The 121896-nt window shown below is 36.4% G+C and overlaps 7 protein-coding genes and 1 long non-coding RNA gene across 20 annotated transcripts; 6 read left to right on the top strand and 2 right to left on the bottom strand.

The window, feature by feature from the left end:
- The first annotated feature begins 32839 nt into the window (after positions 1-32839).
- On the top strand, positions 32840-33720 carry LOC130735517 (kunitz trypsin inhibitor 5-like). Its single transcript, XM_057587471.1, has one exon. It carries the CDS (start codon positions 32894-32896, stop codon positions 33524-33526), a length of 633 nt encoding a protein of 210 aa, XP_057443454.1. The 5' UTR covers positions 32840-32893; the 3' UTR covers positions 33527-33720.
- Positions 33721-65420: 31700 nt separating this feature from the next.
- LOC130738604 (kunitz trypsin inhibitor 5-like) lies at positions 65421-66434 on the top strand. The gene has a single exon (XM_057590670.1). The coding sequence runs from the start codon at positions 65601-65603 to the stop codon at positions 66225-66227; it is 627 nt and encodes a 208-aa protein (XP_057446653.1). The 5' UTR covers positions 65421-65600; the 3' UTR covers positions 66228-66434.
- A 319-nt stretch (positions 66435-66753) lies between these two features.
- On the bottom strand, positions 66754-68351 carry LOC130738603 (putative GEM-like protein 8). The gene is made up of 4 exons (XM_057590669.1): positions 67739-68351; positions 67446-67514; positions 67097-67371; positions 66754-67004 (listed from the first exon to the last, which is right to left on the bottom strand). Exons 1-4 carry the CDS (start codon positions 67833-67835, stop codon positions 66819-66821), a joined length of 627 nt encoding a protein of 208 aa, XP_057446652.1. The 5' UTR covers positions 67836-68351; the 3' UTR covers positions 66754-66818.
- Positions 68352-69149: 798 nt separating this feature from the next.
- On the top strand, positions 69150-71799 carry LOC130738605 (DNA-directed RNA polymerases II, IV and V subunit 12). The gene is made up of 3 exons (XM_057590671.1): positions 69150-69307; positions 69432-69524; positions 71549-71799. Exons 1-3 carry the CDS (start codon positions 69268-69270, stop codon positions 71569-71571), a joined length of 156 nt encoding a protein of 51 aa, XP_057446654.1. The 5' UTR covers positions 69150-69267; the 3' UTR covers positions 71572-71799.
- Positions 71800-71888: 89 nt separating this feature from the next.
- Positions 71889-77844, top strand: LOC130738602 (uncharacterized). The gene is made up of 3 exons (XM_057590668.1): positions 71889-72018; positions 72120-72187; positions 75376-77844. Exon 3 carries the CDS (start codon positions 75410-75412, stop codon positions 76301-76303), a length of 894 nt encoding a protein of 297 aa, XP_057446651.1. The 5' UTR covers positions 71889-72018; positions 72120-72187; positions 75376-75409; the 3' UTR covers positions 76304-77844.
- Positions 77845-80874: 3030 nt separating this feature from the next.
- LOC130738601 (ABC transporter C family member 10-like) lies at positions 80875-88069 on the top strand. Of its 2 annotated transcripts, XM_057590667.1 has the most exons (13): positions 81822-82020; positions 82103-83115; positions 83390-83710; positions 83790-83876; positions 84239-84826; positions 85204-85368; positions 85487-85781; positions 85897-86111; positions 86212-86517; positions 86609-86669; positions 86971-87210; positions 87430-87547; positions 87697-88069. In XM_057590667.1, exons 1-12 carry the CDS (start codon positions 81957-81959, stop codon positions 87540-87542), a joined length of 3468 nt encoding a protein of 1155 aa, XP_057446650.1. In that variant the 5' UTR covers positions 81822-81956; the 3' UTR covers positions 87543-87547; positions 87697-88069. The 2 variants fall into 2 exon arrangements, with proteins under 2 accessions (XP_057446649.1, XP_057446650.1); XM_057590666.1 differs by having other exon boundaries at positions 80875-83115.
- Positions 88070-101044: 12975 nt separating this feature from the next.
- Positions 101045-106374, bottom strand: LOC130738606 (uncharacterized). 10 transcript variants are annotated; one of them, XR_009019474.1, is made up of 11 exons: positions 106018-106374; positions 105703-105872; positions 105288-105392; positions 104880-105009; positions 104433-104502; positions 104051-104138; positions 103563-103800; positions 103145-103314; positions 102930-103009; positions 102541-102659; positions 101045-102312 (listed from the first exon to the last, which is right to left on the bottom strand). It is a non-coding gene; the product is annotated as an uncharacterized LOC130738606 (long non-coding RNA). The 10 variants fall into 10 exon arrangements; XR_009019470.1 differs by having other exon boundaries at positions 102541-102693; XR_009019471.1 differs by lacking the exon at positions 102930-103009 and having other exon boundaries at positions 101048-101340; positions 101721-102312; positions 102541-102693.
- A 5527-nt stretch (positions 106375-111901) lies between these two features.
- LOC130738608 (uncharacterized) lies at positions 111902-121262 on the top strand. 3 transcript variants are annotated; one of them, XM_057590672.1, is made up of 7 exons: positions 111902-112182; positions 114586-114732; positions 114831-114874; positions 115557-118322; positions 119097-119201; positions 119348-119522; positions 120680-121262. In XM_057590672.1, exons 1-7 carry the CDS (start codon positions 112177-112179, stop codon positions 120881-120883), a joined length of 3447 nt encoding a protein of 1148 aa, XP_057446655.1. In that variant the 5' UTR covers positions 111902-112176; the 3' UTR covers positions 120884-121262. The 3 variants fall into 3 exon arrangements, with proteins under 3 accessions (XP_057446655.1, XP_057446657.1, XP_057446656.1); XM_057590674.1 differs by lacking the exon at positions 111902-112182 and adding an exon at positions 112769-112915; XM_057590673.1 differs by lacking the exon at positions 111902-112182 and adding an exon at positions 112926-113221.
- The last annotated feature ends 634 nt before the right edge of the window (positions 121263-121896 follow it).

Genomic DNA, 121896 nt, shown 5'->3' on the forward strand with positions numbered 1-121896 from the left:
GCTTACCCAATCTGAAGTTCGCTTCAGACGCTCTTTGTGAAGCATGTCAGAAAGGCAAATTCACAAAAGTCCCTTTCAAGGCAAAGAATGTTGTCTCAACCTCAAGGCCGTTGGAACTTCTGCATATAGACCTTTTTGGACCAGTGAAAACTGAGTCTATAGGTGGCAAGAGATATGGGATGGTTATCGTTGATGACTATAGCCGCTGGACATGGGTAAAGTTTCTAACCCGCAAGGATGAGTCTCATGCTGTGTTCTCTACCTTCATTGCTCAAGTGCAAAACGAGAAGGCTTGTAGGATTGTGCGTGTCAGAAGTGACCATGGTGGAGAGTTTGAGAATGACAAGTTTGAGAGTCTGTTTGATTCCTATGGAATTGCACATGATTTCTCTTGTCCCAGAACTCCTCAACAAAATGGTGTTGTTGAGAGGAAGAACAGAACTCTTCAGGAGATGGCTAGAACCATGCTCCAAGAAACTGGCATGGCTAAGCACTTTTGGGCAGAGGCAGTAAATACAGCAAGTTACATTCAGAACAGAATCTCTGTGAGACCAATTCTGAATAAGACTCCTTATGAATTGTGGAAGAACATAAAACCCAACATTTCTTATTTTCATCCTTTTGGCTGTGTTTGTTATGTTCTCAATACTAAGGATAGATTGCATAAATTTGATGCTAAGTCTTCTAAGTGTCTATTACTTGGTTATTCTGATAGATCTAAAGGTTTTAGATTTTATAATACTGATGCTAAGACTATTGAAGAATCTATTCATGTTAGATTTGATGATAAGCTTGACTCTGACCAGTCAAAGCTAGTTGAAAAGTTTGCAGATTTAAGCATTAATGTTTCTGACAAAGGCAAAGCTCCAGAGGAAGTTGAGCCAGAGGAAGATGAACCAGAGGAAGAAGCTGGTCCCTCTAACTCACAAACTCTGAAGAAGAACATAATCACTGCAGCTCACCCTAAGGAATTGATTCTGGGCAACAAAGATGAACCAGTCAGAACCAGATCTGCCTTCAGACCCTCTGAAGAGACCTTGCTGAGTCTGAAAGGATTGGTGTCCTTAATTGAACCCAAGTCCATAGATGAAGCTCTTCAGGACAAGGATTGGATTCTGGCCATGGAAGAAGAATTAAATCAATTCTCCAAGAACGATGTTTGGAGCTTAGTTAAGAAGCCTGAGAATGTCCATGTTATTGGAACGAAATGGGTATTCAGAAACAAGCTAAATGAGAAAGGAGATGTAGTCAGAAACAAGCCAAGGCTAGTTGCTCAAGGCTACAGCTAGCAGGAAGGAATAGACTACACTGAAACATTTGCTCCGGTAGCAAGACTGGAGGCAATCAGACTGTTGATCTCCTTCTCAGTAAATCACAACATAGTTCTACATCAGATGGACGTAAAGAGTGCCTTCCTAAATGGTTATATCTCAGAGGAAGTCTATGTTCATCAACCCCCAGGTTTTGAAGATGAAAAGAAACCAGACCATGTGTTCAAATTGAAGAAATCACTCTACGGTCTGAAGCAAGCTCCCAGAGCATGGTATGAGAGACTTAGCTCATTCCTTCTGGAGAATGAGTTTGTAAGGGGTAAAGTAGATACAACTCTCTTTTGCAAGACTTATAAAGATGATATCTTAATTGTGCAAATTTATGTTGATGATATTATATTTGGTTCTGCTAATCAATCTCTATGCAAAGAATTTTCTGAGATGATGCAGGCTGAATTTGAGATGAGTATGATGGGAGAATTAAAGTACTTTCTGGGAATACAAGTTGATCAAACACCAGAAGGAACATATATCCATCAGAGCAAGTACACTAAAGAACTTCTGAAAAAGTTCAATATGCTGGAATCTACAGTGGCCAAGACTCCAATGCATCCTACATGCATTTTGGAGAAAGAAGATAAAAGTGGTAAAGTATGTCAGAAGCTCTATCGTGGAATGATAGGTTCACTTCTATACTTAACTGCATCTAGGCCAGACATATTATTTAGTGTTCACTTATGTGCTCGTTTCCAATCAGATCCAAGGGAAACCCACTTAACTGCTGTTAAGAGGATCCTAAGGTATCTGAAAGGCACCACTAACCTTGGCTTGATGTATAAGAAAACATCAGAGTATAAGCTTTCAGGTTATTGTGATGCTGATTATGCTGGAGATAGAACAGAGAGAAAAAGTACTTCTGGAAATTGTCAATTTCTGGGAAGCAATCTAGTCTCATGGGCAAGCAAGAGGCAATCAACCATTGCACTATCAACTGCAGAGGCAGAATATATCTCAGCAGCAATATGCAGCACTCAGATGCTCTGGATGAAACATCAGCTGGAGGATTATCAGATCCTTGAGAGCAATATCCCAATCTATTGTGATAACACTGCTGCAATCTCATTGAGTAAGAATCCTATCTTGCATTCAAGGGCAAAGCACATTGAGGTAAAGTATCACTTTATTAGAGATTATGTACAGAAGGGCGTACTTCTTCTGAAGTTTGTTGATACTGACCATCAATGGGCAGATATCTTTACAAAGCCCTTAGCAGAGGATAGATTTAATTTTATTCTGAAAAATCTAAACATGGACTTTTGTCCAGAGTGAAGATGGATCAGAACCTCTGACTATGATACTTCTTGATCAGAAGATGTCTAGTCCAGAAGGTAACTCAATCAGAGTGTGTGTGCCCACTGGTATTGACTCTGAAGCTGAGACAACAACACGTGTGTCAGAATTTCTGATGCATAATTCCTTGTGCCCGTGTGACAGTCTGTTATGATTGCGTGTAGATATGCTTATCTCCTGTGTGTGATTGTGTATTTTACTGTTACTATCTATCTTTAATTTTCAACCGTTGATCTTAAAGTGCTTTTTGAATCAACAACGGTTATTTGATAAAACCCACTATACACACACGTTCTCGTTCACTTCCGGTTTTCACTCTCGCACTCTCTGCTTTTCAAAACCGCATCTTTCTTGATTTCTCTCTCGATCTCTCTTCATCTTTCAACCTTCATCTTCTACCTCAAACCTTCAACCACTTCAAAATGGTGAGACAAACCAGAAGATCTACTGCAGATGCACCTCAGTTCCCTCACATGGTAGTTGGTCTAGCAACGGGTCAAAGGGGCTCTGAGAATCCGACACAAGAACAAGTTCAAGCTCAAGAGCAGATCGTTCCAATTGCAGAACGGGGCTGTGCCGTTCACTGTGTATTTGCTCCTGAGGAACTTCAAGTCCTGGCAGAATGGAGATTCGACCTCGACAACCTGGCTGCAAATGGGTATGATCTTCGTCCTGAAGTCCAAGCTCAAGGTTGGGGAAACTACTTCAACCGACTTCGAGGACCGGTGTATGAGAAGTTGGTCAAGGAATTCTGGAAGCACGCCGACTGCGATGATACTCAAGTGGTATCTCATATTCTTGGCAGGAAGATCATCATCACGGAGAAGTCATTCGTGAATCTGCTAGGTGCAGACACTGCTTATGGGTTTCGATTCCAATTCACTGAGTCGAAGCTGAAACCCAGCACCAAAGACAAAACCAACCAGGCCCTGTACACCACTTTCAAACCGGGCAAGACAAGTTACAAGGTGATGGACCTTCACCCCAAACTCAGGATCTGGCACAAGATCCTGCTCAACTGCATCAATCAGAGACCGAAGGGCAGTTCCCCAGATTACATCAACTTCAACCAGAAGGCGATGCTGTTTTTCATTCAAGACAAGAGGAAGATCTGCCTTCCCTACTTCCTGTTCGCCTACTTGAAGGAGTGTATCCGGAAGTCTAGGACTACTGCCTCAATCAAGTCAGCAATCAAGTATATCCCCTTTGGGAGACTGCTGTCTGATCTCTTCATTGAGAGTGGCCTCATTCAAGACCTGATCAATGCTGGTTGCACAGAGGACTTGAGCACAATGGTCAGCGATGTCTTCACTGCCAACTCTCTGAAGAAGATGGGTTTGATCCAGAAGAAGATTGCTCCTGCTCGTGAAGACACATCCTCTGAGATCAGAAGCAGACGGATGCCTCTGAATGACTACCCACTGCGGACTCAGGCAGACAATCCTGAAGCCATCCGGTGCTATGTCGAAGACCTAAGGGCTCAAGGCTTCGAAATTGATCTTGATGATTTCTTCAGCAGACTGCCGCCAGTGTAAGATCAAGATTTGGTCATGTGGTACAACTCTATGTTTTGATGATAACAAGTATTTATTTCTGGATGAACAACTATGATACTCTAATGTTTGTCTTGAGTGTTTTGACAAACAGGTTCTGATTCTGACACCAGAAGATATATTCGTCAGAAGTTCTGAAGATCAGAGGATCTGAGGATCAGAGGATCTGAAGATCAGAGGATCTGAGGATCAGAGGATCTGAAGATCAGAGGATCTGAGGATCAGAGGATCTGAAGATCAGAGGATCTGAAGATCAGAGGATCTGAGGATCAGAGGATCAGAGGATCAGAAGATCAGAGGATCAGAAGATCTGAGGATCAGAAGATATGAAGACCAGAAGCTCTGAGGGACCAGAGGCTCTGAAGGTCCAGAAGCTCTGAAGGTCCTGAAGCAGAAGTTACGAAGGTCAGAGGATCCAAGCATCCCTCTGACTCTGATCACCAAGCTTCACAAGTTCCAACACGAAGCATAACTCTGATCAGAAGTCATTGGTTAAAGGCAAATGTCTCTATCAAGAAGTACAAGAGCAGTGTACTATTCTGAAAAGCCTACCTACCAAGGTTCAGCCACAGCAGGTTCTGGAAGTTCCAGAAATGCCCTCCAACGGTCATATTCTCTCAACAGAAATATCCTTTGCACCTTGGACTATAAAAGGCTGAAGAAAAGAAGAAAGCTAAGAGAGAGAGATCAAGAGCTGCAATACAAGAAAAGATTCAAGCATCTACTTTCTTCATCTATTCTTATTTAGTTTACACTCAGCTTATTTAGAAGCAAACCTTTGTAAACACCAACCTCAAACAGTTGTTTGATTTTCCTTAAGGGACCAGGTAGGTCAGTATCCTTAAGAAGACTAAGAGACTGAATCTTAGTGGTGATTCCTTTAGGAGATCAAGGTTGATCGGATCCTAGAGAAGACTAAGAGAGTGAATCTTAGTGTGAGCTAAGTCAGTGTATTGTTAGTCACTTGTAGGTTTCAAGTGCAGTTGTAACAATTATCTGATTAGTGGATTGCCTTCATTCTAAGAAGGAAGAAATCACCTTAACGGGTGGACTGGATTAGCTTGAGGGATTTATCAAGTGAACCAGGATAAAATACTTGTGTGCTTCTCTCTTCTCTCTATCTTTATCCGCTGCACCATCTATCTTAGAGAAACCGAAAAGATTTACTTTAAATCTTAAAGGGAAAGTTTTTATATTGAAAACGCTATTCAACCCCCCCCCCTTCTAGTCGTTTTTCACACCTTCAATTGGTATCAGAGCGCAAGTTCTGATTACCACACTTAACAGTGTTCAGTAGATCCGAGCCAGTGTGAAAAACTCATGGATGCCACCACTACTACAAGCAAATATCAATACAGTGCAAGACCACCTATCTTTGATGGTCAGAGATTTGATTTCTGGAAAGACAGAATCAAAAGCTTCTTTCTTGGCTTTGATCCTGATCTTTGGGATTTTGTTGTTGATGGCTACACCCCTCCTGTCGATGAACATGGTGTAAAGATCCCAAGGAAGAAGATGAGTGAAGATCAAAAGAAGGAATTCAGAGATCATCACAGATCAAGATCTATTCTGCAAAGTGCCATTTCATATGAAGAATATGAGAAAATTACTGATCGTGATTCCGCCAAGGGCATCTTTGAATCCTTGCAGATGTCTCATGAAGGAAACAAGAAAGTGAAAGAGACAAAAGCGTTGTCTCTAATCAAGCAGTATGAATCCTTCCAAATGGAACCTGACGAATCCATTGAGGATATGTTTTCCAGATTTCAGTTGCTCGTAGCTGGAATAAGACCCCTCAGCAACAGCTACACCACTGCGGATCATGTCATGAGGATCCTTAGAGGTCTTCCTGAAAGCTGGATGCCTTTGATAACTTCCTTGGAGCTAACTAGAGATGTTGAGCAGATGAGTTTGGAAGAACTCATAAGCATACTGAAGTGTCATGAATTAAAGCGTGCTGAACATCAAGATCACAAGAAGAAGTCTATTGCCTTGAAATCCAAATCTGAAAAGGCTAAGACTCTCCAAGCTGGAACAGAAGAATCCGAAGAAGCATCAGAAGATTCTGATGAAGATGAGCTGACTCTGATATCCAGAAAGTTCAACTGCATCTGGAAGCACAGGCAGAGCAAATACAAAGGTTCATCAAAGGACAAAAGGCCAAAGAAGCACTTCAAGACGAAGAAGAGTCTGATGGTGACATTTGATGAATCAGAGTCAGAGGATGTTGACTCTGATGGTGAAGTCCAAGGACTCATAGCTATTGTCAAAGACAAAGGAGCAGAGACAAAGGAAGCTGTTGACTCTGACTCAGCATCAGAAGGAGATCCAGACTCTGACGATGAAAATGAGGTATTTGATTCTTTCTTAACCTCTGAACTTAAAGATGCTTTGTCTGAAATTATGGATAAATATAACTCTCTCTTGACTAAGCATAAAAGGTTGAAAAAGAATTTCTCTGCTGCCTCTGAAACTTCTGTTGAACATGAGAAAATTATTTCTGATTTGAAAAATGATAATCATGCTTTGATTAATTCTAACTCTGTGCTTAAGAATCAAATTGCTAAGTTAGAAGAAGTTATTGCCTGCGATGCCTCTGATAGTAAGCATGAATCTAAGTATGAAAAATCTTTTCAAAGATTCCTGGCTAAAAGCGTAGATAGAAGCTTGATGGCTTCATTGATCTATGGCGTGAGCAGAAATGGAATGCGTGGCATTGGGTATTCTAAACCAATTAGAAATGAGCCCTCTGTGCCTAAAGCTAAATCTTTGTATGAATGCTTTGTTCCCTCTGGTACCATATTGCCTGACCCTGTACCTGCTGAAGTTGCTAAAAACCCTCGTAAAAAGGGATCTTTCTCCATGTCTAAATATCATGCAAAAATTCCTGTATATTATCCTGCTGAAAGACCCAAAGTTGTCAGAACTTCTGGGCTAACTAACAAGAAAGGACCCAGAAAGTGGGTACCTAGGGATAAGATTATATATGTTGCAGATATCTTCAATAGGTCCATCGAAACTCCAACCATGGAACCTGGACAGTGGATGCAAGCAACACATGACGGGAGAAAGGCATATGTCCCAAGATCCAAAACTTGAACCTGAAGGTGAAGTTGATCTTGGAGGCATCAGTAGAGTAAGATTTGGTCAAGTCAAAGCTAGCTGAAAAAGCTTGTAGAGATGAGCATGACCGGTTCAGAAAGTAACAAAGACTCAGAACTTGACGAACCAGAAGCAACAACATCAGAAGATGCTACTACAACTTCTGACTTGCGTCATCAGAAGAAGAGTAGGCTCCTAGCTTCTCATTCTGAAGTATCTAAAGATGAAATTTTGTCCAGAACGGAGATGTCACCAGAACCACACTTCTGCTCTCATCAGAAGATATGCTAATCAGAAGCCAAGTATCCCTTGGTATTCCTTCTGAGGGGGAGTATTTCGTCTTATGCTCTTACTATTTTTTTCCCTCCACCTTCATTCTTTTTGCTTATGACAAAAAGGGGGAGAACTTATAGTATCTTGACAACTCCTATTTTATTAAGCTCAGAATCTAGATATTACTAACGTTGATATTAAGTATTAGATTCAGGGGGAGCTTAGCTCAGAATCAAGCACGAGTCTTGGATTCAGAAGGAGCAAGAAAAACTATACACATCAGGATAAGTTTTAACTCTGATACCTTATACTCTAAGTGTATTCAGTTTATTTGTTTAGAGTTGTTCATCAAAATACATGGTTTTGTCATCATCAAAAAGGGGGAGATTGTAAGATCAAGATTTGGTCATGTGGTACAACTCTATGTTTTGATGATAACAAGTATTTATTTGTGGATGAACAACTATGATACTCTAATGTTTGTCTTGAGTGTTTTGACAAACAGGTTCTGATTCTGACACCAGAAGATATATTCGTCAGAAGTTCTGAAGATCAGAGGATCTGAGGATCAGAGGATCTGAAGATCAGAGGATCTGAGGATCAGAGGATCTGAAGATCAGAGGATCTGAGGATCAGAGGATCTGAAGATCAGAGGATCTGAAGATCAGAGGATCTGAAGATCAGAGGATCTGAGGATCAGAGGATCAGAGGATCAGAAGATCAGAGGATCAGAAGATCTGAAGACCAGAAGCTCTGAGGGACCAGAGGCTCTGAAGGTCCAGAAGCTCTGAGGGACCAGAGGCTCTGAAGGTCCAGAAGCTCTGAAGGTCCAGAAGCAGAAGTTACGAAGGTCAGAGGATCCAAGCATCCCTCTGACTCTGATCACCAAGCTTCACAAGTTCCAACACGAAGCATAACTCTGATCAGAAGTCATTGGTTAAAGGCAAATGTCTCTATCAAGAAGTACAAGAGCAGTGTACTATTCTGAAAAGCCTACCTACCAAGGTTCAGCCACAGCAGGTTCTGGAAGTTCCAGAAATGCCCTCCAACGGTCATATTCTCTCAACAGAAATATCCTTTGCACCTTGGACTATAAAAGGCTGAAGAAAAGAAGAAAGCTAAGAGAGAGAGATCAAGAGCTGCAATACAAGAAAAGATTCAAGCATCTACTTTCTTCATCTATTCTTATTTAGTTTACACTCAGCTTATTTAGAAGCAAACCTTTGTAAACACCAACCTCAAACAGTTGTTTGATTTTCCTTAAGGGACCAGGTAGGTCAGTATCCTTAAGAAGACTAAGAGAGTGAATCTTAGTGGTGATTCCTTTAGGAGATCAAGGTTGATCGGATCCTAGAGAAGACTAAGAGAGTGAATCTTAGTGTGAGCTAAGTCAGTGTATTGTTAGTCACTTGTAGGTTTCAAGTGCAGTTGTAACAATTATCTGATTAGTGGATTGCCTTCATTCTAAGAAGGAAGAAATCACCTTAACGGGTGGACTGGATTAGCTTGAGGGATTTATCAAGTGAACCAGGATAAAATACTTGTGTGCTTCTCTCTTCTCTCTATCTTTATCCGCTGCACCATCTATCTTAGAGAAACCGAAAAGATTTACTTTAAATCTTAAAGGGAAAGTTTTTATATTGAAAACGCTATTCAACCCCCCCCTTCTAGTCGTTTTTCACACCTTCAGCCAGCTCCAGAGTTTCCTTCTCCTCCCAAGAAGAAAGCTCAGAGGAAGATGGTTCTGGAAGAATCCTCTGAAGAATCTGATGTCCCTCTGGTCAAGAAGACGAAGAGAAAGCCTGATGATGGTGATGATAGTGATAGTGAGGATGGTCCTCCTAAGAAGAAGCAGAAGAAGGTCAGAATCGTGGTGAAGCCTACTCGGGTGGAACCAGCTGCTGAAGTAGTCAGAAGGACTGAACCTCCTGCCAGAGTGACTAGATCATCAGCACATTCAAGTAAGCCTGCACTTGCTTCTGATGATGATTTGAATTTATTTGATGCACTTCCTATTTCTGCCTTGCTTCAACACTCCTCAAATCCCCTCACTCCTATTCCTGAATCCCAGCCAGCCGCACAAACCACCACTCCACCACATTCCCCAAGATCTTCCTTCTTTCAACCTTCCCCTACTGAAGCACCTCTCTGGAATTTGCTTCAGAACCAACCCTCTAGGTCAGAAGATCCAACCTCTCTCATTACCATTCCATACGACCCATTATCTTCTGAACCCATCATCCATGACCAACCCGAGCCAAACCAAACAGAACCACAACCCAGAACGTCTGATCACTCTGTTCCCAGAGCATCAGAACGTCCTGCTGTCAGAACCACGGATACAGACTCTTCAACAGCCTTTACACCTGTATCCTTTCCAACCAATGTTGCTGATTCTTCTCCCTCCAATAACTCTGAATCTATTAGAAAATTCATGGAGGTTAGAAAAGAAAAGGTGTCTACCTTAGAGGAATATTACCTTACTTGTCCAAGCCCTAGGAGATATCCTGGCCCTAGACCTGAACGTCTAGTTGACCCAGATGAACCTATCTTGGCCAATCCTATCCAAGAGGCAGACCCCTTAGTTCAACTAGCTCACCCTGTCCCTGACCAACAAGAGCCCATTCAACCAGACCCTGAACCCGAACAATCAGTGTCTAACCAATCCTCGGTTAGATCACCTCACCCTCTGGTTGAAACTTCAGACCCTCACCTTGGAACCTCTGAACCCAATGCTCCCATGATTCACATTGGTTCTCCACAAGGTGCCTCTGAAGCTCATAGTAGCAATTGAAGGTGTGAAAAACGACTAGAAGGGGGGGGTTGAATAGCGTTTTCAATATAAAAACTTTCCCCTTAAGATTTAAAGTAAATCTTTTCGGTTTCTCTAAGATAGATGGTGCAGCGGATAAAGATAGAGAGAAGAGAAAAGCACACAAGTATTTTATCCTGGTTCACTTGATAAATCCCTCAAGCTAATCCAGTCCACCCGTTAAGGTGATTTCTTCCTTCTTAGAATGAAGGCAATCCACTAATCAGATAATTGTTACAACTGCACTTGAAACCTACAAGTGACTAACAATACACTGACTTAGCTATCACTAAGATTCACTCTCTTAGTCTTCTCTAGGATCCGATCAACCTTGATCTCCTAAAGGAATCACCACTAAGATTCACTCTCTTAGTCTTCTTAAGGATACTGACCTACCCGGTCCCTTAAGGAAAATCAAACAACTGTTTGAGGTTGGTGTTTACAAAGGTTTGCTTCTAAATAAGCTGAGTGTAAACTAAATAAGAACAGATGAAGAAAGTAGAGGCTTGAATCTTTTCTTGTATTGCAGCTCTTGATTTCTCTCACTCTTAGTCTTTCTTCTTTTCTTCAGCCTTTTATAGTCCAAGGTGCAAAGGATATTTCTGTTGAGAGAATATGACCGTTGGAGGGCATTTCTGGAACTTCCAGAACCTGCTGTGGCTGAACCTTGGTAGGTAGGCTTTTCAGAATAGTACACTGCTCTTGTACTTCTCGATAGAGACATTTGCCTTTAACCATTGACTTCTGATCAGAGTTATGCTTCGTGTTGGAACTTGTGAAGCTTGGTGATCAGAGTCAGAGGGATGCTTGGATCCTCTGACCTTCGTAACTTCTGCTTCTGGACCTTCAGAGCTTCTGAACCTTCAGAGCCTCTGGTCCCTCAGAGCTTCTGGTCTTCAGATCTTCTGATCCTCAGATCTTCTGATCCTCTGATCTTCTGATCCTCTGATCCTCAGATCCTCTGATCTTCAGATCCTCTGATCCTCAGATCCTCTGATCTTCAGATCCTCTGATCTTCTGATCTTCTGATCTTCTGATCTTCAGAACTTCTGACGAATATATCTTCTGGTGTCAGAATCAGAACCTGTTTGTCAAAACACTCAAGACAAACATTAGAGTATCATAGTTGTTCATCCACAAATAAATACTTGTTATCATCAAAACATAGAGTTGTACCACATGACCAAATCTTGATCTTACAATCTCCCCCTTTTTGATGATGACAAAACCATGTATTTTGATGAACAACTCTAAACAAATAAACTGAATACACTCAGAGTATAAGGTATCAGAGTTAAAACTTATCCTGATGTGTATAGTTTATCTTGCTCCTTCTGAATCCAAGACTCGTGCTTGATTCTGAGCTAAGCTCCCCCTGAATCTAGTACTTAATATCAACGTTAGTAATATCTAGATTCTGAGCTAAATAATATAGGAGTTGTCAAGATACTATAAGTTCTCCCCCTTTTTGTCATAAGCAAAAAGAATGAAGGTGGAAAAAAAAGTAAGAGCAAAAGACGAAATACTCCCCCTCAGAAGTAATACCAAGGGATACTTGGCTGCTGATTAGTATATCTTCTTATGAGAGCAGAAGTGTCAAAGTCCAGAGGTTCTAGTGACATCTCCATTCTGGAAAAAAAATTCCATCTTCAGATGCTTCAGAATGAGAAGCTATGAACCTACTCTTCTTCTGATGACGCAAGTCAGAAGTTGTAGTAGCATCTTCTGATGTCGTTGCTTCTGGTTTGACAAGTTCTGAGTCTTTGTTTCTATCTGAAACGGTCATGCTCATCTCTACAAGCTTTTTCAGCTAGCTTTGACTTGACCAAATCTTACTCTACCGATGCCTCCAAGATTAACTTCACCTTCAGGTTCAAGTTTTGGATCTTGGGACATATGTCTTTCTCCCGTCATGTGTTGCTTGCATCCACTGTCCAAGTTCCATGGTTGGAGTTTCGATGGACCTATTGAAGATATCTGCAACATATATAATCTTATCCCTAGGTACCCACTTTCTGGGTCCTTTCTTGTTAGTTAGCCCAGAAGTTCTGACAACTTTGGGTCTTTCAACAGGATAATATACAGGAATTTTTGCATGATATTTAGACATGGAGAAAGATCCCTTTATAAGAAGAGGTTTAGCAGCTTCAGCAGGTACAGGGTCAGGCAATATGGTACCAGAGGGAACAAAGCATTCATACAAAGATTTAGCTTTAGGCACAGAGGGCTCATTTCTAATTGGTTTAGAATACCCAATGCCACGCATTCCATTTCTGCTCACGCCATAGATCAATGAAGCCATCAAGCTTCTATCTACGCTTTTAGCCAGGAATCTTTGAAAAGATTTTTCATACTTAGATTCATGCTTACTATCAGAGGCATCGCAGGCAATAACTTCTTCTAACTTAGCAATTTGATTCTTAAGCACAGAGTTAGAATTAACTAAAGCATGGTTATCATTTTTCAAATCAGATATGATTTTCTCATGTTCAGAAGAAGTTTCAGAGGCAGCAGAGAAATTCTTTTTCAACCTTTTATGCTTAGTCAAGAGAGAGTTATATTTATCCATAATTTCAGACAAAGCATCTTTAAGTTCAGAAGTTGAGAAAGAATCAAATACCTCATTTTCATCGTCAGAGTCTGGATCTCCTTCTGATTCTGAGTCAGAGTCAACAGCATCCTTTGACTCTGCTCCTTTGTCTTTGACAATAGCCGTGAGTCCTTGAACTTCACCATCAGAGTCAACATCCTCTGACTCTGATTCATCAAAAGTCACCTTCAGACTTTTCTTTGGTTTGAAATGCTTCTTTAACTTTTTGTCCTTTGATGAGCCTTTGTATTTGCTCTGCCTGTGCTTCCAGATGCAGTTGAATTTTCTGGATATCAGAGTCAGCTCATCTTCATCAGAATCTTCTGATGCTTCTTCAGATTCTTCTGCTTCAGCTTGGAGAGCTTTTGACTTCTCAGATTTAGCCTTCTCAGAGCGCTTCAGCTCATGGCATTTCAGTATGCTGATGAGTTCTTCTAAACTCATATGCTCAACATCTCTTGTAAGCTCTATTGAAGTCACTAAAGGCATCCAGCTTTCAGGAAGACTTCTGATGACCCTTATGACATGATCTTTTGTAGTGTAGCTTTTGTTGAGAGGTCTTATTCCAACTACGAGCAACTGAAATCTGGAAAACATATCCTCAATGGATTCGTCAGGTTCCATTTGGAAGGATTCATACTGCTTGATCAGAGACAACGCCTTTGTCTCTTTCACCTTTTTGTTTCCTTCATGTGTCATCTTTAAGGAATCAAATATGCCCTTGGCGGAATCACGATCAGTAATTTTCTCATATTCTTCATATGAAATGGCACTTTGTAGAATAGCTCTTGATCGGTGATGATCTCTGAACTCCTTCTTTTGATCTTCACTCATCTTCTCCCTTGGGATTTTTACACCATGTTCATCAACAGGAGGGGTGTAGCCATAAACAACAAAATCCCAAAGATCAGGATCAAAGCCAAGAAAGAAGCTTTTGATTCTATCTTTCCAAAAATCAAATCTCTGACCATCAAAGATAGGTGGTCTTGCACTGTATTGATATTTGCTTGTAGTAGTGGTGGAATCCATGAGTTTTTCACACTGGCCCGGATCTACTGAACACTGTTAAGTGTGGTAATCAGAACTTGCGCTCTGATACCAATTGAAGGTGTGAAAAACGACTAGAAGGGGGGGGTTGAATAGCGTTTTCAATATAAAAACTTTCCCCTTAAGATTTAAAGTAAATCTTTTCGGTTTCTCTAAGATAGATGGTGCAGCGGATAAAGATAGAGAGAAGAGAAAAGCACACAAGTATTTTATCCTGGTTCACTTGATAAATCCCTCAAGCTAATCCAGTCCACCCGTTAAGGTGATTTCTTCCTTCTTAGAATGAAGGCAATCCACTAATCAGATAATTGTTACAACTGCACTTGAAACCTACAAGTGACTAACAATACACTGACTTAGCTATCACTAAGATTCACTCTCTTAGTCTTCTCTAGGATCCGATCAACCTTGATCTCCTAAAGGAATCACCACTAAGATTCACTCTCTTAGTCTTCTTAAGGATACTGACCTACCCGGTCCCTTAAGGAAAATCAAACAACTGTTTGAGGTTGGTGTTTACAAAGGTTTGCTTCTAAATAAGCTGAGTGTAAACTAAATAAGAACAGAGGAAGAAAGTAGAGGCTTGAATCTTTTCTTGTATTGCAGCTCTTGATTTCTCTCACTCTTAGTCTTTCTTCTTTTCTTCAGCCTTTTATAGTCCAAGGTGCAAAGGATATTTCTGTTGAGAGAATATGACCGTTGGAGGGCATTTCTGGAACTTCCAGAACCTGCTGTGGCTGAACCTTGGTAGGTAGGCTTTTCAGAATAGTACACTGCTCTTGTACTTCTCGATAGAGACATTTGCCTTTAACCATTGACTTCTGATCAGAGTTATGCTTCGTGTTGGAACTTGTGAAGCTTGGTGATCAGAGTCAGAGGGATGCTTGGATCCTCTGACCTTCGTAACTTCTGCTTCTGGACCTTCAGAGCTTCTGAACCTTCAGAGCCTCTGGTCCCTCAGAGCTTCTGGTCTTCAGATCTTCTGATCCTCAGATCTTCTGATCCTCTGATCTTCTGATCCTCTGATCCTCAGATCCTCTGATCTTCAGATCCTCTGATCCTCAGATCCTCTGATCTTCTGATCTTCTGATCTTCTGATCTTCAGAACTTCTGACGAATATATCTTCTGGTGTCAGAATCAGAACCTGTTTGTCAAAACACTCAAGACAAACATTAGAGTATCATAGTTGTTCATCCACAAATAAATACTTGTTATCATCAAAACATAGAGTTGTACCACATGACCAAATCTTGATCTTACAGCAATCACCCAGCCTCTCCTGAAACCAACCTCTCCATCATTCCCTATACTCACCTCCAACCCACATCTCTCTCTGAGTGCATCAATATTTTCTATCATGAAGCCTCCTTGAGGCTCCGCAATGTGCACGGTCAGACTGATCTCAGTGAGAATGCTGAAAATGTGGCTGATGAGTGGAACAATCTGAGCACTTGGCTAGTGGCTCAAGTTCCGATTATGATGCAGCTCCTGCATGCAGAGGGCAGTCAGAGCATTGAGGCTGCAAAGCAAAGGTTTGCTAGAAGGGTGGCTCTTCATGAACTAGAACAGAGAAATAAGCTTCTTGAAGCTATTGAAGAAGCCAAGAGAAAGAAAGAACAAGCAGAAGAAGCTGCACGTCAAGCAGCAGCTCAAGCTGAACAAGCCAGACTTGAGGCAGAGCGACTTGAAGCTGAGGCTGAAGCTCTTAGATGCCAAGCACTTGCACCAGTTGTGTTTACTCCTGCTGCTTCTGCTTCCATTCCAGATCCTCAAGCTGCTCAGAATGTTCCTTCCAGTTCTACTCAGACAAGCTCATCCAGACTCGACATCATGGAACAACGTCTTGACACTCATGAATCCATGCTGATTGAGATGAAGCACATGATGATGGAACTTCTGCGACGCACTGACAAACCTTAGTTTCAGGATCTCTTCTTTTTCCTTCTTTTTCGTTACCTTTGTTTTATCTTCTTATTAAACTCTGTTTCTTTTTATTTATTTATTCTCTTTTGTCCGTTTGTGATTATATATGCATAACTATATACTTATGTCACATATGTTTGCTAAACTCGTTTTATTCATAATTGTTTTGTGTTTACATCATATTTCTTTCCATCATATAATCTAGAATGGAGGATCTCTCCTCATTCTTCTGCACTCCTGGCGCTGCTCTGACCTATCCTTCTCCAGACGCTCCAGTACATGCTGGATGTTGCTGAGCCTGATCTTTAGCTCATCCCTCTCCAGAATCTCTTCTGAAGTCTTGAGCTTCTCTTCCAAACTCTCTTTCTCTTCCAGCAGCTTGAGTTCAAGCCGGCTGAGTTCTTGCACCTCCTCCACGAAGGCAAGAAATTCCTTCAGGTCTCTCTCCAACTCTGGACGCAGGTCCTCTTCCAGCAGTGTCCGTGTCAGCTCCGCGATGGTAGTTGCATCCTCTGGATGCCTGATGTTCAGGAACAAGTCCTCTTCAAAGGCCTTCTTCCTCAGCTCTTCTAGTGCTACGTTGTATGATGCCATTTTTCACTACAAATTGTTCACGGTGTGAAGCTTACCTTTCTCTCCAACGCTTTATATAGGCTTCACTTTATCTCTGAAAGTTAATGCTCTTACAGTTTCTCGAGGTTAAGTTCTTGGTAACTGACCCTTCTATTTACTCCCTTGACCGGTGGTAAACGTACTTCTCTTGCATTAACTCCTTTATCTATTTCGCCTACCTCTGATTCTTACATCGTTTTCATTTTCTTTAAACTTAGACCTTCTCTAAGGGGGAGTACCTTGTACTTCAAGCTAAGTTTTTCACACCCCAAGCTTTTTGCTTATGACAAAAGGGGGGAGTAAACCCAGTTTTTGATGTGTAAGATGTGTTAGTGTGATTTATTTTTCTTTTGGAGATTTTAAGAGTTCCACCTTCATGACCATAGATGTGTCACTGGGCAAATACAAGGAATACATTTCACTTCTTCTGAAGTGATTCTAAGTTGACTCTGATACCCAAGACTCTGATACCTTGTCCATGACTCTGATTACTTATGCGCTCTGATTATTCGTTTTTCATCTATGTCATAAGTTTTTCACTCTGAACTCTTATATCATTTAGCTCAGAATCTAGACTTTACAAACGTTTTCATCAAGTATTAGATTCAGGGGGAGCTAAGCTCAGAATCAAGCAGTGACTTGAATTCAGTATGAGCAAGATAAACTATTCACATCAGGATAAGTATTATTCTATATTTCTAAACTCTGAGTGAATTCAGTTTAATGTTTAAGAATTGTTCATCAAAAATCTTAGTTTTGTCATCATCAAAAAGGGGGAGATTGTAAGATCAAGTTTTGATCTAGTAGTACAACTCTATGTTTTGATGATTACAAGTTAACCTTTTGATATGAACAATTGTGGTACTCTAACGTGTTTTTCTGAGTGTGCTATTTACAGGCTCTGACCTCAACTCAATCTCACACAAATCAGAAGCACTGTGTATAAAGGGTAACCCAAGCAACGCTTTCGCATTCACCATGTTCAGTATGAACAGTGGAAAAGCTTCAGAAGTTCTGAAGCAATACAAACTCTGATGTGGACTCAGTCGCTAGAAGCTCTGAAGATCCAGAAGTTCTGATAACCAAGAAACACTGAAGGTTCAGATGTTCTGATGGTGTAGAAGACTCTGAAGATCCAGAAGCTGAATAGTGGAAACTCTGAAGTCCAGAAGCAAGAAACTCTGAAGGCCATGTTCTTCCCTCTGAGTTCAGAATCAGAAGATACAATGGTTAGAGGATCTGTGCTTTCCCTCTGACTCTGATCAACCGGCTTCACAAGTTCCAATATGAAGTATTCCCCTGATCAGAAGTCTCCTAGGTTAAAAGGTCAAGTCGCTATCCAAGTACAAAAGCAAGTGTACCTTCCTGACGACCTACCTAACGTTCTCAGCCACAGCAGAAGCTGGATTTTCCAGAACTGCCCTCCAACGGTAGCATTTCCCATGCAACGCTCAACCCTAATCCTTGGAGTATATATAGAGGCTGAAGATTGAAAGAAGCAAGAAGAAAGAAACACATATACGCGCAAGACATATTCAAAATATTCTAAGCTTTCTTTCATCTGAAATTCATTGTGTTTACTATTAGCTTTTTAGAAGCAAATCTCTTGTAAACAATTCTTTGATAAACAGTTTGTTTAGTTCCTTTAGGAGATCAAGGTTGATCGGATCCTAGAGAAGACTAAGAGAGTGAATCTTAGTGTGAGCTAAGTCAGTGTAATTGTTAGTCACTTGTAGGTTTCAAGTGCAGTTGTAACTCTTACCTGATTAGTGGATTGCCTTCATTCTAAGAAGGAAGAAATCACCTTAACGGGTGGACTGGAGTAGCTTGAGTGATTTATCAAGTGAACCAGGATAAAATCCTTGTGTGCTTTTCTATCTCTTATCTTTAGCACTTAAGTTCTCGAAAGATTTGTCAAAATCTTTAAGGTGGAAGTTTTGTTCTGAAAACGTTATTCAAACCCCCCCCCCCCCCCCCTTTCTACCGTTTTTCATACCTTCAAGGCAGCTTTAATGCAATCAGTGATCAACTATTTTTTTTTGGTTGTTGTAATTTTATTGTTTGATCATTTTATTTTGAACCTCACTTGTAACAGGCTCCTGGTTTTTGGGCTTGACCCTTTTGTGAGATGAACAACACTCTGACCCAAAAAAAAAATGCATGAAATAAGTGGTTCACATATTGTAAAGTCTGCACTTATATTATTTTTTCAGAAGATGTTTTTAAAATATAATTTAATAATTTTTTTCCTTCACACAAATACATAATTTGTTCCAATATCAAAATCAAACTGACTTAAAATGAAATGCTTTCAATTATTTCCTAAACTTGAATTTCTATTGTGTCTCCTATCGACTGCCGCCAACGTCGATGAGAATGTCGGGACTAAGCCAGAAGGTCCAGCTTGAAATAGAGTTTGCATCTGAACTCCTTGGTAAGGAACCTGGACGTTTTGGTGTTGTATAAACTGTGGAAACACCTGAACTCCATTAGTCATATTCACGGCATAAGTAGGTTGCAAAAATGGAAGTCCAGTTGAAGCACGAACAACAGGATAGTGGACTTGTTGTACAATAGGCTCCATGTTATAAACCTGTACCTATCCAGATTATGTCCACGAGAAAAGAATTTAATGAGAAACTTGAGTAAACACCACTGAAGGGAAAATAAATAAATTATACAACCATTCTAATTACCTAATTCACAGATTCTTGGGTCAAAGGTATTTCCTGTGGATGTTGGGGCAACAAAGTAACTCTGTTGTTATCCACATCACCGCGACCTGCATTATTCGGTGAACTCTGAGTCTGCACAGGTTATGACCAGGAATCAGAGACTCACACATTGATGCATTTAAGTAAACTTAAAAATAAGAAGATAATGAAAAACACTCACCACTTCATTCACAGATACTTGGCTTGAATGAATCATGACTGGGACTTCTCGCTGCTTAGATTTACGCTTATTTTGTTTTGTCGACACCGTGTTCTGATTTGAACGCTTGTTCTGCAAAATTTGTAAGCACAGATCACTCTAAAAAGAAAACTTGAGCACAATGCAAAAAAATTTAAGATGAATGACAAGTATTTCATTTACAGATACTTGGGTGGATGAGGAGTCATTTCCCTTCTTCCGTTGCTGCGATTTAAGTTTACTTGCCACCGAAGCCCCCTTATTCTGCCGATCTACGCTGCCAACGTTTGTCTGTAAATCATTTCAATTTTAACAATTATATATCCAAATGCACAAGCAACATGATTATGATCAGACCAGGCAATAAATATGGTGAATATCAGAATCACCTCGTCGTCTGTGCTGTCCTCAATTCCTTCACTTGCAGATTCACCTGTTTCACTGTTATTGACTTGATCAGGATAAAGCAAAACCGGGCACGTACGAATCGTGTGTCCAATACCCCTGCAATTTGAGCAATGCCTTCTCTTGGTGACAGTTCTGGTCTTCTTGGGGGCACCTCTACCCTGTACAACAGTTGGATCACCCACATTAAAGACTGCACTCTTTGTTGCACTACCCGGTTTGCGACTCTTCTGAACATCCCTCAACAGCTTATAAATGTCTTCCATTACACTTGAAAAATCATCATCCTTTTCGCATGCTATTTCTGCGAGATAGTTGCATGCGGCAGACATAGCTCCTTTTCGCAACAATTTCATATTCTGTGAATGAATACTAGGCTCTGAAATTGAATACACATGAGCAGACTTGGCTGTTTTCAACCACCTCTTAGAAACTAGATTGCTTGGAAATTCATCAATATACTCACTTCTCATCCCAGCTATTATATGAGAACAAGGGATGCCATAAAACTCAAAATAACCACATTCACATACAAACTTTTTCTGGTTCTTATCATAAACAACAATATATTCTTTTCTGCGATTGCTAATTTTTCTCATTTTCATCATCACAATATTGGCCACCTCAGAACGCTCCACATTTAGCCCCAGGGCATCTTCAATTTGACCCTTGACTTCCCAAAACATGCTCCTTGTTAATATTTTGGCAGCTCCATACTCAATGCCACTAAGTGCAGTTGTCATAACAGGCTCACCATAAGAAGACTTAAAATCAGATTCCAACTCATTGTGCCTGTATTTCTTCATAGCCCGCTCAAAATTGAAAAGAAAATCCAACAAGGAACACTTACAATGCAGATAATTATTTATGAATGAGTTAATACCTTCACATAAGGATGTCGTCCTAATACCGGCAAAAAATTTGTCTTGCATGAAGGTGCTTGCCCAAGAAGCTCTTGTCTCATACATCGTATCAATCCATGGATTGTTGGCTATACCATATTTCTCAACCAGTTTATCCCACTTCTCTCCAAACTTGTCAGGGTTTAAGTTAGCGTACACAAATAACTTGAATTCATCTGCAAAATCAAGATTTCTAATATTTTTCAAAGCATTCTGGTGAATGTGCCATGCACATTGACGATGCGTGGTATTCGGCCACACAACTCTAATAGCTTCCTTCATTGCTAGATCTCCATCTGTAACCGCCACCTTAGGATGCCTGTTAAACATTGCTTCAGTCAAGGTTTCCAAAACCCATATGAAAGTCTCAGTTTTCTCATCATGAACAAGTGCAGCAGCAAAGATAGTTGTTTGCTTATGGTGGTTGTATCCACAAAAAATCACAAGAGGTTTGTTATACTTGTTCTTCTTGTATGTGCTATCAAAGGCAACCACATCTCCAAACACGTTATAATCCATTCTACTGGTTCCATCACACCATAGAAAGTTAAGGAGATTACCTTGTTCCGATTTGTTGTACTTGAAGAAAAATAGTGGGTCACTGTCAAGTTTTCCTTGTAAATAGGACAGCGCCGCAACTGCATCACCATCTTTGACTCTTTTCCTTTTTTGCTTGTCTAGGTGGTTGGCCAAGTCCTTGCCGGTAAAGCCTACGGACTCAGCCCCACCTTTTTGGCCCATCATCACCTCCATAATATTGCGGGTCCTCACACCAAATAGGTTCATACCTTCTGCTTGAGCTTTGTCCCCTTCACTCAATTGCCGGAATTTTGGAATCAAATGAACATGCTTATATGGTGTTAATGGGTGATTGTGTTCATCGCAAAAAAAACCACTTTCCACCTTTTACTGCTAGAAAAACAACGAAATCGAATTCTAGCAAGGCAACCCACTCTAGTTAGGTTGTTTTCTTCTGCCACTATTATGCATATGCTTCTGATGCCTTTGTCCAGCCCTATTGCACACCACCTGTCGTGAGATAATCTTTCCATCATCATCCTTGTATACATCATCTTTTCTTGGAGAGAATCCACGGATACGAGCATATTTAGAATAGAATTCACATGCTTCCTCCTCAGAAGAGAAATCCATCCCTCTAATGTCGTCTGCAGACAATTCAGTAATCCTTTTCATGACTTTAACTTCTACATCAGAGTTTTTTTGACTGTCATTTCCAGTTTCAAACATCTCATCGACATCCACAAAATTTTCCCCATCATTATCCCCTTCATTCACACCCTGCTTCAAACCGTTGGCAGGGCTAGAATTCAGACTATCATCCTCATCGATGATATAAAGCTCGTCATCAAACGGATTAAGCCAATTATCTCCTGAAGAATCATTCATTTTCCCAACTCTGAAATAAAATCAAAACCGACGATTCAAGACATTGCTACCTAATAAAACCATACTTAGGGTAAAAATAATTAAAAATCATACCAGTTCAGGTAGCCGCAACTTCGATCCCTGCTCAATAGAGTAGTGTACAAGTCGAAACTCTTGTATCAAAATCTTACAGCGACACAGACGAGCACAACCAAATTCATCAGTGAAAGCACAGTTGAAGAAGAATCACCTGTGAAACCCTCGAAATCACACAAACCAAAGGCTACCGAAGACGACAGTTCAAATAGATGAAATGAAATCAGGAAATCAATCTAGGTGACTTCAGGAACAAAACCTATCTCATAAACCCTAATCTAATCTTTCACGAACCCAGAATGTAAATTACCTCCAAGATCTTTTTAACTTAGCTTTTGTTTTCTTTTACCTTAGCTAAGGGACCAACTTATAAATAAATGAAGTTAGGGGGTAAATTCATGATTTACGAAAGGATATTGCTATTATTCCGGATTTAAAAAAATCGAAACAAATGAAATAATGTCATTGGTCCACGCAATTCCTGTACGCTACCCATAAAAAAGTTGCGGGCACCACAGAAATTGCCTTTTTTTTTTTAACTAACAAATGGGGCAGGTTAGTAACACAGTAACATACAAACAAGAATTAAACTACTAAACTAGTGGGTAGCCTACTAGTAATAATATAATATTACGAAATGAGTAATGATATATACACACCTCATTTTTAAAACACTTCATTTTCACCTCTTTTTGTTTCTATCTCTCTCCTCTTACCATCTATCACATCTCATACTTTCTCTCCCTTATTTTTTCTTTTCTTCCTATCTCTCTCATCATTCCACCTCACACACCTCTCTTGTGTGAGTAACATTATTCATTACGAAATCCAAACTTGCGTATTGAACTACAAGTAATAATTTCTTAGTGTGTCAGCCTAGCTTGCTATGAATTGTCCCATATCATCTTTAATAGGGCCTCACTTTATCACTTTATCATATTGTTTAATATTAAATTTGAAATTGAAAGGCAAAACAAAAGTTCAAGAAGTAAGGCCTATTTGATAACTGTTTCCAAAACAGTTTTTAATTTTTAAAAACTGAAAACTTGTTTGATAAGACCTGTTTTTAAAAACAGTTTTTGAAAACAGTTCTCATTTTCAGTTTTTAAAACAAAAAAACTAAAATAGGTAAAAGATGTTTTCAGTTTCAGTTTTTAGTTTTTAGATATCAGTTTTCTAAATGTTCGAAAACATGTCATTCAAACTGTTTTTTTTTTTTCTAAAAACTGTTTTTAAGAATTGTTTCTGAAAATTATTTTAAAAACTGAAAACTAAAACTGCTATCAAACAGGCCCTAAATGTTGCAGACTACTTGCGGCGAGTGAAGCTGAAGGGTGTGTTTGGTTGGAAGAGAAAGGGAGAGGAAAGAAAAGAGGAAGGAAAAAAGGAGAAAGGAAAGTGAGATGATTTTCTAAGTTGTTTGATTGGATAGAAAAGAAAGAGAAAAAAAAATTCATATTTATACATAAATATTCATAAATAAAAATAGCATGCAAATACTAGTTTTAAGAAAAAATATTGTAAATATATTATCAGCTTTATTATTATTCCTTCCCCTTTATATTATGCATTTTATAAAATATTGTTACGATATGTATTTTTGTTGAAGACTAAGAGAATTTGAGAGAGAAAGATGAGAGAAGGAGAACCACAGTTCTTAGTTTATTGATTGAATTAAAATTGTACAAAGTTGTTAACTACAAGGTGCCTTTTATAGTAGGCTTTACAACTAACAAACTCTAGTAAGTGTCAGCTCATCCATCTAACCACACACTAACCACTCAGGTTAAGGACTTGGATTATACTCCCCAGAGACAGATCCAAAAATTTAATCTTGTAAGGGCAAATATATATATATAAATTTAAAGAAAAAAATTAGCATATATTATTAGAAGTGAGAGAATTTTTACCAAAAGGAACACAAATGAGGCATTTTTTACCAAAGGGATCATCAATAACCACATACTTTTACTAATTAAGTGATGACGTTTAACAATGTGGAACACAAGTGAGGACATCTTTTACCAAATGTATCATAAAAAACCACATACTTTTACTACTCAATTTTTTTTTTCTAATGATATTTTCAAAATCAAGTGAGGGCACTTGCCCTCACAATCTAACACCTAGATCCGTCTCTGATACTCCCTCCGTTCCTGATCTTTTGTTGTTTAAGGTTATGCACATTGTTTAAGAGTGCAATCATTGATATATTTGTTGCATAAACATCCCTATTTAATGTTGAGTTAGAGTGAAGAGAGAGAATAAAAGTTAGTATTGATTAAGAAACTTGTTACAAATTTTAAAACAACTTATGATTTTGATTGGTGAAAATAAGAGGTGGTAGCTGAGAGATATAAAATTAAATGAGGGTATGCATGGAAAAATTGAGAAAAAATGCATTGAGTTTATAAAACAACAAAAATTTTGGAATTTATGCCAAAAGTTAAAACAATAAAAGATCAGGAACAGAGGGAGTACCATCTCAACACTCTCCTTTAAGCCAAGTACTTAAGAGATATAACACCAATCTTCTTTCTCAAACTCTCAAACCTTTCAGTCTTTAATGCTTTAGTGAAAGCATCTGCTAAGTGCTAACTGCACTTCAGTGTTGCAATACACCACCTTGAGCTTCTCTCTACTCACCAAGTCTCTGAAAAAATGAAATTGCACCTCAATGTGCTTCGACCTTCCATGATTAACTGGATTCTTAGACAAAATTATGGCATAATTAATATTATCTACCAACAGCTGCAGAGGAGATTGAACTTGAATCCTCATCTCCTTCTGCAATTCTTCAAGCCACATAGCTTGACGTGCTGCATAGCTCCCTGAGATATACTCAGCCTCACAGCTAGACAATGCTATCATTGACTGTTTCTCTGAACACCAGAATATTGGAACATTGTTTATAAGGAACAAGTAACCATAAGTACTTTTCCCCTCTACTAAATCTCCACAGTAGTCTGAATCTGCATAGCCAACTAGCTTCAACTCTGTATGACTTGTACCTATAGGAAATAGTATTCCATGAACAGAAGTTCCCTAAAGATACCTCAGTATCCTCTTAACTGCTAGCATGTGTGATTTCTTCAGTTCACACATAAACCTGGAGACCTCAATATCCTCTTAGCCGCTTGCATGTATGATTTATCATGGCTAAACTTGGAAAGTAACTTACCTAATGACCATTTTCTACAACTTCATGTGAGTTAATCAGCCTCACTTAATTGCATAAGTAAAACACAGCAAATAATGACAAAAATACAAATGAGAAAAGCAATCTTCAAAGCTCTTTCAATCTTCTTTATTTTTTCCTATTTTTCTTGCCTTAATTGCAATAAGATTGTTCTCCCTAACTCTCTTGTCCCTTCCATAGCCTTCTTCATCATACCATCTAAAATATGAGCAACATCTCTTCCTATATATGTGCAGCCAAATGACGATGAACAAATGAAGATGAACAAACCTAGAAAACAAAGGGAAACAAACCCAGAAAATAGAGGGAAACACAGGTATGAAGCACTGAAGAAGAGATGAACCACCATACATTGTACAGTCCACACCCATAAAACGCCCAGCCATGGTTGTCTCCCAAGTGGAGATTCAACTCCACAATCACAAATTCTTTTTGGTCTCCTCCTCTCAAACGCAGAAGACGATGAAGAATTCTCGCAGCTACCACCCATGACTTCAAACCTCTGCTTCCCTTTGATTCAAACCTTCCAATCCTTCACTTTTGCCTCAAAAATTCCTTGCTTCGTAACTCAATTGGAGAGAATGAGAAATCCCCCTTTGCTAGGTTTTATCGTGAGAGAAGGGAGGAAGAAGAAGATGATCGTTGGGGTCACGTGATATGCACATGAGGAACATTCTCTTTCTTTGTAACGCCCCAATTTCACAACTGAGGAATCACATTAGTACTCTGACAAGTCTAAGGACTATTTTGCAATCCTAAAATACAAGGGTAATTATTTTCGAAAGACTAAACACATTGTCGCTAAAGCGAATACACCTGTCACTTGTTTGATAAAGTATTTCCACTGTAGGTTTCTAAGCATACCATAACCCTCAATATTAAACTTGTACCCAATATAATAATATACATAGTCATAGGGAAATTCACAATATCATAAACAAGGTTCAAAATAAGTACGCACACTTAGACAAGTGGCAAATGCAGAATTTTAGTAATGGAGTTTTCCGATAACAAAGGAGACTCAAATACAGCCCTCAAAAGAAAATCAAATTTCTCCTTCTATCTTCACTCCGCCGCTTACTATCCCTTCTACATCTCGTGCATGACTAAGCATCATCGGAAGGATCTCCATTGCCTAATAGCGTTACGCGCCCAAACAACAAGTAGCAAACAGAAAGAGTTAACTCCATGCAATTACTTCACATAAAAGAGAAAAATATGTTATTCAATTCCAACAACATAATATGGTAAGTAAGTGAGCAATTTAACTTAGGACAGAAGCGAACACATCCAACAATATAGTGTTAAACCAGATATCAACAAAATCAAACGTTAGTGCCTAAAATGCGACTGTATGCTACTACCAAGATGGATCGATCAATAACGTCTCGCAAGACGGGACAATCACGCGGGACCACACCCCACCTCATCGCCACTTTATAACGTCTCGAAAGACGGGACAATCACGCGGGACCACACCCCATCTCATCGTCACTTTATAACGTCTCGAAAGACAAGACAATCACGTGGGACCACACCCCACCTCATCACCACTTTATAACGTCTCGAAAGACGGGACAATCACGTGAGACCACACCCCATCTCATCGCCACTTTATAACGTCTCGAAAGACGGGACAATCACGTGGGACCACACCCACCTCATTGCCACTTCCCCTATATGCCAAGTCAGTCAATGGCAATTTTCAAACCAATAAACAACTCAGAATAACCACATGCTATTCATAATTTCAACAATAACCAATGGCCAAAGCCCAGAAAACGGAGACGCATGTCTCTATTGTTTAACAATGGCCTTAGCCTCAAAAAAACATTTGGCACAAGTCTCAGAAAACATTTAACATAAACAAGTATACAACATAGCAAGCATACCAATATTTCAATCAATTGTCAATCAAATTAAACACCTTCATCTCAAACACATGCAGTGCGATAAAAGCATGCAAGACTCAAAGACACTCTATACTGAGTTACCCTTACCTTCGTGAGTAGAAATAGTGCATAGAAGTTGCGAACCTCGTGATCTTTCAGATCTCAGAAAAATTAATCGCTTTAGAAAATGCTAAGCTTCAAGAGCCTGGCTTCTGCTCCCAAAACAAAAGAATCTTCTCACACTCAATCCAAAAATTTGAGAACTTTCACCAAAAACTACTCACACAAATAGCTAATGCAATTGGTGAAATTTTGTGTGTGTATCAATTTCCTCTTTTTGTGCTCCCATGTCACTCACGTTGCTGCCATATATAGGCCTCCATCCAAAGCTTAAGAGTGAAGGAAGACTATCAGCAAGTGGCACGCCAACTTGAAGAAAGGAGGAGGTGGAATGCTATGGCACTAGGCTTGCTTTGTCATGGTTTAAAAAGCTGGTGGTGGAAGAAGCAAACAAGGCAGCAATTGCCACGTATAAATATAGCAAGCAGGAGCTGGAAATCAAGTTGTGTAATAGCTATTTTGTAATATAATATGGCAGATGTGCCATGGAAGAAAACCGACTTAGAAGTAGTATAGATCAAAGGTTTATTTAGCTTATTATATATATGTCTATGTTCTTGTAAGCAAGGAAAAACATAGGGATCATTACTTAGCTTCAAGAGTAGGGCTGCAACGTGAATAAGAAAAACAAGCAGAGATTGAGGTGAAGTAAAGAAGGTACCTATCAATTTAGGTAGTCTAGGGATTTAACTCATGGAGTTAAGAGAAAATATTAGGAAGATAAATCATTATCCTAAAAATTATTAGGGACTCTATGATATAAATTAAGATCACTTTGAGCAAGTTTAAGTGATCAAGTGTAGAAGTGTTAATAAGTTATATAAAAATATATATATTAAACTTTATTGCAAAGTCACTTACGTGACTCTTCTCCCTTTTTCTTTTTTTCTATTAGCTTTGTCACTTACGTGACTATATATAATTTTTTTCTTTTTATTTATTTACTTAAATTTAAAAAGAGAATTATAATAATAATAATACTAAGAATACACACATTCATACAAACACACAATGCACAATTAACATATCAACTTAAGCTTAGTAGCGCTTATCGCTATTAAACCGATAAATAACTAGTTAATTAATCGTATAAATTATCCGGGTCTTACACTCTTATTCGAGTGTCATGTTATTAGTTAGTGGCCCCTAAGAAGAGAAACGTTAGGAATTGGACGGAATGTAGACGAAAGTTGCTAACGGAGTACAAAGTAGAGTGCTAAAATGCAATTAAATTTTATTGAGGACCAAAATCGTGGAAAATGTAAAGTGGGGACTAAATGTGCAATTAAGTCATAGATAAAAGACAATAGATAATTAGAGGGTAGTTGTTATTCCCACCCCTTCTCATCTAGTTCTACCTTCCCTTTTTATACGCACTTGAAAGTGCGATGTTCACGCACTTAAAAGTACGATGTTAACGCACTTAAAAATGGGGGGGGGAGAGGTGGAACTAGATGAGAGGGAGAACCGTATTGTACTTTGGTTAAGAGGGAATGATGACAGTGGGAATGATAATCAATGTGCGCCCTTTGAGACTATCATATGGTCGTGGGAACAAGCATATTTTGGCTTCATCATAGCACCTTCATCATAGCACCTGACTCAATTATTTCTCCCAAGCCAGTTAGGGGTGTTCATCGGATTGGATCGATCCGATGAAACCGACGAACCGAACAAACCAAACCAATTGGATTGATTTTTTTTTGTTATTCAGTTCAAAACCGATAAAAATCAATGAAGATTGGTTCGGTTAACGGTTTGAAAAATTAAAAACCAATAAACAAATGAACCTAACCGAATATATATATGTATTTATTTAAGAAATGTTTTGAAGAAATATTTTTTATGTTGTTAGACTCTTGTGTTTTTATGTTTGTTAGATTTATTATGTTTTTGTTTTCTATTATTAATTTGTAATGGTACTAATACTAAACACTACATTAAGCATTTCTACATTGTCAAGTACTTAAGTTGTTGATTATGTATTATGAATTATGGATTATGGATTAAGTTATGGTTGAGTTATTGATTTCCTATTTTTATGCATTGTTAAGTTGTGAATTATATGCGATTGCTATATATTTAAAGTTGTGTAATTAATATTGACAAAAAAAAGTTGTAATACTGAAGAACCGAACCGATACAAACCGTTCATCATCGGTTCGATTTTGGAAACTTTTTTGCTAACAATCGATCAAAACCGAACCAATGAATTTTGATTGGATAGATTTATAGTTTCACCTAAAAACGGTCCAAACCGAACTGCAATTAAATTTTATTGAGGACCAAAATCGTGGAAAATGCAAAGTGGGGACCAAATGTGTAATTAAGCCGTAGATAAAAGACTATAGATAATTAGAGGGTATTGTTATTTCTACCCCCTCTCATCTAATTTCACCTCCTCTTTTTATACGCATTTGAAAGTGTGATTTTCACACACTTGAAAGTGTGATGTTAACACACTTAAAAGGGGGAGATGGAACCCGATGAGAGAGGGGTGAGAAAAACAATTACCTAACTAGAGCACCATATTGTACATTGGTTAAGAGGAAATGATGACAGTGAGAGCATAATCAATACGCGTCCTTTAAGACTATCATATGGCAGTGTGAACAAGCATATTTTGGCTTCATCATAGCACCTGACTCAATTATTTCTCCCAAGCCAATCCTCATGCAAATTGATCCATGACAAACAAATCTCGTGTTCCAAAAATAGTATCTTCAATTCTTTATGCAGATTGATCTATGAGATGATGAGACCATCCCCAGTCACATGCATATATGTTCTTATTTTGACAACTTGCTCAACCAGTAATTACTACTACTAATGAAAAGGCTGCACTCTTGGGAATGGCCAACACATGCCTTACCCGCATCCAAACAAAAAAAAATGAAGATTAAAATGAATTCAAATACTACACATTTTTCATTTATTTTAGCAACCAGCCGTTAGTTCACATGATATAATTCTAATAGCATTTTTAATTTAAATCAGCTTCTATTTCTTCCGATTTGATTTTGCCATTTAAAAACTAAAAATTTGTTAAATATCTTGAATAACATTTTCATTTTTCTTCGACACATTTCTCTACTTATGTATGAGATAGAAGACTCTTGATAATTGGGGCACCGTATTGTACATTGGTTAAGAGAGAATGATCGCGGTGGGAACGATAATCAATGCGCGACACCTTTGATACTATCATATATTCATAGGTCGTGGCTTGATCATCATATCACCTGAGTCAATTATTTCTCCCAAGCATGAAAAATAACATTATCCTCATGCAAATTGATCCCTTACAAACAAATCTTGTGTTCCAAAAATATTATCTTTATAGAAATTGATCTATAAGAGCATGGCCATTCACATGCATGATTTTATTTTGGGCATATTCTGTTCAACTGTGAGTCTAATGCTTTATTTGTTAGAAAAGAAAAGGTAGAGAGAAGAAAGAAGATGAGTAGAGAAAAAGATGTGAGAAATATATAGTAGATTTACAAGTTGTTTAGTATGATTAAAATTAAGAGAAGAGAAATAGAGATGAGACAATGTTACTTTTTCGGTTTAAAAACAAGAGTAAAGTACACTCACCCCCTTAAGTTTTGTTAGAATTACACTTCACCCCATTCTTATCTAAAATCTACATCCCACCCCATTTTATATAGAGGCAAATTTAGTGACGAAAAATATTTTTCATTAATAATTAGTTATTATTTAAATTGTTAATCAATAATTTCAAAAAATAAATCAATATAATCCAATAAATTTAAAAATGAAAACATCACAATCCTCCTCATTCTCTCAATCGCATTTTTCCTCCGTAAATTCACAATGCAAATTATGTAATAGCACACCTGCCCGATTTACAAACCATATCTCGAACATAGTGAAACATGCTTTTGTTTTCATATTTGGTAATAATTCAATTTTAATCAAAATAATATCTTTATACCTCTAATTTTTAAAATTGGGTTGTAGGCCAAAAAAGCAACACAAAGGGTGAAGAAAATAGAGAAATAAAATTATGAAAATATGAAGCATCGTTTTTAACAAAATCCAACAATATCTTATACCAACAGAGCGTTCGCTCACAACTTAAAGGGGTGAAATTCACAAGAAGTAGTTGAACAAGTGGTTTTAGGGATGTGAGATTCACGTTCTGGGGTTCAGGTCGCAACAAAACTTTGAGGCATGGTGGTGTCATGGGGTTTCACATTGTGGGACAGTGAAGTCGTGTTAAAGGGAGTAAAGGCTTGGTGGTGGCCGTTTGTGGTGAGAAATATGATTTGGAGATAGATGGGACGTGGACTTAACAGACAGAGTGGATGTTTTTTTTAAATTTATTAATTCAGTAAAATTATTTTCATAAATTAATGTATGATAGTGTATATGCATTAAATTTATTTAAATTTTTACTAATTAGTAATTAGTTTTTAGTAGTGACGAATTTATTTTCGTCACTAAATTTTGCCTTTATAAAAAATGGGGTGGAGTGTAGATTTTTAAAAAGAATGGGGTGGAGTGTCATTCTTGCAAATCTTGAGGGGGTGAATCTATTTTACTCTAAAAATAATTATTTCTAATATGGAACACTTTTTGAAAGCTGGAATGTGATTTTTGTCGGTCTCAGACTGCCCGTACAATGCGGTTTGGGTTTAAAAATAATTATTTTTAATATTAAACACTTTCTGGCAGTCGGAACGTGATACTGGTCTTCCACAACTGCCACTAAAATGCAAAAAATTGGAAAAAAAAAGTAAAAAAAACAAGGACAAGCATCTCTCTTCAATTTGGAGAGACTATAACAAGCTATTGGACCCACCAATGCTTCACCAAACAAGAGTGATTTCTCCATTTCCCCTATCTCTTTCTTTTCTAACTCTCTCTTGATAAACATAGTAAAGTGTCACATAATGCAAATTTACTTCAACCATGTATTCTTATTTTTCTTTTAGTCAGGTTCTACAATACCCCTTATATTTTTATTTTCGGCACCTAATTTTAATTTCAATTTAATATTAAATCAATACTTAAAATTAAATATTAATTATGACATAATTAAAATTGAACATGGTAAAATATTAATTTTTGATGTATTGAATGTGTTGATCTTCTCTTGGTTCTGTTGATGTTTATCATCACTTTATTTCATTATTTTTTTAACTGATTTCACTTAATAAATGAGATAAAATATGATTTTTTATTCTAAAAACTCCAAAAATAATATTGCTTGTAGAAGTGATTGAAATTTATTTTTAAGAACTAATAACTTCAACTGAACTTTGAGAAATTAAAATGACGGGTTCTTAACTTCAAATCAAAATCCTGATTGGAGATGTTCTCACAAACAGGACTCATGTTTCCCTTTAAGCACTATAAATAGAGGCTACTATTTCCTTCTCCACAGTGCCATATCTATTCTTACCAAATTAAGAGAAAAATGAAGACCTCACTCATAGCATTTTCCTTCATTTGTTTTACCTTCACCACTGAACTCTTGATTGGCCTAACTATTGCTGCAGCACCTGAACCAGTGCTTGACACCTCAGGCCAGAAACTGAGAACAGGTGTCAATTACTACATTTTGCCTGTCTTAAGAGGCAAAAGTGGAGGGCTAACAGTTGAAAGCACAGGCAACAAGTCATGTCCCCCTAATGTGGTGCAAGCGAAGCTTGAAGTTTGGAATGGAACCCCAGTAACCTTCACACCCTACAATGCTAAAGATGGTGTCATCCTCACCTCAACAGATCTCAACATCAAGTCCTTTCCCATTAAATCTCCCTGTGGCCCATCCTTTGTGTGGAAGCTTCAAAAAGAGTTAACTGGAGTGTGGTTTTTGGTTACTGGTGGTGTTGAAGGAAATCCAGGTGCTGATACCATTGTCAATTGGTTCAAGATTGAGAAAGCTGGAAAAGACTATGTGCTTTCTTTCTGTCCCTCAGTCTGCAAATGCAATACTCTATGCAGGGAACTTGGGATCTATATTGATGGTAAGGACAAGCATTTGGCTCTCAGTGATAAAGTTCCATCCTTTAAAGTCATGTTCAAAAGGGCTGAGGGATGGAATATGTAGGTGCAGGTCCAATGTTCCAATATTCTAAGCAATCTTAAGCTAGTCATGACTAAAAGTAGTCGAATCTAGACTATCTAGAAAAGAATTTCATTTATGTTCTGCTGCACAACACGTATTTCTCTTTTTATCAACTTATTTCTCGATCTTTTTCAGGTAAGTTTTCAGTGATCGATCAGTACCACCCCCTTTATCAACTTATTTCTCTTTTTCTTGTGCTTTATTTTCTTGTGTTGCTAAATTATGTGGTACGTAATATAAAAGAAAAGACAGTTTCCGAGAAAAACCAATGGCCCTCTAAAACACACCGGATCATATTAAATTAGTAAGGATTCATGAACCACTAATTAACTGTAACAACATCTTCTCTAAACCTCATCTTTATTCTCATATATCTATCTTTCTATCACATCACATTATATATCACATATATCATTTATCTCTTTTCTCCTTCCTATCTCATCTAAAACGTCAACACTTCAAGTGTCCACACCAAACATTATTGGGATCAAATTTTGTGGCAAACCAACATTCCAGATAAGAAGTGAAGAAGGGATTAAATTCTTTACAATTTACATAACAGTGACCCATTCACCCAAAACGAAAAAGAAGAGTGTCTCCTACTATAACGACCCTTCATTCATTCAAAAGAGCATTCAAAATGCATACCACTATGTGAGCTAATAAAGCGGATCAAAATATCCCTGTGACATTTTCACATACACATTGAAGTGGAACATCCTCATGGACATTTTCTCAAACACCTTCATAGCACCTTTAACTCACTTGTTTCTGTTATCATCGCTGCTCAGTTCTTGCAAGCAGAGCCACTACCAGAGGCTTCATGGGATCCACCACTCAGGTCTTGCGTGACGGATTTGTTTCCGTCATCCTAGCCGCTTTGGTTTGCATTCAATTTGGCTTCAAATTCGATCGAAGTTTTGTGAAGAAAGGTTTCTTTTTATAGACAAATGATACTCTGTCGGTTTCTTTTTAAATGTCGTTTTAAAATAATTTTCTTATTCTTATTTAACTGTCATTTTGATATTTTAAGGTTAACTTGTCAATTATACATTTACTTTTCCAATATTTCCACTTCACATTTTCCATAAAATTATCCTTTCTCAATAACTATGAAGAGTTTTATGACTTTATGATTGAGTGAGAGTGGTAAATGGTTTAATGATATGAGAGAGTGAAAAAAAAAACTAACAATCCACTATCTTGGTTGGAAAGCTTTATGACTTTATGATTGGAATGTGAGATGGTAGAATGAGAAAAAAATACATTAACAATCCACTATCTTGGTTATAAAGTTTTATGATAAAACAACACTTAAAAAGGAACGAACTAAGTAGTTGTTAGTAATATTAGTAAATTAGTCATCCTCAAGGTTCGAACCCTAGACCCTTCACTCTTCATCCCACCTAACTTTTATGTCTCTAGCTCTTACCACGTGAGCTATCATTCAGGACTTGTGAAGAAAGGTGCTATGGGATGGAGGGTAAAAGGTGGGGACATTGTCCAAGGACCATTACCAAAGAAATCATTTTATCAAGGACCATTACCAGATAAACCTTCTCAGCAGGTAGCTATCATTTGAACTTGTGCTTGTTGATCCATTGTCCATTGAATGATAAAATAATAAAAAAACCAATGAAATTGGATCAATGATTTCTCTTTAAAATAGATCTAATCCAATATGGAGACACCCTAATTTCAAACATGAATTTTAGGGGCTTTCTTGACACTAAAATATACATGCATGAAGGTTATTGTTGTATATCTATTTCAATAGCCATAGCTTATCTAGTGAGGGGCTGGCAGGGGTCATCGCCCCCAAGAATTCTGAAATTTTCACCGTCTATATGTATTAATCTGAGTTAAAAAAAGGAATTTGTCGTTCCAACTGAGACATTATCATTCAGATGTTTCCCGAGATCCTAATTTATGAAAAATTTCCAGTTTATCCTAGTTTTACCAGAAGTTAGTTGAAATTGGAAAAACAACAATATTTCAACTTGTTGATAGATTGATATGTCTTGTTTTGACATTCTCTGTTTCAACAACATCTACAGAGTGATCTTTTTCTGCAATAAAAGTTGTTAAGACTCGGTTTGACAACAAAATTGAAGATGATCTTCTCAAAAATTTATTAGTTGTATACAAGGGCGTAGCCAGAATTTTCACACCGGGGGGACTATTGATCAAACAAAATAATTATATGTGCATGTTTGATAATACTATAAAAAATTATTGTGGACAAAAATAATGTGGAGTTACTTTTATCGACTATAATTTTGGTTTAGCGTGATTTTTATTGTGTATCAAAACATTCACCATTATTAGAAAGAAAAAATAATATTTTTCGTCATGAACACAAGTGTATGCTTATATATAATTATACTAGTATTTTTTACCCGTGCGATGCACGGGGGTATTCATTTTATTTTTTGTGTTATTTTTTAAAAGATATTTTACCGATTAAAAGAATAAAATTTATTTTAGATATAAGAAATCATAAATTTGTATGTTTTTTTACTGAATGTTTGTTTTTATTTTTTCGGGTAGCTCTTTTTTTAATCTTTTTGTCGTTGTTTTCCTAAATGCTCAATTTATGACTTTTCAATTTTCATATCTATTGAATAGATTTTTTATATAGATTTGAAGTAATATATAGTTTTCCGATGTATTGAAAAAAAAAGTAATGGATATATGATATTTTTTTTCCAATTGAAATAATTACATTGAGAATAAAATTGAGAACGTATCGTTCCACATTTCCTATAAATACGGACATTTTGTAATAGTCAGTTCAAATCATAATTTAAATCAAAATATTCTATATATTCATTATTAAATAAGAAATAATCTATATATAGGAAATAATTAATCCTAATTAGTTTAGATTTTAAATCATAAATCATCTATGTATTTACTTTTAAAAATGTATTTAAAATTAAATTAAATGATATTTTATTTTTAAAATCACGATTAATAAATAAAAATAATTTTTTTATCTAATCTCTTGCAAAATAATAATGTATGCATGTTATTTTTTAATACCTTAAAGTGAAACAATCAAGCATTTCTTAACGTACCCATTATTATAGAGATACCTCATCCTAGTTAATTTTTTATAAATCATTTGCTGAAACAATCAAACATTTCTTAACGTACCCATTATTATAGAGATATCTCCTCCAAGTTATTTTTTTATAAATCACTAGTATTTTTTACCCGTGCGATGCACGGGAATCTCCATTTTTGTTCTTTTATGATTTTTTTAAATATGTGTTTTTTTTAAAAGATATTTTATGAATTTAAAGAATAGAAATTATTTTAGATATAAGGAACATAAATTTGTCAGTTTTTTTTGTGTTGAGTGTTTGTTTTTATTTTTTGAGTAACTATTTTTTTTATCTTATTTATCTTGGTCTTGTGACTCGTGCAGCGCACAAGGTTTTTTTATAGGAAAATGTTAGTTATTAGCAATTAGTTCCTTCATCAGGGTTTGAACCTGACCTCTTCACACTTCATATCCCTCAAGCCTTATGTCTCATAACGATTATCACTTGACCTAACCATTGGGGACATTCTTTTTTCTTTTAAGCGTGATTTTTTTCAAAATAAGGTCGAATTGCGAGCGCAATTTAATACACCAAACATAAAATTTTAAAAATTTAAAGGATAACTTAATTTTAGATATAATAAATGTTTGGAAGTTTTATTTTGGAATTAATTTATCATGTATAGCTGCCATCACCACTGCAGTTGCCTTCATCGCTGCCATCAGTAAAGGACGCGCCAGTGACTGTGGCACTGGTGGTGGCAGCAGTTAAGGTTGAAGTGTTAGCGGTGATGATGGCAGCAGAAGAGACGATGATGACGGTGAAAATGTAAACAAAAAGTTAAAACATACATGTTTTCCTAAATTTGAAGAATTAAAAATGAAAACATAAAATGTTTTAACAAACCATATATTCATTAAACTGTTTTCCAATGTTTTTCCTCAAATTTTATTGCGATTAGGTAATAGAAAACGGTATGAAATATATTAATTTGAATACAATTAAAATTACCAATTTCTATTAATTATATCCCGTGATAATATTTTTATTACCAAACAGTAAAAAAACTAAGTGCAGGTGAAAAGGTTTTTTTTGAAATAAATAGGTGAAAATGTTAGTAGAAAGTTTTTGGTTACATAGTAGAAAGTTTATTATTAAATTCATATATTAAATTTAATGTAATCTTTCAAAAATAATCAATGTAAGAATCCCAAACTTTAATTGCTAAGGATTAAAATTCAATATTAATAATAATTGACATATTTTATTAATCCAAAATAATTTAGCATGTCCTATAGAATTTCATAACTAATATTAAATAAAAACTAAATAAATTTAGTTGTAGGTCAAAGGGTTAGTAGAATGTTTATTTTTACATTTATATCAAATTTAATGTAAAATCCCAACCTTTGGTTGCTAAAGATTAATTTAAATATTAATTAATATATTGTATAAACAAAAAATAATTAATCATCTTTTTATGGAATTCTGTAACTGATATAATTTTCTTTAATATTACTATTAATTAATTTATTATATAAAAATGATATGATATCTTATGGTATTTCATACCTAATTTTAAACTTTTTTATGTATATTTCGGGATGAATGTGTTTGTACTATGGATAAAAGTGCAATCATTTTATTTATTTGTGGTTTTTACCCCTATTTTTCCAAAAGGTCACATTAATTAATTTTTTTTTCTATATAACCATTTAGAGTTTAATGGATATACACTGTTGGTGTAAAACAGTTTTACAATGACAACCAATCACAACGTACCACGTAGGAGGAATAATAACTTTCATTTTAAATTATTATTAAAACAAAGATCTATTTGATGATGTGGCGGAATTCAATTGGATGACTGTGTAAAATCTATTTACACTGACGGTGTATATTCATTTAATTCAACAATTTAATTGATTTTGAAGTCATTCTTAACTAAAAAATTTCAAGTTGTATTATTAAATATTATATTATAATTTTTCAATTAATTTGTACTTTTTTGAATTTTGAATTTTTTCTTTCAAATCACATGTTTTTTATCAATTTCATTTTTTTTAATTTAAATTATTTGCACTTTATTTTCAAATTATATTTTATATTTTATATTTTTTGTCTTTTTATTTTATTTTTAGTGGGAACTTTTTTTACATTCATATCAAATTTAATGTTTAAACTGTTAACTTTCATTTAGGATTGCATTATTTAATTTTGATTTAAATGTAAAAATTAGTTTATTGCATAAAGTTCAAGTAACTTATATGAGCTAACAAAAGGCATTCATCATTTAAATGTAAAAAATTAGTTTATTGCACAAGTGGGATTGTCAAATTGGGTATAAAACTGAAAGTTATAATTAATCCAACAATTTCATAATATACAAATTTTCTGTTTTTTTTATAATTGTTTTTCCAATGCTCTAGGGTCCCAACTATTATCAGGGGAAAGAAGGGAGGGGTATAATGGTAAAAAATCATGGGAAAGGGATAAGAGAGAGATATATAATAGTTATGAGATAGGACTATAATAGTAATATTTTTTTGGTCTAAATTGCTTCTGGTAAATGTCTCCACCATGCTCCATGAGTTACTCACCCTAGCCTTTACTGATCCAACATGGTCTTTCGGTGTCAACTTTAAAAAAAGGCTAAAAAGCATTTTTGGTCCCTGATGTTTCAAGTTTGTGCAAATTCTGCCCCTATCTATTTTTGTCGATGTTTCTACCCCTCATGTTTTCAAACAGTGCACCGTCTACCCCTGACGGAGGGGTAGACGATGCACTGTTTGAAAACATGAGGGGTAGACGATGCACTGTTTGAAAACATGAGGGGTAGAAACATCGACAAAAATAGAGTAGGGGCAGAATTTGCACAAACTTGAAACATCAGGGGCCAAAAGTGCATTTTAGCCTTAAAAAAACTAACTTAAGTAAGTAAATTTATATATAATAGATTAAATGATACAAAAATATGAAAAACAAAAACATAACCAAGTAAGAAATGAATCCTTCTCCTTATCAATAAGTTTGATGAGTTTAGCATTACAGCTTCCGGAACCATCTTTAATCAAAGTAGTTTGCAAGACCCTGCACAACTATCATCAAGATCAAGATTCTGCAAACCCTATGAAAAAACTAACTTAAATAAGTAAATTTAGATACAATAGATTAAATGGTACAGAAATACGAAACAAAAACATAACTAAGTAAAAAATGAATCCTTCTCTTTCTCAATAAGTTTGATGAGTTTAGCATTACAGCTTCTGGAACCATCTTTAATCAAAGTAGTTTGCAAGACCCTCCACAACTATTATCAAGATCAAGATCCTGCAAACCCTTGCAAGACCCTCCACAACTATTATCAAGATCAAGATCCTGCAAACCCTACCACTTCAGAACCCACTATGGACACCAATTCAGAACCAACAATTGACGAAGAAAAAGAAGGGATAGGATGCGAAACAATGCAGAGATGTGCAGATTGCAATGTAGGGATGTGTAGATTGCATGTTCAGATTGAGAAAAGCTAGGTAAATGTCACAACTAACATGTGAGGAGAAACTCCCCTAAGCATATGAATGATATGATCCGCCCAACAACTCTTCGAAATAGTTAAAGGGCTATACAACATCCAAATCTCTCAGTGATAGCTAAAGGGCTAATTCACAGGAAAGAAAGCAACTCAGCAACAACTACCCCAGTTCGAACCTTAAACCTTTAGAGCTAAGAGCAACTATCATTTGGCAGTGATGCTTAAACCTTGAATAGAAGATATCATTTATTAATGGGATGCATTACATTTGCTTTGCTAAATATATGTTATACTGAAGCCCTTTTAATTTAGGGCCTAAACTTTTTCATTTATAAAATATATATATTAGACTACTGATCAGTATGGTCATAATCCAAATTTTAACTTCTTCCTAAATATAGATTAGACTACTAATTGTATAAGCTGAACATATTGCCTTGCTAAAGTTACAGATTTATCATATATGTATATAGCCAAATATGGGACTACATATAGCTTTGCTGTTATGGAAAATATTGAAGTAAATCTTTACAAACTTTTAAAAATTAATTAAATAGAGGATATGGATTCAATTATCAAAAGACAAAGGTGGCGAAAACTGTATATGCAAAGTTCAAAGGTGACATTTTCAAAATGTACAGGTTTGGGAAGAAAATGATTCCAAAATTTATATAAGAAAAAACACATAATGGAACAACTTGTAAAACCTCAAAACAAAAGTAAGAATTTACTTACCGGGTCCGGAAGTGGGAAACGGATTGCATGCGGGTAAAGGCTGAGGCTGAGGCCTTGCAATAGCACATCCATGACTCAGCCTTCAAATTCTCCATCTCTTATAACATGTTTGAATTCCCTTTATACCCACGCTCTTCTCTAACTAATGCCTTGAGCATGTTATAGCATGTTTGAATCCCCTTTATTCCCAGGTTCTTCTCTAACCAATGCCTTTAGCATGTCTAGCTGTGAACAGTTTTCGATAAGCACCACCTGAATTTGGAAATGTGTTAGTAAAGATCTCAACCATTTGAAAAGTAAATTGTGAACATTTTTCAACTTCAATAGCTCTCAATCTTATTTTCTGAAATGGAGAAACATAACAAAGAGAAACACTTAAAGGACTAAAAAATATAAATCAATTATTTAGCAACCAACCATCCTCCCATCAACAAACAAAATCAATTTAAGGGAGTAGCTACATGGGGGAATAAAACAATCTTATCAATGCTTACACCATAAATAAAAAGAAAAAATCATTTAGATCATTGTAGAATGCACCTGGTGAAGTCATGATTTCTTTTAACTTGAAGAAGGAGAGTATAAACTAATATCAGTCCCCATCTCATCATCTAAAAGCTTTGAGTTGTGGAAAACTCCTAAACCTCAAATGAAAAAATAAACATGGCGATTACTTTTCGTTCCTCTGGTCATTGTTATCATGAAACCTTTGGATTGACAACTGTTTATTCACTTATAAGGTCTCCTTGAAATTTCAATCTAATTATCATCTTTGATCCTTCTAATCATCTAATTTAAATATATTGTGAAACAGTTAGAATCAAGTAGAGTTGGGATTTTACATCCCTCAAGTGGCTAAAAATAGATCCCTCCTTAAACAAAGGCACTTCCAGAATCTCAAATTGTAGAACATCAAAGCTTTGCAGAAAGTACAACCGGCACAATTTCCAAGCAATTGGATAACAAAATTGACAATGCATACATAAGCTTATGATTAAATAGAAAGAAAGGAAGATTACCCAAGGTTGCTCAAAGCCAGGGTAATAAAGATGGTGTAGAGGACCCTTCTGATGAAAGTAATCAGAAACATTAAATTAATTAGTACAGTTGGTGAAATCAAAAACCTCAAAGTCTTCATCGTAATCACCAAAAGATGGAATTTGCGAGCAAAACCTTATGCAAGGAAAACATAATGTAAGGGTCTGAAATGGCATGTTAATGAAGCTCCTAATAGTAACAACAAAGCACTACACACCTGTAGAGATTCGAAATCCATAAACGGAGTTAGAAAGCGAATGAAGATGCGAAATGGTGAATAATGGAAACCATAAAAGGCTTTTGAACGGAAAATCAAAAATCAATCGACATAGAGCGGATATGAAAAAACTCCAATTCTCAATAGGTAAAACAAAAAGAGGGAGGTAAATGAAAAGAAAGAAACAGAGAAGAGAAAATCAGGTAGAAAAAGTGTTACCCTCTGTAGACATTCGAAATCCGCCACCATTTTCTTCTTTTACGCCCTAGACTTTTACCGCTCTTCTCTCCTCTTCTTCTTTGTTGTCTTCATCTTCTGATTCCAAACCCTACATGGTTTCCATTTCTGATTCCAAGCCTGCAATTCGCTATTTATTCTCATTTCGGATCCAAAAACGGGTTGTTTATAGAGAAACTGACGAAATTAAATTAAAGAGAGGAGGAGAAGAACGTTCTCACCGGATGCAATGTGCGTTTTGAATGGGATAGGAAGAATAAAAGACGCCAATACCTTATGCAATTGAAAGCGCAAAGAGCATTTAGATCTATGATTTTAGATGCTCAAAGAAAGGGAATGAACGACTGAGATTGATTCTGGGGTGAAATAATTAGTATATTTACTAAAATAGCCATATACAAATTTCAAGTATAGTACAATAAAGTATTGAAGTACTAAATTGCCCTTCAAGGTGCAGAGACTCTCCCTTTATAGAGTTTATAGATTTTTCGTTAAGTATGTGAAGGGAGAAAATGCACATAATAAGTATGTTACGAGTGTGAAAATGTAATTAATAACAATGTAGAAATATGATACTTTTTCTATTTCACTTTTGCGTTGAAACACATGAATTACAAACTACCAAAATTTATATCTCATATTTATCTCTTATTTAGTAATAAACCTTTTAGTAATTTTATATCTAATAGTTTTACTTTATTTTATTCAAACAACATTCAGTTTTTAAATTTACTTTTTGGTATAATTTCTACGTACAAATTCAATTTTTTATAGTTTATTTTATCAAATTTCATTTTATCAAACATAATTTTATTCAATAGTGATTCAAACGGACTCTACATAGAAAATCAATTCATATTTTTTATAAATATATTAATAGTTTGAGTGTAAGAGATACGAACTAAAAACTATATTTGTTATCTAAAAAACTAATAGAAAAATAACACATAATAATTGGTATGAAATATTTATCATAAAGATCAATGATGTTAATATTTATATCTAGTATAGTGGTAATTCATTCTCATAATATTCTTGTTGATAAGGGTTCGACTCTCATTCATACAGTTTTGTTCATTTTTCGTACTGTGTTAACTCTTACTTTATATATTCTTTATTACAGGGGCTAGATAAAAAATTACATAGTATCGGTGTGAAAATTTAAAATATCGGGGGTGTGGAACACCGGTAAGCTACCCTGGTGGCTCCGCCCCGGGTTGTATATATCTAGAGAGAAATTGCTGAAAAAATCTTCGTTGATACAATAATAGATAAATTTAGTACTATGAAAGAATGAAGAGTTGTATTTAATTTTTTTTATTATTTAAATTTTATATAATATTCAATGAAGATTTTTTTAGTCTTATGGTTCGCCCCCCAAGAAGAAAATCCTGGATACACCTCTGTCAATAGCGCATCAAATTTATTTGTTATCTAATATTTTTGTATCATTTTTTTACTATTCATATAATAATACCGTCTTGTACAAAAAAAAATTAATAATACCATGGCATCTTATGCATATTACATGATGGGCGCATCAAAATTATTTTTCAAACACAATAATGAGTTGGGGGTGCGATGACTACTCTCTCGTCCCATAATTACAAGGTAAGATTCGATCGTTGTTCATGACAATGAAACATATTTTACGGTCAATCATTTATCAATTAGGTGCGAGTACACGCGGCAAGATGATTAATCTTACATTGGTTAAGAATCAGTGAGATAATAAAGATAATATAATAGACGTAAATCAAACTCAATGCTTTAAGATTTTGGGCTAAGACGTGATTTCAATTTTTTTAAGAAGTCTTCTTTGTTGACCAATTAGTAGTGTATGTTCTCTTGTTTTAAGCTCTCATATTTCTCCAACAAGTGGTATTAGAGTGGATGGTTGAAGCGACCATGCTATGACGATCCCTTATATCCAAAGTTTCCATGACAATGTGATGGCTAGGCGGTGTCTCTCATTGATGAATAACGGTGCCGGTGTGAGTTACAAGTAAGAGATGTCATCACCACATACTCAATGGTCATTCCTAAAGATTTTAGGTAAATATGTAAAGTTTAATTCTCTTAGTGGTTTTCGGTGTTAGCCTATTGAATCAGTTCTTCTACTTTGAGCTCCCCTTATGTCCCCGATATGTGGTATTAAAGTTAATGGTTAGTGCAACTTTGCTTTGCAGACTCCTTGCCCCAGCATGATTGCTTTCAGGCGACATGTCCTCTCAAGAGTCCTGTCAAGAGAAAGTGAGTATTGTGAAGATTAAAAAAGGACTATAATATAAGGTAAAAATATCTTTAATATCAAAAAATTGAAGAAAATGAGAAGTAAATCTTTAAGGTTCTTAAAATAAATTATAATTAATTTTTAATGTTTATGTGTACGAATTAATAACAGTTTATAGATTCCTATCATACTATGTGTTTGATGTGAGCAATATATGTTCTTAACATATCACATGTTTGTGTCCGAAGTAACCCCTTATAATTTAATAAATCCATTTGGCCTATAAAAAAAATGTAAACACATAAGGATGTTTTGGTTTACAGAAATTAATGACTGAAGTGAAAATTAGCTTTCTATGTAGTGACTGGTGCTTATAAAAAAAATGTAGTGACTGGTTTTTTTATATTATTCATTAGTTGGTTTTACAATTTTATTGAAAAGTAAGACAAAACAAACATGTTTTTTTTGAGAGTTCAAAAAATAAAACATGTGTTTTTTTTAAAGTCAAAACAAACATTTTTTTTTGAAAGACAAAACAAACATTTTTTTGAAAGACAAAACAAACATTAAAAACTCAGAAGGTTTTTTTTTTAACGAAAACTCAGAAGGTTAATCTAGATATATAGTAGATAGAATAATTGAAAATAAATTGAATTGAGCTTTTGCATCTTGACTTTATTGTATATGAGTTATATATTCCTTGGGTTCTTATATGCATTTTTTAAGCTTTAAAAGAAAGTCAAAAGAGAATTTCTGAAAATTATAAAATCCCTAGCTTTACAGTTAGTAAAAATGACAGGACAATGAAAATAGGAGAAATGTTGAAATAATGCATAAAGAAGCTATATGGATTTTGTGACAACGATTCATCTATAAATTATGCCAAATTTATCAATTTTATGTAAACGTTTATGGTTTATAGTTTTTAGTTAATTTTATTTTAAACTCAAATTTTCATTGTTTTGTTTGGACAAATTATTAAGAAATAAAGTCATGTATTATGCTTTTCAGTCTCCGAATGATAGCTCAAATGGTAAAAGCTAGGGATATATGGGTTAGATGAAGGTTCAAAGATCAATCACTTGAGGTTGTAATTTATATTTTCGATGTAAAAAAATGAATTATGATTTTCAAATTTCAAAGGATATATTTCCATAAAATAAAATAAAAAAATCAAAGGATATCCCATGGATATATATATATATATATATATATATATATATATATATAGGATGTATCTTATGAGAAAGATGATCTTACATGAGAAAATGAGAATAAATCACGACCGTTAGATCTAATCATGAATTGTCTGGATTAAAACATGAAGTCATGTGACATTGTTACTTATTGACTTATTGTTATCAGCTTAATTATCGCTAACAAAACCGTTTAAAAAGATCAAAAATGAAATTTTCTTGTCTTGCAGGGTATATAAGTTCAAAGGATAATGATGATAGGTATCACTGAAAAACACTCTGCCCTCACAACCTATCGGCTATCGCTATGAGGAAAAAACTACCAGATTCACGGTTGTCGGTCTTGCCGGATGAACTCGTGTATGAGATCCTACTGAAGCTTTCGGTGAAATCCCTTCTTCGATTCAGGTGCGTGTGTAAATCATGGAAAACTCTAATCTCCCTTCCTAAATTCGTGAAGGACCACCTTCACACCTCAATCTCTGATTTACTCATGACCCACCAGCGGTTGGCCTTAGTTTACGATTCTCAGAACGTCATTGAAACATATTACATGCATTCATTCTTTGGAAACCCACCACCCCAACTGAAAACAAAACCTTTAGTATGGAGGGCAATCAAGTTTTAATAGGTTCACTCAATGGACTGTTGTGTTTGAGTGATCATAATAAATGCTTTAGATTGTGGAACCCTGCTACCAGATTGGAATCTAATAGATCGGCGCCTCTTGAAGAGATGTCAGAACCTGATGATGTTGTTTTTGGCTATGATGAAGTGAATGACAAGTACAAGGTATTAGCATTTGTGAATGTTGGTCGTAAAATTGTGGCTAGAACTTATACCTTTGGTGAAAGTTATTGGACAACAATAATTCAGGAGCTCCCGTATTGTGTTAAATTGGGTACATGATACTCCAACTCCTAGGCAAGTGTACCTATTCGTTAAGTAGTAATAAAATATTAAACTCAAGAATTGTGGTTGTCCAAATCAATTTCACCTATTAAATAATTAAAAAGACTAGTAAAAAGGTTTTGGGGGTAAATAATTGTTGTTGAAAACGAACTTAATTGAAAGTTAAAGAATTCAGTGAAAAGCAAGTATGCAGTATTGAAAGCATTCAAAAGGGGAAGTACCTGGGGTAGGATTTCATCAATTTCACTTATGTTCTTAATAGACTAATTAACTCATGAATTATCTAACTTATTTATGGTGCTTGCCTAAGTTTCTACGTGATAATCTTTTAACTACGCAGAACTTCCAATTAAACTGCTAACACTAATCTCTTAGTTCCTAGACGAATTCAATTGGAGAATTAAAACACTTAGTTACTAGCCAACACAATTAGAAGTTACCCTTATCTCTAAGGCGTAGGCGTTCCTAATCAATTCCTCACCGGATCCCTATTTTCTACCAATTTCTCAATCGCATACAAAATAGCATAAAGATTCATAGATAAAAGATGAGAAATTCATAAATAAAAATAGGATTCATGAGTCAACAAGTAAATCAAAACATAAAGTCAAGAGAATCAAACCGAACACTCCAAGTACCTACGGAGGTTTAGCCAAGCATGACTTCCATGATCAACTAAATTATTGAAATAAAAAGAGTTCTTCAAAAAGCTAAAACTCGTGCTAGGATTAACTCTAAAAAAAACTCAAGAACGACTGCGGCTCTCAATACCCAAAAAGTTCCGTCCAATAATCATTGCAATATATCCCTTATATATATTAGCTGTCAATCACGCTGGTTTTTGCATCACGTCTTGATTTTTCCCTTTTTTTAATGTATCACGTGATCTTCTCTCTCTCTGGCTGATAATGCTTTTGTCAACACCTGCGACGTGTCGCGTTGCCATTGGACGGAGGTTAAAGGGGCGGATTCCAGTACTTCTCGCACCACCGTCTTACGGTGGCCCTCAGAAGGATGGAGCCACGTGTTGGAAAGAGAATCCGCAGTCGTCCTCTTCAGCACGTGCACTGCATCTCCGTGGACTATCACCACCGGATCAGAGCCTTTTTTCCTGATTTTCTCTTTTCCTTTTATTCCGAAAATCTAAATAAAAATAACAAAATAAATCAAAATAAAATACTAAAAAGATAATAATTCAAAATAAAACATATCCTAAAAATAAAATAACTTAAATCCTAAAAAATCTAAATAAAAACCATAAAAATATATAAAAATACTAAAAACAACATAAAAATAGTAAAATGCATGAAATAATCATGGAGTGACCTAAAATGACTAAAATATCTTAGATAATATATTAAAATACATGTAAATAAATTAGGAAAATAACCTTAAATCCCGGATCATCAGTACACGTCCTCAGACATTTGTGAGTGGTAATTTGCATTGGCTCGCTAGGAGATGTGATGGTTCTGCTAAATCTGTGATTGTTTCATTTGATGTAGAAAATGAGACTTATGTGAAGTGTTGCTACCTGCACAACTAGAGAGTGCCCACCATTTTTGGAATCTTAATGTGCATGACTCCAATAACTGTCTTTATCTGCACCAATTTTCTTACGAAACTCATTCGGTTCTATGGTTGATGAAAGAGTATGAAGTTCAAGAGTCTTGGATAAAATTAATGACGATACCTCATAAGAATTTCCATATTTATAGATCTCATACTTCTAGATGTGGCGCTCTTCATTTTAGTCTCTTGTACATTTTAGAAAATGGTGTTATTCTTCTGATAACTGCCCGTTGTAATTACCATTTAGATTTGTATGACTCAAATAAGGACACATTTGATCATTGTAGGATTACGCGAAGTCCACATCCGTGGTGTGGAGCTATTTATCATGAGAGTCTAGTTTTACCACCATGATATGTTTCATTTGGGGAGTTTTCCAAGCTTTGCTTATATGACTTCTTGTGCGTCAGAAATTTTGAGCTTATAACTTGATTATCATGGAATACAGGGTGTGGGTTGTTTTGGTGAAGCCTCATTTTTGGGATTCTTTGCTGATATCTCTTTGTTTTGTATTATTGATGGTTGGATTCACCTTATATCTGTAGTGATCTTTTTCCTATTCTAATTAGAAAGAGTGTTTGTTATTGAAGCCATCATGTGCAAAGTTGTAATTTATGTTTAATATCCTGCTTGGACAAGAGTGTTACATGAGAAAGTATGGTCTTTTACAATTTTCATTACATGGAGCCAAAGTGTTTGAATATTTTCTGCAATGTTTAGCTTGTATGTATAATAAAGAGGAAAAATTGGTTACATGTCTAGCCGACCATCTCTTGTTTTGGTGGGTGATTGGCTATTTGAATTGTTGGAGCAGAAAAGCTTCTTGTATTTCTAATATGTTTTTGTACAGAGGGGATTCTTGATCTGGTTGTGGAAAAACCATCCACAAAGCCAAGTTTATTCTTCCCTTCCTAAGTCTTGGGCATAACAGACAAAGAGAAAGGATAACAGAAATTAAAAGGTGAAAAAGAGGAGAGGGAAGGGCACTTGAGGAAGCACAACATTTTAAAATTAGATAAATTTTCCATCCACTATGTCTTTTATAGCTTTATATTAATACTCATAGCTTCTATAGCATGTCAAATTGACTCCTACAAATTAAGGACCTATGTATGTCAAAAAAACCATGCATGTACTTATTCAGAATGTTAAAGATACAAATGAATTGCCTTTTTTGTATTTAAGAGACTTAATTATCACAAAGTGTCTTCCTTGTCATACAGGTTATTTATTATCCTTGTCCTTTGAGGGTTGCTTTTCATTCAAGAGAGTGTAACTTGTTCCATTTAACAACATTCCAGAGCATACCGGAAATATAATTTCAACTGCAGCAAAAGGTTTAGTTAGAGCCACCCCTAATATAACTAGCTCCCCTGTACCTGGAACTTTTATGTGACTGTTATTTTTTTGAAAGGAACTTTTATGTGATGTTACTTCAAAAGAATTTGAGAGTTAGCAAACAATTGACAGGATTTTATCTCAAATATGACATTTAGTCTAATAAAATGAGTTTTTGTTTTTGGAAGAAAAAAAAAATACAAGAAGCAATTAATGTAGATCCAAGGTCCAAGCTAACTTAAGAAGCAATTAAACTAATATGAAATCCAAGAAAAAGCTTAACTAATCATTGCGGGTTGTCTAAATGACTCATGTGAAAGTTTGGGTTAAATAACCCATCATCCAATCACATTGGAGATAGGTGAGTTGGAATTTCTATATTTTATTTATTAATTTATTTTCAACTAATTTATCTCCAATGTGATTGGATGATGGGTTATTTAACCTAAACTTTCACATGAGTCATTTAGACAACCCCAAAGCTATCTTTCCGATGTACCAAAAAATATTAAAACATAAGTTTTAAATTTGCAATAGTTAGGTTTTCCAAGTTGTTCACCTATCCTTCGAGGGCATCTCCTTGCAGTTTGCAGCAACTTGCTTTCATAAGGGTTTAATTCGCATGTTGTTTCCAGACTAGTAAACATGTACTCATTGAGAGTCGCCGAGGGGGGACGCTATCAAGGTGAATTTTGAAGCTTTTGTGAACGGTGATCGAATTGGGGTTTGGGCTTGATAGCACGAGACGACCATGGAGACGTGGTATTTGTTGTCTCATATCATCCTTTTTATGTTTTGCCATTGTTTATTGTCGAGGTTGTTCGTTTTCGTTGGGCTCTCACTCTTGAGGCTAAATTGGGCTTTCGGGTAGTGTGCTTTGATGAAAGAGATTTTGCCTACACCATAACTATTCTTGAATCCCTTTGAAGACGCAATCGTAGTATAGTATCGTTCTTATCGTCCCCAAGGATTGTGTGTACGTACCAATCTCACTATTTAGACATTGTTTGAACCAATGTTATTAAAACTGGACCATAGTTGAAATGTGGTTGAACCACTTATTTGAACCATGGTTTTACCGGACTGATCAGGAATTATTGGTTCAAACGTAGTTGAGCCATGATTTGACTAGTATAATTAATATTATTTTCAAATAAATATATAATAGTGTAATAATATTGAATAAAAATGATCGAATTATCTGTGTATATGAGTATTCTAATTGAATAATTTTTTTTTATTAAATATCAATAAAAAAATTCTGAATTTTTTAGAATTTAGACCGGTTCAATTCGGTTCTAACCGGTTCAATAGCATCGGTTTTGATCGATTTCTCGGTTCATGGCCGGTTCGTACCAGTTCTGAATTCCTTCGGTTTTCGTCTTCAACCGAATCGGTCACTATACCGGTTCTCAGTTTAACGCGTCAAATTGGTTGGTCCAGTTCAGTTTTTATTAAGTTGGTTTGAAGTTTGATCGATTTAAATGTGATTGATGACCCGAGGTTTACTCTATCTTTGTCGGGTCTTTCTTATTTCTTTCTTTTCCTTTTTGAGTCCTTTATTGAGTTTTTAAGTCAAGTTGAGTCCCTTTTTAATTCATATTTGCATCTGCATTAGTTTAAGTGTTTTTAATTTATTTAGTTGATCTTTTTATTAGCTTTTATTAGTTGTAGCTTAAGGTTCATCCATATGGTCAGGTTGGAGCTGGAATTTTGTGAGAATTTGAGTCTTGATGGCTCTTGGGGGTTTTATTTGCTAAATTGAATGATGGATTGATGAGTTAACATGATTAATGAGATGTTTCCATGAGTTACATTGTTGTTTTGATGGTTTCTTGAGATTCTTTTCAGGTTTGATAGGTTTTTGATGGAAAATGATGATGATTGAAAGCCAAGTAATGAGCCATGATGATAGATGAAGAAGGAGTTACAAAATTGAAGAAAAATCAGATGAGCCACGCATGTGCGCCATGTATCCCACGCACATGCGTGGAGCTTCTGTTGGAAAAACCTGATGCCCACGCATGTGCGCCGCCTGATCCACGCACATGCGTGGTGGCAAAACTTGATGCTGCGATTTTTGCGTTTTGAGCGTTTTTGCCCATGTGCGTGGAGAAGGCCACGCACATGCGTGGATGACCGCTGGAAACTCTATAAATAGGGCTTTTGTTATTTCTTTTAGGTATCTTGTAACTTTTTGAACAAAACTTAGAGTTTTAGTTTCTTGGAGCTTGTGGGAGGCTTCTTGGCACTCTTAATTCAGGTTTTTGTTCTTTTGATTTGCATTATGAGTTCTCTGGCCATGTTTGGCTAGTTTACCTTTGTACCTTGGGGATTGTGGATCCTAGTTTAAGTTATGTTATGAACTTCTAAGTTTCTTATATGAATAAAGTTTCCTTTCTATGTATCTTTTCTCTGTTTCAATACTCTCTTGAATGCATGCAAGTGTTTGGCTTTCTTCTTGCACAACGACAGTTGGTAAGGATTAAGGGACTTGGGATTAGATTGATTTGTTTGTTATCACTTAGGTATAAGGGTGAGAACTTATTGTGTTGGCCTGAACATACAAGCTTCATTCTTCAATTGAATTGACTAGGTACTAAGGCATTAGGCTTAGCAACTGAAATTGAATGATTTACTTGATTAAGGTATTAACAAGTGAAGGTAAAGGCAACATCACCATAGAAATGTTCCTAAGAGTTCATATATGAATTAGATTGTGAGTAACATAACTGAATTAGGTGAGACTTGACCCGGGGTACTGTTTTCTCATAAGTTTTACAAGATTCTTGTTTATGCTTTTGTTACAATTGCTTCCATCACAACAAACTTTAATCTATATTTCTTTTTTTTTTCCATTCCAAACATTAATCTCCAATATCAAATCAACAAACAACTATCCCTGTGGTTCGATAATCTGTTGTATTACTTCGATCAATCCGTACACTTGCGGAATTGCTATCAGTGATATTTATATGAAGAAAAATAATTAAGAAAACGATAAAAAGAAGTTGACAGAGATAAACAAAGAAGAAAACATACATAGGAAATTATTTCACTTAATCACTACTTGTTCTCAACAAATATAGTCATATAAAATAGAATTAACATTTAAAATGCTAATAAGAGATATACACATATTAATTCCTTAGTTAAACAAAACTACCAATTGAGACACTAGCTTTAATCCCTTAAGTCATAGTAATCTCAAAAGGAGAATACAAAGCTTTATTCCCAATGCAAGAAGTTCATGTCCTAGTGAATTAAATCTGTGACGATCCCTCAAGATCAGTTCCTATCTAGATAATTTTATCCTAGTGGTGTGAGTATCTTGACTAGTCATTTGGTTTAGATATCCTTTCCTACCCTAAGATATTAATACCTAGGCTTGAGCTTCTCCTATTATCATTTAGAAAAGCTCAACCTAACTCAAGATAATCATTTCATAAGGTGAAAGATATAAATTGAGTTTCTCTCATCAACTAAACTCACACCAACTTTCCAATTGTCATGCCAACCATCAAAATCATCACATAGCCTAGAGATACATGAAGCACAAAGAGAAATTAACAACCCAATACATGAGTGAGTTTTCCATTTCTAAACTAAGCATAGATCACCATATAAATTTTCCAATCTATATATGAATCAATGAAAGCTCTAGAAATCTCCAATTGACCAAATGAAGCATTAAGCATAGAGAGAAACACCAAACAATGAAAACTCATCATTATAATTGCATAAGATGTATTAAACAAAAGTAAAATCAATTTACATCATCCAAAATATTAAAATAGAGTCAAACTACATTCAAGGAGAAGAGAGGAAAGATAGAACTCAAGGTAGATCGGAGTCAGGGCCTTCCGGAGGAACTCACACATTCCTCGATGGAGCCCTAGCACCAGCCTCAAAGAGCCCAGCTGCTTCCCCCAACCTTCCAAGAGCCTCTAAAAAATCAAGAGAGTTAAACCTAGAAACTAAACAACTATTTATAACACATCTGTCTTCTACAGGTACCAACACCATCGTGTCCAGCACCTACCATTATGGCACCTTTGAAAATGAGAGAGTTCAATACCTTTCAGTTCTTTATTTAGATTATAAAAAACTTAGTCACAAATTTAAAAAAAAAATTGTTTTAAAAGTAATCATGAGAAATCAAAGGCAATTGTTTCAAAGGGGGTTACCGAGGTGGTGAAGGATAGTATTTCTGCTGTTGCACCTATTCCTTTTGTCCATGATCTTGGAAAGTATCTGGGATTTCCTTTGAAAGGGGGTCGAATACATAGAAACATGTTCAATTTTCTGTTGGAGAGCATTCAGAAGAAATTGGGATCTTGGAGAGCTAACATGCTTAGCCTTGCAGGGAGGGTTTGTTTGGCAAAATCAGTGATTGCAGATATGCCAACTTACACTATGCAGGTTTTCAATATGCCCCGTGGTGTCAGTTGTAAAATTAACTAGATTATTCGTTCCTTTATTTAGTTTGGAAAAGGTGGTGGGCAGGGTTGGCATCTGGTGAGTTGGGAAAAGCTCACACAACCAAAGGAACGAGGGGGCCTTGGCATTCGTGACACGGGTTTAGCTAATACAGCGTTACTGGGCAAGGCTATTTGGTGTTTAATGCACAAACCCAACAAGCTTTGGGTGTGTGTGTTATCACATAAATACTTGTCAAATTCTTCTGTTTTGCAAGTCCAAGCAAAACCCCAAGACTCTCCAGTTTGGAAGGGGTTGTTAAATGCTCGTGATCGTCTACATACCGGTTTTTTTTTTAGACTAGGTAATGGTGAGACATCTCTATGGCACGAGGATTGGAGTGGCTTGGGGAATATTGCTCCCACTGTCCCTTACGTGGATATCCATGATGTTGAAAGAAGGCTGTGTGATCTCGTGGTCAACAATGCTTGGAATTTGCAGGTACTGTACACCAGACTTCCCGTGGAAATGCTAGACCGGCTGTAGAAAATTAAGCCATCAATTGTTCCAAACCGTCAGGATGTGTGGACTTGGGAGACAAATAGTATGGGGATTTATACTGTGCGGGATGCTTATAGGTGGCTTCAGGACCAGTAAAATTGTTTACCAGCGGTTGATGATTGGAGCTGGATCTGGAAACTAAAAGTTCCAGAGAAAATTCGAACTTTTGTGTGGTTGACACTGCAGAACTCAATTCAAGTCAATTCCCATCGTTTTAGGTGCAAGATGGCGGCGTCCCCTTCTTGCCCGCGTTGTTTAGCGCCTGAAGAAGATGTTTTACACTGCCTCAGAAAACTGTCCTCACTCGCAAGAACTTTGGCTCAAGTTTGGAGCATTCGCGTGGCCAAACTTCATTGTTGGAGACCACTCTTCCTGGATTCGCAACCAAGCTAGAAGCAGCAATGGAATAAAATTTATTGTGGTACTTTGGGGTGTGTGGAAGTGGAGAAACAACATGATTTTTGAGGATTCTCCTTGGTCGTTGGAAGAGGCGTGGCGACGGGTGTGTCATGAGCATGATGAAATTGTTGCTGTGTTGGGTGAGGACATGGGTTCCATGGACTGCTGGTTAGGTAGCCGGTGGCAGCCTCCGTTGGCGGGGTCGATAAAATTGAATGTTGATGGGAGCTATCGGGCTGTTGATGAGTGCAGCGGAGCGGGTGGTTTAGCGCGAGATTCTCAGGGCAACTGGTTGTTTGGTTTTTTGGCTCATCGCTGTGGAGGAAATGCCTTGATGGCGGAGGCGCAAGCGCTGTTGCTGGGCCTGGAGCTGGTTTGGGCTCGAGGATACAGGGACGTTGTGGTCGAGGTGGATTGTGCTGAACTGATACAAATCTTAGATGATGAAAACAACAGGAGTTTCCTCCCTATCCTGAGTGATATCGGGCACATGAAAGACAGAGGTTTGCGTATTTCATTGGAGCGGGTTAGAAGGGAGTGTAATGCCCCGGTGGACTACCTGGCTAAATTGGGTGCGCGCTCACCGGGTGTTGATTATAGCTTCTTGGATAAGCCTCCGTGGGAAGTTGAGACTCTTGTCATGAGAGATTCTTTGCTTGCTCGTTAATTGTTATTTTCTTGTTTGTTTTGAGATGTAACAAAAAATCATGAGAAATCAAAGTAAAAGATATGGAACCCCTCCATTATGAGGGGATATCAAAGAAACTCCCTAAAAACGTACTATTGGTTTTTGAAAATCTTGGTATCTCCAAAGGCAAAAACACATTATCGAGTTTTTAAAAATTCAGTATTTAAAAAAAATACATACACCACAAAATTTGAAATTCCAGTAAATGAAAACTCGGTAAATAATAAACTTGAGGGCATGATGAAAATTTACTACATTAAAAATGGTGACATTACTTGGGTGCCAAAAATGATAATTAACTCAATGTAAAATTGATTTTTTTAGCCCAAAGAGATGATTCAGTCTTTGTTGAGTGTGACAAATATATCAAGGTATTTAAAAATTAAAAGTTCAATTAGGATGGATATTCTTGATGTTCTAGAGGCAATTTGAGACGATTATTTCTGCGGTTGATAAAGTCTCACAATGGTGGTAATAGCATTAAACCGCCACAAAACAATTATATATATAAAATTATGAGTTTAATAAATATGCACTGACAGTGTAAAATAGTTTTACACAGTCATCCAATCAAAACACGCCACATAGGAGAGATAATTACATTTGACTTTAATTTTAATTAAAAGAATAAGATATTTTCTGATTTGGCGGAATTCAATTGGATGTCTGTGTAAAACTATTTTACACTGTCAGTGCATATCCATTAAACTCTAAAATTATCTGCATAAAAATGAGAAAATTATATCTTTTGAAAATAAAAACACAATTTCCATACATAAAAAACACAATTTTCACTTATGATCCCTGAATCCCAAAAAAAAAAACATTTATCTACCCAATTCTCTTTCGGTTGAAAGGTTCCTCCGGAATATGAATCTCTTATTCAGACTGATATATTGACCTCCTTGGCACCTTGAGCTTTTTTAATAGGCTTAAATAAGCTTTTGGTCCTTAAAATTGTAAAGGGAATCAAATTGAATCCCTGAAAAATTTCCGCATCAAATTGGATCTCTAGAATATATTTTTTAATCAAATTAAGTCATTTTTCTCAATTTTGACCGGTCAACGGTCTAGTGGCAAGCCTAGTCAGCTGAGGATGACCATGTGGATTTTTTCACATCAATTTTAGTCCCTTGAAAAATATTTTAATCAATTTTAGTCCTTGTTCTTCCACTTTGAAAAATATTTTTTGTTGCCTCTGATTTTCTAGGTTTTGGAAGAACAAGATGAATATGATGAACATATAATTTTTTTAGGATTTTGAATTTTTGAATTTAAGGATTTGAGTTATGGAGGATGGAGAAGAAGGTGGAAGAGGAAAAGACGAAAGTGGAAAACAGGGACTAAAATTGATTAAAATATTTTTCAAATGACTAAAATTGATGTGAAAAAATATACGTGACCATCCTCAGCTGACTAGGCTTGTCACTAGACCGTTGACCGGTCAAAATTGAGCAAAAAGACTTTATTAGATTAAAAAAACAAATTTAGGAACCCAATTTAATATGAAAATTTTACAGGGTCAGGTTTAATTTCCTTTACGATTTCAAGGATAAATATTAAGTTCATCCCACTATACAAATTCCTTTATGGAGGTCTTTTTTAATAAAAGCATGTTTTAGAAAAAAGACCTCCATAAATATTGAGTTCATACCACCCTATGTACGATCGATATTTTCCGCGGGAAATTCCTTCATACCACATAGGGGTGAACATGGGCCGGGTAAATCCAATGAACCCGCCCAACCCAATCTGATCCAATAGAAAAAATGCGGGTTGGATCGGGCAATCGGATTAGTCGGATGAATTTTACTACAATCCAACCAAGTTCGGATCGGATTTCGGATTCAGTTCAAATCCATCAAACCCAACCCAGAATCCATACATATAATAATAATTTTTATAATTTTACTCATACATGGAGGGCTAGTGTCGAAGTGATGACTTTTTGAAACTTTGAGACTTAAGTATTTGCAGTTATCACTACTAGAAAAACTAGTTTTCACATCGGGTATTTTTGAGTTTTAACATCGGTTTTTATCCGATGTAAACAATGTTGATGTGGTATCTCCTAACCTTTTCACATCGGGTTTATAACCGATGTGAAAGGTATACCGATGTGAAAGGTATACCTTTCACATCGGTTCATTCAGCCAACTGATGTGAAATGTACACTTTTCACATCGGTTCTGTCAGCCAACCGATGCGGTTCTGTCAGCCAACCGATGTGAAATGTATACTTTTCACATCGGTTAGACAAAAAACCGATGTGAAATGTGTATACTTTTCACATCGGTTAGACAAAAAACCGATGTTCGGTTAGACTGAAAACCGATGTGAAAAGTGAAAAGTATACTTTTCACATCGGTTAGACTGAAAACCGATGTGAATGCTCAACAATTTTTTTTTTCCCACACGAATTTGACCTGAATATACATATTTTTTTAATGAAAATTTATTAACATAAAAAGAGATCTTGAGAACACACTATCTCAAGTGAGTTAAACATCCAAGGTCCCAGCAAAAAAGAAAACATAATAACCTAAAAGAACTAGAACAATTCAGCAATTCTAGTTCTTTAAATGTACTTAAACAGCAACTGCTCATGAAATTAGGACAAAATAGTTAAACAGCAACAATTCAGCAAAACAGCAACAGTTCAGCAAATTAATGCCCCAAGCAGGAAAGCCACCAGCACCATAAGCATAAATTAGGAGAGCAGCGGAGGTGAGCAACTTTGAACCCTATAAACAGATGCAATAAATACAGAGATCAACAATCTAGTGACACAAGAGCCAACTAATATCTGGAAAATGAGAAGAAAAGGTTAGCACAAGAGCCAACTAATATCTGGAAAACTAACACAGTGACACAATATCAGGAATGTTACAGGCTAAGACAATCTAGTGACACAATAATGAAAAATTAATCACTGAATCTAACCACTATCATTTTCTTCACTGTAATTAAAGGTTCTGTCATATAGGACAGTAAGGAACTACCTATCTATAAGTTGTTTGAATGAGGGTATATAAATCCCTGTACAAGTTGAGCTCTTTAACAGAAATAGAATTAGTTAAAGCCTGAGTACAGAAACTAACCCACTAAGAGTCTATTCACATCATAAATTATCAGCTTGTAATGACTAAGTATATTGCATACTATAACAGAATACAATATATCATGGAAAAGAATTCCCAGAAACCAACTACCCTTGAGCTCTGATCACACACCTCTCTTACATTGAAAATATTTACTCCATCCAACCAGAAAAATATCACACTTCAATGTTCAAGACATGCTCAAAGACAACCTAAAATAGTTTTAAAGTGAATATTAGATAGGTAAGCTTCTGCAAAGTACCTTTCAACTCAGCTGCTACTGTTTTTTCAACTCAAGCTAAGTACCTTTCCACAACAGGTGCCAAGCTTCTGCAAAGTATCAAAAGAAAGGTAAGATAAAAACAAAAGCAAAGGGAGTCGCTATAAGAAGGCATCACAAAGCCAAAAGAAAAAGACTATCTAAACTAGAAAACAAATGACACAACACTGCCAGCAAAAGAAAGGTAAGATAAAAACAAAAGCAAAGAAACAAGACTATCAATACTATGATGGCTTTAACTTATTCTCAATTTAAAGCCAAAAGAAAAAGACTATCAATACTCTTGAGCTCTCACAAACAGCAACAATAATTGGAGACAACAGAATTTTCAGCAGAAAAAGACTATCAATACCCTTTGTTCTTTATGTTCCTTTAGTCTTTACTAGGATTGTGACCCGTGCTATGCATCACCTAAGAGTTACAGACAGTACAGGTTTGCAGCAACCAGAACAGTAAAATGTTCCATCCTCAATTGTTACTGCCTTGTGGCAACTGCATGCAGAGTACCACCACTTCTCCCCTTTAGCAAGGCTAGTAACTCGTGCTACAACCGTAAACACACCATCCTACATGAAAGAATGCACTCGTAATAAACTGTGAATAGTGATATGAATTGATAATAAACTTTCAATTTAATTGGAAAGAATCAACTACAAACTAAGAGTGATTAAGTTAAAACAACCTCCTCAGTCTCATTGAGCTCTTTCAGATCCTTCCTAGGATAAAGAGTTAAAAACTCCTCCTTCTGATATGTGAAAATCATCATCATCTTCTGATTCAGCCAATGGCATGTCCGCCTCGATGCCATGAAGAGCCAACCTTGCTGTATCATAATCATTCAAATCATACAAGTTCAATTCACACCTATTTTACAGGGACTAAAAACATATTTGACCCAAAAGAAACAAATTGTTCAGTAGCAGTTTTAGTCTTAAGCTGAGACCCTTGCTATTCCATGATGTGTGAAATAATTAAATGGTTTGAAAAAACCACTTACAGGATCAGCAATGGCATGCTTGTCCAATACCGTAGTAATTAATAAACATCAGAATCCCATCATAGAAAACATGCTTCCCATTCAAGTTCTTCACTCGTAATTAACTTAGAGTTTCCTTCAGGGTCCCTAACCACCACTTTTCCATTGACGAACTTCTTTTTCCACCAATCACAAAATTGCTCATTCACTGGCCAATATAGCTGCATCAAAAACAGAATGACAGAACAAATAAGAGGAAGGTTAAAACAGCTATAAACAACTAAAATCATTGTCTATATAACTTTCTTACGACCTTTGGCTCAACCTTCAATCGGAAAGTGACGAACTTGTCAGACTTGGGAACCACAAAGACAACCATGATCAACTACAAAAAAGGAAAACTTTGTGAGTCAGACATAACTTCATTGGTATCTATTGGGCATGGATTCTGCCTCAGATGCTTAATTAATTTTTCCAAAATAATTCCTAACTTTTTCATTGAAGAGGGACAGTTCCTGTTAGAAATATCGGTCTAGCTTGTAATTTAACACATTACTTCTCATAATCCTTAGAATGAGTGCCCCAATATCTAGCATAGAGCACATTGACCATCCACATCCAGTGAAAAGCATGGAGTGAAATAAGAGTATGTGTTACAATCCCACTAAGAAAGTCAGACAAAAACTTCAAGAAAGATGCTCCCCACCACAGTTCAAAATGAATTGCACAGATATGTGATCAGAAGAAATATGACTCCCACAAAGATTTTTCATACACGCAGAAGGAAATAGTTTGTTGGAGAAATGTGCTCCAACTCAATTATCAAAATAGTTTTTCATACGCTTATTTTTTTTTCTTTATTCACAAAGGACTAACATGCTAAGGCTCATCACTGATTTATAGTGTTCTCCATAATCTTCCCTTCTTTCTAAGTTATCCCTGTCCATATCTGGTGACGTCAAAGCATTATACATATTCATGTTTTCTAGACAAGAAAATAAATAATAGGGAAATGTAAAATTGTATGTACTGGGGACCAAGCTTGGTTAAGCTGAATCAGTTTTAACTCCATCTAGATGCATTACATCAAAGGAGAACATGTGCTTGATCCAACCATCCAAGTGAAATGTACAAAATAATGACATGAACCAATTGCAGAACTGTCATTGGAAATTGGGGAATCTTTTCTTTCTACCTAAAGAAGAATTACTGCCAAGTGTTGGGGAGAGTAATAATGGCTAATAAAATAGACTTTATTAATAGTAGACAACAGGAGGCCTAAGCTGAATTGAGATTTTAAGACTTTGAGGCATAACAATAGAGCTGAAGAGATACTGAAATTTTCTTACAAAGCTGTATGAACAGAATGAATGAGATACAACCACATCAATAACACATACACCACCTCTTGCAATGATGTAGCCATTTGAGATAAAAAAAAAAAGTCACATTCTCCCACTGTCAATTCAAGCTTAGCTGAGTTTTTAAGATACAGTCCATTCATTGGAATTAACTTAGATTCATCAGGAACCACCCTCGCCCTCACATTGAAAAGAATCTTAAATTCATGGAAAGATGCATGGTACACACCAGTATTTGGGACAAGAGAGAAGAATATAAAATTATACACCTTACCCTCAGGGTAAACCTGGAATAAAATTGAAGCCCTGCTTAAGAACAATAGTAAATAAGGGAAACCACTGCTCAGAAGAAAATAAAATTGAAGCCCGGGATTAGCTATGATACTTAACCTCTAAGTAAAAAACATACATGCAAAAGATCTAAACTTACCCATAATTCCATTCAGAACAAGTGTATAGACCAATCCGGAGATGCACATATGGCCCTGCTACTGCTATTACCTCCCCAAATTTAACCAAGCCTCACTTGCCTTCAAAATTATACTGCCAAGCCAAAGTATATTATATAATAGAAACCCAATGCATTGTAATTTAAAACAACCAAAAGAGAGTCAAAAATCTAATGGACAACGAATCTGTAGAAATAAAGTGGGACTTCTATAACTGAATCGAACTCAACTCCACTTAAGCAATAATTATTCCTACAATATATGCATATAAAAAAAACATGCATATCAGAACTTACTTTCAATTTATTCATTTATACCAGTGAGGGGTAGCTTAACAGCTGAAAGAGAGTTAACTGAAATTAGGGGCAACAGGACGAGCACAGAACTTCTGTATGAGCTACTTAATTGATTCAAACGCCCATAGGGGCAGGCATACGAAAATAAACTCGGTAGATGGGTGAATTTATAGGAGAAAGTTGTTGCTTACAGGTCAGGGGGAGCCTTCAAAATAATTGGAATCCATCTGTAATCCATATGAAATTTTTCCTTTTCAGCTAAGGTCCAACATTAAACTCTCTCAATCAACCAAAACCTAAACGACGCTAATAATCCCAATCCACATCAAATCAAGTTTCAACAACAAGCACTCAACCAATCAAGCTTTCAAAGGATTTGTAACCAGTTAGATTCATTCATATATTCATAGATTGAAGAAAAAACCAACAGTATGTTATGAACACTGCAAACTTCAAAACCCATATCAAACAATATGCTCCAATCCATGAAACAAAGAACAAGAAAGCAACGCACCTTAACGCAAGGAATCAAAGTGGACCACAGAGCTGCACGAGCGACGACGAGCGACTGCGGAACAACGGCGAGACTGAGAGAGAATGAGAGTGAGGTGAACGGTGAGCTAGCGACGGCGAACAACGGCGAAACAGGACCTGCACAACGCACGAGCGACGGCAAGCGACGGCGAGCGACGGCGAAAGAGGAGCAAGAGCGTAGGCGACTTAGGTTTTCAAAGGTGAAAGAGGAAGAAAGCACTTTGAACGAATACTGATCTTTGTATCCTGTGTAAAAATTAAAAAAAAAAAAGTGATCTTTCACAACGGTTATAACAAAACCGATGTCAAAACTCAAAAAACTGAGACTTTTCACATCGGTTATAATATAACCGATGTGAAAACTTAAGAAAAGATGGGCTTTTTACATCGCTTATATTATAACCGATGTAAAAAGTACTTCATTAAAATTTCAAAAATGCCACCGCATTTAGCTTTCACATCGCTTATTCTAACAACCGTTGTAAAAAGTGTTTCCTAATTACTTTTCACATCAGACATATTCCTAACTGATGTGAAAACTATCATAAAACTTCACAATAATTTCAATATTGCCACCGCGTCATCTTTTACATCAGGTAATTGATTAACCGATGTGAAAACCCTGATGTGAAAAGTCTTTTTGATGTGAAAATCCATCAAACCCAACCCAGAATCCATACATATAATAATAATTTTTATAATTTTACTCATACATGGAGGGCTAGTGTCGAAGTGATGACTTTTTGAAACTTTGAGACTTAAGTATTTGCAGTTATTTGTCATATTTGAACTTAGAGTATTTGTTCGTAGTTATTTGTTACATGTTTATATATAGTTATTTGGCATGTTGGAGACATCTAAGTTCTAAGTGTCATGGCATGACATTTAGTGTTGTTTTTGACTTTTTAGATACTATTTATATTAGATTGTTTCATGTCATTTAGTAATTAAGTTTTATGTTTTCATGATATTTGGCTATATGTCATTTATGTGGTATTATTTCTATAACTTTTTGTGTCTTTTTCATGCTATTTAGTATAATAACATATTTAGTATTTTTTATAACTTTTTCTGAATTTATAATAATTTTTCAAAGATTTTTTAATATTTCAGATATATTATTATTTTAATATATGGACCCAATAAATTCATCCAACCCAATCCAAACTTCGTCGGGTTGATTCGGATCGGGTCCGAAGAAGAAATTTGTGAAATCCAACCCAACCCAACCCATACAATTTTGATCGGTTCGAATTTTATTTTGACCAAAATCCATCCAACCCAACTCACGTGCACCCCTAATACCACTATACAAATCATTCCGACCAAGTTGAGTTCAATGATTTACACGTGCGCCATTAAATATAATATCAAGGCCAACTAGTGCAAGCAACAAATTAAAGTGGCTCCTTAGGTAACCAGTATCAAATTTCCCCACATATGGACATGTGGCATGAATTTTTATATATAAGACACAAAACAAAACATTCTCACATGTGTAAAGTATTTGAAAAATAATACCTTCATATTTCAATTCCATCATAAACTGACATACTTTGAGAAAAATAAGAATAAAATTAGCGAAAGAAATCAGAATATGCTAAGTGATACTATAATAGAAAAATATGAGACAAACAGGAAGAAATATTTGATAAAATTGAGATGAAAAAGTAAGTGTGTTTGAATTTCAATTCACCCATGTTACAAAACAGTTTCAACTGACAACCACAAACTCCAAGAGAGAAAACCCGATCTATTGTGATTAGAGATGAATCCGAAAATTTGATAGTGTGCGGAAAAAATATATATATATAAAATTAAATCGTAATAAAAAAATTAACGTATACTATTAGAAGTCAGAGATTTTTATTCACCAAATGGGACACAAGTAAGATCACTTTTTACCAAAGAAACCATCATAAACCACATACTTTTATTTCTCAAGTGAGGACATTTAGGAATGTGGAACACAAGTGGAGACATTTAAAAATGTGAAACACAAGTGAGGACATTTTTTATTAAAGGGACCGTAAAAAACCACATAGTTTTACTACTAAATTTTTTTGGCTAAAAAGCACTTTTGGCCCCTGATGTTTCAACTTTGTGCAAATTCTGCCCCTTCTCTATTTTTGTCGATGTTTCTACCCCTCATGTTTTCAAACAGTGCATTGTCTACCCCTCATGTTTTCAAACAGTGCACCGTCTAGGGGTAGACGGTGCACTGTTTGAAAACATGAGGGGTAGAAACATCAACAAAAATAGATAGGGGCAGAACTTGCACAAACTTGAAACATCAGGGGCCAAAAATGCTTTTTAGCCAATTTTTTTTTAATAATTTTTTTTTTAAAATCAAGTAAGGATACTTGCCTTCATAGTGTTATACTTACACCCCTCACTTGTGGATTACTAACACAGCGTTCACTTAGGTGCAAATCCTCTGAACCGATCAGGAAAATTTTAGATCAATATTGAGTCTTGTACCTATTTGAACCAACAAGAACAACTTTAATTTGTAATTTCTACAATACGTAAGAATTTGATTAGCACTCTTACAGTTGGCATTATTTGAAAATGTCTAGAACACCTATTCTTTCATAATGTGTTTAAATTGCTAAGGGATAAGATTGTCCTGTCGGTGGGAAAAGAAAAGATATACATGTGCGCCTTGATATCTTCCTTGAACCTTTTCTGTCTACAATCATATAAAGAAGGATTTTAGTAATATACTTATTTGTAAGTATGACCTACAATCCACTAACCAAAGTCAATGCTTTCTCCCAATCCTATATGAAAATATCATCCTTGTCCAAATTGATCTTGGACACACATAACTGATGTTCCCTGTTAAGCCCTATAAATAGATGCTCCTCTTTCCTCATCTATATACAGAAACAGTCACATCTATTCTTACAACCCGGCCAAGAGAAAAATGAAGACCTCACAGTTAGCATTTTCCATAATTTGTTTTGCCTTCACTACAGAATTCTTGATTGGCATAGCTTCTGCAGCAGCACCTGAACCAGTGCTTGACATCTCAGGCCAGAAACTGAGAACAGGTGTCAAGTACTACATCTTACCTGTCTTAAGAGGCAAAGGGGGAGGGTTAACACTTACAAGCAGTGGTAACATCAACAACAACACATGCCCCCTTCATGTGGTACAAGAGAAGCTTGAAGTCTTGAAAGGCCAATCAGTTACCTTCACACCCTACAATGCTAAAGGTGGTGTCATCCTCACCTCAACTGATCTCAACATCAAGTCCTCTCTGACAAATACCACCTGTGCCAAAGCCCCAGTGTGGAAGCTTCTCAAAGAGTTAAGTGGGGTGTGGTTTTTAGCTACTGGTGGTGTTGAAGGCAATCCAGGTATGGCCACCATTTCCAATTGGTTCAAGATTGAGAAAGCTGACAAGGACTATGTGTTTTCTTTCTGTCCCTCAGTATGCAAATGCCAAACACTGTGCAGGGAACTTGGGATATATGACTATGGTGGGGACAAGCATTTGTCTCTTAGTGATCAAGTTCCTCCCTTCAGAATTATGTTCAAACAAGCATAAGTTCTCACCAATCCTAAGCTAAGAAAAATTTGAATAAAATTAGTCAAATGATACTAGGCTTTTCTATTGGTAATGAGAATGACATGAATTTCAATATTCATGTTATGCAAAATAAATGCCTTTGTAAGATTTTGTGCACATTTTGTGATGAAATTAACTAATTGATCAATGATCAGTGATCAAACCCATTTGATCATCTTTTTTGTTTCTTTTATTTAATTTCCTAATCATGAGGGCGAGCTTCGGTGCAATGGTATGGTTGCTATCATGTGACTTTGCAGTCACAGGTTCGAGCCATGGAATCGGCCTCTTGCAAAAATGCAAGGTAAGACTGCCTACGCTAGATCTCCGAAGTGGGCAGCTCTTCATAAATCTCGCACATAATTGAGGTTTATAGAGCCCAATGTGCTCTTTTAATTTCCTATTCATATATTAACTTAAGACACATATATTATCACCAACTAATAAGGGATAAAGCAAGAACTTAAGATGCTTAATATCCCATTCAAACTTGCAAAAAAATTACTAAAACCAAGCTACTATATGTATATCTCAAGCATCCAGAGACTTAACTACAATGTTCAATTTCCCCTATTTACAACTATTTCCCATTGAAACAGCTTTCTTGAGATTCCTGAGAGCCTTCTCATACCGTAAAAACCCCATAAACCAAAACTCAGAGCCATCCTTAGTCACTACCTCTATGTATTTCTGTTCTAACTTGTTCACATTCATGCTTTCATTCACCTCTTTTACCTTCTCAATTGGTATCAAAACCTGCATACATAACAGCAACCTTGCTATCAGAAAAATAGCAATTATATGAACTGATTCGTTTAAGCTTAAAGTTAATTTGGTTCAAGATTTACCTTGTAAGGTGCTTTAACTATCTCTCCAGCTTCAGAACAGAACGATGTGGGGCTTTCACTGCAAAATGCAACTTTTTTTGTGGAGATAAAGAGAATTCCAGCAATAGGACCAGCTGTCGTGTACAAATAGCATTGAGAAGCCTTCAAGAATTGCTCTTCTTCTTGCATCCCAAAAACATGCTTGAAAATGTTCTCTCTCCCTCCTTCTTGTATAATCCTAGCACCCAAACTCAACTTACCTTTCAGAGTCTCAGACAGTTTAGGACCCAATTTTACTGCAAACACACGGTGTACATTAATCAAAAGGATTCACTTTTCTTAGTGTGATCTCTAAACTTTGAGTACTTACCATGTTCATGAATCCTATACGCAAGACTACTGTTTTCCTTTCTTGTGCCCTTCTTGGAATTTTCTTTGTCTGCAGTGAATAAGAGATTAAAAGAATACCTTACATATTTTGTTATTGGTAGAGTATATATTGATGTGATGAGAGAAACCAAATGAAGAAAAGCTGCATCTATGGCATATTTGGATCAGCTTCTATTTCCTCATAATCAATTCTGGAACACAGAAGCTAGTTAAAAAAGCTTCTTCCGAGAATTGATTTTGCATTTAGAATCAATTATAGACGGATGCACTTACTTGATTTGGTGGAGGTTGAAGTAGAGGTACCAGAATTGTCATCAGGCTGATGAAAAGTAAAACATCTCCCAGGAGAGGTACCGAAAGACTTCATCATTGAGTGAAATTTCAGAAATCTGCTATGCAAATTGGAGTTCTTGAAAATATACTGGGATTATATTTGCAATTCTTGTAATAGCTGGCCGAGGAAAGCTTTGTGGAAATGGATGAAAACCTTGCGTATAAAATTCTAAAGTCTTATTTATAACTATAGAAACACATTCAAAATTCTTTAATATTTCGTTACACGCCATAATAACTAGGCCTGAGAATTTAATAATTATGATACTACAGTTAGCAATTAGCATGCTTCTAGTAACTAATTAAGGCAAATCATTCTCTTAATGCCTATACCATTCTGCATTGTTTCTGAGTCTGGAAAATCACAGGGTTGAAATATTTGAAATGTAAGCCGAATAAGGCGAGTAGAAAGTCAACTTTTTCCTAGTTAAAAAGAAGGTTGCAAAATTTTTGGTGTTGACTTTGATAAATCAATTCAATAGTTGGTTGACCTAAGCATGGCTATCCTTGACTCTTGTAAAATGAACAGTTCTTCAATGCATTGAATGTCTAGAAGGTAAGAATGTTCAAATTCTTATCATACTAATTTCCTTTAAACAAATCAGTACGAATGTATATTTTATAAGCAAATTATGAAAGATTCAAATTTTAATATCTTATGTCTACCATCTCATTTGTTAGAGAATATTGGAGAATTTGGGGTATAAGAAGAACGAAATCTCTACCAAATTAAAAAATATATATTCTAAGGAGAATATTGAAGAATATGGTATAACTAAAACTAAATCTTTATGACACTCAAATTAGGGAAATATATCTTAGGTATTAAGGAGACTATGCAATTAGGGATATATTAATAAAATCAACATCAATAAAAGAAGAAAATTAGATGTTCAAACCAACATGAGACAAGAACTTATCTAAGCAATGAGCCACATAGTTGAAACACAAGTTCTATGTCGCAACCGCTACAAAAAATGGTTGCATGTTCTTCTCAATAAATATCTTTTCTGAGGTTTGCCTGACTCTCATCCTTACGAGATCTAACTTGCTTACCACTAGACCCAACAAGGTTAACATGATTTATTTGTCAAAAATATTATTTTGAACTTTTTCAAAGAATACTAAAATATCTTTGAACATTTTAAAAAATATTATCATTAATTTAATTAAAACATTTTATTTTACGTTTCAAAAAAAATAATAACATATTTTAATAAAATACAGAGGAAAGATGTTTAGATTTTATAAAAAGAAAAAGAAACCCTCTTTTGTCCAATATTTGTTTTTGGTATTTGAAAACTAATCAAATTGTGAATTTGGCCTGGGCCAATAGATCAATTTGAAGCCCAATTGTTGACTATAAAACGTAAAACCTCTTGACTTTACGCCATTCTCTCATCGCGGTGGTGCAGCTCTACAACCTCCAAGTCTCGAACCTTCTTCCGTCGCCGTTCGCCGTAACCGCCATGGACCCTCAACCGGAGCCAGTTAGCTACATCTGCGGAGGTTCGTTGTTCTCTGCTCTCATCATCTCTCTCTTCTCTTTTTTCTCTCCCATGAAAAACAAAGCGTTCTCTCTCTGAGTTGATTAGGGTTTGTTGAATTTGATTTTTGATGTGTGTTTCTGCAGATTGTGGAATGGAGAATACGCTGAAGCCTGGTGATGTTATACAGTGCCGTGAGTGCGGTTACCGTATCCTTTACAAGAAGCGCACTCGTCGCAGTAAGTTTCACTTTGCTATTGAATTTTCTGTGTTTTATAGTTATGTTGAGAGCATCACTGTATTAAGAATGTGCTGTTGTTTAGTAATTTGTTAGTGGTTGGTAGAATTGTTGAGTTTATAAAGTGAAACCTTTTTTAGCAATTTGGTTAACAAATAGTGTAAATTAAAAGTGAAGCCTCTGGTTTTGTTCTAGTTGCTAGTTTAAGTGTAATTTGTAGGACTGAGAAAGGAAAATTGTTTATGTGGTTGGGTATGGCATGGTTAATGGATTACTTGTAATTTGTAAAAGGCCCAGATAGAGAATTGATTTTTTGTAAGAATGTAAAGGAGGACTTTTGTCTGAATTTTAGATTCAGAGTTCAAAAAATTAGGATAAGTGCTAAGGCATGAGCATGTGGAGAAACAAATGGGCAGGGGTACCGTGTTCGTGCTCTGTTATGTAGCCAGAAGTACAGTTACAGAACTGAACTCTAACATAGCACTTAGGAATTGGGATTCATAAGCAAGATAGGACTTTTGTCGCTTTTTTGAAATAATTTTTTGTTGTGTGGGTGACATTAAGGCTTCGTTTGGTAGAGTAGAGAGAGATAAAGAAGAGAGAGTAGAGAAGAGAGAAGTTGAGTAGAGAGAAATATGTGAGAAATAGAGTACATTTTAGAGGTTGTTTGGTGTGATAGAAAGAGAAAAGAGATAGAAGAGAAAGAATGATGTGGATTATAGAAAAAGAGAAAAGATAAAATTTTTTTTTATAAAATAACATTTTTGCCCATGGATGAAACCGTAGTTAGTGGCTGTTTATGAATCATAGAATAAGGACATAAATGATATTAAACAATGAATGCATGTCATCTTGCCACTTTCTCTTCAATTTGAAGAGACTTGAAAAAGCAAGCTGGGCCCACATTTCAAAACTCTCTCTTCGCTAGAGTGAGCAAACCAAACACGGGTAGGTGACCTCTCTCTCTTCAAACTCTCTCTTGGCACACTCTCTCTACCCAAAGCATCTCCCACCAAACAGAGTGTAAGATTCAAGAGCTTTACAATATACTCTTAATATGTGCATAGTTTCTATATATGTAATCCAGAGGTGAACTCCTCATCTTTGTCATCAACGCGATATACTCTTGCATTACCCAGTTAGCTCTGATTCCTTGAGGAGCTCTGCCTTTGTAGTACACCTATGTCTTCTTCATACCAATTGGTCTGCTTTGGCATGAAATTTTTCTGTCTATCCTAGTAGACTTCGGGTATCCAACTCTTGTTGCTCTATTTGTTCTTAACCCATTGCGCTATTGCCTATCCAGGGGTCCAAAGAAGTAGCACTCCAGGTCTCTACTTGGCAAAAATGATTTTTCTAAGCAAATTAAAAAAGAAAATGTTCCTCCAAAATGAGCCAATTAGAGAACTTTGCCTAATTGAAAGTTGTAAATTGTATACATAGAAGATATCAAACACTCGGTTGTCACAGTAGTCACAGTTCAAATTATGTAAAGAAGTTTTCTAAAGTTCATGCATGATCCCTACTTTGGAGAGGGTTTTCTCATAATGATTATCTATCCTACTGTGAATCTTATTTCTTAATTCATCACTAGAATAATGGCATACCCGACTTCTTGCATGCTATTAAAAAATGAATACTGTTTTGCTTGAATGTGTTTCTGTTAGAGGAAAAATATATAAATTGTTGGGTGTTGCTTGGCTAATTGTAGGCCATATTCATACACTACCAGGAGAAAGAAATACCATATACTTCATGAAGAAGTCTTCTACAAGATCTTGACCTTCATTCTTATTTGTGCATCAATTGTACAAAAAATTAGCCAAAGAAACATTAAATTTCATGAATGACTGACTAGCTCAGATGATATGTGGATAATTTGGCTTCTCTTTGTTATGCCTGGATGAGGATCACAGAAAATTAATTACTAGATTCTTTAGATGGCTTCCTGCTGTGCAATGATTTTCAATAATTTCTTAAAGCGTTGTACGTAGTGCTAAATAATAAATTCTGGTTTTTATGCAGTTGTCCAGTACGAAGCTCGCTGAAGAAAGCTGCTGCAGTTTAAGCACGTGATGTCCTGAATCATCGTAAACATGTACTGGAATTGTTGGAGCACCTTCTACCTTGTGCTTGATTATCTGATATCTACTAAATTGAGGAACTGTGAAAAGAACTTTGAAATATGTGAATGTATTACAAATATGCAAGTTCATTAGTTTGAAACTTTGCATTGCTTTTATGGTTAAAGAAATTATTAGGTTCAGTTATTATAAGTATTGATGCTCAAAATGGGTCAACTAATTAGGAATATAGTTTGCGCAACCAAACCTCATTGTGGTTTCTTCCACAAATTCATACATTTGATAAAATTGTCTTGGATTGCATAACAGTGTGAACGGCGATGATATGTTATGGTGGAATAGTAGATACTTGGATGACCATTAAACCAAAACTAGACTAAGACCCACAAACTTGCGGCAGATACAATTGAGGTAATTGCATAGAAGATATTTACGGTTGTAAATTGAATTATCTTCCAAGAGAGATCAACCCGAACAACTAAAAGCATTTTTTCAATTGTGATATTTATCAGGTAATAATGATTGCAAAAAGACGCTTAGTTTTCTCCTCAAAATGTCTACACTTTGAAGTGTCACTGTGGTATGTGCTTTACTATTCACCTCTATCCTTGTTTTGGAATGAAGGAGTTTTAGGTGTATATCCCTTTAATTCATATAAAGTAGTTGCAGAGAAGTCATTTATGGAAAAACATCAACCAAAGCTATCACAAACATGTTTTGCTTGAAGTTCCGACAAACATAAATTAAAGAGGTGAAGATTACACCATTTTATATGCTGTTTAGCATTGTTATGATTATAAACGCTTGAGTGAAAGAGGAGGTGCGAATTAATAAACTAAAAGGTTTACATAAATATTTACTAGCCCCACTCTAAAAAGAGAAAAACAGATGATGTACCGCTGTCAACCAGTACATAGAAATTAAACTCCTAAAACAATCTATGAGCATCCCTTCTTTACGCTTTTTTTATTGTTCTAAAATGAACCTGTAATGCCTTAGCAAATGGTATATCCTGATCATATGATGACCTCCGTCCTTGAATTTTTTTTAAACTATCACAGTTAAAAATTAAAATTGAAAAAAGGATAAAGAACCTCAAGAATTGTGCCGTGATGAGGAAAATATTTGTATTGTATGAATGTTTATTCATAAACTAGTTTGAAAAACTTATTGAAGTAAAATGAAAACATATTATACATAAACACAAACTTTTTCTTATTGATACATTAATTTGAATAACTTATGAAAGTAATGTCTAAACAATTTATACATAGGCCATAAACTATTTATATAAAGTTTCACAAACACTAGCATAATCGTTTATGCTATAAGATAAGCTTAAATAGGCTCCTGCAGCTCCAAATGAGGCTAAATATATGTGTATGGTTCTAATTATGTAATAGATATGCAGCAATGTTATATCAAACTTCTTATTACTTTTTTAGAAACTACTACCTCATGTTTCTATTATGGGATTGTCTAAGATGAGTGAGTTTGGAATTTTATAAATATTTTACATTTTTTTTTTGTAAATAATCATATTTGTTCACTAAGATGCGGTTAAAATGAAAGACCACCATCCCTCTCTCCAGCGAACACTGTGTGGTGGCTTTTAGCCTATCTCTGGTGACCACCGCCCCTGTTTCCCTTGGGCCTTTGTTCTGCTCTGAGTTTTCTTGTCTCTCAGTGTTTCACCATCGTTTTCATCGATCTGCATCATGGGTAGTGATTTGAAGCTCCAACCTCGATTAAGCTCTTTGAGCTTGAGATTTGAAGTTCCAACATCGTTTGAAGTTTCGCTATAGATATGGAAACTGAAATCGCTTCATTTTTGGATCATGTTTCCGGATACCCTCTGCTAGGGTTCCCATTGCATCTTCTTCTTAAGCGGCAAGGACCTTCTTTCCTAGCGGTGTGATGACAACTGTCAAATAACCACTTTATCCCAAAAGCTTAAGCTGTTGGGTAAGGATCACTTTAATGGTTTTATATTATATTCTAACACGCCCCCTCACGCAAGAGCCCTTTGGGCTTGAAGCGTGGATTACTGCACAGGCCCACCTACCATGTGCTTAATTAAATTCCACTTTTTAATTAGAAAGTGAGGGGAGCAAGGATCGAACTCTAGACCTCTCGGTCATAGAGGCTCTGATACCATGTCAAATAACCACTTTATCCCAAAAGCTTAAGCTGTTGGGTAAGGATCACTTTAATGGTTTTATATTATATTCTAACAACAACGAGCCTCTGCCATGTTCTTCTCGTCCTGCCTTTGCTCACTTTTTCGTGTGTCGTTTCCCTCTTTCGGGTTTTCATGTGATTTTTGGCCCTTTTTGTCAGGTTGCCTCATCTTCTTGTCATTTGATTGAGTTTCTCAGTATTTCCTCATAATATTTAACCATTTTACGTTAAAAAAATCAACTTTTTTTCCTCTAAAATAAGAAGGGGCTTAAATTAACCATGTAGGTAATTTAGACAACCCTCTTATTAGAAAAACTTTTTTTATTGGTCTTTAACAGGTGTCTCCATCTGTTCAGGAAACTGCAACTGTCTCACCCAACAAATGATTTTTCATGTGATTGAACTTGTATTCTAACCCTTAAAAATGTCTAACTTGTTTACCACTATATTAATTTGGTATTTTATTATAGAAACTAAATTAGTAGCTCACTTCCTGAAAAGTATAGTTAATTAATTAATGTAGTTGCTAAAATTAAGTTTCTACTAACCCAACTTATATAACTTTATGAAATTACCTTTAACCCACCTAATTAGAGAATGGAAAGGGGAGAATTAATCCAATCAATTAATTGTAGGATACCTGAATGAGGACATTTTTATCAATAATAATAACTAATGTAGTATAAAAAAGGTCAAACTATACCTCAAATTTGTCTCCTAGTAAGGACTGAAGGGTATCATTTTAATAAAAATAAATAATTTAATATTTTACAAACATAAAAATATTGACAATTTTTATTTAATATTAGGAAGGTTAGCATCAAGTGGTATTTAAATCTATTCATGAGAGCATAACTTAATTAGAGTTTATGACTAACAAACGGGATGTTATTTTTTTACCATTGATGGTGCTCCAAAGAGTTTAAAAATAAGTTTTTTTTTTACATCGGAAAGATAAATTGCACCAACCAGGAATTCATCCCTAGACCTCCATTCTACCCAACTCATATGTCCTCCAGCCCCTACAACTTAAGCTATCCTACGAGGACTAAAAATAAGGTTTGGTGTTTCTACATACAACCATACTTTATGATTAAAATAATATTTTTTCTCTCTCTTAATCTACAATATCAATTTGAATCAAATTAAATACAAATGAAAAACATAAATATGTGGGACAATGTGGGATCCACAAAATTAAGAAATTAATAACTGTCACTTTAAGGTTATGACATACTCCCTCCATTCTTATTTAACTGTCTGGGAAGAGAAGAAACACACATATTAAGGAGTGCAATTAATTTTGTTGGTTTTCATAAAAGTAGTATTAATTTTTCATTTTTACCCTTTAGATTGCATTTTATCTTTCTTCATTTATTATTCTGATAAGGGTATTAATTGTAAAAACATCATTTAATGCTCTCTTGAAATGCTAAATGGGCAGTTAAATAGGAACAAATTATTTTTCTCAAAGTGGACAGATAAATAGGAACGGAGAGAGTATGTATTAAGGAATGTCATTTAATAATTGTCACTCTAGTTTTGTTAAAATTACTATATTACTTCATAATCTACCCCTTATCGCAGAGTTGCGCCTTCTTTTTCTGAGGATGAGGTTAGGATGCTTGATGGAGTTGGATATTCGTTTGAAGAGGGGACGAGAGTTCCGGTTCAGTTCCTATTTCCAGAGATTGCAAGGGCGGTTTTTGGTGGGGATAGCATCGTGAGAGGAGCAGAAGAGGGAGGTGGTGAAGTCAGCGGCTGTTTAGCTCTATGTTCGGCTAGGATGGAGTGGCGTAGCAGAGGCGGCTTAGTCGATGTTGTGGCGGCGGTAGCAGAGGTTGTGCAGGGAGGTGAGGACGCGTTTGATTCTCGGTTTGGATTGAGGGGGTTTTGGGTGAACGGCTTGTCTTTTCTTCTCAAAGGGTCCTCGGTTGGGTGTTGGCACCGGGACCTTATCTTGTCTGTTGCTCCATCTCTTCTGTCGGTGTCTGTGGGTGTTAGGAATGCTTTGAGGACTTTTACTCCTTTGAATTTGTGTCTTGCAGGTTTGAGTCGTGGTTCTGGGTTGTTGGAGAGCTCTAAGTCCTTGGATTTGGTCTCCTCTGGTTCTTGTGCAGTTGCTGCTGATGTTTCTCCGATGCAGGCGGGCTCAGTGGTTATGTTAGTGTCCTCTCCTTGCCCAGCTTTGGGTTCTTTTGATGGGGGGTCGGGTGTCGTTGGTTCTGCGCTTGAGGAGGGATGTGTCGTACAGCAGCAAGTTCAGTTACCTCGTAGACGTGGGCGTCCCAAAAAGGTTCCTCCTCCCTACCAGAGTAATCCGATTTTGGGATGCGAGGAGCAGCGGGGGGATTTAGAGGAAGCTGGCGCTTCTCCTGGTAGTGGTGGACCTTACTTCACGCGCTCGAAAAAGACGTGGTTGCTTGGCAAAGTATTGGGGTTAGAGTTCGAGAGAAGCGACATAGAGGCTATCCGTGGTTTGGAGAAGGTCTATGAGGATCATTTTAAGACTTGAGTCACGCTTGTATATCCTGGTTATGTCTGTGAAAGAGTTAGGATGTTCTTTGTGGCCTATGCTCTTGTTTTTTTGCCTGTTTAGTTCCTGTTCGGTTTAGCGGGCTTCTTTTTGTTCGTCGAAGTGCCTTGTTATTAGTGGGTGATCTTCGCCCCCTGAGGGTCCTGTCCTTAGGGGTTTTTTGTGATAATCTTTTTATATACTTTTACCTTTCAAAAAAAAATCTCTCTTATTAATTAGACTTAAATGCATTTGGTGCCCCTGATGTTTCAGGTTCGTGTAAATGACACCCCCCATCTATTTTTGTCAATGTTTGTACCCTCAATGAAACAGAACAGTGTAACGAGTACCCCTCCGTTAGTTTGACGTTAGAAAACTAACGGAGGGGGCTGACGTGGTTTTTTTTTTTTTCCTATTTGACACGTCATTAAATAAAACTCAAAACTTAGAAAAATGGTTAAGGGATTCGAACCCAAGACCTCAAACTTGCAAAACACACACTTTACCATTTGAGCTGCACAATCAATTAGTTATATTATGAACAAAAATTTATTTATATCATTATTCCCCTTGTTCTTCTCAATTCTTCATCATCTGCTTTATCTCATCATTGTGTTTACCATCTCCATCCCCAACCACATTGAAACCCAGATTTCAACATCTTGCTCTTCTTCTTCATCATAGCCAACTAAACCCAAAATCAGAACCAACCTCCATAGTCCAAACCATCTCCTTCTCCAATCTTCTACCTCTCCTTAGCAACACGAAAAAGCAAAATAAACAACAACCCCATGAAATGAGATTCCAACAACCCAGCCAAAAACACCGTTCAAAAACCCACAGACTCAAACCCAATTTCTAAAAACGATTCTAACTCTTTTCCCTCTAGAATTTAAGCTCGTGAGGCTTCATGCTAGACTTCAAGGAGAACCTGGAACCTAGGTAAGCCTTCAGGTCTGGAACACTCTCGATGGCGTAATTTAACAATGGTACCAGCCAGTAATTTAACATGAGAGTGAAGCCAAAATTACAAAACTCAAAAGGGATTGATTTTGAACAGCTAGCGGATACAGTGAAGAACCAGGGAACAACCTCAGGCACTCATTGAGCTCTTGAAGTGATCCTCCAACGCTCCATCAATTTGTGCTTCTCTTCTCAGATCTGGAAACAAAACCAGAAATCGAACTCAAAAACAAACCCATAGATCTCATTTTTCTGCAAAATCAAACCTTCTCAAACAGCCACCGCAGCCCAACCTCACTTCATCCCTACGGCAAACCTTCTCAAACAGCCACCCACACCCAACCTCACTTCATCCCTACCGCAACCCACAACTGCAAACCTTCTCAAACCCCACCCCCATATCGGAAACCTAATCCACAGCCTCACCGTCGCGCCGCTCTGCTCCACCGCCATCACCCAACCCCCACCACCGACTGCTGGCCACCACCGCATCCCACCCCACCTCCACCCCAAAAACCAGAAACCCACTCACCTCCAACCACCACCGCAACCCACCCCACCCCTTTCCCAGAAACCCAATCGGTAACCACTCAAAGGGAGTTTTACCATAAATTGGGGGTGAAAGATGAAGAGAAGGAGAGAGAGAGAGAGAGAGAGAGGGGGAAGGATGATCTGAGATATTTGCACATCGCAACTTGGATCTTCACACGGGCTTGATTATGGGTTGCTTCAGGTATTTGTGAAAAGGAAAGGGGGAGAAGAAATTTGCACATCCCACTTAGGCTCTTCTTGTTTACTTTGGTTATGTCTGTTGCCAGAATATGAGGTTTGGAGCTTTGGTTAGCAGTGGGAAGAAGATCTGGGTATAGGTTTAGAGGAGGCTAAATGATATAAATAAAATTGTGTTGCAAAATATAACAATTATTTATGTAGCTCAACTGGTTTAGTGTTGGTTTTGCCACTTCCAGAGCTTGGGTTCGAATCTCTCTCACAATTTTTTCCCAATTTTAAACGTTATTTCCACGTGGCAGGTCTAAAAAATAAAAATAAAAGCCACGTCAGCCCCTTCCGTTAACTTTTTAACGTCACTCTAACGGAGGGGTACTCGCTACACTTCTTTATAACATTGAGGGTACAAACATGGACAAAAATAGATGGGGGTTGTCAGTTGCACAAACATGAAACATCAGGGGCAATAAATGCTTTTAAGCCTATTAATTATGCATTTTTAATTATCCTACCAACAATAAGTTAAGGGTACAATTGAAAAAGTATAATTAACCTTTCTTGTAATTGTAAAAGTGATAAGTAAATAGGAACAAAAGAAATATCAAAATAGTGACAGTTATATAGGAACTGAGAGAGTATTATCATCGTATGAACTAGAAGAGTTATTTATGAGTAGCTTAAATTTTATGGGGCATTTTGGATCACAAATATTGGTAAGCAACCCAATCAAAGAACCCGCACTTGATGGTCTAATTATTTGGATGAACATTCAATAGCTTAATCAAGAGTTGGTGGAGTTCTCTACGGGTAAATGGTCACATTGGTCCCTAAATGTTCCCACCGACTTCAAAATCGTCCCTGGAAGAATTTTATTAGGCTCGCGGTCCCCAAATGTGGCAAACATTTGTCATATTAGTCCTTGACGTTAAAAACCTCACGGACGTTAATCCAATTAATAAAAGTCAACATTATCTTTCTAAGTTTATTTCACTTTAGTCCCTTTCTTCTTTCTTTCATCATCTCCATCCCCCTTCTTCCATCATCTTCACCAAAAACTCCTCCCCTTCTTCATCAACCCATTATGAAACAAAAATAATAAAAAATCAAATAGAATTAAAAACCCAGAACCTTCTATCATCCTCTCTTCTTCTTCATCATCCATCTTCTTCTTCATCATAACAACTCTCAAACTCTCACACAAAATTATTTAAATCCATAAATCAATAAAAATCCTCAAACTCTCTCCTTAAAATCTCCCAGATCTGACCTTCAACACCATAACATATATATATATAAGGGGTGTATCTCATGAGAAAGGTAATTTTATTCTTCAGTGTGTAATTGAAACACGGATACATCATATGTTATATTGATTTCTCTGTTTCTCTCAACAGACAAAAATATGCTTTTTCCTCAAAAAGACCCATAATCAAAGAAAGTTTCTCTTTAATCTTTATACTTGCCTTAAAGCCTAAGCACAAATGGTGATGGGACCCAGGACACAAGAATGAAAGAAATTGAGAAAAAGTAGCTGCACAACTAGTTAGTCGATTAAGAGTAGTAAGAGAATTGATTATGTCTGTGATTAGTTTAAAAAGTAGAAAGAGGTAGAAGAGGATTTATTCTGAAGTGCTGTAGTTGGAGAACTGAGCACTAGCTTGGTTTTACAACGGGAATTCTTTGTTTAAGTGAAAACCCTTGGAAGGAGAATTTTCTTTCTTTCTTCTCTCTTTTTTTTTTTCCTGTTTGCCATTCAATTATCATCATTGAAGCACTTGTAATTTCTCTCTTCTCTTTTTTCTCAGCCATCTCTGCAATCTCAGATTCTGATTTTGGGTCCATAACAGACACACACGCGTGCCGGAAAATTTGCAAAAGTAAATAGAAAATTTGCAGACCTGGAGGTAGTAGATATGGCAGATCCAGGTTTCAATCTTATGGTGGTGAGGGTCAGATCTGGGAGATTTTAAGGAGAGAGTTTGAAGAATTTTATTGATTTATGGATTTAAATAATTTTGTGTGAGAGTTTGAGAGTTGTTATGATGAAGAAGAAGATGGATGATGAAGAAGAAGAGAGGATGATAGAAGGTTCTGGGTTTTTAATTCTATTTGATTTTTTATTATTTTTGTTTCATAATGGGTTGATGAAGAAGGGGAGGAGTTTTTGGTAAAGATGATGGAAGAAGGGGGATGAAGATGATGAAAGAAAGAAGAAAGGGACTAAAGTGAAATAAACTTAGAAAGATAATGTTGACTTTTATTAATTGGATTAACGTCCGTAAGAGGTTTTTAACGTCAGGGACTAAAATGACTGATTTTTGCCACATTTGGGGACCGCGAGCCTAATAAAATTCTTTCAGGGACGATTTTGAAGTCGGTGGGAACATTTAGGGACCAATATGACTATTTACCCAGTTCTCTACTGTGGGAGACGATCAATATTGGACCAATTTGACCACAACACGAAGGATCACACTGAAATGCGCCACCTAGTTGGTTATGAGATGGTGCATAATACCCCCTTTCTTGTAGTGTACTATACTATAAAGAGTTTTGATCTTTGAAACACAATTGGAATTCTAAAGCAAGTTTGAGAAAATAAATTTACAGCTTTTACCATAAATATTATGAGTATGTCATTTAAATATAATATGAAGTCTTGAAAGTCAGAATATTATAATCACATGCATTCCTCGTAAAATAATTAATAACTCATAAGTAAACTGAAGGAAAGAAATGGAGGCAACTTGAACCATGATATCTCTATATTATGTATATTCTATTTAACAAGTGAGATCTTCTTATAAGTTATCGTTCAGATCTTAAATACTTTATATGTTTCTTACTTATTTATTTATTTGCGCAGAACTCAAAACACTGATCAACTTTAATGTAATTCAAATTATATTATTAAAGAGTTCACGTTCAGTTCAACTTAGTTATTTTCTATGGTTCAGATAATTGTTTTACTTGTAAAATCGCATAATGTTAGCAAGTTGACTTCTGTTGAGTTCAGTATTGTTTTTTGAGGAAAAGTTTTCAGTGACATGGTTTCTGTTGCAATTTAAGTTAGAGTTTGAGAAGCAAAAGAAGTTGCAAAGAGCATGGAAGCTTTTTGGAACATGACTTGTGGTTGTTCTTGTTCTGAGACAGGAGGAGAGGCTTTCTGTTATGATTTCAAGCTTTTGAAAGATCCTTCCACCTGCATCAACCATCTGTTGACTCTTATATTTGATTTGTTACTTCTGATCATGATATCACTGGTTATGATCCACAAGTCTTTGTCAGGACCAGTTCGGCGGGTGCAAAGGTTATCAAAGTTGCAGCTAGTTTCTGTCATAACCAATGGCTCTCTTGGGATGTTGCATTTGAGCATAGGCATTTGGGTTTTTGAAGAGCAGTTAAGGAAAACACATAGTGTTCTCCCTCTAAATTGGTGGTTGCTAGAGTTCTTTCAGGGATTCACATGGATGTTAGTCGGCTTAACTCTAAGTCTTGAGCTAAAACAATTTCCAAGAACATGGTTGTGGGTGTTTTCTACTCTTTTATTCTTTTTTTCTGGCATTTTCTGTGCTTTATCCATATCTTATGCATTTAGCAGCAGAGAATTGAACCTCAAGGAAGCTTTAGATGTTGTGTCATTTCCAGGAGCAGCTTTACTCCTCTTGTGCACATACAAATCATGCAAATGTGACGGAGAAGTTGGTGAAAGACTTTATGCCCCTTTAAATAGGAACCAATTCAATGAAGTTGATCCTGTTAGCTATGAAAATGTGACCCCATTTGCCAAAGCTGGATTCTTTAGTAGAATATCATTTTGGTGGTTGAATCTGTTAATGAAAAGGGGTCAGGAGAGAACACTTGAGGATGAGGATATGCCAAAGTTACGGGAGTCCGAACGAGCGGAAAGTTGCTATTTCTTGTTTGTAGATCAATTGGACAGACAGAAGCTATCTGTTTTATGGACAATAATTTTATGCCACCAGAGAGATATTTTGATATCAGGTTTCTGTGCTCTGCTCAAGGTACTCTCTTTGTCTTCTTGTCCTATAATTTTGAATGCCTTTGTATTAGTTTCTGAGGATAATGGAAGTTTCAAATATGAAGGTTATGTATTGGCCATAGCACTTTTCTTTATAAAGATCATAGAATCCCTATCACAAAGGCAATGGTACTTTCGTACTAGACTTGTTGGTATGAAGGTTAAATCACTACTTACTGCAGCAATTTATAAAAAACAACTGAGGTTATCCAATGCTGCTAGATTGGTTCACTCTGGTGGTGAGATAATGAGTTATGTGACTGTAGATGCATACAGAATTGGAGAATTTCCATTTTGGTTTCACCAGACTTGGACAACGATCCTCCAACTGTGTATAGCAGTGGTAATTCTAATTCGCGCTGTTGGATTGGCAACAATTGCCTCATTAGTGGTGATACTTGTCGCTGTTCTTTTCAATGCTCCAATAGCGACGTTACAGCATAAGTATCTGAGCAAACTGTTAGTGGCACAAGATGAGAGATTAAAGGCTAGTTCGGAGGCTCTAGTAAATGTCAAAGTGTTGAAGTTTTATGCATGGGAAATCCATTTTAAAAATGCTATCGAAAGCTTAAGAAAGGTGGAACTCAAATGGTTATCTTCAGTCCTGTTACAAAAAGCATACAATGTCATTATCTTTTGGTCTTCCCCCATGTTTGTCTCTGCTGCTACCTTTGGGGCATGTTATTTGTTGAAAGTTCCTTTACATGCAAATAATCTTTTCACTTTTGTGGCAACTTTACGTCTTGTGCAAAATCCAATTTCAATCATCCCGGACCTTATTGGAGTTGTTATTCAAGCAAATATTGCATTTACCCGGATCGTAAAATTCCTTGAAGCACCTGAGCTGCCGGGGGAAAATGTCAGAAATTTGTGCTTTGATGAGAAGCTCAAGGGCACAATTTTAATTAACTCTGCGGACTTTTCATGGGAAGGTAATAATGCATCAAAGCCAGCATTAAGAAACATAAATCTAAAGGTTATTCCTGGGCAAAAGATAGCTATTTGTGGAGAAGTTGGCTCAGGAAAATCAACTCTCTTAGCAGCAATTCTTGGAGAAGTCCCTGTTACTAAAGGAAATGTAAGCTTTAATTTGTTCCCTTTATACTTATTATAACTTTATATGATTATATCATTTAGTGCCAAAGTTCAACTTACTGGTGTGTATTTTTCCTATCTTCCATTTTAGAAGTAGTATTTAATTGATGTCAGAGGAGGGTTGTGTTAGGCCTGCGTAATCCGATGTAAAACTGGCTGTATCTGTAATATGGATCAAGTGATCGATATATAGCCAACCTCAGACTTTTGTTATGTGCATTGATTGATGTCGTCAGATTCTGTTTTGTGATTTGCAGATTGAAGTTTATGGGAAGTTTGCTTATGTTTCTCAAACATCATGGATACAAAGAGGAACAATACAGGAAAATATTTTGTTTGGATCAGATTTAGATGCTCAGAGGTATCAAGAAACACTTGATAGGTGTTCACTTGTGAAGGACCTTGAGTTGTTTCCCCATGGTGACCTTACTGAAATAGGTGAGAGAGGAGTTAACCTAAGTGGAGGTCAGAAGCAGCGTATTCAACTGGCCCGTGCTCTTTATCAGAATGCTGATGTATATCTCCTGGATGATCCATTCAGTGCTGTTGATGCACACACTGCCACAAACTTGTTCAGTGTAATTATAATTCCTTCCTTTTTTTCATTTATTTCGTCAACATCATTCTTTTTTGAACGAATTGAAATGTGAGTGACAGGAATACATATTGGAGGGACTTAAGGGAAAGACAGTCCTACTTGTGACTCATCAAGTTGACTTCCTCCCAGCATTTGATTATGTTTTGGTAATTTCTTCCATCTCACTAAATCTGTGTCTCTAAACTACACAGCGGAGTGTATTATATATAATTTGTGCAATAAATATACAATATCATTGCTACCATATTTACAATGATTACACTACCTAGTTACCATTAATACAAGATATCTAACACTTCTTTTCAAGGTTATTGAAATGAAAGGGTTTTATTTGACCATAAAAAATACAATTGCAATGTAACTTCTTTTTTCTGATTCATTCTTGTCAGTTTGGCTCAATGAGAACTACTCATGAATTCTTGTTCAATTATTTTTTTTCTTTCTTCAGTGCCAATGTTGTTCTTGCAATCTCATAACTATATATGGTCTGTCTCATTTTTCTCTACAGTTGATGTCATATGGAAAATCCCTACAAGCTGCCCCTTATCACCATCTATTGAGCTCAAACCAAGAATTTCAGGACCTAGTCAATGCTCACAAAGAGACTGCTGGTTCTGACCAGCCTGTAGATGTTACTTCTTCCCATGAACATTCAAATTCGGATAGAGAGGTTACACAATCCTTCAAACAGAAGCAGTTTAAAGCAATGAATGGTGATCAGCTAATTAAGAAAGAAGAGAGAGAAAGAGGAGACACAGGGTTCAAGCCTTATTTACAGTATCTGAATCAGAGCAGAGGATACATGTACTTCTCTGCGAGTGCTCTTTCTTTCCTTATGTTTTTGACTTGCCAGATAATTCAAAACTCATGGATGGCTGCTAATGTTGACAATCCCCATGTCAGCACGTTGCAATTGATTCTAGTTTACTTGATGATTGGAATTGGTTCCACAATTTTCTTGATGACTAGAATTTTTCTTGCTGTTGCTTTGGGTTTTCAATCATCAAAATCATTATTTTCACAGTTAATGAACTCCCTTTTACGTGCACCAATGTCTTTTTATGACTCCACACCTTTGGGAAGGATACTTAGTCGGGTAAGCTTCGTATATACTCTATCTAGATACTCTATCTCTTCCTATTTATAAGTCATTTTATTAGGATAATTAGTTAAGTTTAGTTAGTCTCAAATCTATCAAAAATTATGTTATTTTCCAAAATCACCCCATATTTGAAAACTGAAAGAATTTAACTTGTAAGTATGTGTTCGACAATTGAATACGGAACATTAAATGTTAAGGGTAAACTTGAAAAAAAAAATTAATGTTTCATAGATATGACTTATATTAAGGAACATGGAAAACTAAAATATGTGACTTATAAAAAAGAACAGACAGAGTAGTTTTTACCCATCAATAAAATTTAATGGAAGTATTACTGTATTTGTACATTGACTCTTTGTTTTCTGCTTTAGGTCTCAGTAGATTTGAGCATTTTGGATCTTGATATCCCACTTAGCCTCACTAATGCTGTGGGAGGTTTTATAGGCTATTATGCTGATCTTATAGTTTTAACAGCAATCACTTGGCAAGTCTTGTTTATCTCTATACCAATGGTATATATTGTTATACGCTTACAGGTAATGGAACATATTATAATTTGAACTCAATCACAGCTTTAAAGACAATGGATGATTTTAATATTTGCAGTAGTTGGATAGTGAACATTTGAAAGATTTATGTTCTTTTTGTCAATAGAGACACTACTATGCATGTGCAAAAGAATTTATGCGGATGGATGGCACAACAAAATCCTCTGTAGCTAATCATGTAGCTGAAACTGTTGCTGGATCTATGACAATAAGGGCATTTGAGGCAGAAGATCGTTTTTTCAAGAAGAATCTTGATCTAATCGATGCCAATGCAAGTCCTTTCTTCCATAGTTTTTCCTCAAGTGAGTGGTTGATCCAAAGATTAGAAACAGTCTATGCAATTGTTCTTGCCTCCGCGGCACTTTGCATGGTCATGCTTCCACCTGGGACTTTAACCTCTGGTGAGACTTCAGTTACTTATTGTTACCATTGAAACAGTTGTTTGAGTCTTGTAATCCTCTAACAATAACATTATATATCTCTCTTATGCAAGTGTTTTGTACTCATTATCATCAGGATTTATTGGCATGGCTCTATCTTATGGCCTTTCACTAAATTCTTCCTTAGTATATTCAACTCGATGCCAATGCATTTTAGCAAATCACATAGTATCTGTTGAGAGACTAAATCAATATATGCATATACCAACTGAGGCCCAAGAAGTCATAGAAGGAAATCGTCCTCCAGTTAATTGGCCAGTTGCAGGCAAAGTAGAAATACAGGATTTGCAGGTATATAGTTATTACTTCAAATTTTGCAGTATAAAGTTCAACAATAATAATGGGAACTGAAAAAATTGCATAACTTTCTTGTTTATTTGTACCACAACAGATACGATACAGGCCTGGCGGGCCACTTGTATTACATGGTATCACATGCAACTTTGAAGGAGGGTGCAAGATTGGTATTGTTGGTAGAACAGGCAGTGGAAAGTCTACTCTTATAAGTGCTTTATTTCGTCTTGTGGAGCCAGCTGGAGGAAAAATTATAGTTGATGGCATAGACATCTCTTGTATTGGCCTTCATGATTTGAGATCAAGCTTTGGAATTATACCTCAGGACCCTACCCTTTTCATTGGAACAGTTAGATATAATTTAGACCCTTTATCTCAACACTCTGATCAAGAAATATGGGAGGTAATACTTATACTTGCTACGTTATGCACGCTTGTCCTTGTTATTCATAGAAAATGTGGACTAATTGTATGATTATCTTCCATGCCTGAAGGTTCTTCGCAAGTGTCAGTTGCAAGATGCTGTCAAGGATAAAGGTGGCTTAGAGTCTTCAGGTACACTTTCTACATTCAAAATTCATTAAAACGCCAGCCTGGGGCAAGAAAGATATCGCTCAGCGCTGGTCAAGGCAAGAATCCGACCACTTGGTCTTTTGTAGACAGTCTTACCTTGTTTTTACACAAGAGGCTGTTTCCAAGACTTGAACCCGTGACCTCAGTCACATGGCGACAAATTTTACTCTTAAGCCAAGGCTCCCCTTCTACATTCAAATTTCATTGTTATAACTTAATTTCATGCAAGGCATCACTCACTTGTTTCCTGGTGACTAATGAGTAGAAACAAAATGTTATGTAGTTGTTGAAGATGGATCAAACTGGAGCACCGGACAAAGGCAGTTATTCTGCTTAGGACGCGCTCTTTTGAGGAAGAGTAGGATATTGGTGCTGGATGAAGCAACTGCATCAATTGATAATGCAACTGATTTGATTCTGCAAAAGACAATCAAGACTGAATTTGCAGATTGTACAGTCATCACTGTAGCCCACAGGATACCAACCGTGATGAATTGCACTATGGTTCTTGCCATCAATGAGGGTAAGTTGCATATTTAATGTATAATAAATAATACCATATTTTCTTATTAGTTCCTTAATGTTTAAAGTTATGCTAAAGGTCCCCAAATGTGTTTTGTGTGAGCAAGAATTCTCATGTTGGATGAGAAATAAATATGTTGAGTATATAAGCAAGGGGGACCGGCCTATACATCCAGTCCAGTACCTTCAATTTTGGGTGACCGATTTAGTGTATTTACAGGAAAGCTAGCGGAGTATGATAAACCAATGAAGTTGATGAAGAGAAAAAGTTCGTTGTTTGCGCAACTTGTTAAGGAATACTGGTCCCATTTGCAGTCTGCAGAATCACATTGATGAAGGTTTGTGAATATTTTTTGTACTAGCAATTTTCTCTGCTTGTGGTATTTGCTAAGAGCGGTGAAGCCAATAATGTATATAATTGAACTTTGAATGCAAAATATTGAACCTTTCTCAATGGCAATTTAATATTACATTTTGTTTATTGAAGAAATTAGCAGTGCCACAAACAATGGACTGTGCCAAAACAAAGAGTAATAAATCATGCTTCTCTGTACTAGAAGATCTCAAACATGCACTTCACATGCGTTTGCAGATTAAGGCCGTGAAGAGTCACTCAAAGTCTCAAAGTACCTTGGTCTTCCAACATTTTCAGTTGTAGTTAATTAGTTAGTTGGTTAGTTACAATACTTTGTGATGGTTGCCTCTCAAACTTGCTCTGTTGTCTTTGTAATTCTATAATTATATTTTCAATTAGACAGGAAATTTTTAATCCCTATTAGCCAAGTATATTTGGAGGATCCTAGAGAGAGTGGATTCACTTTATCGAAATGCTATGAGGCAAGGTATTTTCCAAAAACTGACATAGCCCTGTCTGGGTGAGTTATTGAGTTATAGCATAAATGCTTAGCAAGTTGAGAGAGATTAGGTAAGTAGGTTATGGTTTATATATAAATTCGTGATACATAAACTACAGTAGGTGTTTGGATACCTATTTTTATGGCCGATTCAGACCGCCACAAAGTGAAAAACGTGAAGAAAAAAAGTATTTTGTGGTGGTTTAAAACCGCTAAACTGCCACAAACATAGGTGTCCGAGGTATTTATCACTGTAAAGTGGTTTTGTTATACATAAGTTGCTTTGAGCTTATTATCGTTGTTCATATTAGCTATAAATAAGAGTGTGTATTTGTCTATAACTTATTTTCTTGTTATTTCAATAAGTTTCACAAATTAACTTATGAATTAGCATTTGTATAATATGTGTTTATTATGCAATACGTATAACAGGGTACAGTGCCAGCTTTTCCCCGGATTCCTTTTTATCTGTTAGAATTTTATGAGTTTTCGTTTAATTTATTTATCATTTTTAAAACTTCAATAGTTCATTATTAATTAAATAATCAATTATGTCATAGCGATTATACGTCTAACTTTTTTTTTGACAGTCAAACAAGATATTCATTAATTAGAAAGGGACATAATGTCCTTGAGTACACTTTGTTGAATACAGAAAGGAGTAACACCAACCCAAATACCATCATTATGAGACAAGGAGTACTGGGATAAATCATGTGCCACACTATTGGCATTTCTACTAACATGAGAAATGGAAAAATTTTGTAACAAACTCCTTAGACCAGCAATATTCTGCAGTATATATCCCAAGTAAGAACCATGAGACACATTGCTATGGATTGCATCAACCAACGTTTTACAATCAGATTCCATAATGAAAGAAGTATAACCATGCTCCAAAGCAAATTGCATTCCAAACTTGATAGCACAGGCCTCAGCATATTCTGGTCCAAAATCAGCCACTAATTTCCTTGTTGCAGCAGCAATAACATTCCCATAATAGTTCCTCACAACCATAGCCAAGCCCCAAGAAGGTCCAGATCCCGCTGCGTCCACATTCATTTTAAGAACTCTGAATGGTGGTGCTTTCCATACCTGGCATGCACGAAGGGAAGGATCTCTTACAGGAACAACCACTTGTTTTTGCGTTGTCTGGTACGAGTTCAGGGCCTCCAATGCCTGTTGTACAACTTCAAATTCTGCACTGCTCTTTCCCTCAAAACATAGAGCATTTCGAGCATTCCATATGTAATAGCAAAAGGTAGCCAAAATTTCTCCCACTTCCTTTGGTGCAGACAGTAAAATGGTATGACACCATGCCTGAAAAGTTTGGTCCTCATTGCTTGGCCAAGAGAAACCTAAGGGAGACAAAAACCAAACCCTTCTCACCCAAGGACAGTCCCTCAAAGCATGTTCTACAGATTCAGCCACTTGATCACAACGAGGGCAGAAAATTGGAACTTGAACACCCTTATTCCACAATCTCTTGCGAGTTGGAACAATTCCTTTCAAAACCTTCCACAAAAAATGACCACATCTAGGAATAACCTTCAAATTCCATAAGATCTTCCATACCTCATCCAATGTAGCCTCTGATGTTGAAGCAGCACTATGAGAATTCCAGGTTCTAATGCAATGATATGCTGATCTCACAGAGAAAAAACCTCTTGGCGTTGCTGCCCATACCAACGAGTCATCATTCACATCCGGATTCAAAGGCAAGTTCTCAATCTGAATGGCTTCAAAAGGGAGAAAAATATCACTTAGCGACTCCCTCTTCCACATACCCGATGAGTGATCAATCAATTCATATACATGCGTTAAATCACATCCTTCTGGTCTAGGGGACCATAGCTGAAAGCCTTGTTGGTTGGGCAGCCAATTGTCACCCCATATTCGTACATCCATGCCTTTGCCTATGCGCCAGAATGATCCCTTCTTAACCACCCAAGCAGCCTGGTGGATGCTACGCCATGTGTAGCTGGACAAGGATCCCACATTAGAATCAATAAAAGATGTCCGAGGAAAGTATCTTGCCTTCAAAACCTTGTACACCAGAGATTCTTTGCATGTAGAGAGGCGCCATCCTTGTTTTGCCAATAAAGCATCATTGAAAGCTTTGAAACTTCTGAAACCCATTCCCCCTTCATTTTTTGGTTGGCATAAGGAATCCCATTTAACCCAGTGAATTTTCCTCTCACCTTGTTTGCTTTTTTTTTTTTGGTAAGCCAAATAAATATATTGAAATGAAGTACAAGGGGTACTTCAAACCCAATACAACAAGATACAAATAAACAGAAAAAAGATAGCAAGAAAGAAGAGCAAACAGAAACAACAACGCCTCAAACACTAGGCACCCCCCACTCCTACTTGAGGAAAGACATTATATACCAAGCCTCATTAAAACCTTGCCAGGAAAAACCACCTTGGGAAAACCTGACGAAGGAAAAAGAGTACCTGCTATATAACATCAAACTGAAACCCCAAGAAGGAATTCACAATTAAACCCAAAACCCAATTCCGCAGCTTGTAACACATAATGAAGTTCATCCTCTGTTTTGGCAATATCTGATTTACCCAAAGCCAATTGATATCACAGTGCGCCTGCAAATTGAGACCAAGCCTTTTAAATCCCATTCTGCCAATTCAAAGGAATACTATCAGAATTATATCCCCCCCATCATCATTCCAAACTCGAAGCCTTGGCAACCAGAAGATACAAACCAGTACAAATACCAAAATAAAACCATGGCAGCCCCTCCATTATAAAGATAGCAGACATTCGCGTGGATTTAATTTCCACTCATACCATGAGTATGAAAAATCATCTAGCCGTGTCCTCAACCACTGCCAAACTGAGACCTGAATCTGTTCTACAGCTTGATTTTTATCCACTATTCCACCATTAAAAATAACCTTGTTACGCAGACGCCAAATTATCCATATGACTGCCATCCAAATTGAAACTTCACCTAGCTTTTGGGCTTTGGTTTTCCCAATTGAGGAAAATTGCATCAAGTGAATCTTTGGATCTGGAACTTGAGCACTATAGACACCCAACCAGCCAAGGCATTCATACCATATCGCCATTGATACAGAGCACGCAAAAAGCAAATGTGAACCAGACTCCTCCTCCAAACCACACAGAGGGCAAGTTGCTTCTGCAGCAGAAACTAAAACATGTCTCTTGAGCAAATTATCACGGGTCTGAATTCTCCCTAGCAACGCTCTCCATGCAAAAGCTTTAATATTGGAAGGAGCTGGAGCTGTCCAAACCCAACTAAACACAGGATCTGGATCCTCTAAATGTTGTTCCTGCAAGAAAACATAAGCTGAGTTAACAGAATAAATTCCCTCCCCATCTAATTTCCACGTCCATTTATCCTGCTTGTTTTCGATCAACCGAACACCTTGCAAAGCACCCTGTAGCTCCTCCAACCAAGACAATTCACGGCCCAATAATTTCCTCCTCCACCGAAATTCCCATCGCCACTCCCCATTCACCCAATGACCCATATTCATCATTGGCTCTCTTTTTTGACATGACAAATTATACAATCGCCGAAATCGGAGGTCCAAACAACCTGTTCCCATCCAGTTTTCCCCCCAAAACTGTGTTGCATTACCTTCAAGAACAGTTTTATGCAAGCTGTCCCTGAACCACGGCCAACCGTTGTCTACACCAATCGATTAAACATCCTTCCACCAAGATGACTCACCACAAGAGCTGCTGTTTGCCTTTACCACCCTACACCACAAACTGCTAGGCTCGGATAAAAACCTCCAATTCCATTTCCCTAAGAGCGCCATGTTGAATAATCTCCAGTCCCTAATGCCAAGACCACCATTAGCCTTAGGTTTGCAAACCTCCGACCATTTAACCCAACTAATTTTGTTACCAGCATCAACACCTCCCCATAGAAATCTCCTCATGATTCCAGTGCAGATTGACAGCACTCCCACTGGAATTTTATAAAAGGATAGGAAAAATAATGGAAGAGCAGATAAAACACTCTGAATAAGACATACCCTTCCTCCAAAAGATATATGTTTCCGTTTCCACAAAGATAGCCTTCCTCTCATTTTTTTGATGATCGGATCCCATAGCGCCAAGCTTTTCAATCTACCTCCCACTGGTATGCCCAGATACACAAACGGGATGGTCATTAATTTACAATGTAGAATAGCTGCAAATCTCCCCAAGCAGTCTCGGTTTACTGCCACCCCTGCTAGCTTACTTTTATGAAAATTTACTTTCAGACCAGATATAAGCTCAAAGCATCTAAGTACACATTTAAGTGTCTGCACATTCTGAATTGTTGCATTACCCACAAACACCGTGTCATCAGCGAATTGTAGCATAGAAATATCAATGTCTGAGTTCCCTCCAAATGAAAATCCCTTAAATCTCCCCAACCTTACAGCTTGTGAGAAGAGACCGCTAAGACCTTCAGCCACAATTAAAAATAAAAATGGAGCAAGTGGGTCGCCTTGTCGGAGACCTTTAGTCATCATAAATTCCTCACAAGGACTCCCATTTACTAACACAGACACAGAAGCTGATTTCAGACAACTCATAATCCACTGAATCCACTTGTTACTGAAATGCATTCTCCCCATCATATATGCTAGGAATTCCCAACTCACTGAATCATAGGCTTTCTCGTAGTCAACTTTAAAGATCACTGTGTCCTTCTTCAGTTTCTTTGCTGCATGAAGTACCTCGTTAACCACTACCACACTGTCTAGCATATTCCTCCCACCCAAGAAAGCAAACTGATTCTCACTAATCACCTTAGACAACACCCTTTTTAATCTCAATGCCAACACCTTTGAGACCACCTTGTACATACACCCAATCAACGAGATAGGTCTGAAGTCATTTAAACCAAGAGGAGAATTCACCTTAGGAATCAGAGCAATAAAAGAGGCGTTACTGCCTTTGGGCCACACCCCCCTACTCCAAAAGTCAGCAAGAACCTTCAAAAAATCAGCTTTCAAAATCCCCCAAAATTTCTGAATGAACTTGAAGTTAAATCCATCCGGGCCAGGACTTTTATCCCCACCACAATCCCAAACAGCCTCCTTAATTTCTTCCTTGCTAAATTTACCAGTTAACATCAAATTATCCGCATGATTCAAAGTTCTGAACGACACCCCATTCAAATTCGGGCTATCCCACTTTACTGCTGCAAACCGCTGTTCAAAATACATTTTTAGCTCACCCTTCACCTTACTTGTATCCTCCTCCCACGACCCGTCAATCATCAACCCCACAATTGAATTTGAGCGCCTACGCCAATTAATTAAAGAATGAAAATATTTCGAGTTTTGATCTCCCTCTTTTAACCACTGAGATCTAGACTTCTGATACAACATAGACTCTTGATGCTTGATAACTGACCAAAACTCACTAGTCAGCAGCCTTCTGGATTCCACCTCTTCGCTGGACAGTCCCGAATCCTCCTCTTTTCGGTCTAAATCATTAATTTGCAGCACCAAGTCATTCCTCTTACTCCTCAAGTCCCCAAACACCTCTTTATTCCACTATTTCAGTTTCAATTTCAGCCCTTTCAACCGTTCCTTAAGCACGAAAGCTCCCCGACCTGTCACAGTATTTTCTGCCCAAGCTCTCTCCACAAATTCAGAAAAGCCAGGGTGCTTATCATTCTTTCAATATGTTGACACAATCCCATAGGCAAAGCAAAGCAACTCATAACATAAGTTGGTATAGCTTGAGCAACAGATTTAATTAAGACTTCCCTACCTGCCATAGAGAGAGCCTTCTCCTTCCACCCTTTAAGCTTTTTCCATACCCTTTCTTGAACAAAATTGAAAACTTGATTCTTTGATCTACCAACATAGGCCGGTAACCCAAGATACTTAGATGGAATCTCAACTGCCTTAACTTGTAGTCTCTCCTGAATGGCATGTTTACTTTCTTCTGGCACATTTCGGCTATAAGAGATTTCTGATTTGTCTAAGTTCACAAGTTGACCTGAAATTTGTTGGTAAGTAGTCAGAACGTCATTCACAACTTCAACCTCCTCTTCTGATGCCCGAAAAAATAAGATACTGTCATCCGCAAAGAAAAGGTGTGAGACCATTGGAGCTTGAGGCGCTATGCGGATTCCATGGATAGCACTGTCCTCTTGGGCCCTTATCAGAAGACCAGATAAAACTTCAGCACATAAAATGAAGAGATAAGGGGAAAGAGGATCACCTTGACGCAAACCTCTAGTGGATTTAAAAGAGCAACCTGGCCTCCCATTTAATAGAACAGAAAAACTTGCAGTTGAGACACAACTCATAATAAGATCCACCATCCGCTGAGGGAAACCCATAGAATAAAGAACAGTACGTAGAAATCCCCATTCAATCCTATCATAAGCTTTTGCCATATCTAGTTTCAGACCCACATAACCCTCTCTACCTATAGCACGTTTCCTCATATAGTGAAGAGAGTCAAAAGCAATCAAAGTATTGTCAGTAATCAATCTCCCTGGAACAAAAGCACTTTGGAAAGGACCCACTATGGACGGAAGTACACATTTCATTCTATTAGCTACCGTCTTTGTTATCAACTTGAAAATCACATTACAAAGAGAGATGGGGCGAAAGTCTTTGGTGTGCTTTGGTTTTTTAACCTTTGGAATTAAGCACAAGAATGTATGATTAAATCTCTCTGGACTAAGCCCACCATTCAGCACACCCAAAACAATACCAGCTATTTCCTCCCCTATGGTAGGCCAAAACTTTTGATAAAAGAGAGCCGGGAGGCCATCAGGACCTGGTGCAGCGGTAGGCTTCATTTGCTGCAAAGCCACATAAACCTCATCATAAGAATAATCACCATCCAACATTTCACGCATAGCTATGGATACCCGGTTTCTAACCACATCACATGCTTCATCTGCCCCCAAAGGATTTCCAGAAGAGAATAAACACTGATAAAAATCAGCCATAATAGTTGCTATTTCTTCCTCCTTGTCATGACAAACGCCCTCATCATCCTGAATAGAGTCCACCCAATTCCTCTTTTTCCGTTGAGATGCTTTCTGATGAAAAAATTTAGAATTTTTATCTCCATGTTTGAGCCACATAGCACGTGACCTTTGTGACCACCAAATTTCTTCACTTTGTAAAAGATCATCCAATCTGTCCTCTAACCTCTTTATATTTGCCAGCACCCCATCCTCATGCACTCTTTCCTGTAACTCTTGAAGTCTTTCCTTGGTATCCTGTATTTCTTTGGGCACATTCCCAAACCTATTTTTAGCCCACCGTTTTAAACCCACCAGGCATGAATTAGCTCTATCATAAGCATCAGCTGCACCCGTGTGCCATAAATCATTCAACACGTCTGGACATTCCTCATCTCGCAGCCAGCATTCTTCAAATCGAAGCACTCGACGCCCACCACCACCCGTACGACGTCTAGGGCAGGTATCAACCGTAAGAGGTAGGTGATCAGATGCATAGTGAGATAAGTGGCGTGCTTGTGCTTGTGGAAAAACATCAGCCCACGTGGGAGTCACCACACATCTGTCTAGGCGAGCCATAATCAAATCTTCCCCTTCCTGATTGTTCCTCCAAGTATATCTATGTCCTTCAAAGCCCATGTCACTCAAATTACAAGTCTGGAGAGCATCTCTAAACATAGCTTGATTTGCAATATTGGGTGCAGCTCCACCAAATTTTTCCTCCTCTGATAAGGTTAGATTAAAATCACCATAGACCATCCATGATGGATGTGGATGAAGTCCAGCTAAAGTCCTCAGTAATTGGCATGTAAGGTGCTTTCGCTGCTGCTCTGGATATCCATAGATACCTGTGGCACGCCAAGTCAGAGAGCCATCCTCCAGTGAAACAAGATAATCAATATGATTTTGGGAAGTGGACAGCAAAGAAATATTGATATCATCCTTCCATAATAGAGCTAAACCACCAGCTTTCCTGTTTCCTTCTCCCTCACAACCGACAGTGATCATGTTTGTTAAACCCATCATTCCACGTAGACGATACATTTCATGGTCTTTCCTCTTTGTTTCCATTAAGAAAAGACAAGTGGGAACTTGTTGTTTGCAAAGCTCTTTCAGAGCTCGAACTGTACGCCGGTTCCCAAGCCCGCGACAGTTCCAAAATAATGTTTTCATGGCTGTCGGCGGGGCTGAGAATCAGCCTCCACCGATGAAGAGAAGCATTGTTTTTTCCCCAAAGATACCTCTGGAGAAGTTGCAGAACTCATATCTGGACTTTCCAACTGACGCTTGTTACCATCCCTCTCACCAATTTCCTCTACTGTGGAACTAGACGAAGCTCCCACCCTGCCCATCTTTTTGTAACGTCGTAAAGAGTATTGGGACTTATTTGTTTTTTCATAACAACCTGCATCCTCATTCCGTGCACATTTAATTGCATCACGTAACAAACAATGGTCACCATGAGTTGCATTTGAATTTTTAGGAATAGTGGGCCCACATCCAGACTTCAAGATAGATAATTCTAAATGTTGTTCCACGTCATTTGCATTAGCAGTTATGATCTCCAAATGTTTTGAATTTTTGCCATCCGTTCCCACACATTCACTAACTGCCACGGTCTCACCATCCACGTCCTCACAACTTGTCTCAACTGCCTTCGGTTTTGGATTGTTCAACTGCAACGCCATCCCAACTTCCGTAGCACCACGTTCACGAGCAGAACTCGAAGAGTTATCACCAGCCGCCGCCGTGTTAATCACCTCTGTCCTACCACCTTTCAGGCAATCTGCTCCACCGCCTCTCCCTGCCACAGTCAAACGTGCGAACCGCTCCAGAATTTCAGGCGATACCACCCTATTAACAGTTCGAGCACCATCAACACCATAACCAGGGTTCGTTGCTGGCGTCCTCTTTGACGTGACCCTTCTACCAGACATAGATGCTCTCAAGCCCGGTCCATACTTACGGGGTGATTGCGGGTCTTGTGGTTCTCCAGCAACATTAGTTGGACAGAATTGGTCTCCATGTCCAATCACTCCACAGATGAAACAGAATTGTGGCAATCTTTCATATTTGAAATCAATCCAGAAGACCCCATCTTTGTGACTTCCTCCATTAATACCAGGCAGTAAGGGCTTCGACACATCCATCTCCACAAGAACCTTGATGATGGTCTTCCTATCTGGTAACTCAAATAAATCGACATCAAGAACATCACCAATAGCAGAGCCAACTTTCATGCCCATTTTCAGAGTGCGACAATGAAGAGGCAAGCCCCAAAGTTGAACCCAAATGGCCACCGAGGAAAAAACCATATCCACCGGTTCCACATGGCGGTTCCATGGCTGAATGAGAAGCCAAGAGTTTCTGAAAACCCATGGAGAGCCCTGCAGAATCCGCTTCACATCCTTCTCCTCACCCAAATGGAATAAAAACACCTTACTACTTATTTCCTCCACTCGAAAATCTCTTGGATTACACCAGATATTTCCCAAAGCACTCTGGAGAGAACCCTTGTGGATTGGCTTATCAGTGAGGAAACGTCCCACTAGACAGTTCTCATACTCCCCAAGAGCTTCAGCAACATCGTCATCATCAAACACAATCAGAGAAGCATCCTCCTCTCGAGCAACTTCCTCTTCTTCTAGTAGAGGAGGTTCGTGACTCATGACAGAAACCAGTTATAAGTCTCAAGCTTGGTAACAGAACCAGACACCAAACACGGAATGAACGGAAGAAAAGTCACGGCAATGGCCGATAAAATCACACGGAATTGAAACGGAGATTACTTTGTTCATGAGTGTATGTGCTTTTTTCAAAAAGCACGACTGTTGGGGTTTGATTGGTTTTTATACGTCTAACTTGAAATAACTCTCATTGATGAGTCAATATAATATGAGAGATAAATGACCTATTAGAAATGGATAGTAACTTAAATCCGAGAACGTCAATAATTGTCCTTAACAGTTTTGTTAAACCCTTAAAGTGATAGATATAAAGGAACAACCCAAAATTTTACTCTCTCCATTCTTAATTATACGACTCTTTAGAGACATACTTAGTGTTCATCTATTTAATACTAGATTTTATAAATATATATTATCATTTTTCATGTATATTTGTTATCTTATCATATACTATATATTATATCCGAAACAAAAAGTGACAACTCTGATAAGTGTTTTTTTTTTTTTACAGTACAACTCCGATAAGTGTTGCCCCCTCATTCTATATCTTTCTTCATAAGTTTTCTTCTCATACTATAATTAGTAGGTAGATGATGTTATATTTTTTTTTCTTATTTTTTAGTAATTTTAATATTAAATAATTTCATTTTTTGAAAATTATTAATTTATTAATATTTCATTTAATAATTATTAATGAAATCAGAATAATTAACAAAAGTTAATTGTGACTTTTTTCAAAAATAATTATTGAATTAATTTAACATTTAATGGTTTTAATGATATTAGAATAATTAATAAAAGTCAATTGTGTTTTTCTACCATTAAGATATATGATGACAAAGATTTTTTAAATGATTTGATTATTTTTTATATTACAAAATAAAAAATAATGAATGTAATATACTAGTTTATGACCCGTGCCTTGCACGAGGGAATTTAATTTTGAATGTAAGTTTAAAATTTATTATTTAAATATTGATTAATTTTTATTGGGTAATCAGAGTGTCGTGGTTTGGTTTTGTTGTATTTCTGCACATTTGTTGTTGTTTATTTTTTATCGAAGCATAAAGTTTTTTTGAGAAAATAAATAGACCATTGCTGGCGTAGGTGTTGCTGCAAAGCACGATATTTTAGGGCAAATTTATGAGAGTGATATGTGAAAATAGAACAAACTATAAACTAAACTAACAACTTTCGAATAATTGTAAATGCTCGACTGTGGTGTAATTGTAATGTAGCTGGAAAAAAACGTGAGGTTAAACTTTAGAACTGTCAAAACGCCTTATTGGTAAAGGGTTAAACCTAAAAACCGTCCCTGAACTTTGAGCCAGATTTGATTTTCGTCCCTTGCCGGAAAATCTTCCTATGCACGCCTTCAAACTTACGTTTTCTTTTGAAACTATCCTTATCGCCAATTTAGCTCCGGTCGCCATGGCCAAGTGTCACTTTTGGCCTACGTGAACATGCCACATCATTTAATGAAATGACGTGTATTTTTTTTTTAAAAAAAAAAATTTAATTTTAAGTCCCCAAATCTCAGAATGATAATTTCTAACCTCATAATCTTCTTCACCTTCTTCAATCTTCATCATCATTTTCCAGAATCATCCCCGAAGGTTAGCTCAAGTGGTAAGTGCTAGGGGACATAAGGGTTGGGGAGGGGAAGGTCTAGGGTTCGAATCCTGGAAGAAAAATTTGAAGGGATTTTCTAACTTACTAACAACTAACCACTAACATTTGCCTATAAAAAAAAAACAAATCTTCACCTTAAATCTTCATCCTCATTTTTCCAGCAGCTTCATTCTTCACCATCTTCTTCTTCCCCCACCCACCACCACGCCTCCAACCTCAACACCACAGCCACCCCCAAACCTATTAACCCACCACCACCCCTACCCCTTCATCGAGCCCAGCCACAAGATTACCAATCTCCTTGAGTGCCCTTCTGTTCCTTACTTCTCTTGCTACTATCTTTTGTTTATTCTCAACTAAAATCAACGAACAAAGCAAGATCAGAAGAAAAAAAATCACACCCAAAATGACGCGGAAGAAAATTTGATCGAAGAAATCAGTACTTAAACAATGAATCATTTGAAAATTGGGTACCCCTTTGATGAATAATGGTAGAAAGTTTCATTCTTGAAGTAAATAGTCAACTGGGCAACAAAAAAACCACCCCATATTTCATAATTCTCATTTCCACCGATTTCATTATGTTTCCGACTCTCACTCGCTCACTCACTCTCCTTCTGATTCTCTCACGCCACCCTCCGTTAGAGTCTCTCTCTCTCTCTCTCTCTCCCAATCGCTGCCGCCTCCTCCTCGCACCACCCGATCAGAAAACCCGCTTGCTTCTCCTGTCTTGGCTTGAGATCCGGGCCAAGAACAGAAGATTCCCTGTAATTTGTAAAAAAAAAAAACTGAACGTAGATTGAATTTTTATGTAAACTCCTTAACATGACATAAAATTGTAAAGTAGAGAAATTTTATCATAACATAGTTTTCTATTAATTTTAACATGAAAGTATTTTTCATATTGTGGGAGCTTGAAATACTATAATTTAAACATAAATTAATATTTTCTATTCTCCGCGCAACATTTTTACCGCGTAATTTGAACAAAAAGTAAAAGTAGATCACAACGTTTATATTAATTTATGAATTTATTTTTGGTTTAAAAAAATTTTAATTAAGAAAACTTATTACCCCTAACCATTCAATTTGCTTGAATGTGCTACACAGGGTAGAATCTCACATGATGAAAGTAAATAACTTGACATAGCATTCTAAGTTGATGATAATTTTTGGTTATTTGAAGTTGAATATGCATGAAAAGGAGATATCCACAGGAATGCAGTAGCTTTCAAAGGGGAGCAGGTGGATTTGGAAGAAGTAGTGGAATTGGTGAAATTGAGATATTGGTTATGGCTCAAATCTCATATGCAAAGCTTCAAATCATCTTTTTATGAGTGGTATAGGGAACCACATCTTGTTATGAGTGTTATAGGGAACCTCAGATCTGTATGATGGGGAGTTAAGGGACCTTTTCCATTATATCTTTCTTGGTATTGTTGGGTCTTTAATGATTGGGTTGACGTAGCTTTGTCTCGAACCAAATTTCATAGTATCTTACCTTCCATCTATGTGGGAAGCCTCATGTAATTTCATATAATGTTATGTTCCTTCTGGCTGCCTGTGGTTCGATTAATGTATTGAGCCTAGGAGTCATGAACTTTGTATACTGTTCTTGCACATCTGCGTTTTTAATGCAATTTTGGCTTCTAAAAAAAATGCATGCAACAATAGAGATGAAAACATGTAACAAAGACCCTGCAGGGATAATTTCATTGAAAGAGATTCATGAATGGACCACACTAATTACATTGGTTCTTACAGAAATGACTGAATTTAAATGATCCTAGCTTTTCATAGTAAAAAAAAAACAAAATACAACAATGGGTGATCTATCTCCTGCAATTTAATAACTACTCCGAATCTAATATTTCAAATACTTCAAGTTTTTCCAACATTAGCCATGAAAGTCTCAAGTCTTGAAGTCATCTAACATAAGTGCTTCTATGTTAATGCATTCATCATGGTAGAGAACCTGAAAGAAACATAAGCGAGTTTATCATAGTTTCTTGAAACCATCATCTTGAGACATAAACTATCGGCATGTCTACCTTACCATGTTTACATTGCATTCCATCTTTATCTTATCATAACAACCCTACAATTTTTATTAACTCAACCACCTTTTATTCTATTAATTTATAAATATTTCATCACAATATTTATAACACTAAGGACAACTAAGTTCACTATCAGTTTTTGGAATAAACGAATAGATTGGCATCACACTATATAAATACATACTCAACATAGCAAGGGAACATGTCTATCTTATCATAAGAATTGCTGAGAATAGCTCAGATGTGCCACATAATAATTACTAAGGTATCATAGCTGAGATCCTGAATACATTACCCACTTCCCTCCATTTCTTTTATGCAATCACATGCACACTTGAGCCGGTGCATCCAAAAGTTCTTGAGACATAATACATATGACCAATCTCAACCTGAACTCATAAAACATACAAACAGATAGAGAGAGATTAAATAGTCTGAGTTCGCACTTCATCCTCTAAAACAACTTCAGATCCTTCCTTATCCTGTTGCTCAGTCACTCTCTGTTCAAGAATGAACGTACAATCATAATAACAATGTAACTACAATGCCTTTAAAAATTTATGAAAAAACTAATGACATTATACTCAAGTTTATTCTCTATTAGTGCCATTTTCAGCCTCCAGGCCCAGACTTCATCAAATAACACACCTTGGAGAAAGTTGCCTCAGTAGTATCCTGATCCACCTCGTTTCTTATAACATCCATAAAGCCAATAAGCTAAAAGGCTTCTTCTCTAATCAATTAGAACTCTATTTAATGCCTTGAATTCTTCTGTATTAATATGTAACATAGTAGAGATTCATCTTCTCACATGAAACTTCTTTCCAATTGGTTCAGGCTCATCTATTTGAGTTTTTCTCCATTTCCTTAATGGAGTTGAGCTCATTCTGCAAGAAATTACTCCATTTAGTTTAGCACTTCGCTATGTCACCATTAATATCATTATCCAAAAAGTAACAATCCATCAATGAAAATCTAGACCAGTATATCAAAGTTCAAAAGGTTTCTCCTAAATGCAAACTAAATCAGCAACAATCATGTCCTTGACAATAGCGCAAAGGACCATCCTTGAGGGAAAAAATGCAAGAGAAAGTCAGTCAGATAGAGAACTATACCAAAAATAAAGTAACAAAATCAAAGCTACATCAGTTTTCCTCTAACACATGCAGCACTGATATGAGCGATATCGTGCGAGTCTCGAAGGTAACCACCCCGATCAGCAATGGGAGTAAACCTGTCATTGCAAACTTGCCAATGTTTTCTTCAACCTATAAATTAAGCAAAAAATATATCTGGTATTTAACCCAAAAATCTTAAAGATACATAGAATCCAAAGACATAGAACTTAGAAGGACTGAAAAGTCTTTAAAATATAATCAAAGATAAAAAGGCTTGAATAAGCTAATAGGCTTCTTCTCTAATCAAAGATAACTCTATTTAATGCCTTGAATTCTTCTGTTGTAATATGTAATGTATGTAACATAGTAGAGATTCATCTACTCACGTGAAATTTCTTTCCAATTGGTTCAGACACTCATCTATTTGAGAGCTTTTCTCCATTCCATTAATGGAATTGAACTCATTCTACAACAATTCAACAAAACCATACTATTATATAAAACCTTGATCCTATCACACTTTAACCACTCAGATTATTTTAAATTTCAGTTTTACCACTATCAATAGGAAGAATAGGTTTCAAGTACTCTACCAACTTACCATGTCCAATTAAGCTCTATATATGTAGACATAGCAAACCCCAACAGAAACAGTACATCTCAAAGTGAAGCTTCTCCTGCTCCAGGCCATGACTTTCAAGATCATTTTCCTTCTGTTCCAGCAGCTGATCCATAGTCCTAAAGAGCTTTCTCCTTCTAAACACGCAGCTACTGCAACATTTTTTGCATTTCAAGCAATAACATACAAAACAGAAGAGAAGAACTTTAGAACAAATAAAAGATAGCACAATATTTAACTGCTAATCATAAATAAATAAGAGTCAAAAGAGTAACAACTTGAAATGGTCCAATTCATTGAGGCAGAAGGGACATGACATATTCAATAATTGAAGAACTAATAAAACCATTGCCTTCAAATCCAATCCTTATAGTTTTTCTGCAAAATGAACAATAAGTACCTTTCAATCAAAGATCACTCATAGAAACTGTTTGAGCTTCACCATCATAACTTTGTTTCTAGTTTTCATCCATAATAGACATGAATCTCTACTCCCCCGGTGTCTCCAAGACCTCTTTCATCATTCACTCTTCATAAAAACTCAGCAAAATTCATAAAAACTCAGCAAAACAAACGAAAGAGCTCATTGGAGTTGATGGTCAAAGTTAGATCTTCAGATGTCAAACTTGCTGTTGAAGCTTTAAAAGTAAGGTATGTTCAATTAATATCAGTTAAGTTAAACTATTTGTGATTGCAGACAAAAATACTATAAAACTTAAAGAAGTAATTTTAATTGGGATCTAATAAAACCAAAGTAAATGAGGCTCATGCAGTATTCGGCGTAAAATAAGAAAAAATGCAGAATTAAGACTATAAGACACATTTGTTCTCTAATGCAGTGTTTAGCATCACAATGATATGATATAGATAGATATAAACGCATTGCACCTGCATGTTTGCTTTTTCTCCTTAATCCTCTTGCTTGTCTACATGATTTCCACCAATCATTTTGTGCTTCTCCCAATACCCATGCGACCTGCATAATTTCAAAAGAAACTCCACTTGGATTAGCGCTTCGTTATGTTATCACTTCACAGGCAATATAGAATAACCCGTAAGTAATTGACGGGGTTATGGCTATAGGGAGGAACCCTTAATATCATTATCAAAAAAGTGAAATCCATCAATCAAAATCTGGTGACCAGTATATTAAAGTTCAAAAGGTTTCTCCTAAATGCATACTAAATTAGCAACAGTCATGTCCTTGACAATGGAGCAAATCACCAATTTTTTTTAAAAAAGGAATAAAAAAAATCATGCTTGGACATACATGAGATGGCGATGAGGTCATAATGGCATCCACGGTGAAGAGGAGGATTCAGACCTAGACACCTACCCGCCTGTAAAGATGAAAATTAGGGAATATAGGCAGTGGGTCAAGGATAGTGAATGATTTAATTCCCTAATTTGAAGCTTGATAGATATAGTGATTTAAGGACATGGTCAAAATGAGAAAATAATTAAAAATGAAATCAGATATTATCTTCAAAGAGAATCAAGAGATGCCATATCCTCAATGCCATCAACAGGTTAGAAAGGAACTAAATTAATTGAGAAACGTACGTATAGCAAAACAATCAGTTTTGGTGAGATCTTGAATTAAAATTTTTAATAGCAAAATGCCCCTTGAAATTTTATTAGCAAAATGCCCCTTAAAAATAATTTATGCTGCTTTTGAAATTTTGTTTGTGGCTTAATTGGAAGGTGAAAATGGTACCTGAAAGAGTTACTTGGCTATCATCATCTCTATCCGGCTCCTCAGAGAACATCTTCCCAGTGTGATAACAGAAGTGAAGAGGACGCATAAATCAATCAGTCATGGAAACAGAGAACATATGCAATGCAACCTATAAACAGAAAAAGAGAACAAAAGGAAAAGGCTAAACTGATAAGTAAAAGAAGGTCAGAATAACCATCTGGCCAAAAGGGCACCAGCGAAATCACAGACAAAAGGGTAAAAGGAATTGGAAAGATTTTACATGAGAGACATATACTTAGCATAAATAAACACAATAGTAGTCTCTCCATACCTTTATGATAGTAAAAGATTCAAAGAAAAATGATAAGTCAGTGAGATCAACAGATTCAAAGAATATTAAGGGTAAAGTATTGAGAGAATCTCAACCTGCGTATAGCTCTTCCTATGCTCAGTCTTCAATCATATTTTGTGATGTTCAAGTTCTCACATGGAATACCCTGAATGTTCTTCCCGTTCAGACACCTTAGTAAGCTGCTTCGATAATCAACACAGTCAAGAAAAGAAAAACAAAACCTCAGACTCAAAATAAACACTGATCTGAAAAATATAAAATATCAAATGTGCAAAGGACAATGCAGAAGTAGCAATATATATAGGCGCTTAGAAAGTAGAAACATAAATATGAACTAATTGATACCGATAATTAACTTTCTTAAATTTCCACTCAAGAAAGAAAACAATTGAAAGCGAATATAGTCAAGTAATCAATTAATGGGGGAAGTATTTTACGGTCAAGAACAAATTTGAATTCAAAAACACTAATTTCTAAGAGAGGAATTACCGGGAGAAACTAACGGGATTCCATTTTGAGCCGCAGTTCCAAAATTAGGGAAGAATAGATGGGCTTGGCGGCTCAAAATTAGGGTTTGAAGTAGTTCTGATGGACCATGGGGTGAGAGCTCAGTGTGGCTGTGAGTAGCGGCTTCTGGATTGCATTTTTCAGTCTCCAATCTGTTCGAAAATAGGAAAGAACTCGAAATTATCAAAAGGAAGTAATCTGGATTATCAAATTGAAGCCGTAACCGCAATAGTAATCTGGATTATCAAATTGAAGTTGTAACCGCAATAGTAATCTGTGTAGAGTGTAGACTCATACCTTGTCATCCACAATCGAAATCGGGGATTTGAAGGATTCTAACGGAGTTACTGGAGCAGAGCGAGGAGAAGCTCTGACGACGATGATTCTCGGTCGGGGACCTTGCTCTATTATAGACTTCGCGAGGAGAGTTGGGTCGTCAACGTCGCACCGTGGGGAGAGCTGCGACTGGGATGGATGGCAATGGAGGGAGGAGATGAAAGCGAAGGAGGGGATGGTGATCTCAAGCGAGGGAGGAAATAGATTGATGTCGAGAGAGAGAACGCCGAAAATGAGAGAGAAAGAGAGAAACAAATCCTTTTTTTGAAACTGAGAAACGGATTCTGAAATAAAAGAGGATTTAATATGGGAGAAGAAAGAAGGGGGAGAAAGAAGAATGGAGGATGAAGTGACACATAGGATTCAGTAGAATATTAGCCAATCAGTGAATGTCACATCATACATTTTGAGACTGAGATCTTTTCCTGAATGTATATACTATGGATTATGTACAAAATGATATCAAATATGCCACTAAAAAAGTTGATATCAAATAGTTTTAAGGGATTGATTTGTAAATTAACTGAAAAAATTTGTATTTTATGTTTTCGTATATACATCTGGAAGATTAAAATGGTTTTGATATATTGATTCAAAGCATAACAAATTAGAAAAAAATGGAATTATAATGTAATTAGGATTAGAAAAAAATTAAATACGTGATATACGTATTTAAAAAAGATAAACGATAGAGAAAATATGAAAAAGTCTTATGTATATCGACAAAGTACTCTTATTCTATCCTTGCATAGCGCGGGATCAATACTGGTACTTCTATAATTCCAAAGTTTTGATTATCGTTAATTATTAATGTTTTTTCACACCACTCAATACATTAATTAATGGTTTGTTGAATAGAACTTGATGAGCCGATCCGCCTACGCGTCTTGCTTTTACTGCTATATTGGGGCATAAGGGGCATGATGACTTGACGTCAACCACACCTTCCTCCGGCTTATCATCGGCACTTTGCTCCGGCTATTGGGGATCCCATTTCCGTATCGGGGCTAGGGTGAGCTGAGGGGGGACAACGTAAGTGAGCGAATGTGTGTAAGCCCAGTCAAACATGACTGTTCTAGGTGGGGCGGGCCACCCGCCTTCGAATGGTGTTGGTCATTTTAGATACAATTTTAAAATATTAGATTTTCCGTCCCGTTAAGGACTGATTTTCTTGTTCATATGTCAAGGGATGGTAAGGTTTTGCACGTTGTATCGAATTAAACCACATGCTCCACCGCTTGTGCAGGCCCCATCAATTCTTTAAGGGGGTGTCGAAGGCAGGCCTAGTGACTGGAGTGAAGTCGTAAAAAAGTAGTCGTACTGGAAGGTGCGGTTGGATCACCTCCTTTTCAGGGTGATCTAATGCTTTTTGGGTAGTTTGGTTTGACAGTGCTTCACACCTAAAAAGAAGTGAACTACGTCTGAGTCAAATTTGAAGAATTTTTTTTTTAAAACCAATACATGATTAGTTTTACCCATATCTTACCATTTTTTCAGAATTGTCCGCTCATAGCACGATGGAAGTGTCCGATTATAGCCCGACGCGCTGCTTCAATGGCTCGATATGAAACAGGTTTAGGTTCGGCCTCAGAAAAACGGAGCACCTAACAACGTATCTTCACAGACCAAGAACGTCTTCCTACTTCTCCAATGTTCCAATCAGATCCGAAGAGAAAAAAAAAAGGCCTGAATTGAATCATCTCATTGGAAGAAAGTGGAATGCCTCTAATGAGCTCTTTCCGGCAGCTAGTCTCGGGTTTTCTTTCCTCCCATCCATCCTTCCGACAACGCATTCAATAGCATAGTACATATTTTCTTAATAAGCGTAGTTGTCTGAAGATAGTCATATTATTTGAAGGGGAGTAATTACCACCCATAGTTCCAACATATTGCATAAGGATAAATAATGTGGAAGATTGTACATTAATTAATGTCATTACATGTTTTTTAAATAATCGTAATTGTCTCTAGATAACTTATGAATAAGATGGGAGAGTAATTAATATTATCAATATGCATAAGAGAATTATTATTTAGATTTAAGAGATTTTTTCCTTGACCAATGTACTTCTATAGCTGGTATCTGTGGGACTCATTTCTTGCCTCAGTCGATCCCTGCCGCTTAGTGTGCTGATCGTGGTGCGAGTGATTAGTCACACTCCTACCGATTATGGGAATACATTAGTTAAGACTATAAAAATATATATTTATAGAACTCGTTTGGTGGTCAGGATAGGATAAGAGCAGAATATGATAGAACTCGTTTGGGCTTATTTCCCAGTTTGGACGGGGGGTTACTATTTTTGTTCAGAGGCAAAGGAAGATGGGGAGATGTTACAAGTTTGGGTTTGTGAGGTTTGCTTCATTGGAGGTTGTGTCTCCTTAGTGGTTTTCGCTTGAGTGGAACTTCCTTGTCGGTGGCTTTGGCGAGATTTCCGCGGACCGATGTTGCTATATGCAAAGAGAGTTCAGGGAACAATGGGGTTCGAAGGGGTTTTTACATCATTCAACGAAGGGATCAAGTGAAAACCCCTAAACCAAGGGGAAGACCAAGGAAAGTTTTGTAAGGAGGTGGAAAAAAGAATGACCTTGTTAGTGAGCTCCATTGGGACTGCAGTAGTAGAAGACGATGATGGTGTTGCAGAGTCGAGAGGGAAGGAACTGATGGTGTTGCCTAGGGAGCTGCACAGAAGCTACTCCCCTCTATCAGATTGCATCTTAAATCAATGCACGCTAGTCTTCTAAGGTTAGCACAGGTATACGTCTAGTTGTAGGCTTTTGGGTTGTTTTTTGTTGCCCTAGGTGTTTGCATTCGGCTTTTGGGGTTTTAGTTAGTCTAGTTGTTGCTCGTTGTTGGTTGGGTTGTTGGCTTTTCTGGTTTTTGCGCCCTTTTGAGGACGTTTGTTTATTCTGACATTTTCCTCATTAATTTATATTTTGCGTTCGAAAAAAAATTTAAAAATTAACTTTTCTAAAAAAGTGATTATTCTACTATAAATTGTTAACAAATTTAAATAAATGAGATTGAGCCGTTAGATCTAATCATGAACGGTCAAGATTAAAAGAATTTAATTATCATGTGATTGTCACATGATCAATTAAAAATGTCATGCGACTTTTTAAAAGAGTCACATGACTTCATGTTTTAATCTTGACAGTTAATGATTTGATCTAATGGCTCAAAATGACTTGTCTCACTTTCACATAAAAAATTCACTCTCATATGACACATCCTCGTTTATACATAGGAGTTTTCTTACGCAACACCTAGTTAGAGCCTCCCACCATCTTTCTTTCTTCCTTTGCAAAAAAAAAAAACTTTGCAGGTCTTCTAACCTTCTCCCCTCCTAAAACATCGCGCCAAGATCTGAGTTGGCCCATCCCGCAAGCTTGCAAACATCCCTTCTTTGTAGAAAGCGAAACTGAGTTGGCCTTTGGAAATCTAGATAGAGAGATGGAAATTGTGGAGCCTCCCAGCTTCACCTCCCTACAGAGATTTGATGGGAGAGAGAGCATTCTCCCGAGACATAAAACACACAAACCCAAAACGACATCTTCTCCCTTGTCTCAATCATTGAATAAATACATTTGAGATTCAGCCAAATTTCGCGAACAAGTTTACATCGATGAAGAGGGAGATGGATTTTCGGGAATTGTCGTCTTCACCGCGAGCGACCCATGGTATATACTCTTCAACATTTTCATTTCCAATGTGAAGCTTCAAATTAACATTTGATTTTCGCAAACCTTGACTCTCTTGGGCGGCCTAGAGGTTTTGGGCCGGTTGATCAAATATTAGCCCAAAAATTATATTGTGTATCTTTTGCTGATGGTATAAAATTTTCTACACATCTCATTTCAGTGTAAAAGAGGTCGAGAAATGAGAGAAATAAAAAGAAATGAGAGAAAAATGTATAAAATCAAGAGTTTAATTTATATGTATTGACGGTGTAAAGAAACTTTACACCGTCAACCTATCAAATTTTAAGGATGTGAGAAAATCTTTCTTTTTATTTAATTTCATTAATTGACGTGACACATCCTTAAAATCTGACTGATTGACGGTGTAAAAAAAATTTTACACTATCGGTGCATCATCGTTTTTCTCTAAAATTCATGTGATATAAAATGGGAGAAGAATTACATAGAAACAAAATTGAGTGAAAAATAGAGTTGAAAAATTATTGTGGGAATAAATCATGATGTTATCAATGAAAAATAAAGATAAAGAATTATAATTATGATGATTATCCAAGGAAGGCAAGGGCCAAGGAGTGATGCTTTCTAAAAGTAACACCATATATCTCAAATCTTTTTGGTCCATCAGACCATATATCTCAATGATTATTAGATTTGATTAGTGGGTCAGTTTCCTCTGGTGGCCATTGTTACATCAGAAGGATGGCCCGCGCTACAAAAATGAATAAGATAAAGTTGACTCATTGTTTCCACGTTTAAAATATATATGTAATTGGGTTATGAAAAATATCCCAACACTACACGAATTAAGTTTTTTTTACAGCTCATAAAGAAAAAGAAAAAATGAGGTAAAGTCCATCTAGCAGACAGTCAATATCCACCACGGTTTCATCCTGCTCAGCACAATGTTTTACCAAGAAATTCGCACAAGCATTACCTTCTCTCAACGTTTGGTGTAATACCATCTGTCAATCATAGTCCAACACCTCCTTAATGTCCAAAACTAGTGAGGCATAAATATATTTCTATAGCGATAATGAGAGTACTAAATTAACAGCATCCAGAGAATCAGATTGACAATCCACAACACACACCACGAGCCTAAGCCAAAGACAAACCATGATTGATTAGGTTTAATATTGGGTTTGTCTGGTCAAAATAATTAATAAATTAGTTAAAATATTGAAGTTTCGGATTTATCTAAATAATTGTAAAGTTAATTAATTTTATTCCGTGATTTTTTATCACCTGACATTTTTTTTTTACTTTTAAGCTAAAGTTGGGAAAACACAATTTTTATAAAGTTCTAAAATTTTAAGTAATTTTTTCTCTCAACTAAGGATGCAACCGAATCATTAGTTGTGCATTTGTTAAACACCCATTGCAAAAGGACTGAGGCAGCATAACACCCTAGTTATTGTTCAAGACTAACACAAACCAAACACTTTTGCTCCAAGAACAGTCCATAAAAAAGTGATCCAAGTTTTCCTCTTTACCATCATCGGGGGCACCTAATGGACGGTTTAATTCTAATAACACAATAAAATACATAGTTTAATTCAACAATAGTTTTATTCAAAAAAAAAAAACTAATTTGCATAATTTTTTATTTTTAACATTAGTAAATAAATAAATAAATAATGTAAATCAATTTTTTATAATTTTTTCCTAGATATAAAAATAAAATGTTTATTTTTATATATTATTTTTTTCATTAAATGAAAATAAAAACTGATTTCATTATTTATTATTAAATAGAATAAAACTATAAAAATAATACATAAAAAGAATAATATTTAATGCATAAAAAAAGAATAGTTTTATTCAATAAATAATGCATCACTAATCACTATTTTCTTTAATCACCATTATTTTTGTTTTGGTTACACTTTAATCACTATTCTAATAATGAAAACAAAAACTTATTACCATTATTTGTAATTATATAGAATAAAAATTAATAATTTATGCATAAAAAATTATAAATTTTTTTATTACTATATGTATTTTTGTGTTTTTGTTCATTGTATTTGGCTAATTTTTCTGTCTGCAACTAAAACACAATATGAAACTTTTTTCTTGTTCACCAAAAATACACTCTTTTTACATGTATTTGTATTTGTATTACCATAGTGTGTCTCCTTCTGATGTGAATTGCAGTCAAAATCATTTCTTTTGAGAATTTTGATTTTCTTGTTCACTCTCACTTCTTTCATTGGTGACTGTCTCTGTTGCTAGCCACTGAACTACCTACCTCACTCAGTGTTGGTGTCTGCACTCAAAGAAACACCCCACAACACAACAAGAACACAGAGAGAGTTTCAATCCCAGAAAGACAAGACGGGTGATTACATAGCAAAAAAGAGAGCCGTTGAGGCTTGGAAGCGAGACAAACAGCTCCGACCCTTTGGAACTTGTCTCATGATGGTTCGTTCAATCACACCCTTTAATCATGTTTTTCATTGCTTCTTTTCCATTCTTTCTGTCAAATTGTCTTTATCTTTTTTTCTTTGTTTTTGTGATGACCCATTTGAGTTTTCTGGATATATTATGTTTGGTGATGTTTGATCATTTGAAAAGTTTGGTTTTTTAGTTAGAATTGATGGTGGGGTGTGGTTCTTTTGAGTTGGGTTCTTTCATTCTTTTTTATTTTTTAAAAATTGATTTTTTTTGTTATATGTGTGTGGATGATGATCATGCTTATGAGGTGGATGAAAATCTATATATAGGCAATCTTTGGCTAATTTAGGTGTTGTTGTGTACTTCTGTAATCTCAAATCCTAGCCTAAATCTGGGGACTACTTGTATGGCTAAGGATACGGTGCTCTTTCTTTTAGATATTTTAGGTAGGGGATTTGTGGTTTAGTCAAATTTTACTTGTAGATTTTATGTTTATGGTTCAAATAAGAGATAGTTTCATGTGTGATTTTTGATCTTTTTTTAAAACCACTTTTTCTTATTTGTGTAATTTTCAAGTTATTAAATTGGGTTTTGTTTATATTTATCAAAGGGTTAGTGAGCTTTTGGTTAATTTAGAGGGACACCTTTTCTTTGACTGGTAGACAGAATTCAATTCATTTTGGGATAATTCGATCTTTTCCTGATTTTGATTTGGAGAAACCCATGTTGAGGTTTCTCCTGTTCTGCACTTCTCTATTGTGTATGTGAAATTGCATTCTTTATTGCACAGTTCTCTCTATAACTTCAATTTCGTTTATTCGTGATGGCCAAAAAATGTGGAGGATGTGTATTCTGTTTGTAAATATGGCCGATAGAATATAAACCAGAGGCTGTCTGTAGCTTGTGTTGGAATAAAGGCTTCATGGTCTTTCGTGTTCAATGAAATGTTCTTGCATTGTTTGATGAGATTTGAGCGGCTAGAGGTTATAACTTGTTGGGTTTAGTTGCCATCTATTATGTTAGAACTTAGAATTAAGAAGGTGGAATCGAAGATTGCAAAGACAAGGTACTGTGTCTGTCAGGATTATGAATGTTTGACTTGGATGTTTTCAATAAAATTGAGTTAAGAAGTTAATTATTTTCTGTTAAGGCTTGTTTATCATGTTTGGCATCTATACCATTTCCAATGGGGTTTTAGTCTGCAACAATTATTGTATTTAGTATTTAATGTTTTGCAGTTTTCAATTTGTCATATTGAGTTTTAACCAATGTTGTTAATGGCGGATGGAGGACCATGGTGGAGAGACAAACACCCGCCACATTTGAAAAATAATGATGGCAGATGGCGGGATACCAGCCATGGCGGAGAGCCAAAAACCTACCATGAGATTCCGCCATGGCGGATATTTGATAACACTGGTTTTAATTGCTCTGTTTTCATGCTTGTGCATTTTATCCATTGTCTTTCTGATAATGATAAACTTGTTTTGACCATTATGATATTAATATTATCATTGCGTCTTTTCTTGGATGGAAGACCTTGTTCTTTGTGTGGCCATTTTCTTTTCAGATAAAGAAATACGGTTAATTTATCGTGTCTAAGCAATGTGGCAATTGTTCTATATGTGGTTATCCCAGCAGTGGTTTGTTATCTAAGCATAAGACGAGCAAGTATTGCTGCTAATTTGCATATACTGTTAGTCATACGAGATTTTATTTATTGGTTTTGGCTTTTGATTCTGCAGGTTCTTACATTTTTTTCTTAATTTGCTGGAAAATTTTCGATTATGACATTCTCTATGATTCAGCCCCATTACTACCTATCCAAGACCCACAATATTTTGGAATAATCATCTTTTAATTACTTTTAGCAACATTGAAATTAAATTGCTCTATGCTTGTATGGTAAATATCATTTTTAGAACTACGGAAAGAAAAGATAGTAAAGAAGCTTATTATTTTTTTTGTATTTCTTAAATAATGTTTAATTCTTTTCCTCGTGTTCTAATTTCAACTTGCAAGTTTTTTAAGTGAGCATAATCTGTTTCAGTGGTGTTAATCACGGGTCGCAGAAAATAGCGGAAAGCCAAAAATCCGCTATGTCAAGCCACCTTAGTGGAAAATAGCAGCAAAAAGCGGATAGTGTTGAGCCCTCGGAGCGCTACACTACAGCGCGTCAGCGCCGCGAAATCCGCTATTTTACAACACTGACCTGTTTATATCTTGATTGATCTCTAGATTACTTTTAGGTCATCGAGAATCTGTACTAGTTGATTACTTGATTGTTTAAACAGTGAATATTTGAATGTCAATTCTCTGGAGTAATATCACCTTTATCTTTGATTTAAAAAACGCTATTTCTTTCTTTCTCATTCTTTGTTTTTCCTCTTTTTTTTTTTTCTTTCGGGACAATGCTTCTACTATGGACAGGCGAGAAAGATGCATTGTGGCCTTCAAAAGATAGGTAATGATAGTTCAAAAGTTTCAGAAGCAGGAAAGGAAGTTTCAGAACCAGGAAAGGACGTATCAACGTCATATCAGCAACGAAATAAATCCACATCTTTGGAGATCACAAAAGTAAATTACAGTTATATTTTTGCAATGGATTTTTCAATAGTGTAGCTAGGTAGTTGATCCTTACCTCTATTTTTCTTAAATGTAATTCTTTTGTTCAGGATTGTGAAGAATCTTCTGTTTCAAGGATCCACTCTGATAGTAGGTAAAATATTTTCGCAACTATTGCGTTACTTTCATTTTCTTTTTGTTCTTATGGTAATATGATTCTATAACAAATTTACATATTTATTTTATTGAAACTGCTGTCTATTTGATAGAACATGTACTCCTAATCTTCTAATCACATTTCTTTTAGAGATATGTTATTCATTATAGAATGATTTTAAGGCTTGCCAAAAGCAGGTAGCGGCACCTTAGATTTCGTACATGGTGGGAGGGAATATGAATCCATACAAACTATGATAATGATGCCTTATTCTCCCCATTTGAAGAAGTTGCTCACTTCGTTCTATATCTTCTTAACCTGCCTATTCTTGTTCTTCGTGCCAGTCTTGTTTTTTCATTATTCTAAATATGAACTCATTTTTGTTTTTTCAGTTGGGGAAATAGGGTTGAAGAAAATTTTCAAAACATGTTTTTGTAAAGAATACAAAATTGTTATAATACACATTTTCAATAACCAATGCAAATTTTGAAACATATGATGGTTAGAGCTTTTAACCCTCTTAATTGCTACACTGACTCAATTTTTTGACTGTATTACCAATACCATTATTATATTACTCCCTTACTATTTTTACTTTATATGTTTAGTTTTTATTGTGTTCAGAAAACACTTGAAACTTGGAAGTGACTATGGTTAAGTTCTGCTAATTATTTATCAGGTGTGCCACAGCCATCCTTACAATCTATAATATTGGGCCTGATGGAAACTGGAGAGTTGTGGCCATTCCCGTGCAGTTTCTCAATCACGTTAACTTAGCTTCTGGCACAAACATGGATGGTGTGCAGCTTCTTTTCCCTCCACCTCTTAATAGGTTGAAGATTGATCAGTGTACGGGGCCCAAAGGACATCTTCCCCCCTATGCTTATCCGGTCAAGTCATTTACGAGAAGAACCGTCACTAGTTCAAATGCGCGTCGTGTATGTCAAAATAAGACTGCGAACAAAGCTTCTAAACAGAATGAACTCGCCGGGAGTTCTTGTAGACGGAGTTCATTAGACCGCAGCCCTAGCAGCTTCTCTGATAGTTCTGCTGCAGTAATTTCATCTGATAATTTCACAGGAAAAACCAAGGAAGACAAGTCTCTGAAGAAAAACTCAAGGAAAAGGTCAAGAAAGAAAGTTAAACAGAGCAAGAAGCAGACAGGTGACAGTGGCTCTCTTGAGCGAGAGGTTCTTACTGAAGAATATGTCAGTGTAAGTTTGACTTCTGAAGCCGGCAGCAGCTATGATGCTGATAAGGAGGTTGGTTCAATGTTGTATGCGACCACACCGGAATTATCATCTTCTGATGATAGACTAGTAAAATGTGATTGTGAAAGTAATGAGATGAATGGCAACATCAACGTTACAGAAGCATCAACAAGTTGCAACTCTTCTATTGATGAGACAACTATATCAAAAGCAACTGCACAGAACTCTGATGTAGAAACAAAGGACATTCAACATGTTGAGCTATGCTGTTTGAAAGATATACAAGATTCCCTGGTGCTGGATTCAGTTTCACTTGGTTCAGGAAGTGATGAAAGTACCAATGCAGGTGATATAGGAAAACAATCCAACAAGGCAAGTTGCAGAACCACTTCCATTTTTGGCGATGGGTATTTTCACAGTCGTAATGACCATGAACACAAAGAGAGAATCAGGCATGGTAGTCAAAATTGCATTGGCAATGATAAGAGGGTTAAGCAAAAGCAATCAATGTCGAAGAGTTCAAGTTTCAACAAATTTGGGGGTGTTGGAGTTTTGCATGGCCGAACGGGGAAGGAAAACAGCCACTCTGTCTGGCAAAAGGTTCAGAAGAACAGCTCTGATGAATGCGGTGGTGAATTGAAGAAAGTAAACACAACATTGTCACAATTTGTTTCCACTGCTGAAAAGGATTCTTCTGTTGTAAAAAATCGTAGCCCTGTCAGTGCAAATGTTGTCTCAGAACCAGAGGATAAAAAACACTTGAAAAATAAAGTTGGTGGGAGATCAAAAGGCAAAATGGATCCAGTTTCAAAAAAAGGTCACGGCAATTATTCTACGAAGGTTTCTCATTTTAACAGGGCTGTGTTAAATGATAATGTGAATGTTGGTGTTCAACAGAATGATACGTTGCATATCTCATCACAGGAAGCTAATCAACAAGGATTGAACAGTTTTTCTGGATTTAATTCTGAAATTAAATGCCTGACGAATAAGTTTCAGACCAATGGAGTAGAACATGAAACATCTGAAGGAGTTCACAGTGCACAATTTCATCTGAAGGAGTCATATATACAAACAAGAGCCTGCCACAATATTGCAAACTCAGAGAATGAAGGTATAGACATTCAAAATACCTCATTGGTAATGCAACATCCAGTGCCTTGTAATCTTTTTGTTGAAGTTGGTCAAACAGTGAAAGAAGTTTCTTCCGGAGACTTCAATGTACAAAACCACAGTTATGGAGCTACCCTGTGGAAATGGATACCAAAAAAGGGTACAGGGTTGGCAAAATCTGAATCTAACAGTTCATCACCAGAATGTTCTGATGAACCACCTAGTAAAAATTTTAACCTGGAAAGCAGTATTGAACCAAAAATAGACTCCTTTTCTGAAGATCAGGAATCTTCACTAAATGCAAGCAGTAAGGGCAAGGGTCAGATTTACTGTGAAGTTTCTTGTATAAACGACCGTGAGAATCTTGAATCGGGTAATGGGGTTGCAGATTCATTGACAAAGCACATGGGCAAGCATGAAATAGCGCATCGCATGAATTATGAATGTGAGAATCAAGATATGTCGGAAAATGATTCCTATAGAATAGCCCGAGCTGTGAATGATGCCTGCAACGCACAACAAGCTTGTGAAGCTGTACACATGGCCACAGGTGGCCCGGTTGCAGAGTTTGAAATGCTACTTCATTGTTGTAGTCCTGTTATTTGTCAGTCTCCTAATTCACCCAGTTGTTTGACCTGCTCGCAGAACCATGGCGGTGTCTCACTGTGCAGACATGAGATGCCTGCCCTATCTTTGGGATACCTTTGGCAGTGGTATGAAGAACATGGGAGCTATGGGTTAGAGATAAGGGCTCAGGAGTATGAAAACTTAAAGAAGCTAGGTGGTGTTGGTCAGTTTCCATTTCGTGCCTACTTTTCCTCTTCTTTATCAGCAGTTCAGCTGTTCAAGAACCGTGAACATCAATGTGCAAGTAGCAGCGACGATCTTCCAAATTGTAAGGTCTCAGAGGCATGTCAAATGATTGACATTTCAGAACATTCAATATTCTCTGTTCCTCAGCCTCACGACCAGGATGCAAACATTCAAATACCAAAGAAGACAGCTTCTATGAACAGTGCATCTAATCCATCTATCAACTCAGCGTGTTCTGGTGATTTAGAACTTCTTTTTGAATATTTTGAAGATGAACCACCTCAACAAAGACGGCCTCTATATGAGAAGTAAGACTGTTAATCCCATTTATCCTGTCATCAGAACATAGTGGTTTTTAATGTGTATGTCTTCAATTTTATAAAATATAGTGCTTGCCATTTTATGTGTCATGTCTGACTATATTATACTGAAGTAAATTGATTGAATTTGTCATTTCATACCTTGTTCCATTTCCTTAGAAATTGCTACTTTCATCAGCTAGTTCATTGTAAATACAAAAAAGAAAAAACGTTTAGGTGTATTTATCAGAATAGCCCATGTTCAAACTTCAAACCAGTGAATAACTTACGAAGTGCAAAAGTGTTTACAGTGGAACTGGACTGTGACCCTTGACTAACTTTATTTGCGATGTCAAGGACTCGAATCTTGGAGGTTGATGGTCTTACCTAACTACCACCCTTACCTGAGGGTTAATCCCCCTGTGGGATTCCCGGTCAAATGCAAAAATAAATGTGAAATTGTTGACAGCTATTATGGGACGGACAATTGTTTTAGTGAAATAGCCACAACAGTGAAATGCTGCCTAAAGGATAAATCCTATTTGTGCTATTTTTTCAGTTCTGCCATTTTGCTCCTTCACATTATGATATACGGTTTTGCATTTATATTTTATTGCCTGATGATATATGAGCTTAGATCCTATTGTTGTGGGAATAGCCCTATTAATCGGCATATGAACTTGGGAGGAAACAACATCTGAATAATTTTAATTTGAATTTGCCATTATAAGAAGGTTTGTCAGGTCAGCATTTACTTATGAATTGATTTTGATCTTCTCACAGGATACAGGAGCTGGTTAGGGGCGATGTCCCAATTCAGTCCAAAATTTATGGGGATCCAACTAATTTGAATTCAGTAAATCTGCGAGATCTCCACCCTAGATCTTGGTAAATGATCATGTCAATTATATGTCACGTGTGGAAAGAAAGTATACTTTATCTGCCTTAAGATCAGATAATCAGAAGCAAGCAAATGATATAATTTACTTTTGAAATTTCAAATGGTAGCATTTTTAAGACCACCTATTTTGCAGGTACTCAGTTGCATGGTATCCTATTTACCGTATACCGGAGGGCAACTTTCGTGCAGCTTTCTTGACTTATCATTCACTTGGACATTTAGTTCGTAGAAGTACAAATTCTGATTTACAAACTGTAGATTCTTGCATAGTATCTCCAGCTGTAGGCCTTCAAAGTTACAATGCCAAGGTATAAATTTTGTTGCTCCAACTTCTTTCTCACATTGAGACCTTTTCAGATCAACCTTTCTAGATGAATCAGTTGCAAATAAAATTGTGATACATTTTTCAGTTATTATGTTTTTGTTGCTGATTTCAAGATAATTGGAATTTTTGTCGGTATATTCTATCATGTAAAAATCACTGTTTATTTAGAGGCAATAGTTGGCAGAGGGTCGGGGGGAGAAAGAACTTCAAATTTGAATCATCTGGCTTCTACTAGTAGTGAAAAGATGTTCTTATGAAGTTTTCTAAGAGAGATGGTGAGGGAGAAGCTATTTATATTAGGAATATTACTGGAAGGTGTTATAGGAAGTATGTTGTTGAGTGAAGAATTTAAATTTATATAGGCTATATGGTGAGTACTATGACTTCTGAGCCTGCTAGCAGACTTTGAATAGTGGTTAGTACAGAGCTAGAGTAGGATGTTTAGATAGGTATTATTGTCTGATATGATGATGAATTTCCAAAGTCCATTGCTTGTCTTGATGTGTGTGTTTGGATAACCATTAAGTGCAACGTGAACAGAATTTCATCTCAATCCATAAGAAGAGTTTCATTCACTTTTTTACTCAAAGAGAGTGCTAACGTCTGTTTGCACTTGTGCCAACAGATATCCAAACATAGTTTGTCATTTGAGAGTGTGTGAGGTTGCAATGAACCATAAGTGTTGATGATGTGATGGTTAAAACAGTCATTGCTTGTCCATAACAGAGTTAAACGTCAAGAGTCATTGCTTGTCAATACAACTTTATTTAAGATGCAGGAAGAAAATAAAATAAAATTTCTTCACAAGTCGGAATGTTTAGGCATTTGAGATCCTGGTTCAATATGCACATATTGCTTTTCAACACATGGCTTTAGTGTCCATTTTATTGTGGAGAAGGAGATACACATATTTCAGGGGTTTTGTTCTTATTGCATTATAAATTGACCACATAAATTACTTGAATCTGTTCTTTCTAGTTTCTACACAAGTAATATATGCTTGAAAATAGTAGCCAATGTTTTACATCTTCAAATGTTTCATTATATGTGGTTGCCTTTGAATGTCACTTCTTTCTGATAAGTAATGTCAAGAATTTGTTGGCTTACTAAAGCAGTTAAGCACTTTTGTCATATGAACAGGGTGAGTGCTGGTTCCAGCTGAGTCATTCTGCACTGGAAGCAGAAATGTTGGGCATGAACCCTTCTTTTATTCTGAAAGAGCGTTTGCGGACACTTGAGGAAACAGCATCTCTCATGGCAAGAGCTGTTGTCAACAAGGGGAACCAAATCTGTACAAACAACCATCCTGATTTTGAGTTTTTCATGTCTAGGCGACGATACTAAGATCTCAGATATTTCACAATAAATAATCATAAGTAGGCCAACTAGTTTCAAATAATTTTGGCTACATTCAGATAGTAGGACATAATCTCAAATAGGACCCAGTTGTTGTTGATCTTATTGCATGTCTTTAAGTACTAGTTGCACTTAAATTCGTTTGTACATAATAGCATTGTGCAGTACCTTTTTTTTTTTGGATTTTAAGTTCTATTTGAATTTTAGCTCATTTTGTTCCATGGTAGAGACAAATAAAGATGTAGTAATGATGTTGAGAGTTTAGCAGTAATTCTTGACATTCCTCTACAGTTCAGTATTATGAATTCTTGGTTTCCAATTACCATAGCTTGAAGTTAGTAAATGCTGCGATAGTGCGTTCAGACAAGACTACTTTTTTCCCTTTCATACTTGCTGTCTAACTTGCTCTTCCCCTTTTTCTTAGGTATCATGATCCTTGATGCTTGCAAGAATATAGATTATGAGTTCTGAATCTAATACAAATTACAATTATCTTATATCAGGATATTTATTTAAGTAACTAAGTGCCAAATTTTGATGGCTTATGTTTTAAGGGAGAACAAGGATGAGCTTTATTGCAACCTTTATTCAACAGCCCTATAGTCACTTTTAAATAAAACTCAATTAGGACTATAGAGAAATCTCTTGCTTGAGCAAGCTTGACTCCATGAATAATGCCCCATAATTTAGCTATGAAGAATTGGGCAGCTTCTCAATTTGACTGAATGGCCTGCAAGGAAGTTGTCCTGAAAGTCTCTAAGCACTCTTCCACAAGTTGCACTATTGCTCTCTGGTAGATAAAAACCATCTCATTATGGATTTGTTATTATAACTTTATTATTTCAACTCTTTTATAATTTATAAAATGAGTGATTGGAGCTGAGGGATATGAAAGTGCATGTGGATAAAATCCTCTCCCCAAAAAGATAGAAAAAAAAATGAGTTGGGTTATATCTGGACTATCTGTTTTTGGTTATTGGTTTTGATATATCCTTTTCATA

The sequence above is a fragment of the Lotus japonicus genome, chromosome 2 (assembly GCF_012489685.1).
Source record: "Lotus japonicus ecotype B-129 chromosome 2, LjGifu_v1.2".
NCBI classification, from domain to species: domain Eukaryota; kingdom Viridiplantae; phylum Streptophyta; class Magnoliopsida; order Fabales; family Fabaceae; genus Lotus; species Lotus japonicus.

Bases quoted from the DNA above. Each gene is read 5' to 3' on its own strand.
- LOC130738604 (XM_057590670.1), top strand. From the start codon at position 65,601: ATGAAGACCTCACAGTTAGCATTTTCCATAATTTGTTTTGCCTTCACT.
- LOC130738602 (XM_057590668.1), top strand. From the start codon at position 75,410: ATGCTTGATGGAGTTGGATATTCGTTTGAAGAGGGGACGAGAGTTCCG.
- LOC130738608 (XM_057590672.1), top strand. The intron at 114,733-114,830 runs GTAAATTACAGT...TCTTTTGTTCAG, and splicing joins CATCTTTGGAGATCACAAAA to GATTGTGAAGAATCTTCTGT. The intron at 119,523-120,679 runs GTATAAATTTTG...TCATATGAACAG, and splicing joins TTCAAAGTTACAATGCCAAG to GGTGAGTGCTGGTTCCAGCT.
- LOC130735517 (XM_057587471.1), top strand. From the start codon at position 32,894: ATGAAGACCTCACTCATAGCATTTTCCTTCATTTGTTTTACCTTCACC.
- LOC130738601 (XM_057590666.1), top strand. From the start codon at position 81,100: ATGGAAGCTTTTTGGAACATGACTTGTGGTTGTTCTTGTTCTGAGACA. The intron at 86,112-86,211 runs GTATATAGTTAT...GTACCACAACAG, and splicing joins TAGAAATACAGGATTTGCAG to ATACGATACAGGCCTGGCGG. The intron at 86,670-86,970 runs GTACACTTTCTA...AATGTTATGTAG, and splicing joins AGGTGGCTTAGAGTCTTCAG to TTGTTGAAGATGGATCAAAC.
- LOC130738605 (XM_057590671.1), top strand. From the start codon at position 69,268: ATGGACCCTCAACCGGAGCCAGTTAGCTACATCTGCGGAG. The intron at 69,308-69,431 runs GTTCGTTGTTCT...GTGTTTCTGCAG, and splicing joins AGTTAGCTACATCTGCGGAG to ATTGTGGAATGGAGAATACG. The intron at 69,525-71,548 runs GTAAGTTTCACT...GTTTTTATGCAG, and splicing joins CAAGAAGCGCACTCGTCGCA to TTGTCCAGTACGAAGCTCGC.
- LOC130738603 (XM_057590669.1), bottom strand. From the start codon at position 67,835: ATGATGAAGTCTTTCGGTACCTCTCCTGGGAGATGTTTTACTTTTCAT. The intron at 67,372-67,445 runs GTAAGTACTCAA...GTGTGTTTGCAG, and splicing joins GTATAGGATTCATGAACATG to TAAAATTGGGTCCTAAACTG. The intron at 67,005-67,096 runs GTAAATCTTGAA...TTATGTATGCAG, and splicing joins TAGTTAAAGCACCTTACAAG to GTTTTGATACCAATTGAGAA.